This window comes from Pristiophorus japonicus, chromosome 5, assembly GCF_044704955.1.
Source record: "Pristiophorus japonicus isolate sPriJap1 chromosome 5, sPriJap1.hap1, whole genome shotgun sequence".
Lineage (NCBI taxonomy): Eukaryota > Metazoa > Chordata > Chondrichthyes > Pristiophoridae > Pristiophorus > Pristiophorus japonicus.
The window spans coordinates 55,629,766-55,773,944 of record NC_091981.1 but is presented as its reverse complement, the minus strand read 5'-3'; the positions used below and the strand labels follow the sequence as shown (position 1 = coordinate 55,773,944).

Here is a 144,179-nt window from a genome sequence, read left to right as displayed (position 1 = left end):
CGAATTGTTGAGCTTGTTGAGCAGAATAGGCGGTTTCAAAGCAGCAGATTCCAAGACCTGATTCTCCTGGTTTACTATGGCGTATCCTGAGATTTGTGTATCTTCTGGATTAATAGAAGTACTTCCGTCAACAAACATAAACAATCATGACTGGGTTCTTCCTCATCTTGGGGTGGCTCAGTAAGAATACAGTCTGGATCTTCCATTGGTACATCAACTAAATCTTCCCTGACTGATGTGGCCTCTTAAATTAAAGATAAGCAATCATGACTGGGTTCTTCCTCATCTTGGGGTGGCTCAGTAAGAAAACAGGCCGGATTAATTGCAGTACAGTGCCGAAAAGTCAGTTTAGGATTGCCTGTGATTTCAGTGGGTTCTGTCGGATAGAGGGCCAGTCCACATTGCCCTGCACTGGGATCTCAATTAATGGGAGTATAACCCACTTGGGAGGGGTCCTCTGCCCACACATGAGGATCCACATAGTCAGGTATGTCCGAGCCAGTATGATGCCATAGAGTTGTTAATACTTTCTCGGGGTCCCCATTAAATTGGACTGTTCGGCCATGTTTTATTTGCACATCCCGTCTGGTAGGGTCAGCCTCATCTATGGCCTTGCGTACCATAACTCCCAAATCCTTAGCATGGTGAGGGGCTAATACTTCACGAGCAATATGCGGTGCCATTGTTAGGGGCTGTTTCCACAGATTCTTATCCACTTCCACAAAATCTGCCTCTCTTTCCAGTCCAGTCACTCTAGCCCTTAATAGAATTCCCTTCATTTCCCCTTCGTGATCCTGATAAAAGTTCTGCAGGTCCTGATTCTTTCCACTGGGATCGTATGCTAGGGTCACGTGACAGGGTGCCTGCGGCAGGTCCAGAGACCACCACTGAGGGGTTCTAGTGGTATAATACTGCCGCTTAAGGGTTTCCTGTTTTACAATAATCCCATCATCTCCACACTCCAAATGCAACTGGAATTTGCAAAGGAGGTCTCTAGCCATCAAGTTACAGTCCAGATTGGTTGTGATAACAACTCGATGTTCCACCGATTCTTCCTGGTAACCCATTTTAACCGGTTCTGACACTGGGAATGTCGAGATTTGTCCCAGGAATCCTGAAAGTTCCTGTGTTTCAGTAGAAGCAGGGAGTTTAAGCTTTGATTGTACAGAAGACATGAAGGCTCCCGTATCTATCAAAAAGGGTTGCCACTCATTCAGAATGGGTTCGTCGTCCGGGGAGGATCCCTGCACAATCAAGCTGCGCAGTCAATCGGGGGACAATTGACCAAAGGAGTTGTTCTGGGAGAAGTTAGTGTAAGATCCTCCTCTCCCCCCTTGCCCCCCTCCTCTTCCTCCTCTTCCTTTTCCATGCTGACGGTAGGGGCAATTTTTATTCCAATGTCCTTCCTGCCCACAATTAAAACAGTCAATTCCTCTTACCCAGTCCCGGCCTCTTCCCATACCATGCCGGGGACAATAGGGAGGTTTATTAGCAGGGCTCGGGCCGTTTGGTTGTTTAGTATAACCGTATCCTTGCTTATCCATCCAATCCTGTATGCAACACTGCGGTTCTATTGATCCTTCCTCCCGAGATGGCTCTTCCTTTCTAGTCACGTATTCAGTCTTGACCCGGGTTGGGGGCGCACCTCCCCCCTCCCCTTTCTTTTTCTGCCAATAATATCTAACTGCCCTTTCCATCTGTCCGGATAGCGTGAGCAATCAAATAGTTGTTTGAAGATCACAGACATCTATAGAGAGGTGGTCTGCAGCTTGTTGTGCATCAGGGTTTGGCATTGGTCTGACAGGGAATTGGTGTCGGGACTTTGGGATCTTGAAAATCATTTCTAGGCCGGTGGATGTTTCAGAGCTGTCTGACTGCTTGACAGTTCTGCGTCTCGATCGGCGGGGGTGTTTGCTATGTCTTTCACAACTTGGACTGGTAGGTTGACTAGAAGATTTACGGGACTGTTTGTGATGTTGAGATATAGTTCTGCCCTTTCGAGTGTGAGATCTGGTCCTTTCGGCTATATTGCCTGTGAACTGGGGATCCGAATCGCTATCAGAGGATGAGGAGTCAGTTTGGGTTTGTTGTTTTGATGATATGTGGTTGTTCCTAACTCTTTTTACCGGAGTGTTAGGTGGAGGGTGTTGGGAAGAGGACTGGAGCAAGAGGCCAGGGGGTGCGGGAGGCGCCGTTGGGCGCTGAGTCAGTGGCCACTCATCAATTTCATCATCAGCTCGGTTAACACAAAGCCAGCCATTTTAACTTGTAGTTGATCAATACCTTTCTCAGAGGTCCCAGAGGATCTCTTAGCAAGTTTCTCGTGCGCACATTCATTCTTTTTTTTTAAGACGTCTACAGTTTTAACATGTGTTCCCTCTGTCAATGCAAGTCCTAATTTAATAGCATTTGTTTGCCAACTCGATAGAAGTGATGCATCTTTTAATTTCTGACAATAATGTCGCCAGGTTGCAATTAAATTTTTTATCCCCTTTTCCTCGTCCCCTTCTCCAAATTAATCCCTGTGCTTTTTTTTTTTTACCTCTACGCTTCTAGTGTGACCTAGAGGCCACTGGTCATCTCCTAATAATTTGTTCAGGACTCCTGAAAATTTTCTAAAGTCTTCAGCTCTTTCAGGGAATTCCTCACATAGCTTTTGTAGCGGATTATCCGCATCCGTGGTTTTATCTAACTGATTACCCATTTTCACACTGCCCCTCGTATTACTGTGTTGCTACGCGTTCGTGTCGTCATGCAATTTAAACAAACTTAAAAATAGACACAGACTTTACAGAACTAACACGGACTTTAACTAACTCCAAATAACCAAACTTTACTAATGCTAACACTTACCCGCATCGCCGCACGGTCCGCATCGCCGCGCGATCTCAATACTAAACTACCACGTCGCCTCGTAGTTCACGTCGCCGCGCAATCCGCGTTGCCTCGCAGTTCACGTCGCCGCGCAATCCGCGTCGACCCGTGGCTCACGTCGCCGCGCGAGTTAAGATACTTTAACTTTAAAAGGTAAACAAGGACTTCTAACACTTACCCGCATCGCCGCACGGTCCGCATCGCCGCACGATCTACAAAATAGACAAAGACTTCTAACACTTACCCGCATCGCCGCACGGTCCGCATCGCCGCACGATCTTAAAACCTTACTTAAAACTCTAAACACTTTAAGACTTACAGACTTACTGCCATTAGCACTGACTTTCGCGATTCGCGTTGCTGCGCCTCTGCGTCATTACGCGTCGGCGTCACTGCGCGTTTACGTCACCGCGCGTCTACGTCACTGCGCGTTGACGTCACTGCGCGTTCGCTTCACTGCGCGTTTACGTCACTGCGCGTTCGCTTCGGCCCTTCTCCTCTCGGCCGCGCGTTCGCGTCGGCCCTACCTTCCGAGTTGCTGCGGGGTTTTTAAAAAAAAATTCAATCAGAGCCTAGACGGGCCAAGTGATATTCAAGGTCCCTTCGTCGTACCTGAGTTGAACACCTATCCTCTATTTAAATCCCCATTTTATTCCCTGTGAGCCTAATTTTCTAATTTTGATTTCTTATGAGCCTCAATTAATTTCTTTTAGTCTCCAAATTTCCCTATCCTTTCGCGTTACTGCGCAGTTTAAATTCAATCAGTCAATGAAAGCCCTAATTTAATGGAGTTTTTCTGCCAATTGGACAGGAGTGATTTTATATTTTTCATAATTTAAAATCTCAGAACATTTTTTTTTTCTTTCGGCACCTATTTAGTACGTTACTTTTTTTTTATAACTAGAGAGAAGTCTGGCACGTAGGCTGTGGACTGCTTTTCGTTATCTCAATTGTTCCAGCCTCAAGGTCATGTTATTTAATATAATTTTTTTAAAATCCTTTTGAATCCATCTCAGTTGTTTTGCTGTGCCTTCTCTGAATGTTTTCTTTCAACAAGTTTTTCTTTTTTTTTAAACCACTGGGACCATGTAATTTTTTCTCTTTTTAACAAATCTATCCTTTGGGCATTTCCTGGCTCCGCAACTTATCATCCGAATATACGTAATTCAATAAGGTTCACACTCTTAAACTTCCCACATACAGGACAACACTACGAAGGGTTCAAACAAACTTTCATTCTGTTTGAGATAAAACAAACCACAACTCCCCGGCTTTTTTTTTACAGTAAAAGTCACAGAAGCATTTCTCATTTAAACAGACATTCATAAGAGTCTCTTTTCTTTCCTATTAATTTTTTTTGGATCCATGATTGATCATCTATCCCTATCTAGCTCTAACTATCTTTCCCTTTCCAAGTCGCCGCTTGGTTTGCGTCATCGCACAATTTCCCTATCTCTATCCCTATTCTAAGTTTGAAAGGTATTCACCAGATTGTCCTGGATCTCGTTCAGACACTACCTGAGAACCAGCGAGTGGCTAAACTTTCCTCAGACTTTTGAAACCGGGGGAAACTGGAGCAGTATTGAAATCATACTCACTCCAGTGGCCATTTTCCCCTCGTCTCGTCCAAGGCTAGTCTGGCTCTTAATTCGCAAGTTTTCGGCAGTCGTCCGTTGAGATCCCACTTCTGACACCAAATGTTAATTCCTGGATTCTTTTACTTCAATCTGGTTCAGTAAAATTACTGAGTCGAATACCTCTTGTGCTTTGAACAAAGCAGTCTTTATTACCGGCCAGTAAAACCTATCAGACAGAAGATATACTCTCTGGATAGAGCGTACACACTCCCTACGGATAGGTGAAGTTACATCGTAAAGCGTTAACAGTTATACAGTTTTGAAATCAGATAACAAAATACAAATGGATTGACAGTCTAACTCAGACACTCATTAGTCAATCTATATGAGATGTTCTTCTTGAAAGCTCAAGTATTGCCTCCAAATGTTTCAATCTAATGGTGTGACTATTTACTGAGACCTTGCAATTCTGCAGATGTATTTCATGTTACAATTATATATTATTGGCAGGATTAGTGACTTGAAACCTTGAGACAGATTGTTAGCTATGCTGATGTTGCACTATTTGCAATCTGACATTCTCCCAGCTATTCTTCCATGGCTTATACATTTTCATATATCCCGTTTACTTTACTATCCTTAATTCCATATATTCCGTTCAGATATCCACAGCTGTACCTGCATACTAACTTTTTGTGTTTCATGTTCATGGACCCCCAGATCGCTCTGTAGCGCAGCAGTTTGTAATCTCTCCCCATTTAAATAATAATTTGCTTTTTTATTTTTCCTACCAAGGTGAATAACCTCACATTTTCCCACATTATACTCTAGCTGCCAAATTTTGGCGCACTCACTTAGTCTATCGATATCCCTTTGCAGATTATTTGCGTCCTCACAAATTGCTTTCCCACCTATCTTTGTATCATCAGCAAATTTGGGTACATTACACTTGGTTCCTTCATCCATAGATTGTAAATAATTGAGGCCCCTGCATTGATTCCTGTGGCACCCCCACTGGTTACAGTTTGCCAACCTGAAAATGACCCATTTATCCCGACTCTCTGCTTTCTGTTAGTTAGCCAATCCTCTATCCATGCTATTCCCCCCAACCCCGTGAGCTCTTATCTTGAGCAGTAACCTTTTATGTGGCACCTTATCGAATACCTTCTGGAAATCCAAATACACCACATGCACTGGTTCCCCTTTCTTCACCATACTCGTTACATTCTCAAAGAACTCCAGCAAATGTGTCAAACATGATTTCCCTTTCATAAATCCATGTTGACTCTGCCCAATCCTATTATTATCTAAGTGCCCTATTACCACGTCCTTAATAATAGATTCTAGCATTTTCCCTACTACTGATGTCAGGCTAACTGGTCTGTAGTTCCCCGTTTTCTCTCTCCTTCCTTTCCTAAATAGTGGGTTTACATTAGCTACGTTCCAATCTGTGGGAACCATTCTAGAATTTATGGAATTTTGGAAGACGACAACCAATGCATGCACTATCTCTATAGCCACCTCTTTCAAAACCCTAGGATGTAGGCCATCAGATCCAGGGGATTTATCAGCTTTCATTAATTTCTCCAGTACTATATTTTTTACTAATTATAATTTCTTTCAGTCCTCATTCTTGCTATTTCCTGAAGGTTTTTCATGTCTTCTTCCGTGAAAACAGACACAAAGTATTTTTTTAATTTCTCTGCCATTTCCTTATTCCCCCATTATAATTTCTCCTGTCTCAGCCTGTAGGGGACCCACATTTACTTTTACTAATTTTTTCCTTTTTAAATACCGATAGAAGATTTTACAGTAGTTTACTCTCATATTCTATTTTCCCATTCTTTATCAATTTCTTGGTCCTCCTTTGTTGAATTCTAAAATCCTCCCAATCCTTAGGCTCACTGCTTTTTTTGGCAACATTATAAACTTCTTTCTTTGATCTAATACTATCTTTAACTTCTCTTGTTAGCCACGGTTGGACTATTTTTCCTGTGGGGTTTTTGTGCCTTAAAGGAATGTATATTTGTTGTAAATTATGTATTGATTATTTAAATGCTCACCATTGCTTGTCGACCATCATATTTTTAATGTAGTTTCCCAATCTACCTTAGCCAACTCTCCCCTCACACCTATGTAGTTTCATTTGTTTAGATTTAAGACCTTAACTAAATCACTTTCAAACTTAATGTAAAATGTTATCATATTATGGTTACTGGTCCCTAAGGGCCCCTTTAATACAAGGTTCCTAATTAACCCTTTCTCATTACACAATACTAGATCTAAAATAGCCTGCTCTCTTGTTGGTTCCTCAACATACTGATCTTGTTATGTTTAGAATAACTCCACAAGACTGTATACCTTAAGCTCAAACTGTTGTGACCTTGGTCTCTTTATCGTAACTCCAGAGTGAGGAGGCAGCATGGTAGACTGCCTTTTATACCTGCTTGCCCAGGGTGTGCAGGTGACCCTTGGGCCTCCCACAGGTGGCAAGTCTTACACATTGGTAATGTTTATATACATAACAGATCTAGAAAACCATTTTGTATTCATTCCATGAATTTGTCTTCCACACTATTACTGCAAATTTGGTTTGCCCAGTCAATATATAGATGAAAGTCCTCCATGATTATTGTATTACCTTTGTTATATGCATCTCTAATTTCCTGATGTATACTGTACGCTACATTACCACTACTGTTTGGGGGCCTATAAACAATTCCCACCAATATTTTCTGCCTCTTGCTGTTTCTTAGCTCCACCCAAACTGATTCTACTTCTTGATTTTCTGAGCTCAGATCCTTTCTCTCTACTGTCTTTATCCCATCCTTTATTATCAGGACCACCCCTCCTCCTTTTCCATTTTGCCAACTCTTCTAAAAGTTAAGTATCCTGGAATATTTAGTTCCCAAACATGGTCACTTTGCAACCACGTCTCCGTAATGGCTCTTAGATCAAACCTATTCATTTCTATCTGCGCTATTAATTCATCTATTTTGTTGCGAATGCTTCACGCAATCAGATATAGTGCCTTCAGCTCTGACCTTTGTCTATTTTTCCCTGATGTCACCTTAGTCAGTGATACCCTTTGTTACTCTCTCTGCCCCTTCCTGACTCACTCTGCTTATTTTTACCCAAAACTCTCCTCTGCTCTAGAACCTTGACATTTCTCTTGTTGCTTTAAAATTTACTCTTTCCTGAATCCTCCCACCCTCCTTCATTAGTGTAAATGGCACAATGAAGGCAGCAAGCAGCATGTGAGAGTGTCTTAGGAGTGAGCACGAGAGGTGGTACAGGGTGCCATTGTGATTAGCGGTGAAGAATGTGATGCAGCAGTAGTTACTGCTCTGAATGCTAAAGGATGAAGAGGATGGGACTGTGATCAGATGCAATGCAAAAAATGGGGAAAGTGGGTGCTGTAGGTATGTTGGCTGATCTGGTGAGGTCATTAAATCACTTCCTGCACTCGATCCAGGTCTTTGGAGTGATGCTTCTCCTATTGACTTCCTCTGACGCCACTACTCAAACTTTCTTTGGGAGGCTTTGTGGGAAAAGCGCCCTGACTACTGCTGAGAAGGAGCCTGAAAACCGGGGGGAGGTTGGGGGGAGCAACCTTTGCTCCCTCCTTCCAGCACTATTCACCCTCCAGCAGAACAAGAAACCAAAATGGAAACAAAGTAGAAAATCGGATAATGCAACCTCCCTTCAAGGTGCATATTCACCCTTTAAATATCGTGCCTCAGGACTGCTGCTGCAAATTTCCTGGTCAAAGTGGGCGGGCGGCCTGCAACCGACATGATTGGCCGGCCAGCACGCTAATTATATCATAACGAGATTCTGCAATTCTAATTGGCCAGTCCTCACTACAATTTTGTCTTCCGGGTGCGCTGCCCACTTTGCCCTCCCCCCTCCACATGCACTGATCCCACTTCGAGTTAAAATTGTCCTCTACTGAAAGTAAAACAATGGGGAACTGATACACTTCTTTGGAATCGTAATCAATGGTGCTGGCTGCCACAGCAAGCAAAGTCTATTACGTGAACCTTGACGTAGTTATAATTCACTGTTATAATTAAGTGAAGGAGTGGGGAAGCTACATAGAGAATGGACGGGTCTGGTCCTGCAGCAGCTCACAATATTTTTGTGGAGCGTTCCTGCTTGTTTTTTTGAGCGGCCTCCAGCGTTCCCTTTAAGTGGCGCTCAAGGCCCAAATTGGGTGGCGCAAGCACCGGTCATCTGCAGATGAATTTTGTTTGGGGTCCTACATTTGGTGCTAGGACCCTGATCTGCATATACATGGCACCCAGCGGCTTCCAATTTGTCAGCTGGTACGCGTGCAGGGGTGATGGGCCATGGGAGATGGCGACCTGCAATTGATCCCCATCACATTGATTTTATGCCCAAAAACCAGGTGCAGTGGTGTTGAATTTCTCCCCCTTTGTGTCTGAATAGCACTCTCCTGAAGATGGGAACAGCAATGTAAATTGCATGCAAGTGAATGAATGCCAAATAGCTCCGCACACAGATTTCCTGTAATAAGGCCGTATGCACTTCAGGACAGACCACCCCCAGAGAAGCGTGCCGTTACTGATTCCAGAGCTGGCGTTTAGGTGCTGCCTGAAGGGTCAGGCAGGTATCATGAAGAAAGGTCTTTATTTTGAGCTTTTTGAGTTACAAATGGTTTTACTGCTTCACTACTTGTTGCAGAATGCAGTTACTCTTTTTCACTTACTGAGGGAGACTGTGTTTAGTACTGTGGTTCCTCCCTTTTTTGCAAGCTGACTTCTTTGATGTGGACGGGGGGAAAGAACCACAGGCCCTCTTGACGGCTGCTGAAGGAATTCACCCGGGCCTTTCCTGAGCCACGAACGAAAGTTTCCCAATCACAGAAAAGGAATCCCCGACTGTGAAGCTGCTCCGTCACTCAACATAAAAAGAGAAGTCTCACAATCTCTTGTTCCTGCATCGTAATTACATAGAATTTTAGTTCTTTCTAACCACCCTTATTTTCCCTGTCCCTCCACTTAATACGTAGTACTGTACTGTTGCACTATTATCCACTTCCTCCAAGTCAGATTTCAGGGGTATCCACAGGACTCCTGCTTGGTATTCACAGTTGGTAGGCACCTTAAAATAATCGCAAACAGTAGATTATCACATTTTTGTTTCTGGCTGACATACTGGTTTAAATTGCTCTCAATTACTCAAAACCGGCTAACAGAGTCATAAGCAAGTTTCAGTAAACAGTACAAATTGGCTATATAATTCTGGTGTTGAGGCTTTTACATTGTCTGCTCCTTTGATGGTGCTGCTGCCTTTAAGGCCCATACTGCTCCCAAACACCTCACTGGCCCTGTGCCTGATGTTTGCCCGCAGTATGCCGATGAGGGCACACAGCTCTGACAAAGGGTCATCGACCCGAAACGTTAACTCTGCTTCCTCTCCATAGATGCTGAGGAGATTTCCAGCATTTTCTGTTTTTATTACATAGTATATTGAAGTGCTAATTGATTCCGGTAAGCAGAGCCTCCATTGCTCCCAGACAGCAGCTACCCCAGGAAAATCGGCTCTTCCATCGTCTTTCGGATGAGATGTTCCGACTTTCGGATGAGACGTTAAACCTTTGGTTTTCATAAAAAATCCCATGGCACTATTTCGAAGTAGAGCAGGGGTGCTTTCTCTGCTATTCTAGCCAATATTGTCCCTCAACCAACATCACTAAAGGAACAGATTATCTAGTCATTATCACGTTGCTGTTTATGGGATCTTGCTGTGCACAAATTAACTGCCATGTTTCCTACATTACAACAGTGACAGTACTTCATTGGTTGTAAAGTGCTTTGGGATATCCTGAGGTTATAAAAGGTGCTATATAAATGCAACTTCTTTCTTTCCTTTGCTACATTTCTATGGGCTAGATTTTACACTTTTGTGCAGATCTCCCAAAAATGGGTGTTATTTCTGGCGTGGGCAGTAAAAATGGTTTTTCAGATCGCCGGCTTGTCATCTATTCTAAAAGCACCTAGTCTCTATTTTTGAAATTGGGCGTTACCGCAAGCGATATGAAATGGGCGTTAGCGTTAAATCTCACTGACCTTCTGCCATAAAGTGTCGCCGTCCTTAGCAATGGCGTGGCAATGTTTGATTCCTATGATTCAGGAGGTCAAGGGTCATCATGACATGCACATTAGAGGAGACAGAGAGAGAGGGAGCTGAGAGGGACTGAAGGCGTGTGTGGGTATGGTGTGTGCTTGTTTGGCTGTTGTGGGAGGCACGAGGGAGATTCACCAGCATCAAAAAGCTTACTAAGCACCAAGAACATAGTTGGCACCGAGTTTTTGTCCAACAAATAATATATAACATGGAAGGGATGGAGGAGGCCCTGGAGCTGGTAGCCAGGAACACTGGTGGCAGAGGGCTCCCAGTGGTCCCGGAGCGCGGCACTGCACCCCAAGGTGCCACACCCCCATTACCAACGACACATGAGAGCCAGGAGCAACATCTTCCTTCTGGCTCGGAGCATGTTCCCACCTCGGGACCGTCCTCTCTCTCATCCGTTCAAGCAGCGGTTCGACAGTCATCCCTCCCACCCCCAATGAAGCAGTGCCTGAGGAGCTCCTCGGGCAGACGACTTGGAGTCAGGAGGGAAAAGGGAAGGGGTAGAGATGGGGATGAGAAGCGGCGGGGGGGCGGGAGTGGTGATGGTAAGGGTTGGTTTTTACAGAAATACATATGCTTTCAGACAAATGTTCGGTTTAAATCTTTAATAAAACCTTGTTGCGCATTGGCTCAGATAGCTGCACTGTTATACACTGGTGATTCCTTAACATCAAAGGGTATAATTACAGTTAACTTCAATCAACTTAAATTTTAACTGTCACCAAGGTGATGCCCACCATTAATGTATAATCTGTACACCCAGCAGTGTGTCAGCTTTGTAAATACCACCAACGGTCTTTCAGGCGAAACGCTCATTTATGAGCTCCTGACGTAAGAGTCTTGCAGCTATCATGCCACCACGGACCCTTTCATGCAGTCTACAGGGGAGCGGGGGCATGGCTTCAGCGTCAGCCTGAGTGTCTGGCCCGATGTCAGTGTCCACCTCCTCATCTTCCTCTCTCTGCTGAGGTGGACTGTCAGACCCTTCTCGCAATTCTTGTCCCCTCCTGATAGCCAAGTTGTGCAGCATGGAGCACACCACCATGAATTGAGCTATCTGCTCAGGGTGGTATTGGAGTTCGCCTCCTGAGTGGTCCAGGCATCTAAAGCGCTGTTTAAGCATTCCAATGGTTTTCTCCATGATATTGCGAGTTGCTCTGTGGCTCTTGTATCGCTTCTCAGCTTCGGTGTGGGTGTTACACAGGGAGGTCATCAGCCAGGTGACGAGGCCATATCCTTTGTCACCAAGCATCCAGCATTGACCTTGTGGCTGATTGTTAAACAAGTCAGATACAGTGCTCTCACGCAGGATGTGAGCATCATGGATGCTGCCTAGAAATTTTCTGGTGGTCGACAACGAGTTACACATTCAGGGAGTGGAATTCCTTGCGGTTCCTGAAAACCTCTGCATCCTGAAAAGGTGCCCGCATCGCGATGAGCGTACAGTCTATTGCTCCCTGCACCTTGGGGAAGTTAGCAATTCGGTAGAATCCTAGAGCCCTCTCATTCTGAGCCACCCTGGTCATAGGGAAGCTGATCAAGTCCCTCCTGTGTGCGTACAGGGCTTCAGCTACCTGTCTAATGCAGCAATGTGTGACATGCTGAGACAGCCCGCAAATGTCGCCAGCTGTGGCCTGAAAAGAACCTGACGCGTAGAACGACAGTGCCGTGGTGACTTTGACCTTGACGGACAGTGCAGTACTGATGGTGCTGGCAGGCTGCAGATCTCCCCTTATGAGCTGCATACCTCAGTGATAACCTCTTTGTGAAAGCGCAGTCTCTGAAGGCAGGTGGTGTCAGTAAGTTGAGGTAAGACCGCTTCTCCCTGTACTTGCGGGGGGTGTAATGCCTGGTCCTCCTCATCAGTCTGGCATGTCTTACATTGGGCACATGATGCTGTGGAGTGTACCTTTTGCCATCTCGAGTCTGCAGCATGTAATTGGTCATCAAGAGAGGGTGAGAAAGGTCAGGCCCCATTCCAATCGCTATCTGTTTTCCACCGTTTAGTCACAAAGAATGACTGTCCCCACGAAGACACCTATTAAATTCCAATCATCCACAGTATGATAAAGATGTTTGTTCAGATGTTCACATCACCTCCAAAGACCTCCAGAGTACATCTGAACTCCCCCGAGGTTGAAGCAGAGCTGCCTTTTAAATGATGCGACATGCGATGTAGAACATGGCGTCCATATCGCTGTGAGTAGTCCCGGTTAGTTCCACTTTTTCCCAGCGGTTTTTTGGGTGCGCGATATTGTAGGCGAGATGTGTGCAAGGTGGTGAAAGTGACGCTGGGCGATCCCCTGGGTGTTAGTTTCGGCAAATGTGATCTTTACGACAAAATTAAGTGGGCAGTCGGTATTATTGAATCTCGGCGTTAATTACTTGCAGAAAGTAACGCTGGGCGATATTATGGGCGTTGGTTTCGCCGATTCTGATGATTCCACCCCAAAAAAGTGGGCGGGTGGTATTATTTTTTCCCGGCGTTACGCACATGGAGAAAGTAATACTCGGCGATAAGTGTCCGAAAAATGGGTGTCAGTTTCCATTTTGTGGCTAAATGGACAATCTATGGACGTTATCCGCCATTTCAGCGGTAAAATGGACGTTAAGTGGTCGTTATGCATGCAAAAAAAGTGTGAAATCTAGCCCTATAGCTCTGACTGTATTCTACAGATGAGACTTTCATCTTCCTAACAACACAGGAACCATCACATTTCCTGTAGTGTTTGATTATCTTTGTGTTTCTCCCCTATAACATTCAATCCTAGGGTAAATGCACAAAACCCATGCTCTCACTAGGCAGGTATACGTGAAGGAATCACAAGGTGGCGAATCAGCCCTGCTATAGCTGGAATTGTCGATTGGGGAATCTGTCCTCCCGTTTTAACCAACTATTTATCCAACTTCTTCTAAATGGTGAATGAAACTATTTTTTGATGAGAATCTGTTCCACATATCTACTAATCAGAGGAATAAAAACTAATCTTGCAACCTCTAATCTCATTTAAGACTTGTTCATTTGGTACTTGCATTATTTAGTTATTTAGCAACCATTTAATTATTGTTTAAATTAAATCACTAGTTTATATCTAAATGATCAGTGCTTCTTAACTATTGAAAGATCAAGAAATGCATCATTTCTACTATAAAGTAATAATTGCATTCGGTGAGCCTTTCCTGATAATCCACATGTAATTTTTTAAAAGAGGAGCTATGTCATGGATAACACAGGATGTAAGGTAAGATGCTTACTTAGCAAATAAGCGATGAAGTTAGGATTCATTATATTGATTGGTCATTATAAATATTTATATACATTATATTTCACCATTAGGATTTTGTTTATACTCTAACTGTTTTAATTTAGTGAGCTTTATAAAGTGATAATATTAGATAATTTTGAGGACTAAAATGTATAAAACAGAGCAGGAAGTTACTTGTGCATAAGCTAATGCTTGATATGGTCTTTCTCTGAAGACGGGTTGAGTTGACGTATAATGAGCAACAGCAAAGGGAAGTCACTATTTTGGGGTTTGGGGTTTCCACTGGGGAGTGTACATATCTGAAGGAATTTTTATTTATGGTAGAATTACTAATGTGTTAACAAAGAGAAGCTGCTTTGACCTGAAACATTAACTCTGTTTCTCTCTCCACAGATGTTGCCTAACCTGCTGAGAATTTCAAGCATTTTCAGTTTTTATTTCAGATTTCCAGCATCCGCAGTATTTTGCTTTTGTAAGCGAAGCTGCTTACCATTTATACAGCTACGTGGTTTTGTGGAAGACAGTGACATCTCATTAAATATGACACATTCACGAAAATGTTTTGCAGACAGAAAAATGCAGCAGAATACTGACTAGAAATTTCCTGTAGCAATCTCCAGAGCTAGTGGTTCTGTTTACTGGCAGGATTGTTTTGTGTGGTGAGTCACTTATCACCTGAAAAGGCGTAAAGTACACATTGAGTCATGAGAAGTGCAGTGAAGTCATCTATTTCTTAATCTTCAATGTACTGACCCTCCCATTTTGGGTTTCAATGTAAACCAGTCATACTCATACCTGTTTTCAGGGCTCCAAGGAAAACAATATTTAAAATTGCTCCATACGATTTGGCCCAAAATTTGCTGGAGCGGGGCATCTCTTGGTGTGCCTTGTTTGTTAGACTTTTTCCCTCAACCTTCAGCTTGAACATTTTTTGCCCTGCAAATTGCTGGATGTGCGAGCTGTTAATGGCGCAGTGAGGGTAACAGGACAATTGGGATCTTGATGAATCAATGAGATTTAAGGATTGAAAAAGAAGCAGAGGAACAACGGAGAAGGAAATAGGGTGAATTCAAGTCAAATCAGGTACAGAAAGAGAAATAAAGGGAGGGAAAGAAAGATTGGATTAAGAGCGAGAGAATAAATATTGACTAATATATGGAGAACTCCCCTGTTCTTCTTCAAGTGCCGTGGGATCTTTCACATCCACCTGAGAGTGCCTCAGTGTTTAATGTCTCATCTGACAGCCAGCACCTCTGACACTAAAGCAATTGCAGCCTAGATTTTGTGGTCAAGTCTCTGAAGTGGGGCTTGAATCCACAATCTTCTGATTCAGAGAAGAGAGTGCTACCACTGAGCCATGGCTATATTTATCAGGAGCCAGAAATTTATCAACTAAACTCCCTTATGAACTGGACCAGATTTCCATGTCTCACGCACATGTACTCTGTTAATATCTCCGAAGGTGGGTTGAGTTAACACTGGACGAGGTGACATTTGGTTTGAAACATAAGCTGCTTTATTCCACGGTAGGCAAAACACACAAAATAATGAGATTGATGAGAGTTGCTTGGTACAATTGGTACAACTTCTGCTTGTGCACTGTTACAAAATTAAAGAGCACACAAGTGCTAGCCCATTCCAGTCGTCTAACTCAACTGAAAGGCACAATCTCTCTGTATCCTGTCCTGCCACCTAGCTCAGGGTTCTCGGCCTTCTGCTGATTGACTGACTCTTTGGTGTCTGTATTCTGATTTTAAAAGCCTCCCTCACAGCCTCCAATGAGATCAAAAATGGTTTCCAATACAGTGTCTCTCTGAGCTAAAGGATTGTTCATTATTAAGTCTCTGAGAGGAACAACTTTCCCTCTCTCATTGTAATTGCCATTTGTCTGCCTACCGACCCACAACCACGTATGAGACTGTTTTGAGAAGCTAACCCCGTTTGGGTAAACCTTTGTTGAAAAAAATACATCTGAACATAGCTCACATCCCAGTATTTGCGTGGAAAAAGTGGCTAAAGAATCCAAACTGTGACACTTAGGGCTCGAAATTGATGGCATTCCTCTGGAAGATCCATCCAGTGCCACTTTCGATGTGGGCTGGAGCGGGTGGGAGGGGAGAGCCGCCGGGAAGCGCCCGCTGACATCAGCAGACAGCCAAGTGGTGCAACTAACCTCCCGCCCATTGGTGTGGGCGGGAGTCGGCCGCTGGCTGGAGGCTGGTCTGTCCCCGACGGTAAGTATGAAGATTCTGAAAAAAAGGTTAGTAAAATTTTTTTTTCCACAGCGACTTACCTCAATGGGATCCCCTGATGGTCTTCCAATGATTTTTTTTTTTCCTGATGATTTTTATTTTTAGATCTTCGACCCTCCGTGGGCCTGTCTCCATCCTTGGTGGCACTTGGGCGGCAAGCACCTCTGCCACCGAGAATGAGAACTCCCGACGGCTGCCACCAGATTGGCAGCATAAGTCCCTCATTTGCTGCCCGCCGACCTTCGCCCTCGATCTTGGTGATGAAAATCCCACCAAAGAACCGTCAGGTACCTCGGCAGCCATCGGCAGTCCTTTGAGCGGAGGCCTTCATCAATTTTGGGCCCTTAGTTTTCTGCTTCTACGCTCAGCCTTGTAATGTCAGCTACGCACAGTACATGACCTCTGTGTCATAGCACAAGAAAAGCTTCATGTGACTTTATTCATTTGTCTATTATGTGGTACCTTATCGAAGATGTTTTGAAGATCTAGATAAATTACATCTACTACTTTACACTTGTCTATTCTCTCTGTTACCTCTTCAAAAAATTCAATGAGGTTTGTTAAGCAAGACTTTCTCTTTTCAAATCCTTGCTGACTGTTTATTATTATATTTTTGGCTTCTAGACATTCTTCTATTTTTTTCCTTTAGTAGGGATTCCATTAGTTTTCCTACCACTGGTATTAAGCTGACTGGTCTATAGTTCCCTGGACATCTTCTATCTCCCTTCTTAAATACAGGTATTATTAGCTATCCTCCAGTCCTCTGGCACTACACCTTTTTCTAATGAATTATTAAATACGTGTAGTAATGCCTCTGCTATCTCTTTCCTAAATTCTTTTAAAATGTGTGGATGTAATCCAGGGTTTTTTTCTCCTTTGAGTTTGATTATTTTATTTAAAATATTTCCTCTTTTTATTTTAAATGCGGTTACTTCATTATTAATCTCATGATTCAATGTCATGTCCACCTGTTAGATTGGCGGCGTGAGTCCCTCATTTGTTACAACCCTAGAGCTGGTATTGAATATGGAGATAGCTTTAGCTACTGATAATGCCCAGGAGCTAGTATGGAGTATTAGGGTTAGTTCAGCTACTATTAATGTCCAGGAGGTGGTAAGGAATGTGGAGATGTGTTCAGCTACTGTTAGAACCATGGAATTGTTATGGAATGCGGTGATATGTTCAGCTACTGTTATAACCCTGGAGTTAGTATAGGTTCAGCTCTGTTACATCACTAGAGCTGGAATGGAATATGGTTCTACTTTTCACTATTGTTAATGTCCAGGAGCTAATAAGGAATATGGGGATAAGTTCAGCTACCATTATAACCCGATAATTGTTATGGAATGTGGAGATGGATTCAGAGACGGCTCTAACCGTGGAACTGGTATGGAATGTGGGGATAGATTCAGCGACTGTTATACGCCCCTTGACATTTAACAACATTACCATTGCCAAATCCCCCACCATTGGAATTGTAGTGAACAGTGAAGAGGATAGTGATAGGCTTCAAGAAGACAGAGGCAGGTTGATGAAATGGGCGAACATGTGGTAGATGAATTTTTAACGCAGAAAAGTGCAAAGTGATGCATTTTGGTAGGAAGAATGAGGAGAGGCAATATAAACTAAAGGGAACAATCCTAAAGCGGATGCATGAAGAGGGACCTGAGAGTGCACAAATTGTTGACATGGAAGGGCAGGTTGAGAAAGCAGTTAAAAAAGCACATGGGATACTGGGCTTCATAAATTGAAGCATAGAGTACAAAAGCAAGGAAGTTATGATGAACCTTTATAAAACATTGATTCGGCCTCAACTGGAGTACTGTGTCCAATTCTGGATACTGCACTTTAGGAAGGATGTGAAGACCTTAGAGAGGATGCAGAAAGATTTAAGAGAATGATTTCAGGGATGAGGGACTTCAGTTACATGGATAGACTGGAAAAGCTGGAGCTATTCTTCTAAGAGGAGAGAAGGTTGAGAGGAGACTTGATAGAGGTATTCAAAATCATGAGGGGTCTAGACAGAGTAGATAGAGAGAAACTGTTCCCATTGGCGGAAGGGTTGAGATCCAGAGGACACAGATTAAGGCGATTGGTGAAGACGACATGAGGAAAAACTTTTTTACGCATCTGGAATGCACTGCATGAAAGGATGGTGCAGGCAGACTCAATCGTGGCTTTCAAAAGGGAATTGGATAAGTACCTGAAGGAAAAAAAATTGCAGGGCTACGGGGAAAGGGCAGGGAAGTGGAACAAGCTGAAGTGCTCTTGCAGTGAGCCGGCACAGGCTCGACGAGCTGAATGGCCTCCTTCTATGCTGTAAGCTTCCTTTGATGTGGGAAGGGAGGACCTTGAGACAATCACTATCACTAGGGGGGAAGTGCTGGACAGGCTAATGGGACTCAAGGTAGACAAGTCCCCTGGTCCTGATGAAATGCATCCCAGGGTATTAAAAGAGATGGCGGAAGTTATAGCAGATGCATTCGTTATAATCTATCAAAATTCTCTGGACTCTGGGAAGGTACCAGCGGATTGGAAAGCAGCTAATGTAACGCCTCTGTTTAAAAAAGGGGGCAGACAAAAGGCAGGTAACTATAGGCCGGTTAGTTTAACATCTGTAGTGGGAAAATGCTTGAAACTATCATTAAGGAAGAAATAGCGGGACATCTAGATAGGAATAGTGCAATCAAGCAGACGCAGCATGGATTCATGAAGGGGAAATCATGTTTAACTAATTTACTGGAATTCTTTGAGGATATAACAAGCATGGTGGATAGAGGTGTACCGATGGATGTGGTGTATTTGGATTTCCAAAAGGCATTCGATAAGGTGCCACACAAAAGGTTACTGCAGAAGATAGAGGTACGCGGATGGAATGGAATGGAATGGAATGTTGGCCTTCATTGTGAGAGGGATGGAGTACAAAAGCAGGGAGGTCCTGCTGCAACTGTATAGGGTATTGGTGAGGCTGTACCTGGAGTACTGCGTGCAGGTTTGGTCACCTTACTTAAGGAAGGATATACTGGCTTTGGAGGGAGTACAGAGACGATTCACTAGGCTGATTCCGGAGATGAGGGGGTTACCTTATGATGATAGATTGAGTAGACTGGGTCTTTACTCGTTGGAGTTCAGAAGGATGAGGGATGATCTTATAGAAACATTTAAAATAATGAAAGGGATAGACAAGATAGAGGCAGAGAGGTTGTTTCCACTGGTAGGGGAGACTAGAACTAGGGGGCACAGCCTCAAAATACGGGGGAGCCAATTTAAAACCGAGTTGAGAAGGAATTTCTTCTCCCAGAGGGTTGTGAATCTGTGGAATTCTCTGCCCAAGGAAGCAGTTGAGGCTAGCTCATTGAATGTATTCAAGTCACAGATAGATAGATTTTTAACCAATAAGGGAATTAAGGGTTACGGGGAGCGGGCGGGTAAGTGAAGCTGAGTCCACGGCCAGATCAGCCATGATCTTGTTGAATGGCGGAGCAGGCTCGAGGGGCTAGATGGCCTACTCCTGTTCCTAATTTTTATGTTCTTATGTTCTTATGTTCTTATGATTCTATGATCAAGATCCGGAGGGTCACCATTGGCCAGAAACTTAACTGGATCAGCCACATAAATGTGTGGCTTCAAGAGCAGGTTAGTGGCTGGGTATTCTGCAACGAGTGACTCATCTCCTGACTCCCCAAAGCCTTTCCACCATCTACAAGGCACAAGTCAGGAGAGGGATGGAATACTCTTCACTTGCCTGGATGAGTTCAGCTCAACAACACTCAAGAAGCTTGACACCATCTAGGACAAAGCAGCCCACTTGATTGCCACCCCATCCACCGCCTTAAACATTCACTCCCTTCACCAGCGGCACACCGTGGCTGCAGTTGTATCATCTGCAGCAACTTGCCAAGGCTTCTTCGACAGTACCTCTGAAACCCATGACCTCTACCATCTAGAAGGACAAGGACAGCAGGCAAATGGGAACATCACCATCTCCAGGTTCCTGTCCAAGTCACACACCATCCTGACTTGTAAATATATTGCTGATCCTTCATTGTCGCTGGGTCAAAATCCTAGATCTCGCTCCCTAACAGCACTGTGGGAGTATCTTCACTTCACGGACTGCAGTGGTTCAGAAAGGCGGTTCATCACAACCTTCTCAAGGGCAATTAGGAATAGGCAATAAATGCTGGCCTTGCCAGTGGCGCCCATATCCCATAAATTAATAAATAAAAAAGCTACTGTTGTACCCCAAGCGCCAGCAAGAAATGTGGGGATAGAGTCCCTTGCTCACTTAGAACTGGTATGAAATATATGTGATAGATAAATTTGCCAATATACCGCTAAATGCCCCTATAGCCCTCTGTCACTTTAAAAGTTTCCAGTTTCCTGGCCCCAGCCTTCTCCTTTTTATTATGGACTTTGGACAGGGTAGATAGAGAGAAATTGTTCCCATTGGCAGAACGGTTGAGAACCAGAGGACACAGAATTAAGGCGATTGGCAAAAGAACCAAAGACGATGTAAGAAACAACTGTTTAACGCAGCGAGTTGTTAAGATCTGGAATGTATTGCCTGAAAGGATAGTGGAGACAGACTCAATTTCATCTTTCAAAATGGAGTTGGATAAGTATCTGTAGGAAAAAAAAATTCAGGGCAACGAGGAGAAGGCAGGGGAGTGGGACTAGCATGAGCTCGATGGGCCGAATGGTCTTCTTTCATGCTGTAGCCATTCTATGATGATGTCCAATCCCACTACACCTCCATCTCCCACCAGGATGGCCTGAGGGTACTCCGCTTCTTCCTTGAACAGAGGCCCAACCAGTCCCCATCCAGCACCACCTTCCTCTGCCTGGCTGAACTTGTTCTCACATTGAGCAACTTCTCCTTTGACTCCACTCCCTTCCACCAAATTAAAGGTATTGCTATGGGAACCTGCATGGATCCTAGCTATGCCTGCCTTTTTGTGGGATATGTGGAACATTCTTTGTTCCAGTCCTAATCAGGTCCCCTCCCTCACCTCTTCTTCTGGTTATTGATGACTGTATCGTTGCCATTTCCTGCTCTCGCCCTAAACTAGAACATTTCCTTCACTTTGCTTCCAATTTCCACCCTTTTCCCACCTTCACATGGTCCATCTCCGACACTTCCCTTCCTTTCCTCGACTTCTCTGTCTCCATTTTTGGGGATAGGCTATCAACAAACATCCACCATAAGCCCACATACTCCCACAGCTATCTGGACTACACTTCCTCCTACCCTGCTTCATGTAAGAACTCTATTCCATTCTCAAAGTTTTTCTGTCTCCATTGCATCTGTTCTGACAATGCCACCTTCCATATTAGTGCTTCCAATATGTCTTCCTTTTTCTTCAATCGAGGATTCCCCTCTACTGTGGATGACATGGCCCTCGACCATGTCCGTTCCATTCTCGCACTTCTGCTCTTACCCCTTCCCCTCCCTCCCAGAACCATGATAGGGTTCCTATTGTGCTCACCTGTCACCCCACCAGACTCCACATTCAATGAATCCTCCTCCGCCATTTCCGCCACCTCCAGCGTGATCCCACCACCAAACATATCTTCCCCTCCCCTCCCCTTTCAGCAATCCGAAGGAACCATTCCCTCTGGGATACCCTGGTCCACTCCTCAATCACCCACAACACCCCCTCCCCTTCCCATGGTACCTTTCAGTGCAAACACAGGAGATGCCCTTTTACCTCGTCCCTCCCTATTGTTCAGGGCCCCAAATACTCCTTCCAGGTGAAACAGCGATTTACTTGTACTTGTTGCAATTTAGTATACTGTATTCACTGCTCACAATGTAGTCTCCTCTACATTGAGGAGACCAAATGCAGATTGGGTGATCCTTTTGCGAAACACCTGCGTTCAGTCCATAAGCGTGACCCCGAGCTTCTGGTCGCCTGTCACTTTAATTCTCCGCTCCACTCTCACTCTGACCTCCTTGTCCTCGGCCTCTTATACTGTTCCAATGAAGCTCATCGTTAGCTCGAGGAACAGCACCTCATCTTTCGATTAGGCACTTTATAGCCATCTGGACTCAACATTGAGTGCAACAATTTCAGACCATAACCTCTGCCCCTATTTTTTCACATGGCAGCTGTTGATGATTCTTCCATTCCCATTTACACCTCTTCTAGCCTCATCTTTTGTTTCTTTACTTGTCCCATTACCGTCTTCTTTTGCCTTGCACCAGCATCCCTTTTGCCATTTAATCACTCCTGTCTTCCACCCGATCATAGACCTTCCCTTTCGTTCTTTCCTTCCCTTCCCCCTTTCCCTGCCCCTACACTTGCTTAAAATCTGTTACATCTCTAACTTTTTCCAGTTCTGACGATAGGTCATCCAACTGAAACATTAACTTTGTTTCTTTCTCCACAGGTGCTGCCTGACCGACTGAGTATTTCCAGCATTTTCTGTTTTTATTACCCTTAAAACTTAAGTGTGCTGAATATATTTAATTTCTTTGCACTGATATCTACTGTGTTTTTAAAAATCTCTTTATATTGCCATCATTATTGTACTGGAGAGATTCCGAAGTGAATGTGACATTGTACCACCCCTCTCCAACATTCCAGTATGACACTACAGTGAAAACGTGAAACCATAGCACGGATTCCATACAGATATTAGTGGCATGTAAACACAGGCCTTATCTCACACTACAAGGAATTTTTCTGGTCTCCTCATATTTTCAGGCAACAGGAGATAATGTGATATCTTAAAGATACTGTCTGGCATTGCATTCATAATTTGAATTGCCTACTTTCAGCTTTCAAGTAGCGTAAATGCTACAGACCTGGAACTGACAGATGGGAAATTTGCTCCCAAACTGTTGCCAATATGGCCTTATGTTGACCACTAAGAAAGACAAAACAGTCTGGAAGCAACTTTCCCTGCACACATTCCCAACCAGGTGTCCAGCATTGCTCTGGGGTGGATGGGGAGGGGGCCTTAAAATTCACAGTGACCAATTGCTGTAGTTAAAGACACAAATTAAAAGATTAAGGGAGAGAAATTCAGTCGCGCCTCATTTGGGGCGGTAACCCAGGCGGAGCGGAAATTTTAACGTTTTGAAGAAATTTTCACCCTCCGCCCAGAAATTTGTCAGATTTGGGCGAGGAGCTGAAGGTGATGCAAAATCAGTTGTTACACATTTAACTTGAGGGGATTCACTAATGAAAGTTCTGTCGCAAAATTTTGCAGAACCATTGCGCATGTGCAGAACTCCGATTCAGATCCTGGGAGAATCTGAGTCTTAAAGGCACGGCATAGTAATCAACCCATTAAAGTTTTCAAAATCACTTCTTTCCAATCTGTACTGTAATGTCTGTCTGCCAACTGCAAACTCGGAGGCTCACGCACTATGCTTTGTGTAAACGTTGCACTGAATATGACTTTTGAGGGAAGCACTTCTTCATCCCTTTAAGTAGTCACCATTTAATGCCTCTGGAAGCTGTACCAACTGTTTTTTCAGATGTGATTATCAGCGATCGCTAAATGAGGCTGTTATATATGAGGATTTGTATTTACTCTGTACAGCCACCAGAGGGCTCATCCCCTGGAGTCCCAAGGGATCCCATAATTCCTTGGGAGCATAGGTATTTAAGGAGGCTTCACAGATTGGAGAAGCACTCTGGAAACCTGAAATAAAAGACTACGGTCATACTTTACTTTGAGCTCACAGTGTTCAGTCTGACTCCTTCTCCATACATAACAACTGGCAATGAGATACAGATAGTGAACCCAAAGATGCAGAGAACAGTGAGCGTCCTGGAGAGAGATGATTGGGAAACTTTTGTGGAGCGACTCGACCAATACTTCGTGGCCAACGAGCTAGATGGGGAAGAGAGTGCTGCCAAACGAAGGGCAATCATCCTCACCGTCTGTGGGGCACCAACGTATGGCCTCATGAAGAATCTGCTCACTCCAGCAAAACCCACGGAGAAATCGTACGATGATTTGTGCATACTGGTCCGAGAGCATTTGAACCCAAAGGAAAGCGTTCTGATGGCGAGGTACTGGTTCTACACCTACAAAAGATCTGAAGGCCAGGAGGTGGCGAGTTATGTCGCTGAGCTAAGACGCCTTGCAGGACATTGCGAATTTGAAGGACATTTGGAGCACATGCTCAGAGACTTTTTCATACTTTGTATTGGCCACGAAACCATACTTCGCAAACTTTTGACTGTAGAGACCCCAACCTTGAGTAAGGCCATAGCGACAGCCCAGGCGTTCATTACCACCAGTGACAATCCGAAGCAAATCTCTCAGCACACAAGTGCTGCTACAAGTACTGTGAATAAAGTGATGTTGTTTTCGAATCATAAAGTACAGGGAAGGTCACACATACCTGCAGCTGCACGTCCGCAGATGACTCAGAGTCCACCATCAAGGGTGATGAATGCAAGGCCATTAACACCTTGTTGGTGCTGCGGGGGTGATCATCGTTTCCATTCATGCCGATTCAAAGAGTACGTTTGCAAGGGCTGTAGAACAATGGGACACCTCCAACAAGTCTGCAGGCGAGCTGCTAAGCCTGTTAAATCTGCAAACCACCATGTTGCAGAGGAGGACAGATCCATGGAGGATCACGACAAATCAGAGCCTCAGACCGAGGAGGCAGAGGTACATGGGGTGCACACATTCACCACGAATTGTCCCCCGAAAATGCTGAATGTTGAACTAAATGGACTCCCGGTGTCAATGGAGTTGGACACGGGCACGAGCAAGTTCATCATGGGCAAAAAGACTTTCGAAAGGTTGTGGTGCAACAAGGGCTCAAGGCCAGTCTTAACTCCAGTTCGCACGAAACTAAGAACTTACACTAAAGAACTGATTCCTGTAATTGGCAGTGCTACCGTAAAGGTCTCCTACGATGGAGCAGTGCACAAGCTACCACTCTGGGTGGTACCGGGTGATGGTCCCACGCTGTTCGGCAGGAGCTGGCTGGGAAAGATATGCTGGAACTGGGACGATGTCTGAGCGCTATCGCCCACTAACGACACTACGTGTGCCCAGGTCTTAAACAAATTTCCTTCGCTGTTCGAACCAGGCATTGGGAAATTCCAAGGAGCAAAAGTGCAGATCCACCTAATTCCGAGAGCACGACCCATCCAGCACAAGGCGAGAGCAGTATAGTACATGATGAGAGAAAGGGTAGAGATCGAGCTAGACCGGCTGCAACGAGAGGGCATCATTTCACCGATTGAGTTCAGTGAGGCCAATCCTATTGTCCCAATCTTCAAGGGAGACGGCACCATCAGAATCTGTGGCGATTACAAAGTAACTATCAATTGTTTCTCCCTGCAGGACCAATACCCACTACCAAAAGCCGACGACCTCTTTGCAACGCTGGCGGGAGGAAAGATGTTCACGAAGCTGGATCTGACTTCAGCCTACATGACGCAGAAACTGGAGGAATCATCGAAGGCCCTCACCTGCATCAATACGCACAAAGGTCTTTTTGTTTATAACAGATGCCCATTTGGAATCCGATCAGTGGTGGCGATATTCCAGAGAAAAATGGAAAATTTACTGAAGTCGATCCCGCACACCTTGGTCTTCCAGGACGACATCTTGGTCACAAATCGGAACAAGTCGAGCACCTGCAGAACCTGTAGGAGGTTCTTAGTCGACTCAACTGCATGGAGCTCAGGTTAAAACGCTCAAAGTGCGTTTTCCTGGCGCCTGAAGTGGTGTTCTTGGAAAGGAGGATTGCGGCGGACGGCATCAGGCCCACTAACGCGAAGACAGAGGCACTCGAGAACTCACCGAGGCCACAGAACGTGACAGAGCTGCGGTCGTTTCTGGGACTCTTGAACTACTTCGGTAACTTCTTACTGGGTCTCAGCACACTGCTGGAACCACTACATGTCTTACTATGAAAAGGGGGCGAATGGGTTTGGGGCAAAAGCCAAAAAAATGCCTTTGTAAAGGTGAGAAAATTGTTAAGCTCAAACAAATTGCTTGTGTTGTATGATCCATGTAAGCGTTTGGTACTAGCATGTGATGCGTCGTCATATGGCGTCGGGTGTGTATTGCAACAAGCTAATGATTTCGGCAAACTGCAACCGTTGCTTATGCATCCAGGAGTCTGTCTAAAGCTGAGAGAGCCTTCAGCATGATTGAAAAAGAAGCGATAGCGTGTGTCTATGGGGTAAAGAAAATGCATCAATACCTATTTGGGCTAAAATTCGAATTGGAAACTGACCATAAGCCATTTATATCCCTGTTTTCCGAGAGTAAAGGATAAATACCAACTCATCGGCCCGCATCCAGAGATGGACAGTCACGTTGTCCGCATACAACTACGCCATCCACCACAGGCCAGGCACAGAAAACTGCGCCGATGCCCTCAGTAAGCTGCCATTGCCCACCACGGGGGTGGAAATGGCGCAGCCCGCAGATCTAGCCATGGTTATGGAAGCATTTGAGAGTGAGCAATTACCCGTCACTGCCCGGCAGATCAAAACCTGGACAAGCTAGGACCCTTTATTATCTCTAGTCAAAAGCTGTGTGCTTCATGGGAGCTGGTCCAATGTCCCAGTGGAAATGCAGGAAGAGATAAAGCCATCCCAGCGACGCAAAGATGAAATGTCTATACAGGCAGACTGCCTTCTGTGGGGCAATCGAGTAGTGGTCCCCAAGAAGGACAGAGATACCTTCATCAATGAACTCCACAGTACCCACCCAGGCATCGTAATGATGAAAGCGATAGCCAGATCCCATGTGTGGTGGCTCGGTATCGATGCGGACTTAGAGTCCTGCGTTCACAGATGTAATACATACTCGCAATTAAGCAATGTACCCAGGGAGGTGCCGCTAAGTTTATGGTCTTGGCCCTCCAAACCGTGGTCTCGGGTACACGTCGACTATGCAGGCCTGTTCTTGGGTAAAATGTTCCGTGTGGTTGTAGACGCGTACTCCAAGTGGATTGAATGTGAGCTAATGATCGGCTAGCACGTCCGCTGCCACTACTGAAAGCCTGCGGGCCATGTTTACCACACACGGCCTACCCGATGTCCTGGTGAGCGACAACGGTCCATGTTTTACCAGTGTTGAGTTCAAAGAATTCATGACGTGTAACGGGATCAAATATGTCACATCTGCCCCATTTAAACCAGCGTCCAATGGTCAGGCAGAGAGAGCAATGCAAACCATCAAGCAAGGCTTGAAGAGGGTAACGAAGGCTCACTGCAGACTCGCCTATCCTGAGTCCTGCTTAGCTACTGCACGAGACCCCATTCACTCACTGAAGTGCTCATGAAAAGAGCACTTAAGACAAGGCTCTCGGTAGTTCACCCTGATCTACATGAACAGGTAGAGAGCAGGCGGCTTCAACAAAGTGCATACCAAGATAGCGCAAATGTGTCACGTGAGATTGAAATCAATGATCCTGTATTTGTATTAAATTATGGACAAGGTCCCAAGTGGCTTCCCGGCACTGTCATGGCCAAAGAGGGGAGCAAGGTGTTTCGGGTCAAACTTTCAAATGGACTCATTCATCGGAAACACTTGGACCAAATCAAACTCAGATTCACGGACTATCCTGAGCAACCCACCTTGGACCCTACCTTTTTTGATCCCCCAACATACACACCAGTGGCAACTGGCACCACGGTTGACCACGAAGCAGAACCCATCATCCACAGCAGCCGTGCAGGGCCCAACACACCAGGCAGCCCAGCAAGGCCAGCTGCACAGCAGCCCAACAAGGGCCCAACAAATGATTCAACAATACCAGCTTTCACACCGAGACGATCAACCAGGGCAAGACTTTGCGGGGGAAGTGTTGTTATATATGTGGACTTGTATTTACTCTGTACAGCCACCAGAGGGCTCATCCCCTGGAATCCCAAGGGATCCCATAATCCCTTGGGAGCACAGGTGTTTAAGGAGGCTTCACAGGTTGGAGAGGCACTCTGGAGACCTGCAATAAAAGACTAAGGTCACATTTTACTTTGAGCTCACAGTATTCAGTCTGACTCTTTCTCCATATACAACAGAGGCGATTTGAGTATCAGGCCCTCGCCCTCAAATATGGTATATAGCTTATGGTCTACAGGTCTGTAGTGATACCCGTCCTCCTGTATGGCTCAGAGATGTGGATCATATACAGCAGACACCTCAAATTGCTGGATAAATACCACCAACGATGTCTCTGCAAGATCCTGAAAATCCCCAGGGAGAATAGATGCAACGCCCACACTCGACCAGCTCCGTTGGGCGGGCCACATTGTCCGCATGCCCGACACAAGACTCCCGAAGCAAGCGCACTACTCGGAACTCCTACATGGCAAACAAGCCCTAGGTGGGGGCAGAGGAAATGTTTCAAAGACACCCTCAAAATCTCCTTGATAAAGTGCAACATCCCCACCGACACCTGGCCTAAGTGGAAGAACAGCATCTGGGAGGGCGCTGAGCACCTCGAGTCTCGTCGCCGAGAGCATGCAGAAAACAAGCGCAGGCAGCGGAAGAAGCGTGCGGCAAACCAGACTCCCTACCCACTCTTTCCTTCAACGACTGTCTGCCCCATCTGTGACAGAGACTGTAATTCCTGTATTGAACTGTACACTCACCTGAGAACTCACTTTAAGAGTGGAAGCAGGTCTTCCTTGATTTCGAGGGACTGCTAATGATGATGGTGATGTAATGAGGCGGCCTCACCTAATTTACCGAACTGGGCGCAAGTGTGGGCGTTGCACCCAGAATACGTCATGATCGGAGTGATAGTCAGCAACCAGGTGCTACTGATTTGTGCCCCCGGTGAGCCTCTAACGAATTTTCGGCTGGGGCGCTAAATACTACGCTCCTGGTGGGTAACATCTTACGCTCCCATTAATGCCCCCTCTGGCCACTAACTGAGACGTTAGACAATCGAAAATCCAGCCCCTAGAATGAAAATTTCTCAACACTGCCACTGCCAGCCACGCTGCACTGCAGCAAGGTACATCAGCAATTTTCTTTCCTTCTTCCTGCTGTAAAAGGTCCTGATGCTTGCCCTACATATAACAATAACAACCACTTGCATTTATTTAGCACCTTTAATAAAGAAAAACCTTTCAATGCCCTTTGCAGAAGCTTAAACAAGGTAGACGCTGAACCAAAGAAGCAGATATTAGGATGGGATGACCGAAGGTTTTGTCAAAGAGATGGGTTTTAAGGATGCTCTTAAAGAAGGCTGGGGAGGTGTTGCGGTGTAGGGGTTTGTGCAGGGCACACCAGGGAGTGGCACCCAGGAGTCAAGGTCACCAATAGTGGGATAAAGGGAGAGGGGTGCAGAAGAGACCAGAGTCAGAGGAACTGCAAATTTAAAGCAAGTTGTCGAGCTGTAGGGAGCATGAGGCAATGGAAGGATTTATACACAAGGATAAGAATTGTAAATTTCAGGGGTTTGAGTTTCGAAATCTAATGTATGTCAGTGAGGATGGGTGGCCGTGAGTGAGTGTTACTTAGTGTGGGATAGAGTATGGGCAGCACAGGTTTCGGTGAACTGAAGTTTTTGAAAGATGGTGGACAGGAAGATGGCCTTGAGGGAATTGAAGTAATTGAATTTGGAGGTGGTGATCGTATGGATGCCGGTTTCAGCGGCAGGTAGGCTGAAGCAGGTCTGGAATGGGCGATACTATAGAGGTGGAAGTTGGCATTATTTGTGATGGAGAGGATTATAGGGTCAGAACATCACCTTGGGGTCAAACAGAACATCTAGGATATGTCTGATTTATAGGGAAAAGGAGTCAGTGACAAGTGTACAGAGTTTATGTTGGGGGCTAAAGTGCACGGTCTTGATCTTCCAAAGTTTAACTGGAGGAAGTTATGGCTCATCTAAGACTGGATGTTGGATAATCAGTTTGACTACATGGAGGCATTGGAAGGTCCAGAAAGATGGTGCAGAGGTAGAGCTATATCTCATCGGTGTATGTGTGGATGCCGATCCCATATCTGCAGATGATGCCACCAAGGAGATGAGGAAGAGGAAGAAGACAAATACATATTCTGAGGGGACTCCAGAGGTAATGTTGAAGGAGTGTAAAGTGCAGTCATACTAGAATTGTTTTGGCTATGATTGGATAGATAATAGTAGAATCGAGCAAAGGCAGTCCCATAGAGCTAGTTAACAGAGGATGCCGTGGTCTACTGTGTTGAACGCTACAAAGAGCTTGAGGAGGACAAAGGAGGGCTAATGAAATGGTCACAGGCACAGAGAATGCCATTCATGAGTTGTAGGTTAGATGGCCATGGATCTGGGAGGCGTCAACATGTTCAAGAACCTTGAAGAGGAAAGGGAGGCTGGAGATAGGATGGTAGTTAGCGAGGATATAGGGGAAACCTTTTTTTTAGGGGGAAGTGATAATGGTGGTTTGGAAAGGGAGGGCAACAATACTTGAGGACGAAAAAACACAACATCAGTTAACGTGGGGACCAGGAACGGATGTTCAGTATTTTAATGGGAATGAGGTTGAGGGAATTGAGGTAGTTTGAAATGTTGTGTTTTTTCGTCGACAGACACTGCATCACATTGCCCGAACCCTAGCCCACAGACAGTACATCACATTGCCCCAACTCCAGCCCACAGACAGTACATCACATTGCCCCAACTCTAGCCCACAGACAGTACATCACATTGCCCCAACTCCAGCCCACAGACAGTACATCACATTGCCCCAACTCTAGCCCACAGACAGTACATCACATTGCCACAACTCTAGCCCACAGACAATATTTCACATTGCCCGAACCCAGCCTGTGGATTTTGCAGGACTTACCCTCACTCGAAAACGTGGGCTCAGCACCCCGATGGGTCGTTGACCTTCCTGAGCCATCAACGAGACCTGCCACCCGCTCCTCAAGATCCGTGAGTGGGATTGTTCGGTGCGGACCGCCGCCTATGCGCCGCTGCTCCCAACGGTTCTCTGACAAAGGTGACAATACAAATGGTTACCAGAGGGCCCTTCTGCTCTTGTGGTACACACAAGATAGTCATCAAAGCACTTCTACCATACTGTGAGCATTTAATACAGTACTCTGTTTAATGACCCTGGTAGTTGCACGTGATTTATGAGGAAGACATCGAAGTGCAGAAACATCTTTTAAGATGTCAAAAAGCAGTCTTAATAATGTGTGCAATTAGTCTTGGCAAATAAGGTGCAACACTAGGCCTATCAATACCAACATGTGTCACATTTACAATTTAAGTAATGGGAGTGCATCAATAAAAATATTACTTACTCTGACAACCGTGCAGTGGTCATTCCACCTGTTCCTACATTGCTGGTGGTCCCTCCTTATTGAAACAACCGAGGAAACCTCCTCGGCCACACTCTTCCAGGGTATTCTTACAGTGGCAGGGGGGAGTTTAGATCTACCCTTCTTATTAAACTCCCCCCGTCTGCTTTCTATTGCAGTAATGAGGGCCTCATTGGCATCTGCAGTAAACTTTCTGGCCCTCTTCCTGCTAAATTCACCTTGCATTTTTGATTCTCCTCCATCTTGTTTTTAAAATGCTCTTTAATAAATGGCTGAAACTGCACATATGCGGGCTTGCCCTGACAGCTGACCAGGATCGTGGGAAAAAAGCGGAAGAAAAAAATCGGGGTAAAAAAAATTGCGCATGAGCAGAAGGTCCATTTTTCTTTAAGATTTGTAGATTCGGCTCTGGTGCACAAATTCAGTTGTGCAACACCGGAACTTACCTCTATTTGGTGAATTTTGCAACCTATAGTGATAGCGGTATTCCGGCACTTAAAAAAAAAGCGCCGCTGTGATTAGCGCCAAAAAAACGGTCAGAGCACTAATTGCTGAATTTCTAGCCCTCTGACTTATCAGAAATAAGCGAATCATTCCAACTTTCAAGTCCTTCCACATCTGTAGTAAAATATGATCAATGTGAACAAACCTAACCTTTCCATGATCAAACATCTTGACCAAATATGTGCGAGGACCACATATCTTCACTACTGTTCCTTATCAGTAGGTAACCTTTATCACTGTTGTTGCCAAATTAAGTCAATCTAGGGGTTAAGTCACGCAGGAGAGCTCGGACACATGTTATGCTCCTCCTGTGCTATGTGGGAACACAGAGCCGCTTCGAATGTCCCTGACGACTACATGTGTGGGAAGTGCGTCCTGCTGCAGCTCCTGATAGACTGCATTGCGGCACTGGAGCTGTGGGTGGATTCATTCTGGAGCATCCGCGATGCTGAGGATATCTTGAATAGCACATTTAGTGAGATGGTCAGACCGCAGGTAAAGGTTACACAGACAGATAGGGAATGGATGACCAAAGGAAGAGCAGTGGAAGGAAGGTAGTCCAGAGGTCCCCTGCAATCATCCCCTTCCAAAACAGATACACCGTTTCGGGTATTGTTGGGGGGGATGACTCATCAGCAGAAGACAGCAACAGCCAAGTCCATGGCACCGTGGGTAGCTCTGCTGCACAGGAGAGCAGGATAAAGAATGGGAGAGCCATAGTGTTAGGGGATTCTATTGTAAGGGGAACAGATAGACGTTTCTGTGGCCGCAATCGAGACTCCAGGATGGTATGTTGCCTCCCTGTTGCAAGGGTCAAGGATGTCTTGGAGCGGTTGCAGGACATTTTGGAGCGGGAGGGTAAACAGCCATTGTCGTGGTGTATATAGGTATCAACGATATAGGTAAAAAACGGGATGAGGTCCTACAAGCTGAATTTAGGGAGCTAGGAGTTAAATTAAAAAATAGGACCTCAAAGGTAGTAATCTCAGGATTGTTACCAGTGCCACATGCTCATCAGATTAGGATTCGCAGGATAGCTCAGATGAATACGAGGCTTGAGGAGTGGTGCAGAAGGGAGGGATTCAAATTCCTGGAACTGGTTCTGGGGTAGTTGGGACCAGTACAAACCGGATGGTCTGCACTTGCACAGTACTGGAGCCAATGTCCTAGGGGGAGTGTTTGCTAGTGCTGTTGGGGAGGAGTTAAACTAATATGGCAGGGGGATGGGAACCTATGCAGGGAGACAGAGGGAAGTAAAATGGGGGCAGAAGCAAAAGATAGAAAGAAGAAAAGTAAAAGTGGGGCAGAGAAACCCAAGGCAAAAATCAAAAAGGGCCACATTACAGCAAAATTCCAAAAGGGCAAAATGTGTTAAAAAGACAAGCCTGAAGGCTCTGTGCCTCAATGTGAGGAGTATTCGTAATAAGGTGGAGGAATTAACTGCACAGGTAGCAATTAATGAATATGATATAATTGGCATCACGGAGACATGGCTCCAGGGTGACCAAGGCTGGGAACTCAACATCCAGGGGTAATCAACATTCAGGAAGGATAGACAGAAAAGAAAAGGAGGTGGGGTAGCGTTGCCGGTTAAAGAGGAAATGAACGCAGTAGTAAGGATGGACATTAGCTTCGATGATGTAGAATCTGTATGGATGGAGCTGCGGAATACCAAAGGGCAGAAAATGCCAGTGGGAGTTGTGTAAAGACCACCAAACAGTAGTAGTGAGGTTGGGGATGGCATCAAACAAGAAATTAGGGACGTGTGCAATAAAGGTACAGCAGTTATCATGGGCGACTTCAATCTACAGATAAAATGGGCTAACCAAACTGGTAGCAATATGGTGGAGGAGAATTTCCTGGAGTGTATTAGGAATGGTTTTCTAGACCAATATGTCGAGGAACCAACTAGAAGGATAATCATCCTAGACTGGGTGATGTGTAATGAGAAAGGACTAATTAGCAATCTTGTTGTGCGAGGCCCCTTGGGGAAGAGTGACCATAACATGGTAGAATTCTTTATTAAGATGGAGAGTGACACAGTTAATTCAGAGACTAGGGTCCTGGACTTAAGGAAAGGTAACTTCGATGGAATGAGGCGCGAATTGGCTAGAATAGACTGGTGAATGATACTTATAGGGTTGTTACGGTGGATAGGCAATGGCAAACATTTAAAGATCACATGGATGAACTTCAACAATTGTACATCCCTGTCAGAGTAAAAATAAAATGGGAAGGTGGCTCAACCGTGGCTAACAAAGGAAATTAAGGATAGTGTTAAATCCAAGGAAGAGGCATATAAATTATCCAGAAAAAGCAGCAAACCTGAGGATTGGGAGAAATTTAGAATTCAGCAGAGGAGGACAAAGGGTTTAATTAGGAGGGGGAAAATAGAGTATGAGTGGAAGCTTGCCGGGAAAATAAAAACTGACTGCAAAAGCTTCGATAGATATGTGAAGAGAAAAAGATTAGTGAAGACAAACGTAAGTCCCTTGCAGTCAAATTCAGGTGAATTTATAATGGAGAAACAAAGAAATGGCAGACCAGTTGAACAAATACTTTGGTTCTGTCTTCACGAAGGAAGACACAAATAACCTTCCGGAAGTACTGGGGTCCGAGTATCTAGTGAGAAGGAGAAACTGAAGGATATCCTTATTAGGCGGGAAATTGTGTTGGGGAAATTGATGGGATTGAAGGTCGATAAATCCCCGGGGCCTGATAGTCTGCATCCCAGAGTACTTAAGGAAGTGGCCATTGAAATAGTGGATGCATTGATGATCATTTTCCAACAGTCTATTAACTCTGGATCAGTTCCTATTGACTGGAGGGTAGCTAATGTAACATCACCTTTTAAAAAAGGAGGGAGAGAGAAAATGGGTAATTATAGACTGGTTAGCCTGACATCAGTAGTGGGGAAAATGTTGGAATCAATTATTAAAGATGAAATGGCAGTGCATTTGGAAAGCAGTGACAGGACCGGTCCAAGTCAGCATGAATTTATGAAAGGGAAATCATGCTTGACAAATCTTCTGGAATTTTTTGAGGATGTAACTAGCAGAGTAGACAAGGGAGAACCAGTGGATGTGGTGTATTTGGACTTTCAAAAGGCTTTTGACAAGGTCCCACACAAGAGATTGGTGTGCAAAATCAAAGCACATTGTATTGGGGGTAATGTGCTGACGTGGCTAGAGAACTGGTTGGCAGACAGGAAGAAGAGAGTCGGGATAAACGGGTCCTTTTCAGAATGGCAGGCAGTGGCTAGTGGGGTGCCGCAGGGCTCAGTGCTGGGACCCCAGCTCTTTACAATATACATTAATGATTTAGATGAAGGAATTGAGTGTAATATCTCCAAGTTTGCATATGATACTAAACTGAGTGGTGGTGTGAGCTGTGAGGAGGACACTAAGAGGCTGCAGGGTGACATGGACAGGTTAGGTGAGTGGGCAAATACATGGCAGATGCAGTATAACGTGGATAAATGTGAGAGTATCCACTTTGGGGGCAAAAACACGAATGCAGAATATTATCTGAATGGCGGCAGATTAGGAAAAGGGGAGGTGCAATGAGACTTGGGTGTCACGGTTCATCAGTCATTAAAAGTTGGCATGCAGATACAGCAGGGGGTGAAGAAGACAAATGGCATGTTGGCCTTCATAGCTAGGGGATTTGCGTATAGGAGCAGGGAGGTCTTACTGCAGTTGTACAGAGGCTTGGTGAGGCCTCACTTGGAACACTGTGTTCAGTTTTGGTCTCCTAATCTGAGGAAGGACGTTCTTGCTATTGAGGGAGTGCAGCGAAGGTTCACCAGACTGATTCCCGGGATGGTTGGACTGACATATGAGGAGAGACTGGATTGACTGGGCCTTTATACACTGGAGTTTAGAAGGATGAGAGGGGATTTCATAGAAACATATAAGATTCTGATTGGACTGGACTGGTTAGATGCGGGAAGAATGTTCCTGATGTTGGGGAAGTCCAGAACCAGGGGACACAGTCTAAGGATAAGAGGTAGGCCATTTAGGACTGAGGTGAAGAAAAACTTCTTCACTTAGAGAGTTGTTAACCTGTGGAATTCTCTACTGCACAGAGTTGTTGATGCCAGTTCATTAGATATATTCAAGAGGGCGTTAGATATGGCCCTTACGGCTAAAGGGATCAAGGGGTATGGAGAGAAAGCACGAAAGGGATACTGAGGGAATGATCAGCCATGATCTTATTGCATGGTGGTGCAGGCTCGAAGGGCCGAATGGCCTACTCCTGCACCTATTTTCTATGTTTCTCTGGTAACCACTTTAACCATTTATGGTGATGGTTCTTCTCTCTAACCTTCTGATTCAATTCACACTGCTCTCTCTTACTCCAGCTCCATCATAATTCTCTTTCTGCTTTAATGGTTTCTCTTCTACTGACTGTGCCAAGTTTGATTTTAACAACGAGAGCCTGGTTCGTGGCTGTTGTTTGATAAACAACTCTGCTGGTGTTCTACTAGTAGCTTTATGAGGAGTATTACATTAAGTAATTAGAAAATTTGTCAAGTTGTGATCCAATGACAACTGCCGTTTCTTTGGATTTGGATTCAACATTTGCTTGATGAGGGCACGTTTTACAATTTGTACAGTGCGCTCTGCTGCACCATTTAAAGCAGGGTGGTATGGTGGAACCTTGGTATGTTTCACACCATTTCTGCTCATGAACTGTGCAAATTCTTCTGAACAAAATTGTGGCCCATTATTAGACACAATTTCTTCTGGGAGGCCAGATGATGAAAACAATCTTCGCAAATTGTCTAGTGTTTTATTGTTGTTATTTTCCGCATTAGAAACACCTCTACCCACTTCGAATGGCTATCAATCACAATGAACAATTGTTGTCCTGCTAGCTCAGCAAAATCTACCTTTGTCATACCCTGGTAGACCATTTCCATGGCTGTAATGGTACTGATGGTAGTTTCTTGTTCATCAATTGACATGTTGTACATTGACTAACGATATACTCTATATCTTTATCTCGATCTGGCCACCATAAGTAACTGCATGTAAAACTCTTGGTCAAGCACATTCCCAGGTGCTGGTCATGAAAATCTCCGAATAATTTGGGCCTGAACTTATTTGGAATAACCCCACATGATACAATCTTTATCCACTGATAATTAATTCCTATGAAGTATGGATGAATATCTTTCTCTGCTATCTGGGGCTGAATTTTCCACATGGGTGATTTTTGGCGCAGTTGAAGAGGTACATACTATTTTTTAGTGGCCCAAATGCGCCAAAAAAAATCCAAGTTTCGCCAGAATTAACTTTGAATTTGGAACAGTGCAGATTGGCCTTAAGCTTTGTGGGTGGAGCTTAAGGCCTGCAGTAAAAATTGATGTTGCTAGGGTAACGCAGGATGCTCAGAAGGGCTGAGGTTGGAAAATGAAAAATGGCTGAGGCTGGGCTGGAAACTGAAGCCGGTGCGGGGTCCTTTCGGGCCGGGAAGGCAGCGGGCCGGTGCGGGGTCCTTTCGGGCCGGGAAGGCAGCGGGCCGGTGCGGGGTCCTTTCGGGCCGGGAAGGCAGCGGGCCGGTGCGGGGTCCTTTCGGGCCGGGAAGGCAGCAGGCTGGCCCGCACCTATCCCGGGCCGAAATGACCCACCTCCCACCTACCTGTCCTGTCTTCAGCTCTGCTGAACAATGGCATCTTCTTTCCGCCGATTTTCTCTTCTCTGCGCCGATTTCCTTAAATGTAGGGAAGGTTTTTCACAAGCATGCAGTGCGCCCTTTTAGGAAAAAATCATACTTGGCCAAACTCGTTTAAATGGCCAGAAGTGCTGCACATGGCAGGTTCCACTCCCCAGTGACGTAAAAAAATCGGGAACTAAAAAATCGAACGTACCTACTTTAGAACTTTGGCCAAACTTGCAGATTATTGTCTGCTCCAAAAAAAAGCTGCATACGTCAAAAGAACAGCGCAGAATGGTGGCCAAAATTGAGACCCTGGTTTGGCCAGCCATTTGCTTTGTAATCATACACCTTTGACATAACTGGGTCATCCTTGGCTGCCCTACCAAACTCTTCAGCTGTGACTGGCAGCTCATCAATGTATGAAAAATAAAACACTTCTTTCCTAATGGATGTAACTTGTAATGGTGTAACCTAGACATAGCATCAGCATTACTGTGATCAGTTGATTGTCTGTATTCAATGTCACACATATATGCTGACAAAATCAAAGCCCATCTCTGCATTCAGGCTGCAGCTCAGGTTGGAACTGGGGACTTTGGTTGGAGAATTGCTGTCAGGGACTTATGGTCAGAAACGATGGTAAAATTACGACTATACAAGTATTTGTGGAACTTCTTGACCCCAAAAATCAATGTCAAAGCTTCCCTTTCGATCTGCGCATAATTCCTCTCACTGGTACTGAGAGTGCGTGAAGCAAAAGCAATTGGTCTCTCCTCCCCATTATGTTGTACATGAGAGATCAGTGCCCCAACTCCATAAGGAGAGGTGTCACATGCTAGCTTGATCTCCTTAGTGAATAGTGAACTAACATGGTACTCTCTACCAACTGGCTTTTACACTCTTTGTATGCTGTGTCGCATTCTTCTGACCACTTCCAATGGACCTGAGATCTGTTTTTTCAACAGCTCATTCAGTGGATATAATACTGTAGCCAAATTTGGTAGGAACTTCCCATAATACTTCAGAAGACCCAAAAATGATCGAAGTTCAGTGAAATTCTTGGAAGTGGATGCATTTCTGATTGCATCCAGCTTCCCCTTGGTTGGATGGAAACCATATTTGTCTACTCTGTGCCCTAAGTACTCCACTGAGCTTTGAAATAACTTACACTTGCGAGTAGTCACTTGTGGTCTGTGCTTCTCTAGCTGTTTGAGCACTTCATTGAACATGTTATTATGGATTTTCCTGTTTGGTGCTGAAATGAGTACGTCATCTAAATAACACACTAGCCCTTTAATGCCTTGTAAAATCTGGTTGATCACTTCTTGGAATATGACGAGGAAGGAAGACACTCCAAATGGTAGCCTATTAAATTGATACAGCCCTAGATGAGTATTTATAGTCAAGCATGACTTGGACTCCTCATCTAGTTCAAGTTGTAAGTAGGCATTTGTGAGATCTAACTTTGAGAAGATCTGACCACCTGTCAGCGTTGTGAACAAATCTTCTACATTTGGCAATGTATTGGGTAGATTACCTTCTAGAACCTGGTTTACAGTTACTTTATAATCTCCACACAACCTTACCTTACCATCAGACTTAGGTAAAACAACAATGGGTGTAGCCCATTTACTTAGATCTACCTTACTGATAATGTTTTCAGTTTCTAGTCTTTTGCGTTCTTTCTCAACTTTCTCCTTGAGTGCATATGGTACGGGATGTGGCTTACAATAAACTGGTGTTGCATCCTTCTGTCCTTGAAGCCTTGGATCGGACTGCTTGTTTTGTGGAACGCCTTTGGATACTGTTTGATGACATCATCCTTTGATGCAAATTTCATTTCAACACGAAAAGTCTAATTCCAATCCAACTTCAGTGATCCCAACCAATTTCTACCTACTAAGGCAGGCTTGTCTTCTGACACTACTAAGAGAGGCAAGCTCTGAAATGAATCCTTGTATTTCATCGGTACAGTGATACGTCCTACAACAGGAATTTGCTCTGCTGTATAGACTCTGCTGTAAAGGTTGGTGAGGCGTGAGTCCGGGGTCGGAGGCCTATAAAAGGCCGCGAGAGGCGTCGGGAGTTCGTTGGTGAGGCGTGAGTCCGGGGTCGGAGGCCTATAAAAGGCCGCGAGAGGCGTCGGGAGTTCGTTGGTGAGGCGTGAGTCCGGGGTCGGAGGCCTATAAAAGGCCGCGAGAGGCGTCGGGAGTTCGTTGGTGAGGCGTGAGTCCGGGGTCGGAGGCCTATAAGAGTCCGGGGTCGGAGGCCTATAAAAGACCGCGAGAGGCGTCGGGAGTTCATTGGTGAGGCGTGAGTCCGGGGTCGGAGGCCTATAAAAGGCCGCGAGAGGTGTCGGGAGTTCGTTGGTGAGGCGTGAGTCCGGGGTCGGAGGCCTATAAAAGGCCGCGAGAGGCGTCGGGAGTTCGTTGGTGAGGCGTGAGTCCGGGGTCAGAGGCCTATAAAAGGGCGCGAGAGGCGTCGGGAGTTCGTTGGTGAGGCATGACTTGTGCAGCAACAGGGAGAAGGCAAAAAAGAAGTAGAAAGAAACAGAAAGGTGACGTCACAGCCTAGGGGGTAAGTGATTGGCTGGTGATTGGTGAGTAGTTTTTCTTTTTCTTTTTATATTAGTCAGTAACTTTTAACATTGTTGTTGCCAATTTAAGTGTATCTAAGCGTTAAGTCATGCAGGAGAGCTCGGTCGGGTGTTATGCTCCTCCTGTACCATGTGGGAACTCAGGGACACTTCCGGTGTCCCTGGCGACTACGTGTGCGGGAAGTGTATCCGCCTCGAGCTCCTGACGGTCCGCATTGCGGAATTGGAGCTGAGGGTGGATTCACTCTGGAGCATCCACGATGCTGAGAATGACGTGAGTATCACGTGTAGTGAGTTGCTCTTACCGCAGGAGAAGGGTCCACAGCCAGATAGGGAATGGAAGACCAGCAGGAAGAGTAGTGCAAGGAAGGTAGTGCAGGGGTCCCCTGTGGTCATCCCCCTGCAAAACAGATACACCGCTTTGAGTACTGTTGGGGGGGATGACTCATCAGGGGAGGGCAGCAGCAGCCAAGTTCATGGCACCGTGGCTGGCTCTGCTGCACAGGAGGGCAGGAAAAAGAGTGGGAGCGCGATAGTAATAGGGGATTCAATGGTGAGGGGAATAGATAGGCGTTTCTGCGGCCACAACCGAGACTCCAGGATGGTATGTTGCCTCCCTGGTGCAAGGGTCAAGGATGTCTCGGAGCGGGTGCAGGACATTCTGAAATGGGAGGGAGAACAGCCAGTTGTCGTGGTGCACATTAGTACCAACGACATCGGTAAAAAAAGGGATGAGGTCCTACGAAACGAATTTAAGGAGCTTGGAGCTAAATTAAAAAGTAGGACCTCAAAAGTAGTAATCTCGGGATTGCTACCAGTGCCACGTGCTAGTCAGAGTAGGAATCGCAAGATAGCGCAGATGAATACGTGGCTTGAGCAGTGGTGCAGCAGGGAGGGATTCAAATTCCTGGGGCTTTGGAACCAGTTCTGGGGGAGGTGGGACCAGTACAAATCGGACGGTCTGCACCTGGGCAGGACCGGAACCAATGTCCTAGGGGGAGTGTTTGCTAGTGCTGTTGGGGAGGAGTTAAACTAATATGGCAGGGGGATGGGAACCAATGCAGGGAGACAGAGGGAGACAAAAAGGAGGCAAAAGCAAAAGACAGAAAGGAGATGAGGAAAAGTGGAGGGCAGAGAAACCCAAGGCAAAGAACAAAAAGGGCCACTGTACAGCAAAATTCTAAAAGGACAAAGGGTGTTAAAAAAACAAGCCTGAAGACTTTGTGTCTTAATGGAAGGAGTATCCGCAATAAGGTGGATGAATTAACTGTGCAAATAGATGTTAACAAATATGATGTGATTGGGATTACAGAGACGTGGCTCCAGGATGATCAGGGCTGGGAACTCAACATCCAGGGGTATTCAACATTTAGGAAGGATAGAATAAAAGGAAAAGGAGGTGGGGTAGCATTGCTGATTAAAGAGGTGATTAATGCAATAGTTAGGAAAGACATTAGCTTGGATGATGTGGAATCTATATGGGTAGAGCTGCAGAACACCAAAGGGCAAAAAACGTTAGTGGGAGTTGTGTACAGACCTCAAAACAGTAGTAGTGATGTTGGGGAGGGCATCAAACAGGAAATTAGGGGTGCATGCAATAAAGGTGCAGCAGTTATAATGGGTGACTTTAATATGCACATAGATTGGGCTAGCCAAACTGGAAGCAATACGGTGGAGGAGGATTTCCTGGAGTGCATAAGGGATGGTTTTCTAGACCAATATGTCAAGGAACCAACTTGGGGGGAGGCCATCTTAGACTGGGTGTTGTGTAATGAGAGAGGATTAATTAGCAATCTCATTGTGCGAGGCCCCTTGGGGAAGAGTGACCATAATATGGTGGAATTCTGCATTAGGATGGAGAATGAAACAGTTAATTCAGAGACCATGGTCCAGAACTTAAAGAAGGGTAACTTTGAAGGTATGAGGCGTGAATTGGCTAGGATAGATTGGCGAATGATACTTAAGGGGTTGACTGTGGATGGGCAATGGCAGACATTTAGAGACCGCATGGATGAATTACAACAATTGTACATTCCTGTCTGGCGTAAAAATAAAAAAGGGAAGGTGGCTCAACCGTGGCTATCAAGGGAAATCAGGGATAGTATTAAAGCCAAGGAAGTGGCATACAAATTGGCCAGAAATAGCAGCGAACCCGGGGACTGGGAGAAATTTAGAACTCAGCAGAGGAGGACAAAGGGTTTGATTAGGGCAGGGAAAATGGAATACGAGAAGAAGCTTGCAGGGAACATTAAGGCGGATTGCAAAAGTTTCTATAGGTATGTAAAGAGAAAAAGGTTAGTAAAGACAAACGTAGGTCCCCTGCAGTCAGAATCAGGGGAAGTCATAACGGGGAACAAAGAAATGGCAGACCAATTGAACAAGTACTTTGGTTCGGTATTCACTAAGGAGGACACAAACAACCTTCCGGATATAAAAGGGGTCAGAGGGCCTCGTAAGGAGGAGGAACTGAGGGAGATCTTTATTAGTCGGGAAATTGTGTTGGGGAAATTGATGGGATTGAAGGCCGATAAATCCCCAGGGCCTGATGGACTGCATCCCAGAGTACTTAAGGAGATGGCCTTGGAAATAGCGGATGCATTGACAGTCATTTTCCAACATTCCATTGACTCTGGATCAGTTCCTATCGAGTGGAGGGTAGCCAATGTAACCCCACTTTTTAAAAAAGGAGGGAGAGAGAAAACAGGGAATTATAGACCGGTCAGCCCGACCTCAGTAGTGGGTAAAATGATGGAATCAATTATTAAGGATGTCATAGCAGCGCATTTGGAAAATGGTGACATGATAGGTCCAAGTCAGCATGGATTTGTGAAAGGGAAATCATGCTTGACAAATCTTCTGGAATTTTTTGAGGATGTTTCCAGTAAAGTGGACAAAGGAGAACCAGTTGATGTGGTATATTTGGACTTTCAGAAGGCTTTCGACAAGGTCCCACACAAGAGATTAATGTGCAAAGTTAAAGCACATGGGATTGGGGGTAGTGTGCTGACGTGGATTGAGAACTGGTTGTCAGACAGGAAGCAAAGAGTAGGAGTAAATGGGTACTTTTCAGAATAGCAGGCAGTGACTAGTGGGGTACCGCAAGGTTCTGTGCTGGGGCCCCAGCTGTTTACATTGCACATTAATGATTTAGACGAGGGGATTAAATGTAGTATCTCCAAATTTGCGGATGACACTAAGTTGGGTGGCAGAGTGAGCTGCGAGGAGGATGCTATGAGGCTGCAGAGTGACTTGGATAGGTTAGGTGAGTGGGCAAATGCATGGCAGATGAAGTATAATGTGGATAAATGTGAGGTTATCCACTTTCATGGTAAAAACAGAGAGACAGACTATTATCTGAATGGTGACAGATTAGGAAAAGGGGAGGTGCAAAGAGACCTGGGTGTCATGGTACATCAGTCATTGAAGGTTGGCATGCAGGTGCAGCAGGCGGTTAAGAAAGCAAATGGCATGTTGGCCTTCATAGCGAGGGGATTTGAGTACAGGGGCAGGGAGGTGTTGCTACAGTTGTACAGGGCCTTGGTGAGGCCACACCTGGAGTATTGTGTACAGTTTTGGTCTCCTAACTTGAGGAAGGACATTCTTGCTATTGAGGGAGTGCAGCGAAGATTCACCAGACTGATTCCCGGGATGGTGGGACTGACCTATCAAGAAAGACTGGATCAACTGGGCTTGTATTCACTGGAGTTCAGAAGAATGAGAGGGGACCTCATAGAAACGTTTAAAATTCTGACGGGTTTGGACAGGTTAGATGCAGGAAGAATGTTCCCAATGTTGGGGAAGTCCAGAACCAGGGGTCACAGTCTGAGGATAAGGGGTAAGCCATTTAGGACCAAGATGAGGAGAAACTGCTTCACCCAGAGAGTGGTGAACCTGTGGAATTCTCTATCACAGAAAGTTGTTGAGGCCAATTCACTAAATATATTCAAAAGGGAGTTAGATGAAGTCCTTACTACTCGGGGGATCAAGGGGTTTGGCGAGAAAGCAGGAAGGGGGTACTGAAGTTTCATGTTCAGCCATGAACTCATTGAATGGCGGTGCAGGCTAGAAGGGTTGAATGGCCTGCTCCTGCATCTATTTTCTATGCTTCTATGTTTCTCACAGCTCTATCTTCAATTTCTCCATCGAAAATCACTCAACATGTCAAGATATAGCAATTCCGGTATTACGCTCACGAATGGACCAGTGTTGTTTTCCACGGGTATCCTGGGTCCTGCAACATCTACTTGGATGATGATACTTCGCAAATCATTGTTTGGTGCACTTGTGCTCCTGATGACGTGTGTCTCCAAAACCTCCTCCTCTTGTTGCTTTTCTTCAATGCTAAGTAGTCTTTGGCAATTTCTACTTATGGCATTGAAAGTTGGTTTACTCTTTAGTCGGCATGTCTTTACAAGATGCCCAGTTGTTTTGCTGAAGAAACACTCTGCCTTCACATATGGATAGCTTTGAGCGAGGTGTTGTCCCAGGCATCGATAGCAGGACTTCAATGTGCTTTTACTATGGCCAGTTGCTAAGGCCTTGGGGCCCAACTGCCTTTTACTTTTAACCTGCAAACGATTCACCTCGGTTATCTGACGACTAGAAACGGTGCAAAATTCTCGGGAGTATTGGTCAGCCATATCCATTGACATAGCTGTCTGACAAGCTAAATCAAAAGTAAAGTTAGGGATTGTCAAAAACTTTCTTCTGATTGCTTAATTTTTCATCCCACAAACAACACAGTCACGCAATGCTCGGTCCTGAAAGTTTCCAAAATGACAGTGAATGGATAGCTTTTTTAAAGCTACAATGCACTCACTGATACTCTCAACAATTAATTGATCTCGTATTCCAAAACTATAACTTTCAACAATTTCCAGTGGCTCAGGACTGTAGTGCTGAATCTCCTTCAGTGGCATGTCCTTCAGCTTGACAGGAACAAGCACATTTTTCAGCGTTTCATACACCTCAGGGCCTGCTTCAGTCAAGAAAATAGCCCGTTTCCTTTCTAACACCACCCAGTTACAGTTTTCATCACTGGGGACTTCGATGATACTATTTGCGGTGAAAAATATTTCTAGCTGCTACACATAAGCTCCAAAAGTCTCTCGGTCGCGATTGGACTCACCCAAGTGCCCTATTATTCCCATAGGAGTGGCCATCAGGACTCTACCAATGTCAACAGTGTGCTTGAAATCTACCTTGGATTTTTAGCTGTTCTGCAAAACAAAGAACCTCTCAAAGTCTTTCAGTTGGTTGGAAAAAACATCCACCAACAAAATTCTCAGCTAGGGAATCCGATTATCCCATCCTCGTCGCCAAATGTTTATATTCTTTATGACATCACCAACACGCGCATTACACAAGATGGCTCTGACTGGAAATTTGTCATGTGTCACATGACTCTTTTATTATATTTACATCCGCAGTTGCATTACCACAGTAGTTCACTCGGTGGAGCAGTAGTCCGCTAGGTGGAGCCCGATATTACATTTTACCAGACTGTATCTACAGAGTGACTGGCTGTGATACTAGCAAGATTTGAAGTTTACTCCATGTATGAACATCTCTCGTTCTTTGTCAGTGCAAGGTTTTTCTGTTAGAAACACCATCTGATTCGTTAAACTGCAGTCCAGTAGATGTTAGTGTTAGGGAGTGTCTGTACTGTACATTACAGATTTTTTCACTTAACTGGGCACTGTCTTCATGGAAGTGTTTGACCAACTTTTTAATTTGTTTTCAAACACCAGATGAAATTATGTTAATTACGATGACACACATCGACCCATTCATTAAGTGTGATGTTTTCTCCCTCTTGGTAATCGCCTGTCACTTTAATTTTCTACTCCACTCCCATTCTGACCTCTCCATCCTTGGTCTCCTACACTGTTCCAACAAAGCTCAACATAAGCTCAAGGAACAGCACCTCATCCTTCGTTTAGGCACTTTACAGCCTTCTGGACTCAACATCGAGTTCAACAATTTCAGAGCATAGCCGCTGTAGTGTCCTTATACACTACAGTAAATTTACACGAGGCACATTCTGCAGACAAGGTCACTCTGTGACCCGAACCTTTATTCACAGGACCAAGAAGTGATGACCCTGCGTGGGACCTCCCTTTATATACCTGGATGACCAGGTGAGGAGTGTCTCCCACAAGTTCACCCCCTGTGGTCAAGGTGTGCATTTCTTAGGTGTATACAGTATGCAGTGTTGTTACATGAAGGTTACAGTTACATGAAGATTACATACATGATATCACTTCCCCCACAACGTCTTATGGGGGCAAAGATTAAGTCTTTCAGGTGGTCGACGCTCTCTCATGGAGCGCCGCAGTTGGGATTCTGGTTGTTGAGCCTTGGCATGCGTCTCTGTCACCTGTGGTGATTCCGGCTTGTCCGGGCTGGCCGCAGGGACTGCATGCTGCTGAAAGTTCTTGTTGCTCGTTCACTGGCGGTGGTGTGGGCAGCATCTCATGATCTTCCTCAGGTTCCTCAGTGTCCATGCTGAACCTTTTTTTTACTTGGTCCAGATGCTTGCGGCATATCTGTCCATTGTTAAGTCTGACCACTATGACCCTATTCCCTTCTTTGCCAATTACAGTACCCTCAAGCCACTTGGGCCCCAAAGTGTGATTAAGAACGAATATAGGGTCATCGATTTCTATACATCTCTCCTTTGAGTTACGGTCATGGCACTCATTTTGTGACTGGTGCTTGCCCTCAACAATGGCTGACAGGACAGGATGAATGAGGGACAGCCAAGTTTTAAGTGTACGTTTCATGAGTAGTTCCGCGGGTGAGACTCCCGTGAGCGAGACTCCCGTGAGCGAATGCGGTCAGGACCTATAGGCCAGCAGGAGGCGCGATAGGCGGCACTGAAGGGAGGGTCCTTGAATCTGGAGCATGCCTTGTTTTATGATTTGGACCGCACATTCCGCCTGGCCATTGGAAGCCGGCTTGAATGGTGCTGTGCTGACATGTTTGATGCCATTACCCGACATGAACTCCCGGAATTCATAGCTAGTGAAGCACGGGCCATTGTCGCTAACCAGGGTGTCCAGCAAGCCGTGGATTGCAAACACCGCACGCAGGCTCTCCACAGTGGTGGATGTCATGCACGAATTCAATATGATGCACTCGATCCATTTCGAGTATGCATCAACAACAATGAGGAACATTTTTCCCATGAACAGGCCCACGTAGTCTACATGAATACGTGACGATGGCCTGGTGGGCCAGGGCCACGGGCTGAGTGGGGCCTCCCTGGGGGCATTGCCCAGCTGGGCACACGTCGTGCACCTGCGAACACAGTGTTCCAGGTCTGAGTCAATTCCCGGCCACCATACATGTGACCGGGCAATGGCCTTCATTAGCATGATGCCTGGGTGCTCGCTGTGGAGTTCACCTCAGGAATGCTTCCCTTCCCTTCTGGGGCATGACTACCCGGCTGCCCCATAGTAGGCAGTCGGCTTGGATGGAGAGCTCATCCATCCGTCTGTGAAACGGTCTGACTTCTTCGGGGCATTCTCTGTGTGCGGGCGCCCAATCCCCAGTCAGGACACATTTCTTAATCAAGGATAGGAGGGGATCTCTGTTTGTCCCGATTTTGATCTGGCGGGCTGTGATGGGGGGAGCCTGCGCTGTCAAAGGCATCAACAGCCATGACCATCTCAGCGCTTTGCTCCGCTGCCCCCTTAGTGGTGGTCAGTGGAAGCCTGCTGAGCGTGTCAGTGCAATTTTCGGTGCCTGGCCGGTGCAATATGGTGTAGTCATATGCAGCCAGTGTGAGAGCCCATCGCTGTATGCGAGCTGACGCATTGGCATTGATAGCTTTGCTGTCTGACAACAGGGATGTTAACGGCTTGTGGTCCGTTTCTAACTCGAACCTTCTGCCAAAAAGGTACTGGTGCATCTTTTTCACCCCGTAGACACATACGAGTGCTTCCTTTTCAACCATCCCATATCCCCTTTCTGCTTGGGAGAGCGACCTGGAGGCATAAGCCACAGGTTGGAGTTGGCCCTCATCATTTCTCTGCTGCAACACGCACCCAACCCCATAGGATGATGCATCACATGTCAAAACTAATTTCTTACAGCGGTTGTACAGGGTCAACAGCTTATTAGAACAAAGCAGATTCCGCGCCCGATTGATAGCCCGTTCCTGACTGTCCCCCCAAAACCAATCGCAATCCTTATGCAGGAGCACATGTTGCAGCTTCAACAATGTGCTTAAGTTCGGCAGAAAGTTCCCGAAATAGTTCAAGAGTCCCAGAAATGAACGGAACTCCGATGTGTTGCTGGGCCTGGGCGCACGGCGAATCGCCTCCATTTTGGATTCGGTAGGCCGGATCCCGTCTGCGGCAACCCTCCTGCCCAAAAACTCAACCTCTGGGGCCAAAAACACACACTTGGACTTCTTTAGTCGCAGGCCTACCCGGTCCAGTCGGCGTAGCACCTCCTCCAGGTTGTGGAGGTGTTCCTTGGTGTCTCGACCCGTGATAAGGATGTCGTCCTGAAATACGATTGTTCCAGGGATGGATTTGAGCAGGCTTTCCATGTTCCTTTGAAACATAGCGGCCGCTGATCGAATGCCAAACGGACACCTGTTATAGACAAACAGCCCCGTGTGCGTGGTGATGGTGGTCAGTAGCTTGGATTCTTCAGCCAGTTCCTGGGTCATGTAGGCTGAAGTGAGGTTCAACTTGGTGAACAACTTTGCTGCCTGCCAGCGTGGCAAAAAGATCCTCCGCTCTCGGAAGCGGGTATTGGTCTTGTAGTGACACTCGGTTGACAGTGGTCTTGTAGTCATCACTGATCCTGACCGAGCCATCCGTTTTTAGGACAGGGACGATGGGGCTTGCCTAGTCGCTGAATTCAACGGGCGAAATTATGCCCTCTCTTAGCAACCTGTCCAACTCACTCTCAATTTTCTCCCGCATCACATACGGCACAGCTCTGGCTTTGTGGTGCACTGGTCTGGCGTCCGGGGTGATGTGTATCACTACTTTGGTACCTTTGAAAGTCCCGACACCAAGTTGACATAGTGACTCAAATTTCTGTAGGACCTGTGAGCATGAACTTTGTTCCACAGATGAAATGGTGTGCACATCCCCCCATTTCCAGTTCATCTCGGCTAGCCAGCTCCTCCCCAAAAGCGCGGGACCATTTCCCGGGACCATCCAGAGTGGCAGTTGGTTCTCTGATCCATTATATGTGACCACCAACATTGCACTGCCTAGCACTGGGATGATCTCTTTGGTGTCCGTCCGTAATTGCGTGTCAATGCGTTCTAGTTTGGGTCTGCTAGCTCTGAGTGGCCATAGTTTCTCGAATTGTTGGACACTCATAAGTGACTGGCTGGCCCCTGTGTCCAACTCCATGAGTACCGGGATGCCATTTAATTGGACTTTCATCATCATAGGTGGCGTTTTTGTATATGGGCTGTGGATGTTTGCCACATGAACCCGCTGAACTTCAGCGTCCATTGCTTTGTCCCAAGCATCAACCTGCTTTGCAGACCCCTCTTGTGGTTCATCTGCCTCGTAAATTAGCCTCACTGCGGGCTTCCTGCACATTCTGGCTAAATGTCCACTGAATTTACAATTTCTACAGATAAATTGTTAAAACCTACAGGTTTTTGCAGCATGTCTGCCCCCGCACCTCCAGCATGAGCTGAGATTGTTGTGAACAAAAGAGCTGTTACCAGAGATTCCTCTCTGATTGTCTCTTTGATTACTCTTGAGCACTCTGTTAGTGGGTGTCAATGGCCCCATCCCGGGACGCATTGTCCACTGTGATGGTGTAAATGTCCGTTCAACCTGCCATTGTCTCTGTTGAGGACCCACTCTAGAGTCTGTTGCTGCCTGGGTGGTGTCGAATTGCCCTTGCCTGCCTGCGAGGTTCTGAGTCGCGTTTACAATGTTAACTCCCTGATCCAGAGTTGCGCGTGTATATTATCTTGGTTTCCTCCTCCCCCGCCATGAAGGTCTGAGCCATCAACGCCGCCACTTCCAAGGTCAAGTCCTTAGTCTCAATTAGCTTTCTGAAAATCCTGGCATGACCAATGCCCTCAATGAAGAAATCCCTTAACATCTCCTCCCTGCAGGCATCTGTGAACTTACAGAGGCTGGCCAAACGCCGAAGGTCCGCAACGAAGTCCAGTATGCTCTGTCCTTCCCGACGTCAGTATGTATAGAATCGGTGTCGGGCCATGTGGATACTGCTCATCGGTTTGAGGTGCTCACCGATCAGTTTGCTTCAAAGGTTTTGTCCGCCGGCTTCTCGGGTGCGAGCAGGTCTTTCATCAGCACGTACGTCTTAGGTCCACAGCTGGTCAGTAGATGCGCCCTTCACTTGTCAGCCGCTGCATCTCCCAGCCAGTCCTTCGTGACAAAGCTCTGCTGGAGCCTCTCAATGAAATCATCCCAGTTTCACCAACACAGTACCGTTCCTCTGTGTTACCGGTGGCCAGTCTCGTGAGTCGTTGATTCCCGTTTCTCGTCGCCAAATGTAGTGTCCTTACACACTGCTATAAATTCACACGAGGCACATTCTGCAGACAAGGTCACTCTGTGACCCGAACCTTTATTCCCAGGACCAAGAAGTGATGACCCTGCGTGGGACCTCCCTTTATATTCCTGGATGACCATGTGAGGAGTGTCTCCCACAAGTTCACCCCTGTGGTCAAGGTGTGCATTTCTTAGGTGTATACAGTATGCAGTGTTGTTACATGAAGGTTACAGTTACATGAAGGTTACATACATGACTGCCGCTGCCAATCCCTTTTGTCTCTCTAATCTCTGCTGCCTTCCACTCTATCACAGACCTTCCCTTTTGTTTTTTCCTCCCCTCCCCCTTTCAGTGCTTGTTAAGAATGTGTTCTTTCTGAACACTCTCCAGTTCTGATGAAGTGTTGTCGGCCAGAAACGTTAACTCTGCTTTCTCTCCACAGATGCTGCCTGACCCAGTGAGATTTCCAGCATTTTCTGTTTTTATTCTTGGAAAGGAATTCATCCTACAACTAAATGGTTAAACATGCTTGTCTGCTAATGAGGTTTGTAGCTGACTTGAAACTGACTCCCGTCCGGTCGGAATCCTCATCAGTGCCAAGCCGAAGCCTCCCTCGGGAGCCTGCGCCTCACAACTTGAGCCTCCACCAGCAAATCCCCTCCGTGCCTTTCAGTTCTGCGCAGAGGGGATTCCTGTACGGGCTGCTCTTGCACACTCTTCACTTTGCCATCCTCGTCTGCCGTCTGGACACGCCATGGCGCACCATTTTGCTGTCCGGAGGAGGCGGGGGTCCCCAATAGAGTGCTCTCTATGCAGGAGTCCTCCCTTTATTTATTAGGGACTTGGCCTGGAGGGTGTTGCATGGGGCAGTCCCATGGAATTGGTTTTTAAATTGGTTCATGGACTCCCAGGCCGCCTACAATTTCTGTGGTCTGGAAGAGTCAGTGTTCCACGTATATGTTGAATGTGTGAGATTGCAACCCCTCTTCCATTATTTGAAGGGGCTGCTCCTCAAATTCTAGTTGTACTTCAGTCCCACGCTCCTGATCTTTGGGCACCATGTGCGGAGGGGAGCGGGCAGCTCGGAGGGCCTCCTCGTAGGACTGCTCCTGGGCATGGCCAAGGTGGCCATTAACCGGTCCAGGCAGCAGGCAGTCGAGGGGTCCTTCAGCCCGACTGCCTGCCTCTCTTCCGCGGTTACGTTCGAGTCAGGGTGTCCCTGGAGATGGAGCACATGGTGTCCACCGCTACGCTCGCGGCCTTCCACGAGAGATGGGCACCGGAAGGACTGGAATGCATCACCCCCGGCAACCAAATTTTAATTTGATCCTTTTAATGTCAAAAGTTTAATTTGTTTAATGTGTCGGTTTTGTAGGTTAAACTTAAAATAGTTGTAGGTGACTTGAGGCAGATAGTCCACTGGAATAAAGGAACAGTCTATAAAAGCACAAGATTAGAAAGTGTTTTCATTAGAAAGTCTCCTGTTCCAGAAGGGATACTATTTTCTGTAGTAACTTATAACTGGAAGAAAATTTCTTTAACAATTATTTTGGGTAAATATTTGTTCCTTTTTTATCATTTAGGAATCAGAATGTTTAAGTTTGTCTTCAGCGTGTTACTTTTTTAGTCTATTTCTTTCCATTGATATTTTTGAAATTTATTTTTTCGTTCTGCTATTTTTATTTTGACTGTTTTATTAAATTTAATTTAGGATGGTGCCAGTCCCAAAGCAAAAATTATTGGCTGCCATCCAAGCGTTAACTCAGTGGTCGAGCGGTTGTTTGAAAAAGATTTGAGCCCTCCTTTGTATCAATATTTAAATTACCTACAGAGACAGGAGGAAGTTCTGTGCTCAGCTTCCTGTTTAATCACAAGCCTCCCAGGGGTGGAGGCAGCTTTTGACGTAGTGTCTGTTGGGGAACTTGCTTTAAAATAAAGCGAGCTGGGGTTTTTTTTGTTTTTCAAATGACTCTTTTAGGAACTTGCAGACATGCACTCGCACTGTGACGATACATCTGCCCGAGGCTGAAGTGTCTTTGTTGCTTGTGGTGTTTGGCTGCTTCTCACTGGATAGTGTGCAGTTGTTGTGAAGCCTTCAGACCCAGCAGAGGCATTGAGAAAAGCTGCAGTAGCTGAAAAGCAGCATTGTGTGTTTGTTTTCCAAATGTACAGGTCGGCTTTCATACCAGACTGCTCATCAACTTAGCAGGCAAGCAGCCTCCACTGGTCGCACTCTTTTTCCTCCAGGCCTGGAATTCTCCTTCTCCAGAGGTATGGAATGTGGAAATAAAATACATGTTTAAAACTGATCAATGTTATTTCGTGTGCCATATTTAAAAAATAAATATCTCGGGTTGTATGGCTGATCCAAAACCCTACATAGTTGCTGTGGGGGTGTTTTGATTTTGGGATTTATCCATTGTTTGTCTCACACATTGGGCATAGAATTTGTAGAAAGTGACAACATATTTATTTTGAAACCTGTTTTTAAAAATTACATCTCGTTTCATGCAAGCCAGTGTCTGCTGTAACAGAAGTTCCTTTGATAACATTCAAATCACCCTTGACACGTAACCACAGTTGGAACAGAAAAAGTGTGTTGGTAAAGCTGAGATGATTTTTCAAATACCACTTTTTAAAAAAATTATTTGGTTGGTCTGGTAATACAAAACGTATTTAGTTTTCACTCTGTCAATACCTAACCAAACTCGTTACTGGTTTCAAAGCCAAAGGTATTTTGTAGACTTTAGTTAACCCATTGAGGACTAGTTTGGCCCACTGCACTCTGACCAAAATAACAAATCAGAAACCCCAATTCTTTCGGTCACTTTCCCCCCCCCCCTGCACTTGTACCTTTTACGCTGATTTTCACACTGATGTGTGCCTTGAGGTCAATCATGTGTTCTTCGTGACAGTGGGCTCAAATGCTTTGCATTGAGATTTTACTAAGGTAGGTGAAGTAATTTAGCAGCGACATCTTGCTCCTGCTGGTCCCTTGAGGGCCTATGGGTGTTATGTGCATGCATATGTGATTTGAAAAAACAGTTAGTCTCAAGACAATTTAATTGGGTCCTGAGCCAAGAGTTTAAATGGATGATGTAAATCATTATGCAGCCATCAGTTGCAGTTAGTTATTGGCTCTATTTCCATTGCTGTTAATTTGCTATGTTATTAGAATGTGGAATTACCTCACACCCTGTGAGCAAAAAATATAGTCTTGTTTTTTCATTGACATGATGGCACACTTTGTATTGGCATAATTTGACTCCATCTACAAAATATTATCTTCATGATGGTAAGCATGAGATATGCCCTCTCCCTCTTTCTCAGCTGGCAAAGTGGAGAGTTGCTGGTGACAGGCTGTTAACTAGGTCTCCGGGAAAGGCAGCGCCCTGTATAAAGGGACAGGATGGTGGAGATTCTGAGAAAAGCAGTGCCCCATCATAGCCTGGTCTCAATCTTTAAATAAGTAACAATTTGGGCAATGGCCACACTACATGAAATCAGAAGGCGCAGATAGTTTCTGGTCACTGAGTTTCAAGCCACGTTGGAGAAGAACGCAAACTATTCCCTTAAACCGTAGTGCCCAGGAGAAGAATGCCCTGCACCTGGTGGTCTTGTCACAACAAGAAGAGGTGCAGTCAGATGATGAGTAGCTTTACCCTTATGCCCCTTTCACTGAGCCCCAGCTCCAACATCTGTCCCTTTGAGCCCCAGTGGTATCTGCCACCAGCAACTGAGAAGGGAAAAAGCTTGAAACCTGTTGCCATTTTCTATCTCATTGCGACATAAGATAATTGGCAAAAGAACCGGAGAAAGACTTTCATTTCTTTGGCGTGTTTCAGGACAACCCAAAGCACTTTACAGCCAATGAAGTACTTTTGACGTGTAGTCACTGCTGTAATGTAAGAGAGAAGAAGAGAATCTTTTTATGCAGTGAGTTGTTGTGATCTGGAATGCACTTCCTGAAATGGTGGTGGAAGCAGATTCAAGAGTAACTTTCAAAAGGGAATTGCATAAATACTTGAAAATGAAATGTTTTCAGAGCTTTGGGGACAGAGCAAGGGAGTGGGACTAATTGGGTAGCTCTTGAGCCGACACAGACACGATGGGCCGAATGGCTGCCTCCTTTGCTGTATGATTTAATGATTCTATACTGTTTATAGCCAGTGTTAAAATTCAGCCTATGGGGTATTAAAACCAAATGAAAGTAGGGAAATTGCATAGAATCTACAGTCATGCTGTCTTCAAAGGGATGGTCACCAAAACTCTTCATTGGGTAACATGTTCAGGGCAAAGTAATAAACTCAAAAATAATTGCTTAAACTGTTGTATTGCACTGTACTATGTATAGAGAGAGAATAACAGATAAGGTAGGAGCAGAATTTAAGGGCTTCCTTTAACATCAGATTGGTACGGAAAATCTCATGGGTTGCACACAATGGATGCAGTTTTCCTCAGAGCAGGCAGAAGTGGGTTTTTGTTGGTCATCCAAATGGTCAGGAGTTCAAACTCCCTTGTATATTGTGGAAAAAAATTCAAAATATATAAGATTATGCCCACTGGAGTGTGTCGAGTGATCTGCATAGATGCAATGCCAGTTTGAGTTTCTGTTTTTTGATGGGTAGGGTGAGGTAATGTAACTCGGCCTGGCTTTCTATCCCAGCCAGACAGGAATCAAGATTATATTAGTGGAGAAATTTGCAGACTGTTAGCAACTGGGATAAATCTGGCTTCTAACTGACCTCCCAAGTTGTTGTTTGGTCATATCCCTGTCAGAAGAGGAAAATCAGCTGGTGTATTGGTGATCCTGTAGGGTTTGCTCCCTTGGTCTCTTTTCCGGGTCTTATCTTTGGTGCTTAAGAACAGTTAAATATAAGAACCTTGCTGTTAGTGATGCACCCAGGAATATTGCTGGCAATGACACCATTTCTAGGGGTGAAGTTTTGGGCCGCGCCTAGAACGGCGCAGCCCCAACCTGGACGCCCGTTTTTCGCGCCCGAAAGTGCGTCAAAAAAATACCTTCAGATTCTCTGGCTCCCTGCAGGTCCTTTGGAGCTTGGCGCGGCGTGCACAGAGCAGAGGGAGAGGGGGGGGGGGGCGGAGCAAGAGAGTCGTGCCGATTCTAGAAGTGGTGGGGGCGGGGATAATTTAAATGAGACAGCGTCGTGCCGGCAGCCTTGTGTGTGCGCGTTGGAGCGCGCGCGCACACGCAGTAGCACGTAAACATTGGCACTCGGCCATTTTGAAAGGGACTTGTTGATTTGAAGGCTGCTTGCTTGCTGTGTCTTCGACTGCCGTCTAGCCACTGACCATGCCCCTATCCCGTGGTCGACTGGCCTCAGTCCTCTTCGCAGCTCGAAGTGCTTGTTTGCTGTTTCTTCGGCTGCTGTCGAGCCACTGCCGCCGCCCCTGTCTCCTAGATGGAAGGAAGGCCTGCCTGAAGCGCCGCAGCTCGAAGGCTGCTGCTGCTTCACACAGGTGAGAACATTGAATATTTTGTCTTTGCTTTGTTTATAATTTTTTATTCAGGATGGCTCTTTATTTGGAGAAGTAAGACTGTTGAATGCTTGTAGAATTTAATTACTCCCCTCCCTCCCTTTCCTCCCTTCCCCCCCCCCCCTTCGTTTCCCTACGCCTGATTTGTAAAGTGTAGGCAAGGTTTTTCTGAGCGTACAAAAATCTGCACTTACTCCATTCTAAGTTAGTTTGGAGTAAGTTTTCACTGCCTAAACTTTCAAAACCGGTGTAAGTGGCCCATCACGCCCCCTTTTGGGGGAAAAAAAATTCTGTTCTAACTGACTAGAACTGGAGCAAACTAAATGCCGAGAATTGCAATTTCTAAGATACTCCATTCTAAACCAGTTGCTCCAAAAAAAAACAGGAGCAACTCAGGCCGAAACTTGACCCCCTAGTTACTGTTAGCCAGACGGTGCAGTAACCTCTGAACTCCAAGATTATTTAATGTCTTTTTTTTTTTCCCTCATCCAATGTTCTACTTTTATCCCTTTTTCTTCTCTTGATTGTTGTTGGGTGATGGTTCCATAGGTGACCAGCCATCCCCCCAAAATAGCCATTCTTCATGTGTGAGCCTAGTCAATAAATGTAAGTGGCCTGTTTTTAAAAAAAAATGTTCATGGGATTTGGGTGTTGCTGGTAAGGCCAGCATTTATTGCCCATCCCTAATTGCCCAAGAATGTGGTGGTGAGCCACCTCCTAGAACCGCTGCAGTCCGTGTGGTGAAGGTACTCCCTCACTGCTGTTGGGGTGGAAGTTCTAGGATCTTGACCCAGCGACGATGATGGAATGGTGTGTGATGTGGAGGTGATGGTGTTCCCATGCGCCTGCTGCCCTTGTCCTTCTAGGTGGTAGAGGTCGCAGGTTTGGGAGGTGCTGCCAAAGAAGACTTGGCGAGTTGCTGCAGTGGAAGGAGTGAATATTTAAGGTGGTAGATGGGGTGTCAATCAAGCGGGCTGCTTTGTCTTGGATGATGTCGAGCATCTTGTGTTGTTGGAGCTGCACTCATCCAGGCAAGTGGAGAGTATTCCATCACACTCCTGACTTGTGGCAAGGCTTTAGGATATGATATAGCCGTGCTTCATCATGCCTTCCTCTGAAGTCAAAACCAAGACCTTCCAGTCAGGATGACTGGGTAGTGATTAAGCCAAGGGATCCCAGCTGTTTTCATAGTGCTGCTTCTGCTGTCCTAACTGGAATTAGCTGACTCGCCGCAGAATGGGAATTGAATCTGAGACGTTATGGTCATGGTGTATTCATATTCACAGTCTGTATGTTTGTGTTCCATGACGTGTTGGGTTGCCTCAGTTGCTGTTACTCTTGCTTCTGAGCCACAAGGTTGTGGGTTCAAGTCCCACTGCAGACTCGAGCATGTAACCTACATTGATACATCAGTGCAGTACTGAGGCAGTGTTGCATTGTTGGCAATGCTGTCATTCGAGTGAGACATGAAACTAGCCCCGTTTACCAGTTCGGGTAGATATAAAAGATCCTGTGGCACTCTTCATAGAAGTGAGAGCTGAATCTTTCCCTCAACCAACACCACCAAAAAAGGAATAGGTTGCCTGGCCATTCATTTGCATCTTGTGGGATCTTGCTATGCGCAGATTGGCTGCTTCATTTGCTTGCATTGCAACAGTGACTGCACTTCAGAAGTGATTCATTGACTGTTAGCTATATGGGACAGGCCAATGACATGATAAGGTGCTGTGTAAATCCAAGTTCGTTCTTCTATGTATCTTAATGCTTTCACTTAAACTTTTTTTGATATACATTAGATACGGAACTGTTAGTTTCTGTTCTGTTTACTGTGAATGATTCTGGTGGCTAGTATAGTATAAATACTGTAAACAACTCCAGCAAGTTGCATGTCCTATTTACAATATATACAAGTTGATTAATGCTAATATGTATTTTAGAACAACAAATTAGATGAAATGTGGCAGGAAGCAACTTGAGGGACTGCTGGAATGGTGAGGTCATGTGACATGATCTGGCGTGGGAACTTGAGGTTGAGACCATTCTGTGCCCAAGCCTCATACTTTCAACAAAAAAAGGCCTGGTATTATCACGTTATAGATAAAATATTCGATGATTTATATCTTTTTTTTCTATTTGTTTATTTTCTCATAATTTTAAATGCTTTTTTTTTAACTACAGAAAGGAATTTTTTTTAAACTATTTTGTGTGGCAAATGCGTTAACTTATAAACACAAGTTTATTGTTTTTAAAACACAAAGCCCCTGCATATTAAAATTTCATTTACGATTTTGTCAGTACTTCAGAAACTAACTGCTTCTGTCTTTCAAGGTACTGTCCATAAATTGTGGATATCTGAAAGCAAAATGAGGTATCTGAATACAATGAAACAACAAGTGTGGATAAACTGGTTTATTGTTTGTCTTGTTGTCTGGGAGGGAAGTCGCTGTCTGTAACATGAATTGAGGTGTGCCAGATCTTTTAATTGAAGTAATTGTTGCAATGTTGAATCTTCAATGTTGTTGACATTATACATGATTCTTGCAGTCCTGTCTTTACTTGTTTAGTATGCAAATTACCAAGGGCAGTGTTTCTTCACACCCTCGCGTAGTGAAATATATAAAAGAAAGACTTGGATTTACATAGCGCCTTTCACAACCAGTGGATGTATCAAAATGCTTTACAGCCAATGAAGTACTTGAGAGTGTAGTCACTGTTGTAATATAATGTAGGAAGTAGCTTGCGGCGGCCCGGAAATCGGCGTGGTCCCAGCCTGCAAGACCATCAACAGGCCGGGGCCACTGCAGGGAGGAGCGGTGAGGTCAGGGCGAAGGAGCGGCAAGAGTTCATAGTGGGATGTGATCGGGACGCAGAAGAGGCGAGGGCCCAGGGGTAGCACGGGCCAGCCCACACTGCGATACGTGTGCGCACTAGGTCCGTACAGCAGAGCTGGTCTCTAATCGTCTTGGTTAATCCTTGCCACTGGACCAAGACCTAGTTCTGTCAAGCCCGTGTGGTGGCTGGTGTACAATGGTCATCACACGTTTTTTAAAAAAAATTCCACGCACAGGCATCTTCCACCCTTCAACATGTAGTTTGAGACCTGGAATAATAGGTCCTTCCTTGAAACACCTGTGAACTCATCCCTTTTCGGCATGGAAACAAGTCATTCTCGTTTCGTGGGACTGCCTATGATATGATGTAGGAAATTTGCATACAAGCAAACTTTTTTTTTAATGTTGATTTGAGGGATAAATATTAGTCAGGCCACTGGGGATAACTTCCCTGCTCTTCGAAATAGTGCCATGGAATCTTTTTAAATCCACTTGAGAGAGCAGACGGGGCCTCGGTTTACCGTCTCATCTGAAAGATGGCACTTCCGACAGTTTAGCACTTCCGCACTGAACTGGAGTGTCAGCCTAGATTATTTCTTGTGCTCAAATCTCTGGAATGGGACTTAAACCCACAACCTTCTGACTCAGGTGAGAGTGCTACCCACTGAGCCACAGCTGACACTCTAGTGTAGTGAAACATATGGCAAGAGGTAAATAACATTTCCTGGCTTGATCTCTTCCCCTTTTCTTTGGTTGTAACATTTTCCTCCTTCCACTTCTTGAACTATCTCCATTATCAAAGATTTGATATAAATTTATGGCTCACATCTCCACTTTTCCCTTCACACCTCCTTCAGGATTCTGGTATGTATGCCACCTGGGCCTGGGCAATTTTCCACTGATACCATACTTTAAATGTAGTTATCCTTTTGAATATGTATCTAACAGTGTCTCTCCTTCTGGAGGTATTCCAGCAGTCCTACTTTTACCTTCCCTTGTAAATGGAGGCAAAGTCCTTATTTAACATCTTGATTATACTATTACTTACGTGCTCCTATGTTGCTCCTTTTATGTTGACTGCCAGTCTTTCATACACCTCCACAGCTTTCCTAATCTCCCTTTATGTTTCCCTTCTATGACTTGCATTTATCATTTTCTCTGTATTCTTACCCCCCCCCCCCCCCCAATTTCATGAGTCTCCTTTTTTAAAAATCTTTATTTTCCATGAAGGTCCCTGTCCTGGAAGTATCCCTTTGAATCCGAGTTGGATTGTGTCTAACCTATACCGTGCCTTATTTTCTATTGAAATATCTTTCACTCGTGCTCCACTGTATGATTTGACATTTTCTTTCCAATCTGTTTAATCTGAGCTGGGTGTCCTTTCATTCCAGTCAAATTGCCAGTCCAGCATCTTTTCATCTTGTACTACTTCTTTCTGTTTTTATTTTCAATCAGACCCTAATTAGTTTATGGTAATTATTTTCCAAGTGTTCTTCTTTCAAATCTTCAACTGCTTTGTCAGCCAAAATCAGTCTAGCACAGCATCCTTCCTTGGACATGCAACATACAAAATTAAGGAAACAATCCTGGATGCATTTGAAGAACTCCATTTTGACTAGAAACTTTTATCTTCTTTCCACCTAACTTAGTTTAGTTAAAGTCTGTCATAATGCAACTCCAGATTGCAAACTTCTCTAAACTGTCTACAAACCTCATCTAGTTTCTTTCCCACTATTTGGTATATATTGAGCTCTCAATACGATAACTCATCCCTTTTATTATTTCTTAGCTTCACCCAGACGGACCCTGAACACCACCAATTTAAAAAAACCCTCTTTCAATGGTGATAATTGTATTTTTAATAAGGTCACACCGACTCCCCCTTTTCCTTCTCTTTAAAAAAAACTTACAGCTGGAAATATTTAGGTTCCAATCTCATCCTGGCTGATGCCAAGTTTCTGTCAAATCTACAACCTTATCCTCCCATTCCAATTAGTGCCTCTAGTTCACCACCTTTTATTTATGATTTTTTTCCCCAACGTTCACGTACATATATTGCCAGCCTGACTCATTCATCCTCCTCGGTACCCTTTTTCACTTTTTTTCCCCTCCAAGTTCTTTTTTAATCCATCTTTGTAACCTCTCGCCTATTATACATAAGAACATAAGAAATAGGAACAGGAGTAGGCCATACGGCCCCTCGAGCCTGCTCCGCCATTCAATAAGATCATGGCTGATCTGGCCGTGGACTCGGCTCCACTTGGCCGTCCGCTCCCCGTAACCCCTTATCCCCTTATCGTTTCAGAAACTGTCTATTTCTGTCTTAAATTTATTCAATGTCCTTGCTTCCACAGCTCTCCTGTGGCAGTGAATTCCACAGATTTACAACCCTCAGAGAAATTTCTCCTCATCTGTTTTAAATGGGAGGCCCCTTATTCTAAGATCATGCCCTCTAGATCTAATCTCCCCCACCAGTGGAAACATCCTCTCTGCATCCACCATGTCATGCCCCCTCATAATCTTTTATGTTTCGATAAGATCACCTCTCATTTTTCTGAATTCCAATGAGTAGAGGCCCAACCTACTCAACCTTTCCTCACAAGTCAACCCCCTCATCCCCGGAATCAACCTAGTGAACCTTCTCTGAACTGCCTGCAAAGCAAGTATATCCTTTTGTAAATATGGAAACCAAAACTGCACGCAGTATTCCAGGTGTGGCCTCACCAATACCTTATATAGCTGTAGCGAGACTGCAGGGTGACTTGGACAGGTTAGGTGAAACATAGAAACATAGAAATTAGGTGCAGGCCATTCGGCCGTTCGAGCCTGCACCGCCATTCAGTAAGATCATGGCTGATCATTCAACCTATAAAAGAGTGGGCAGATGCAGTATAATGTAGATAAATGTGAGGTTATCCACTTTGGTGGCAAAAACAGGAAGGCAGAATATTATCTAAATGGGACAGATTAGGAAAAGGGGAGGTTCAACGAAACCTGCCTGTCATGGTACATCAGTCATTGAAAGTTGGCATGCAGGTACAGGTGGTGAAGGTGGCAAATGGCATGTTGGCCTTCATAGTGAGAGGATTTGAGTATAGGAGTAAGGTCTTACTGCAGTTGTACAGGGCATTGGTGAGGTCACACCTTCAATATTGTGTACAGTTTTGGTCTCCTAATCTGAGGAAGGACATTCTTGTTATTGAGGGAGTGCAGCGAAGGTTCACCAGACTGATTCCCGGGATGGCAGGACTGACACATGAAGAAAGGCTGGATCGACTAGGCTTATATTCACTGGAATTTAGAAGAATGAGAGGAGATCTCATAGAAATATAAAGAATTCTGACGGGATTGGACGGGTTAGATGCAGGAAGAATGTTCCCGATGTTGGGGAAGTCCAGAACCAGGGGTCGCAGTCTAAGGATAAGGGGTAAGCCATTTAGGACCGAGATGAGGAGAAACTTATTCACTCAGAGAATTGTGAACCTGTGGAATTCTCTACCATAGAAAGTTGTTGATGCCAGTTCGTTGGATATATTCAAGAGAGTTAGATGTGGCCCTTACGGCTAAAGGGATCAAGGGGTATGGAGAGAAAGCAGGAATGGGGTACTGAAGTGAATGATCAACCATGATCTTATTGAATGGTGGTGCAGGCTCAAAGGGCTGAATGGCCTACTCCTGCACCTATTTTCTATGTTTCTCTGTTTCCCTGCTTTTATACTCCATCCCCTTTGCAATAAAGGCCAAGCTACCATTTGGCCTTCCTGATCACTTGCTGTACCTGCATACTAACCTTTTGTGTTTCATTCACAAGTACCCCCAGGTCCCACTGTACTGCAGCACTTTGCAATCTTTCTCCATTTAAATAATAACATGCTCTTTGATTTTTTTTCTGCCCAAGTGCATGACCTCACACTTTCCAACATTATACTCCATCTGCCAAATTTTTGCCCAATCACTTAGTAAGATATATAGCTCCATACCTGCCTTTGAACGTACTATTTTAGATTGCTTTATCCCTTTGCCATAATTAACTCCTACCCATGTGCCCTTCGATTTATGCCATCAAGTTTAATACTTAAAATCCTACTCCTTCCCTGCCCCCAGCACCACCGCCCCCCCCCCCCCCTGCTGCTTTATTTACCCTCTTTGCCAATGAAACCCAAACTCTCGAACTCTCTTTACAAGACCCCCATCCTGTTCTTCCCTATGTCATTGGTTCCCATGTAAACCACCACCTCAGTCTGCTCACCCTTCCTTCTCTACCTGCTGAGTTATGTCCCTTACCCTGGAATTTGAAGGCAACAAACTGTTCGGGTACTCCCAGTCACAGATGTTGAATAGGATATTTACTGCTTTAATAATAGCAACCACTTATCTCTTCCCAATGCTTGTTGTTCCTTTCTTCTGGTTTACCTCTTCTCCACAGTGCTGTAGTGTTGCATATGATTTCTCTCTCCTGTGGCAATGTCCTTGTTTCAGTTATAGCCATCAGACAACTTCATATACCTGCACTGCGTCTACCTGGATCTCCCAGTAAGTAGATGGTCACCCATTTCCTTTACGACACCTCATTATCCCCCTCAAGTGTGTGGTGACCGCCACCCACAATGCGTGTTCAGGAACCGTTCTCTGCCCCAGAGAGCTGTGGAGGCTGGGTCTCCATTTAAGGTGGAGATGGACAGATTTTTGAATGATAAGGGAGTAGTGAAGGGTTATGGAGAGCGGGCAGGGAAATGGAACCGAGGCCAAGATTAGATTAGCCATGATCTTATTAAATAGCGGAGCAGGCTTGAGGGGCCAATGGCCTGCTCCTGCTCCTGCTCCTATTTCTTATGTAGTGCAAAGTGTCTGTTTCTCAAGCTCAGTAACTTTGAGCTCAAGCCAGTCCATATGGACAACCCTTTGCGCATATATGCTTGTCCTGGAGACACTCGTGGTTCCCAGAAGCTCCCACATTTTGTGCTCCAAGCAAGTGCAGAGATATTGAGGGTGAAACAACAAACTATGGAGCAAGGTACCATATTATTTGCGACCTTGCATAGTACGTATTATAGGAAAAGGGGTAGGCCATTGAGCCCCTCGAGCCTGTCCACCATTGCTGATCTGCGACCTAACTCCATATACCCGCATTTGGCCCATATATCTTTTCATACCTTTGGTTAACAAAAAGTTATCAGTTTTAAAATTGGAGATTAACAATTGCCCCAAGCATCAGTTGCTGTTTGCAGAAGAGTTCCAAACTTCTACCACCCTAAATGTTTCCTAATTTCACTCGTGAAAGGTCTGGCTCTAATCCTACAATCCCCAACTAGCGGAAATAGTTTCTCTTGCTCTCGCTCTCTCGCGCGCTCTCTCTTTTTCCCCCCCCCCCCCCTCTCTGTGCCCTATCTGTTCCCCTTAATATCTTGAAAACTTTGATCAGATCATCCTTAACCTTCTAAATTCTAGGGAATACAACCCTATTTGAGTAATCTCTCCTCGTAACTTAACCCTTGAAGTCAGGGTATCATTCTGGTAAACCTACGCTCACTCCCTCCAAGGCCAATACATTCTTCCTAAGATGTGGTGCCCAGAACTGCTCACAATACTCCAGGTGTGGTCTAACCAAGGTTTTGTATAGCTGCATCATAATTTCTACCCCCTTGTATTCTAGTCCTCTAGATATAAAGGCTAGCATTCCACTAGCCATTTTGATTATTTTCTGTACCTGTTCATGACATTTTAATGAAACTTGTACTTGGACCCTCAAGTCTCTTTAGACATTCACTGTTTTTAGCTTTTCACCATTTATAAAATACCATGTTCTATTCCTATTAAGTCCAAAGTGGGTGACCTCACATTTGCTTACATTGAAATCCATTTGCCACAGTTTTGCCCATTCACTTAATCTGTCGCTATCTCTTTGCAATTTTAGGATTTCATCTACACTGCCTACAATGCCGCCTATCTTTGTATAATTTGTATATTGGACGTCAGTGGTGTGTGTCTATCGGGCCCATAGCATGGTCACAGGGCTTGCATAATCGATGACAACCGTTTCGGAGAGTGGATCTAAACCACCAAGTAATTTGGAAACAAACGTTTTTTTAAAACATCAAGGTTTAACCTTTTGGCATGTGTCAAATTTAATCACTTCTAATTGCAAGTTAACAAAAATATTTGGGTTTTTTGGACAGGTGTCTGTCAGCTCCGCGTCTTCCCCACCCCACTCCTGCCTGTACTGCACTTTTTTGACCGACAGGCGACAAACCCCACTCACTGTCAAGCCCCCCCCCCCCCCCCCCCCCCCCAGGCGAATCATTGAGAGATGGAGTTGGAGAGGATCACTTACTTTGAACCCCCTACAAAGGACATCGTTGGAGTGGATGATATCCACAAGTCACGACAATCTCACTATTCACTTCAAACCCAATAAACCTGTTAACAATCCGTACACAATGCCCTATCTATGGGGGGGCGGTTGGACTGGAGTAAGGCACTTTGGCTGGGGGAGGGATGTACTTGGAATGGGGGAAGGCACTTTGGCTGGCTCTTGCTGTCTTCTGCGGAGCTCTGTCCTCTGTCGCTTCAGGAAGTCAAAGTGGATCAAGTTACAATTTGCAAAGTCAGTGAGACCTTGGGATGGGCAGTTCCAGTTACACATTCCTGTAAAACTTCAGGGTGTGGCTTATCCTCCAAGGGGACCAATCCGAAACAAAAGGTGGAGCATGGTGGCCATTTTGGCAGTGCAAATAATCATGCCCATTATTTCAGTTGTTATGAAATGGGGGAGTGGTGGGGTGGGTGGGACTATCCTAAAGGTGCAAGCTGAAAGTAATTAGCGAGTACCTAAATCTTTTCGTAATGTATTTATTCCTCTTTAGAAAATTATTCATTCACACCTAGATGATAAAGGTGCATTGATAGAGATTGAGCTCAGTTTTCATTGCGTGGTACTGGCAGAATTAGTGCATGAGGTTTTGAGGGAAGAAGGTATTGCTGTAGTTTGTTTTCCCAAGGAGAATGGTCAAAACGATCATTTTAAAATTTAAAAGTATTAACAACTGTGTCAAAATATGTAAATTTAAAAATCATTCGTTAAGCCTCAACTGGTGTGTTGTGTCCCATTTTTGGCACCACATTTTAGAGGATGCCCAGACCTTGGAGAGGGTGCAGAGGAGATTTACTGGAATGGACCCAGGGATGAGGGACTTCAGTTATGTGGATAGACTAGAGAAGCAGGGATTGTTCTTAGAGCAGAGAAGGTTAAGGGGAGATTTAATAGAGGTGTTAAAAATTATAAAGGATTTTGATAGAATAGATGGGGAGGAACTGTTTCCACTGGCAAGAGGGTTGATGATCACAAATTTAAGATAATTGGCAAAAGAACCAGGGGAAGTTGAGACTTTTTTTTAATGCAGTGAATTGTTATGATCCTGCCTGAAAGGGTGGAGGAATCGCATACAATAGTAACTTTCTGTACTTGAAAAGGTTATATTTGCACAACTAATGGGGAAAGAGCAGGAAAGCGGATAGCTCTTTCAAAGAACCGGTGCTGGCACAGACACTTGTAAATGCACGTAGCATTCATAACAAAATAGATGAATTGACGACACAAATGGGTATGATCTGATAGCAATTACAGAGACATGGTTGCAAGTGACCAGGACTGGGAACTAAATATTCAGGGATATTTGACAATTTGGAAGGACAGACAGAAAGGAAAAGGAGGTGGGATAGCACTGCTAATAAAGGATGGGATCAGTGTGTTAGTGAGAAACGATATTGGCTCAGAGGATCAAGATGTTGCATCAATTTGGGTGGAGATAAGGAATAATAAGGGGAAAAGGTCACTGGTGGGCATAGTCTATAGGCCCCCGAACAGTAGCTACACCGTTGGACGGAGTATAAATCAAGAAATAAGGGAGGCTTGTTATAAAGGAACGGCAATAATCATGGGCGATTTTATTGATTGGACAAAGCAAATTGGCCAGGGCAGCCTTGAGTAAGAGTTCATAGTGTATCCGGGATAGTTTCCTTGAACAGTACATTGCGGAACCAACCAAGGAGCAGGCTATCTTGGATCTGGTACTGTGTAATGAGACAGGATTAATAAATGATCTCGTAGTAAAGGATCCTCTAGGAATGAGTGACCATAACATGGTTGAATTTCAAATTCAGTTGGAGGGTGAGAAAGTTAGTTCTCAAACCAGGGTCCTAAGCTTAAATAAAGGAGACTACAAAGGTATGAGGGTAGAGTTGGCTAAAGTGGACTAGGAAAATAGATTAAAGATGGTTGATTAGCAGTGGCAGGCATTTAAGGAGCTATTTCATAACTCGCAACAAAAATATATCCCAATGAGAAGGAAAGACTATATAAGAAAAGGGATAACCATCTGTGGCTAACTAAAAAAAAAATAAGGGAGGTTGTCGAATTGAAAACAAAGGCATGCAATGTGGCCAAGACTAGTGGGGGGTGGGGCGGCAGGCAGAGGATTGGGAAACTTTTTAAAAACCAGCAGAGAATGACTACAAAAAATGACTGAGAGGGAAGATAGATTATGAAAATAAACTAGCACTAAATATAAAAACAGTAAGAGTTTCTACAGGTACATTTTGAAAGGAAAAGAGTGGCTAAAGTAAATGTTTATCCCCTGGGAGGATGAGACTGGGGAATTAATAATGAATAGGGAAATGGCAGAGACATTGAACAAATATTTTGTATCGGTCTTCACGGTAGAAGACACTAAAAACATCCAAATAGTGGATAATCAGCGGGCTATAGGGAGGGAGGAACTTAATACAATCGCTAATGCAGTAGTACTTGGTAAAATAATGGGACTAAAGGCGGACAAGTCCCATGGACCAGACAGCTTACATCCTTGAGTCTTAAAAGAAGTGGCTGCAGAGAGAGTGCATTGGTTGTAATCTACCAAAATTCCCTGGATTCTGGAGCAGTTCCAGTGGATTGGAAAACAGCAAATGTAACGCCCCTATTTAAAAAAGGAGGCAGACAAAAAGCAGGAAACTATAGACCAGTTAGCCTCATATCTGTCGTTGAGAAAATGCTGGAGTCCATTGTTAAGGAAGCAGTAGCGGGACATTTGGAAAAGCATGATTCAATCAAGCAGAGTCAGCATGTGTTTTATGAAGGGGAAATCATGTTTGACAATTTTGCTGGAGTTCTTTGAGGATGTATTGAGCAGGGTGGATAAGGGGTAACCAGTGGATGTGGTGTATTTGGATTTCCAGAAGGCATTCGATAAGGTGCCACAAGAGATTACTGGACAAGATAAAAGCTCACTGGGTTGTGGATAATATATTAGCATGGATAGAGGATTGACTAACTAACAGAAAACAGAGTCGAGATAAATGGGTCATTTTCTGGTTGGCAAAGTGGGTTTCCGCTGGGATCGGTGCTGGGTCCTCAACTATTTACAATCTATATTAATGACTTGGCTGAAGACACCGAGTGTAATGGAGCCAAGTTTGCTGCTGATACAAAGATGGGTGGGAAAGCAAATTGTGAGGAGGACACAAAATCTGCAAAGGGATATAGACAGGCTAAGTGAGTGGGCAAAAATGTGGCAGGTGGAGTATAATGTGGGAAAATGTGAGGTTATCCACTTTGACAGAAATAATAGAAAAGCAAATTATAATTTAAATGGAGAAAAATTGCAAAGTGCTGCAGTACAGAGAGACCTGGGAATCCTTTGTGCATGAAACACAGTTAGTATGCAGGTAAAGCAAGTAATCAGGAAGGCAAATGGAATGTTGGCCTTTATTGCAAGGGGGGATGGAGCATAAAAGCAGAGAAGTCCTGATACAACTGTACAGGGTATTGGTAAGGCCACACCAGTTTTGGTCTCCGTATTTAAGGAAAGATATACTTGCATTAGAGGCTGTTCATAGAAGGTTCACTATGTTGTTTCCAGAGATGAGGGGGTTGACTTATGAAGGTAGGTTGTGCCTATACTCATTGGAGTTCAGAAGAATGAGAGGTGATCTTATTGAAACATAAGATAATGAGGGGGCTAAACAAAGTGGATGCAGAGAGGATATTTCCACTCATTGGGGAAACTAAAACTATTGGACATAGTCTTAGAATAAGGGGCCGCCCATTTAAAACTGAGATGAGAAGAAATTTCTTCTGAGGGTTGTAAATCAATGGAATTCACTGCCCCAGAGAGCTGTGGAGACTGGGTCATTGAATATATTTAAGGCAGAGATAGATAGATTTTTGAGTGATAAGGGAGTAAAGGGTTATGGGGAACGGGCAGGGGAGTGGAGCTGAGTCCATGATCAGATCAGCCATGATTTTATTGAATGGCGGAGCAGGACCAAGAGGCCAAATGGCCTACTCCTCCTATTACTTATATTCTTATGATGGGCGAATGGCTTCCTCCCATGCTGTAAGATTCTACACTGGCACACAGTCACGTTCACCAGTTCACTGAAAATAACACGCACTGGAATTTCAAGCCTGTGGTGCATCTGTGAGGAGGTCCTGGGTCAACGACCTGTCTTTCTAGTGATCAATTGAAATCTTCCTCTTTGTCAAGCTCATTAATGCCAAGTTTGACCTGGATTAAAACATTTTTCAACTTGACTGTGCTGTTGTGCACGTGCTCATCTTGGTGACCTTAACTGGCAAAGATCACTTTCTTTTTATACTTGCGTTTTTGTTATTTTCGTTGATCCATTTTTCAATGAGAATGTCGGAGCAGTGCTAATCCTGAGTGATAGTCAGCATTTTATTACCTACCATAGATGTTGAGAGCACAGAAAGAGGCCCATTGTGTCTTAGTTATTTGCTTCAGCAATACAAAATTAATTCCCCCCCCCCCCCGCCTTACACTCTCCCCATAGCTCTGTTTGTTCCTCTGCTTCAAATGTTTATCCACTTTCTCGTTTTAAAAGATGCAGTGGTTTTAGCACTTCTCATTCATGTCTGCTTTTCTGTTAAAATTAGCAAAAAATCAGAATTTCTGCTCCTCAGTTGCTCATTTTCCCTGTTTGCCAGCAGCTTGGAAACATACACAGCCATTTTCTGTCGACAAGTCAACAATTTTACAATCTTGAACATGGAATAGCACAAAACAACCCTCTGCCAAAGAACTGCATGACCAGTAATTAAGTTAAGAAAATTAGCCAACAACAAATCTGTTGCCGGCCAATGAATTTGTGTAAAAGAGGTCCCTGTGAGTTGTGCTTTATTTATTGACAAGCTCACCTAACAAATGCCTTGGGACCAGACTTGTATAAACTTACAGAAAGGTTTCCAGCAAATCTTCATGAAGGGCTCACTGCAATCTAATAAACAGCATTTCACTGAGATGATACCAAAGACAACATCAGTTTGGATCACTAGTAGTCTAGCCTTAAGGTTTTTAAAGAAAAAAAAGACTTGCATTTATATAGTGCCATTTACCAACTTGGGTGCCCCAATGTGCTTTACAGCCAATGAAATACCTTTTTGAAGTCACTTGCAATGTAGGAAACACTGCAGCCAATTTACACACAGCAAGGCCCCACAAACGGCAATGCAATAATGACAGATAATGATTTTAGTGATGATGTTGTTTGAGGGCTAAATATTGGCCAGTACACCGGGGAGAACTCCCCATCTCCTCTTCGAAATAATGCTGTGGGATCGTTTATGCCCACCTGAGAGGGAAAATGGGGTCTTGGTTTAATGTTTTACCTGAAAGATGGCACCTTCGATAGTGCAGCATTGGAGTGTCAGCCTAGATTTTGTGCTCATGTTTCTGGAATAGGACTTGATCCCAAGCCTTTTGAATCGGAAGCGTGACCCAAGTTTAAAATGAACGCTATAGGGGGAAACAGCTGGATATGAAAGTTCATGCTGCAGCTCATAATGGCTGCTACAGTTGTCCAACTTGTTAACAAGAGTACACTTTCAACTAATTTTTCAATGGAAGCTCCTGCAGGAACTGAGCCGCCTTTGAAAACTTGACAATCCACTGACAGCGATCACTTAGCATGCTTAAGATAGCGTTACAACACTTTTTTCAATATTCATGACATAATGCTGGCAAATCTTTTTTCATTAACTAGCAAAAGTATAACTTATGGAAATTCCTTCAACGTATCACTTGTGCAACAACTAGCATAGCAAAATATCCCTGCGTGCTTCACAGTAGGAGCTGGACTTGAGCAGGAGTAGGAAGGGCGATGGTTGAAGGCACTGTCAAATGTGGTGTATTTTAAGGGGAGAGATGTAACCAGATGAAGGGATTTGGATTTGGACTCTTATACTATAAAGCAAAATAGCTAAAGGCTTGACTACCACTGATAAAGTAGAGGATGTGAAGAATAGAAACAGACCAGAGTTGATAGAGAAGTAGGTGTGAGCAGGACAGGGGTCTGCAGGAGGTTCCAAAGCTAGGGAGGAGTGAAGTCATTCGAACATATGTAAAATAACAGGGAAAGTCCAGCTGGTGCATCGCGTCTGTCCAGTTCTGATCTGGTGTAACTTGCACACAACATTCTCATTCCCTTCCCAAGAAAAATTCTGGGAAATTTCTCTCTCAGGTGTTCAAGCAAGCCCCAAGAAATCATAGTGATTGCTTGTGGCGGGATTTGATGATGTGGACGATTATTTTAAAACTGATGCAGTGAAGGATGGAAGCCAGTTGGGACCAGCAAGGATCAGGATGATAGGTGAGCAGGATTGGATGCAGGTAATGCATCGCTGGATGAGCTGGAGTTTGTGTCAGGTGGAATTTGAAAGGCCAGTGATAGAAATTTTGGGAACGTTTGAGTCTGGAGGTGGCAAAGGCATGGATCAGGATGTCAGTCGTAGTGAGGGTCAGGTAGGTATGAAGGTGGGCAACAATTCCGATGTTTTAATAGACTGGATGTGGGATTTAGAGCTCAGTTCAGGTTGTGTACCAATGGGCTGAACTTAATGGGCCAACCAAAAATGAGGATGAAATAGGGGACTGAAAGAAATTACTTCAGGCTGCCAACAGTCAAGGGTGGTTGAGGAGAGATAATTGTCAACATTTGACAGATAAAAGAAGTGGATGTGTGTGTGGGGGTACAAACAAAATGTCACGAGACTATTGTGATTATGTAGGCTCTTCTCGCTTCCCTAGAAAAACGTTTTCTGCAGGCAATTTTTCATAGTGCTCTTTTAAGAGATGCATGCACCAGTGTGATTTTGCTGGTATTTTAATGTTAATGTTGGTGTTCTGGTGACCAGTGGTGTGCTACATTGGAGGTAAAATCCCAGCTGTTTCTGAAGAGGTCGCTGTCTACCCCAGGATAATTGAAGACCAACAAATTGGTCCTTAATCATGCAAAAGTGTCACTAGACAAGCATAATGCCATCAAAATGATGACTATGTAAATGCTGTTGAACTATTGGCAAGTGTTGCTGGTTCTTACTGAAGAAAGCAACATTTTTGGCTGGGGTTGCTGCAAGTCTTAATTTTAAGTGCCTGATGCAAAACTTACTTTTGGTGGTGTGTATATATAATAAAACTCAGCTGAAAGTTTGCTAACCTTCCAATTCTGTGGTCTCGTGAAAACTTGTGTACCTTGGCTACAAGCAATCATTTGTTTCAACACTGGCACAGTCAATCTATGATACATTTACCATCATGTGAGCAACCCAACATCCTGTCCAAATTGTTGCCTCAGTGAGTTCGACTTTACACAAATCGGGAAGTAAAGTTCTACTTCCCCATTGGCAAATTTGGTTTGGTATATCCTTTGTAATCTAGTTCAAAGCATACTCAGTATACCTGTGCGGCTGGATATCCCCCAAACTTCTCTTACGGCATCTACTTAAGTGCGGTGTACGTAAATATGTCACTAATTCTTCTCACTAATTGTGCTCATGGAATTTTACAGTACAGGCGGAGGCCCATCACTCCTGTGCTGACCCTCTGCAAGAACTGTCCACTTAGTCCCATTTCCCTCTACTCCTTTTACATTTTGTTTTCAAACATTTATTCACTTTGCTGTTAAAAGCTATTGATTCTGCTTCTGTCATGTATTCAACCAGCATTGTAACCCATGTATAAACTGACCTAAGTTGTACACTGAGAACACTGACCACTAGGTGGAGAACTTGTGGGAGACACTCCTAACCTAGACCTTCAGATATAAAAGGGGAAGCTCCACCCACTTCCATCACTTGAGTGCTATGAAATAAAGGACAGGTCACAGACTGACCACCTCAAGCATGGGCCTCGTGCACATTTATACTGTAGAGTAAGGACGTATCCGCTTCCACTACTGTAAGACATTCCATGGCCATTCCCACCCGGGGTGGGGGGGAACCTCCATCTCTCTCTTTCCTCTTATTCTTATAAATTTATAGCCTCTTACAAAACCTGAAGCAAGAAGATTAATTTTGGAAAAGGGTGCTTGGTGGAGAACTGTCCAATAGTTTTGTTGTATGCGTAGCAAATATTTCATCTCACAGTCCTCACTTTGCCACTTGTGAGTTATTGGTGTTTTCTAAGTTTTGTATTCTACATTCTCCTTTTGCTTGTACACTATACTCTTAAATCATTGTAGTCAAGATGTAATGAGGATTGTTACAAGGTGCTTTAATACTTAATAGGTCACATGAGCTGTATCTCTCCTTTCTTCAGAGTTGAGCAGCTGCCACTTTTTAAAATCCTACTTGGTGCCAATAGAAACTACATTTCAGTCCAAGATCGAATGTGTTGAAGTGTTAGAATCAATGTCAGCAAGGCAAAGCTTTGCTCTGATGTAAAGGGGCAAAGTGTGTTAAGACAAGCCTCAAGACTGTGCCTTACTGCGAGGAGTCTTCGGAACAAGGTGGACGAATTAACTGCGCAGATAGCAGCTAACGGATACGATGTGATTGGCATCACGGAGACGTGGCTCCAGGGTGACTAAGGCTGGGTATTCAACATTTGGGAAGGATAGACAGAGAGGAAAAGGCAGCGGGGTGGCGTTGCTGGTTAAAGAGGAAATTAATGCAATAGTAAGGAAGGACATGAGCCTGGATGATGTGGAATCGGTATGGGTGGAGCTACGGAATACCAAAGGGCAGAAAACGCTGGTGGGAGTTGTGTACAGACCACCAAACCGTAGTAGTGAGGTTGGGGACAGCATCAAACAAGAAATAAGGGATGTGTGCAATAAAGGTACAGCAGTTATCATGGGCGACTTTAATTTACATATAGATTGGGCTAACCAAACTGGTAGCAATGTGGTGGAGGAGGATTTCCTGGAATGTATTAGGGATGGTTTTCTAGACCAATATGTCGAGGAACCAACTAGAGGGCTGGTCATCCTAGACTGGGTGATGTGTAATGAGAAGGGACTAATTAGCAATCTTGTTGTGTGAGGCCCCTTGGGGAAGAGTGACCATAATATGATAGAATTCTTCATTTAAGATGGAGAGTGACAGTTAATTCAGAAACTAGGGTCCTGAACTTAAGGAAAGGTAACTTTGACGGTATGAGGCGCGAATTGGCTAGATTAGACTGTCAAATGATGCTTAAAGAGTTGATGGTGGATAGACAATGGCAAACCTTTAAAGATCATATGGATGAACTTCAACAATCGTACATCCCTGTCTGGAGTAAAAATAAAACTGGGCAGGTGACTCAACCGTGGCTAACAAGGGAAATTAAGGATAGTGTTAAATCCAAGGAAGAGGCATATAAATTAGCCAGAAAAAGCAGCAAACCTGAGGACTGGGAGAAATTTAGAATTCAGCAGAGGAGGACAAAGAGTTTAATTAAGAGGGGGAAAATAGAGTACAAGAGGAAGCTTGCCGGGAACATAAAAACAGACTGCAAAAGCTTCTATAGATATGTGAAGAGAAAAAGATTGGTGAAGACAAACGTAGGTCTCTTGCAGTCAGATTCGGGTGAATTTATAATGGGGAACAAAGAAATGGCAGACCAATCGAACAAATTCTTTGGTTCTGTCTTTACAAAGGAGGACACAAGTAACCTTCCGGATGTACTAGGGTCTAGTGAGAAGGAGGAACTGAAAGATATCCTTAGTAGGTGGGAAATTGTGTTTGGGAAATTGATGGGATTGAAGGTTGATAAATCCCCAGGGCCTGATAGTCCACATCCCAGAGAACTTAAGGAAGTGGCCCTAGAAATAGTGGATGCATTGGTGATCATTTTCCATCAGTCTATCGACTCTGGATCAGTTCCTATGGATTGGAGGGTTGCTAATGTAACACCACTTTTTTTTAAAAAAGGAGGGAGAGAGAAAACGGGTAATTATAGATCGGTTAGCCTGACATCAGTAGTGGGGAAAATGTTGGCATCAATCATTAAGGATGAAATAGCAGTGCATTTGGAAAGCAGTGACAGGGATTGGTCCAAGTCAGCATGGATTTATGAAAGGGAAATCATGCTTGACAAATCTTCTGGAATTTTTTGAGGATGTAACTAGTAGAGTGGACAAGGGAGAACCAGTGGATGTGGTGTATTTGGACTTTCAAAAGGCTTTTGACAAGACTCCCACACAAAATCAAAGCACATGGTATTGGGGGTAATGTACTGACGTGGATAGAGAACTGGTTGGCAGACAGGAAGCAGAGAGTCGGGATAAACGGGTCCTTTTCAGAATGGCAGGCAGCGACTAGTGGAGTGCTGCAGGGCTCAGTGCTGGGACCCCAGCTCTTTACTATATATTAATGATTTAAATGATGGAATTGAGTGTAATATCTCCAAGTTTGCAGATGACACGAAACTGGGTGGCGGTGTGAGCTGTGAGGGGGATGCTAAGAGGCTGCAGGGTGACTTAGGTTAGGCGAGTGGGCAAATACATGGCAGATGCAGTATAATGTAGATAAATGTGAGGTTATCCACTTTGGGAGCAAAAACACGAAGGCAGAATATTATCTGAATGACGGCAGATTAGGAAAACTGGAGGTGCAGCGAGACCTGGGTGTCATGGTTCATCAGTCATTGAAAGTTGGCATGCCGGTACAGCAGGCGGTGAAGAAGGCAAATGGTATGTTGGCCTTCATAGCTAGGGGATTTGAGTATAGGAGCAGGGAAGTCTTACTGCAGTTGTGCAGGGCCTTAGTGAGGCCTCACCTGGAATATTGTGTTCAGTTTTGGTCTCCTAATCTGAGGAAGGACGTTCTTGCTATTGAGGGAGTGCAGCGAAGGTTCACCAGACTGATTCCAGGGATGGCTGGACTGACAAACGAGGAGAGACTGGATCAACTGGGCCTTTATACACGAGTTTAGAAGGATGCGAGGGGATCTCATAGAAACATATAAGATTCTGACGGGACTGGACAGGTTAGATGCAGGAAGAATGTTCCCGATGTTGGGGAAGTCCAGAACCAGGGGATGCAGTCTTAGAATAAAGGGTAAGCCATTTAGGACTGAGATGAGGAGAAACTTCTTCACGTAGAGAGTTGTTAACGTGTGGAATTCCCTGCCGCAGAGAGTTGTTGATGCCAGTTCATTTGGATATATTCAAGAGGGAGTTAGATATAGCCCTTACGGCTGAGGGGATCAAGGGGTATGAAGAGAAAGCAGGAAAGGGGTACTGAGAAGGATCAGACATGATCTTATTGAATGGCAGTGCAGGCTCGAAGGGCCGAATGGCCTACTCCACCTATTTTCTATGTTTCTATGTTCTAAAGAGAAAAGCAATTGAAATAATGGAGGTGCCATCTTTCAGATGAGATGTTTAACCCTAACCCTATTGTCTCGGGTAGACATAAAAGATCTTAGTGCACTATTTTGAAGAAGAGAAGGGGAGGTCTCTCTGGTGTCCTGGTCAATAGTTATCCATCAAGCAACATCACTAAAACAGACTATCTGGTTATTATCCAATTGTTACGTGTGGGACCTAGCTATGTGCAAATTGGCTGCCGTGTTTCCTACTTTACTACAGTGACTATACTGTAAAGTGTTTGGGGCATCCTGCGGTCATGATTATAAATGCAAGCCACCCAACTCAATGAAAAAGCAAGTTATTTTTTGCTGGACTCTTCGCAATTTCACAACTTACTCTCTCTCGGTGGATTGCAATGCCTCTTGTGCCATGATTTTATCTTTAAACTTTTCTCTCTCTTGAATGGTTAACATGCCGAACATTGATTAACAGATCAGTTCCAGAAATCCGGTCCCCGATGTGCAGGATAACCGCAACTGGTTTCATCGCAACTGGGACACAAAACAGGTTTCTGACTGGTTTGCTAAGCATTTGACTTCAGTACAGCTATAAGCCAGTTTCAGTTTGAGATTATGTATGAGAGTTTATGTTGCATTGCTGTTTGACACATTTTGTGGAAATTGTGTGTGTGTGTGCGTGTGCGTGTGTGTGTGTCTATATAGAGTCTCATTTTTCCAGTGTTTTTCCCCACTCCAAAAAGTTAGTTAATTTTGGTTGAAACCAGCACTAAAGTGGAAACACAAGTGGATCTTGACTCCTGGTGCGGGTTTCTGGTAGAGTAAATTTTCTGCCCAACAAAGACAGGACGCCACAGCGATTTTGACCGCTTGGGCCTCAACTAAATGTCAGGGTGGGAAGAGGGCGCAGAGCGGGTGCTGGCAACGGAAGATCGAGCAGCCATTGGCTGCCCACTGGCTTTCAGGTAAGAAGTTCAGAAGGGGGTTTCACGGTGGACTTGTAACAGGGAAGGGAGAGGGAGTCCTGGGCAAGGGCGGCCACACCTTTCCTTGTGAGGCCTGCGGGCCCTAAAACGGGAAGGTCTTTCCCTTGCCTGGTGAGCCTCTTTGCCCTTCCCACCGGCTGGCTACCTGTTTTAGCCTATTGACGTTGTTTGACCCGGATTAGCATTTGTTAATGCTCCTGCCTGAGTCAGGTGAGCATAGGGTTAGAAACATAGAAAATAGGTGCAGGAGTAGGCCATTTGGCCCTTCGAGCCTGCACCACCATTCAATAAGATCATGGTTGATCATTCCTTCAGGACCCCTTTCCTGCTTTCTCTCCATACCCCTCGATCCCTTTAGCCGTAAGGGCCATATCTAACTCCCTCTTGAATATATCCAGTGAACTGGCATCAACAACTCTCTGGTTACTAGCGCCCTAGGATTGTTCTGGAGTCTCCAGGAGTTAAAGATTAATCTCCATGACACTGCGATGAGCATCACGGGAGAAAAATCATGGGGGTATTAAAAATAATTGTATCTTTTAATGTTTGTTTTAATTTATAAAAATATTAGAGGGGGGGTGGGGAAGGTTGTTTGACCAAGCGAGGTGGTTAGAGGCAGGAGTTCATGTGATGAAACCTCCAGGGATAAATCCTAATTGGCAACCCTAAACGTGGCACCTCCTCTGCAGCCAAAGCCTCCGCTTAAAGTTGGTGGGCATGGAGCCGCTCCATTTTAACTGCTCGTCCACTCACTCTCTTTCCTTTGTACGAGGGAGAGCTAACATTTTCCCCTGATTTCCAGCACTAGAAATCAATAGAACCAAGTTATTGTGCAACAAAACAGTGTGACTTTTCTACAAAAGCAAAATACTGCGGATGCTGGAAATCTGAAATAAAACCAGAAAATGCTGGAAATACTCAGCAGGTCAGGCTGCATCTGTGGAGAGAGAGAGAAACAGTTAATATTTCAGGTTGATGACCCTTCGTCAGAACTGGCAAAGGTTCGAGATTTACAGGTAACTGTTTTTTAAGCAAGTATAGGGTCAGGGAAAGGTGGGAGGGGAGGAAGGAACAAAAGGGAAAGTCTGTGATTGATAAGGTGGAAGAGATTAAGAGACACAAGGGATGATTGTGCAAGGCCGAAAGAGATGGTAATGGGACAAGTTAAACACAAGATGACTCTAGATAGCGTGTACATGGCAGAATCATCAACAGCTACCATGGGAAAGAGGAAAAAAAAATAGTGGTTGGGGTTATGGTCTGAAATTACTGAACTGAATGTTGAGTTCAGAAGGCTGTAAAAGTGCCTAAACGAAAGATGAAGTACTGTTCCTCGAGCTTACGTTGAGCTCCATAGGAACAGTAAGAGGCCAAGGACAGAGATGTCGGAGTGGAGAATTAAAATGAAAGGTGACTGGAAGCTCGGGTCATGCTGACAGACTGAACGAACGAAGATGTTCTGCACCCAATCTGCGTTTAGTCTCCCTAATGTAGAGGAGACCACATCGTGAGCAGCGGATACAGTACACTACATTGAAAGAAGTACAAGTAAATCGCTGTTTCACCTGGGAAGGAGTGTTGGGGCCCTGGACAGTGGGAAGGCAGGTGTTACATCTCCTGCGCTTGCACGGGAACGTGCCATGGGAAAGGGACTTTTCTCTTCTGCTCATGTATAGCTTTCCAATAAATTCAAATTCTTCCCTTTTCAATGCAGTACTCCAGAACATGTAACTGCAGCTTTAATTTTTGGCCTTCCCACTAACCTTCCTTCCTTAACAAGTGAGAGCTTGAGAAGAATGTAATTTTCCAATTGCGCATTCTTGGTGTGAAGCCGCACTCGTTCAAGAGTGCATATTGGGAAATCGTGCTTCTGCAACCTTCAATTTTCAGGCCATTATTTGGAAAATCCTAGGCGGCACCCAATGGGTGAGGCTCTGGCCAAGGAGTAAGTGTATCAAAAAATGTACCTGTACAGTTGTGTTTGGAGGTATCCTTGGAACCCTGAGATTATGATGCCCGTTGCAATTTATTCCAACGAGGCTTTGAGAGGTCTGGCTGTTTTTTGTTGTACTTGCAGTGGTTAAAATCTGTAAATCAAACCATTTCTACAAATGTTCTGGACATTGTAAAGATCAGAGGCCACGATGACAAAGAATTAAATTGGAATGAAACAAAATGTTCTTAGTATTTTTGAAGAGTCCCATCACTTTTTAAAAAAAAAGGGAAGTAAATAGTGGCTTAAAAAAGTGGAATATTAAAGGGTGGGGAGGAGGGTAGCCAGCAGGAGAGTAGGATTTGGTTACGTGGTGGAGGAGCGGCGAGAGATCGTGGTGGAGGTGCGGCGACTGAGGGTACGGGGCCCAGAAGAGCCAGGGGCAGCATGGGCCAGTCCACACTGTGATATGTGCGTGCACTAGGTCCGTACAGCAGAGCAGGTCTCCAGTCGTCCTGGTTAACCCTTGGCACTGGATAAAGGTCTAGCTCTGTCAAGCCCATGTGGTGGCTGATGTGCAACGGTCACTACACGTTAAGAAAAATCCATGCACAGGCATCTTCCACCCTTCAATTGGAGTTCAGGACTGGAACATTGGATCCTTCAATGAAACCTCTGTGAACTCATGTGGCAGCAAGTCATCCTCGTTCGAGGGGCTGCCTATGATGAGGATTCGGTTAGATAGCTCATGGAGGGAGGGGAAATCACCAGTGCAGATTTGATGGGCCATTTAAGTTAATGGAAGGAAATTCAGGTGGACTTGCTCATAGGCATGCAATTCTCCCTGCCCCATTTTCCTCTCTGTACTCGGTCCCAGTCTAAGGTGCAAGAAAATGACTATCTTCTTGAGCTGTAAGCTCCTCAGTTCTGTACGTTTCCAGCTCGTCTATTATGCTAAAAGGAGCACTAATTACAAAATCAAAGCTAGTTGAATGCCAGCAGTAAGTAGCTTTCCTTGTCTTTAATTTTTCTTGGGATATTGGTGACACTTGCAGGGTGGTATTTATTGCCCAGCCTTGATTGCTCTGAGGACATTGAGTTGACCACTCTTGTGTGCGACTGAAGTCTTGTGTAAGCCAGATCACGTAGGATGGCAGTTTCCATTCCTCGAAGGACATTAGTGAACCAGTTGGAGTTGTATGACAATCTGGAAGCTTCCATGGTTATTTACCTGGGGCTAACCCACAAAGTACCAAATTTAGTGACCAATTTCACAACTTGGGGGTGGGGGGGAATTCAACACACTATCTCTGGGCAACTCATTCAATAGTAGCTATCTGCAGATTTAATTGCTGGTGTTTCACTCACAGGGCTGTAATGTTTTCATTCCAGAATGTGTATTTTCTTTGCTAGCTAATTATCTTTCACCAATTCATTTTGTGTAACCTTAGCTACTGATGTGATTTGTATTGATGCGCTTTGAGGTTCTTCTAGTTTTATATTTATTTTGTTGCTGTCTCCTTAGGAAGTCAAGGGAATAGAGTAAGTAACAGAGAAAGCACTGAGGTTATGAAGAAATATAAATGGAGAGAACATTGACAAAGGAACTGTATTAGAGATAAGACCATGCAACCAAGATCAGCAAGAAACGAACATAATAAAAATGACATTGAAATTTGTGCAGGTTGCAGCAGAAAAGGTACACAATTGGCAGTGAGGCCTACTGCTGTCTCTCCAACCTGACGACCTCCATTTCCTTCTCTCCACCCCTGCTGCTGGATACTCCTTCTCCACCCGCCTCATGCAAATGCTGACAGTGCTGGGCCTGGGTTCCAGGTGCCCCTGTTTGTACTGCTCACTGTGACTGCCAAGAATTGTTTAGTGGTTTGACCTGAGTGCTGGTGGAATTGACCCTGGTGGCCAGTAGAGGCCTCCTCTCCTGCCAATTTGCTTCTGTGACTTATGGCTGAAGGCCTTGCTTGGCCTCTGGTAAAGTCTTCAGTGGATGACTTCTTTCAGCCCTGTTGGCCCCTTTCTAAGTTTTCTTTGGGCTGCTTCTGGTGCCGCTGTGGCAGTACTGCCTGTAATCTCCTGGGGGGGCACTAATGGCCTTCCACTTGCGGGTGGGATTCCTTCTGGCAGCCAGCCCGCCTTGAATACGTAATGACTCTGCCCCTGAGGCAGTGGGCGGTGGTCCCCTCCCGACCCTATAGTGGTGCAATCATAAAAATTCAACCCGCAGAGTTAGATTGGTAATAGATTGAAAGAGAAGGTAATGTTGGAGTAAGAGGGGAAATGACATTTCATGAAACATGGGTGGAAAGGAAGACTCAAACAGGGGCAATCAGAAAGAAACATTGACACAGAGCCAGTGAGTAGTAGATTCTTAAACTGATAGTGGGAGAGGAGATTACACTGAAACCACCATACCATTATGAACTTTGATGGCTTGGTGTTTTAACTCTTGATTTTATAATAACTGTATAGACAATGTGGCAGCCAATTTGTGCACAGTAAAGTCCTGCACACAGCAATGGGATAAATGATTTGATCTGTTTGTGATGCTGATTAGGATGAATGTTACCTAGGACACCAAAAGAGCTCCCAGGGGGAAAATAAATCATCATTTGGTTGGTTCGGGTTTCCTGGCAGCCAACCAAAACTCTTAAAATGTCATAGGTAGGCCACATTTAAGTTGTCTTTGTTTGGATACAGGTTTAATCACCATAGTTACAATCTATACTTAGCTATGACCATTACCCAGATTAACAATGCTTGAATGGGGATATCCAGTAACACTGGGCTGCTTTGTCAACAAGCTACACCAGAGTGGTTTACTTTGGTTCATACCCATGATTCCCTATGTGGTGAATTTCTGATCTCAATTGGGGCTAGTGTGAAGGTGATGAACTGCTGCCCACAATGAAAGGAGGAAAGAAGTGAAGATATCCCAGGGTTCAGTGGCATGTTTCCTGGTGATATTGGTTAGAGACTAGATTGCCTTCCTGTCTGCTGGACCTACCAATGGTACATGTTTTGGTGATCCCTCAAAGGATGGAGAAAAGAACCTATAAAAGTGATGAAAGCATTGCATCTATACAGCACATTATTCCATATCTGAGAGATGCCTCAAAACACGTCACACCAATTACTTTTCAAGTGTAGTCATGGTTTCTTGGGGAATGTGCACACAAGATCCCACAAGCACCAATTGAATGGATAACCAGTTTGTGTGGCGTTGGTTCCATGAAGAATGTTGGGACAGGATACTCGGAGAACTCCCTGCTCATCTTCAAAAAACGAAATGGACACTTTAATCTGAACAGGCAGACGGAAGATGAGGTTTGAAGTCTCTTCCGTATGGCAACACCTCTAATGATGCTGGACTGAAGTGTGAATCTCGATTTTTATAAGCTGAGTGGGGTTTGACCCAACAACCTTCTGACTCCGAGTCAAGAGTGCTAGCCAAGCTGACGCTTATTTTAATGTGGCAATTATTTTAATGTGGCACAGAATAAAGTTATGAGGCAACCAATGGGTTGAAATTGTATGGTTTGATATTGGTAACAAATAAGTTGCATTGAAATTCTCTTGTCTCTTAATTCAGCAAATATGATAACCTGAAAGAGAGAGAACTCTCGTACAAGTGTGCTACCTCTTGTTGCTGCACAGTGAGTTCAACCCATAATGGCAGAATCCTTATGTAATTTTTAATGATCATGAGGCGAATCATTGATATGGGTGTGGAGAAAATCTTTTCTTTGGAGAGAACTAAATGAACTGGTTACACCGTTTAAAAAAAAAAAACTAGTATTATATGCGATTTTTTTTTTTTTAAAAGAGTGACCTATGTTGTACTTTTGAGTTGCAAAGTAGGTTGTCTGGGCATAATGAATGAATGACTGACTGAAAATCCATAAACCATGGATTCAGTAAAGTAGAGGCATTTCGAGCTTGTTGCAAAACCAGGAGAAAAAACCTATATCAGTGCTCAACCTTTGATATTCTGCCAAAACAGGCGTTTAATGTTCTAGGTTATACATTGGCTTTCTGATAGTACGCAAGAGTAAATAATTCTTGATTTGAATGAACTGGGTCACGTTATGGTAGCATCTTCAACGATTCTTGATTATCTACAGGTACAAGGGCCTGATCCAGCAGCTTAATCCAGTAGCAGGATGGAGCCTTCCAGTAAAACCTGCCATCACACAATGACTACAACCAGCTTGTCAGTAGGTGGGGAGCTGGCTCTCGACCCACTGGTGACGTGCAAACTCTGCCTTTGTGAATACTCTGTCGATAGTATGACTACTCTGGAGCAATGTGACTGCTTCTTCTGCACCCAGGTCAGTGTTCTCAGCAATGCTGAATAACAGAAGAGTTTATTGAAATTGAAATTGAAGCTGAATCAGAGGTGTTAATGAGATGATTATCATTTTGTTTGGGTTTCCTTTAAATAGTAACTCCCCCATAATATTGCCCATCTCCTCCCCTTTCTCAACCCATCTGCTGATGAAACCCTCATCCATGCTTTTGCTACCTCCAGACTTGACTCTTTCAAAGCTGTCTTTGCTGCCCTCCCATCTTCCAAACTCCATAATCTTGAGCTTATCTAAAACTCTGCTACCCGTATCCTAAATCGCACCAAGACCCGCTCACCCCTGTGCTCGCTGACCTACATTGGCTCCCAGTCCACCAGTGCTTTGATTTTAAAACTCTCTGTTTTCAAATGCCTCCATGGCTTTGCTCCTCCCTATCCCTGTAACCTCCTGCAGCCCCACAACCCTCCGAACGCTATCTTTCTCCAACTCTGGCCTCTCGTGCATCCCCCCACTTCCTCCACCCTATTGCCCTGTTGTTTGCAGCTGTGCCATCAGCTGTCTAGATGATGAGCTCTGGAATTCCCTCTCCAAATCGCTCTGCCTCTCCATCTCTCTCCCTTTAAGACTCTGCATAAAACCTGCCTCTTTGACCAAGAATTTGCTCACCTGTCCTAATGTCTTCTTTGACTTGGTGTCAATTTTTGTTTGATTACGCTTCTATGTAGTGTTTCGGGATGTTTTACTATGTTAAAGGTGCCACATAAATGCAAGTTGTTGGTGCATTGGTTTAAAAACTAAAACATTGCCAGATTTAACTTCTGATTGGTGAAGTTCATGTGTGGACATTTAATGGGCTGATATTGCATTGCTGTGTCCATTATTTTTATGCAGGTATTAACCCATTTATAAGAGAAGGCTGCCTATCTACTGGAAATTAATGTTTTAAAAAAAAAATACAATTGGGGGCACCCTGAGAAAAGTGTGTGTTCTTCATTAGAGGCTAGTTACCCTCTTGGGGGGGGGGGGGGGGGGAATAGTAAGAAAAATTAGATTAACTTATAATAAAACTTAGACTATCATAGAAATTCATAGACCTTTTTCAGCCCATTTATCTTCCACATGAGCAAATATTCTAACCACGTTTACCCATGTTTCCATATCTTTTCAGCCCCTTTTCCCTTTATCTACCTATCCAATTTAATCTTGATCATTGACGCAGTTTCTGCCTCAACCACTAACCCTGGAAGTGAATTCCACAGCTTCACAACTCTCCGTGGAAAGAGATTTCTCTTGCTCTCTGTTCTAAGTTGCTTGCTTTTAAACTTGTATTTCTGACCTCTTGTTCTAGACCCCTCAGCTACTGGAAGTAGTCTGCGTTAACCTACCCTGTACCATTCATAATTTTAGACTCTTCTATCGCATCGTCCCGTAATCTGCATTGTTCTAATGAAAAAGTCACAATTTTTCAGGTCTTTCTGCATATTTGTATTTCCACATACCAGGCAGTTTCCCAGTGAATCTGCATTGTACCCTCTGTGAAGTCTTAATATCTATCCTATACAGCACACAGTGCACTAACTGAGGTATTAAGGTTTTATATAGACACATCATTACCTCTTGGCATTTATACACTATACCTTGTGATAAAAGTTAGAATTCTAAATTTTTTTTTTTACAAACTTAACACCCTGAGGTGCAGGTTTAGCAACCCTAGCATCTGTACCCCCCCCCCCCCAAATCCCTCTGCTCTTCCACAGCTCTATCCTACTTACAATCAATGTATAATTACTGCTGCTAATTTTTTTTTTAACCAAAATGAATCACCTCAAACTTACTGCCATTGAATTCCATCTGATTCTTTTTAAGACTTATATCCCCCATCTTACCGATATCCCTTTGCACCTTCCCTTGCTCTTTAAAAAAAATTAATTATACCTCCTATTTGGTATCAGCAAATTTTGATGCCACTCCCTCTAAACCCATATCCAAATCATTGATGTACACAGTGAATAAATGTGATCCCAGAACTAAACCTTGTGGGACACCATGATTCACTTCCAACTCCTCTGGAAAAACTGCCCCTAGCACCTACTATTTTCTTTCCTAACCAACTTTTAATCTAGATTGCTATTCTCCCCCTAATTCCATACCTTTTGATCTCCTCAAGTAGTCTCCCGAGTGGCAAAAGCTTTCCGAAAGTCCATATACACTACATCCGCTCCATTTCCCCCATCTATTGCAAATGTTTAAGTTTGTCAATTAATATTAGATCATGTTCATGTATGTTTATCTTTTCTTTTGCTGGTTGTCACTCTTAACCCATTCCTTAAATTTATTTTGAAGAAAGGTTGTACTCTTATTGTTGTAGGAATGTGTAGAAAGTATTCCTGGTAATGAAGGGATTATAATACATTGGTTTGCCTTTAACAGTTCAGGCGTACAGACTCCCTGCACAGATAGCATGGTGCTTTTCCCCGGCTAAGGGCAGATGACACACTGAGCTCATTTTGCTGTCCTCCCACCATTCACTTCACTTTGCTTCCACCGCAGGAAAAGAATATTGATGATCAAGTCCTGCAAGTCATGGTCCTTGTTAACTTAATGACCAGGAAGGAGATTGGCCTTGGATGGGATGCAGTGCAGATTCACCAGAATTATACCAGGGTTTAGAGGGTTAAGTTATGAAAACAGATTGCATAAACTTGGTTTGTATTCCTTTGTGTATGGAAGATTAAAGAGTGATCTAATTGAGGTGTTTAAGACGATTAAAGGATCTGATGGGGTAGATATCCCTAAACGATTTCCTCTGATGGGGAAATCAAGAACGAGGCGATGTAATCTTAAATTTAGAGATAGGCCATTTAGGAGGGAAGACAGGAATCACTTTTTCACACACCAGTAGAAATCTGGGATTCTCTCCCTCAAAAGGCTGTGATGCTGGATCAATTGGAGATTTCAAGACTTGAGGTCGTTAGATTTTTGTTAGGTAAAAGCATTGAGGGATGTGGAGCTAATATGGGTAAATGAAGTTGAGGTATAGATTAGCCATGATCTAATTGAATGGCGGAACAGGCTCGAGCAGCTGAATGGGCTATGATGCAATCCAGAATTCTGTCCCTTCTGAACCTTTAGTGTTGCACTTCAATTTCAGACTAATTCAGCCTTCCTAAATACATTAGGAAGTCATCAGTGTCTGTCTGGGGGGGAAAAAACGCAGCAGGCTGAAAAAAACACAAATTGGGGCTGTCAAACCGATTTCATCTAACTTTCACCCATTAAAGTTAGATGTGATTTCCCTTTGGGCACCGGGGATCATCTTAAACACAGACAGAAAATGCTAGAAACAGCAGGACAGTCTGCATCTGCGGAGAGAACTGACCAATGTTTGGACCATTCTTCAGAACCTTTGTGATGTTTGTTTTATTGTATCTGATAATTGCAAAAATGAATCTTTCTCGTACAATCTGTTTACCAAGCCATGTGTTTTACTGTGTGTCTGAGTAAGTCACGATGACTGAGATTTTTTAATGTATTCAGTAAAAGTACTGTACGAACAGAGAATTATGAACAATATTTTTAAATATTATACTTTGTTAATGGTATCGCCTGCAGCTTATTCGTATTCCCTTAGAATGTCCCATCAAATGAGAAAGAGGAGTGATGTCCAGGATTCACTGCTGCACTAAACATAGAATACCTGCTGATACTGTGTCACACCAAGTCATTGATGTGCGTACTTTTTTTTTATCATGTTTTGACTCATCAGTGCATGACGCAGTATGTGGAACTGATGATCAGAGAAGGTTGTGGATCTCCTATCACGTGCCCTGAGCTGGGATGCCCTAAAAATGGAGTCTTGCAGGATGCAGAGGTAAAAATGTTTTGCCTATTGTTCACGCTATTATATTCAGAAGCATCCACTCTTTCGAATGTCCTGATTTTGCCAAAAATGATTGTGGTTTTTGTTTTCTTTTAATGTTGCAATATTTATAGTTTCATGAACATTCATATCTGATATGTACAGCTAGCTGTTCTTAGATGGTCCCTCGAATTGAGGCTGACTTGCTTCCACGCCAAAAAGGGATGTGTTCAATGAGTTCACAGGTGTTTCAATGAAGGACCTAATATTCCAGATCCTGAACTGCATATTGAAGGGTGGAAGATGCCTGTGCATGAATTTTTTTTTAACGTGTGGCGGCCGTTGCACACCAACCACCACACTGGCTTGGTCTTAGTCCAGTGACCAGGGTTAACCAAGACGAATGGAGACCAGCTCTACTGCATGGACCTCGTGCGCGCACATATCGCAGTGTGGGCTGGCCCGTGCTGCGCCTGGGCCCTCGCCTCTCCTGGGCCCTGATCACATCGCTCTGCAATCTCTCGCTGCTCCTGTGCCCTGACCTCGCCACTCCTGCTGTACCTGCCTGCGCTCCAATCAGCGACCTGGGTTATGGTGACGTCCAATCAGCTTGTGCTGCTCCTTGAATGCCGCCACGCTGCTCCCAGGCTGCCGCTCGCCGCTTATGGTCCCGACCTGCCGCTGGTGTTCTCACGCAGGTCGGGACCGCCACGCTAGCTGTCTATGTACTTGTAACACATCAAATTGTGATGCTCCAGCCAATTATTTTCCCTCTATATTTCAGTTACTCTTTCCTCCCACCTCTCCTAACTTGGTCATTCATCACTCTCTAGACAGCAGGTGTTGCACCCTTCTCATTCCTTGGGTTTTTAGCAACAGTGCTCAGAGACCATCTGCAAGGAAAAGGGTGTAGAAGTGACTCCAGAGGGAAAATGGGGGAAGGTACCCATATGAAATCTCACCCACCTCATAAAGGCCTAGATGTATTTTGCATGCCTGTTGTAGTGGCTTTGCTTTGCAACGCAACAAAACCTTTTTTATAAAAAAGGAATTGGATTTGAAATAACAAAACAAACTCAAAGATTGAAATACTAAGTCATTGCCTTCGGGAGGGGGTTTGACTGATAAAAGACCCACCTGATTAGTGTGGTGCCACAATGTGGTGGTACTATGTTAATGTGAGATGGTTTCTTTCCTACCATTCCCAACCTGGCATGTTTTCCAATCGCCACCATGCTATCAAAGTGAGGTGGAGGAAAGTAATTCTCCACAAGGAGAGAGAAATTCAGAGGCAGTATCTTGACAAAATCTCATTCATCCTAGTGATGTACATATGGCTGATTCTGCTAGATGTCTAGAAGCAGGTTACTTGTTTGCCTGCTCACAGGGTGATGCTGTGGCATGAGGAGGTCAAAAGAGAGGAAGCAAATGAACAAGGAGAGAGAAAAAAAGGACCATGAGGCTAGCTGTTACTAGACCCCCAAAAGAAGTGCCTGTAAACTACTCTCTGTTGGACATGAAGAGCCTTTGTTTATGGGTTGAGATGGGAGTCTTGAGCCTCTCTCGAGACAAGAGTTAAATATGTTTCTTATTGGAAAATGCCTGCAGCACATTCGCTTTGGGTCATGAAAGTACCATATGATTCCCAGACATTTGACTGCTTGATATTCATTTCCTTTTTGCCTGATGAAATCAGTGCATGGATTTAGAACCAGGGCTGCTGCTGTGGAATGCTTGTCTGGCTTGAAGTAGCCTCTGACCCTGTTCTATTCAGTTTGTTTCTTTGTTAGCTACTTTGATGGCCAAGCTTTCTGTAGTATGTCAGAATATTCGTATCAATCCATGAGTGCTGTAGTAGCATGTTTGTACTATCATCAAATTAAAGTTGGCTAGTGTCAACTGGTCTTGTGCCTGCAACTAAATAACACTGATAAACTGGCTTCGTATTGAAGTTGTGTTTTTGAAAACTTCTCTTCAATCTTCATCTATTCAAAGAAAAAGACATGTTTTGGTATTTGTATTCAACAAACTGAAGGATATCAATGCCAAAAACACAAAATGTACAGCTGGTTGATAAGCATCTGAAAATTTAAGATGGACGTGACTCTTGATCAGCATTCTAAGGCATATTGGTGTCCTGGAAAATGGATTTCCCCACTCCATGTCGGCATCAATCATTCCTAGTTTAGGTGCAACTGAGGTGCAGTGTAAAGCTCCCTCCTATTCTGTCCCAACAATATGGTACATCTCCAGACTCTGAATAGCATCCCATCCTGCACCAGTGCAATAGATCTGTTTTCCCACACCAGTCACTCCTGTGAACTTCCTGAGTGAGAGTAACCATTTAGCAGTATCAGTGCTGAGTTGTAGGCCGAGTTATTATGCTGTGGACTCTGGTCACGGATTGGGCCGAGGCTGCCCAAATTTATTTAATGAGCATGGAGTAGTCAGAAAGGAGAGATTCAAACCTAGGTACCAGAGGCAAAGGGGCAATTTTCTTGCACTTCTCCTCATGTACATGCTGACTGTGACTAATTATACTGTCTTCATAACCAGCAGTTGGCAAGTTTTTATTCCTTGGGAAGGGTTTCGGGTAGGTGGGTTGGGAGAGCAGATTTAATCACAACAACTTGTATTTATATAGTGCCTTTAACTTATTAAAACGTCCCAAGGCACTTCACAGGAGTGTTATAAGACAAAACAAATAAATTTGACACCGAGCCATACAAGAAGAAATTATGGCAAATTGGTCAGAGGTAGATTTTAAGGAGTGTCTTAAAGGAGGAAAGAGAGGTAGAGAGTCAAAGAGGTTTAGGGAGAGAGCTTCAGAGCTTGGGGTCTAGGCACCTGAATGCACAGCCACCAATGGTAAAGTCAGCTTATAAGTGATCTAATGAGTATGGTGCACATCATTTGGAGCAAATATTGTTTATCTAAACATTTGGTTAAATCAGATACCCATCCAGGTTTCAGCTGTAGCACTCACTCCTCTGTCAGAAGATTGGAGGTTGAAGTCTCACTCGAGACTTCACATAATCTAGGCTGACACTCCAGTGCAGTACTGAGGGAGTGCTGCGCTGTCTGAGGTGACATCTTTCGGATGTGATAATCTGAGGCCCTATCAAAAAAGAGCAGGGGCATTCTCCCTGGTGTCCTAGGCAATATTTAGCCCTCAACCAGCATAATTTAAATAGATTATCTGGTCGTCATCACATTGCTGTTTTTGGGACGTCCTGAGGTTGTGTAAGATGCTGATTGATGATTTATCTAGACAAACCTCCTGTGTACTCTCCTGTGTCCGTGTGGTAGTAACTTTTTATACTGTACTCCACACTCAATCTCCTTGTCCTTTTGGGTTCCATGTCCAACTCTCCCAGATTTTCTCCAATACTGGGAGCCAATTTATTGCTCTGCCCTCTGCCATCCAGCTCTCCCAAGATTTTTGCCTTGCTGTTTCCTGGGATTCATGTCCAGCTTTTCTAGCCTTTCCCTCTTCCTTCCCCCTCCCCCCTCCCCAGCTCTGGGATCCAATATCCTGCTTCCTGACTCCAACCTGATCACCCTAGCGGGAGCTCACAGTGGGAAGAGGCACATGCTAGGAATGCTGGTCAAGAAGTTATGGGCCCAAAGCACCTGATTTTCAGTCCATTTAAATTAACAGATGGAAAATTGGGAGCTGTGGGCCAGCGATTTCACATCCAGTGCCCCGTGTAAGGGCTGCTCCTTGGCAGGAATGTCTGCTTGGAGATTATCCCTATGCTTCTTTAGGCCCTGTATCCGGCTTTTCTGGTCTCTCTCCCTCTCTCGGTCTCTCTCCCTCTCTCGGTCTCTCTCCCTCTCTCCCTCTCTCCCTCTCTCCCTCTCTCCGGCCTGATTTCCTGTCCACTCTGACTGATAACAGTTTTAATTCACCTCATCATTTCATTTTTTCACATTTACTTACACATTGTGTGCCTAACAATACCATGAGGGGAGGGAGAGAAAGAGAAATGTGAAAATGCTGACTTCACCACAAACCGAAATTAACATTAGTTTCACTGACTTTCTGCAACACACTGTTTTGGGAATTAACTTTTATTTTTGTACATGTACAGCAAATCCAACAGCTGCTGGATAACTTCTGTTTCTTGTCTTCAAATAAATCAACGTCTCAAGTTTAGTTCATCACAAAACTTCCTCGCTAATTGAGGAAACGCAATTAGTTTTATTATTGTGAAGATTGGACATGTTTATTTAAAAAATTATGGAAAAATTCACAACATTGGGACAATTGAGCAGGATTGGCTATTTAAAATTGGCTTTGACTTAAAGTCCCCTAAGCAAGTATCAAGCTGGAAACTCCTCACCATGCCTGACAATGTGGAGCATGTGATCTGGTAGTTTAACCTGACGTGGCCGTTCTCGGCCCACAGTGATCTCAAACAGAGGCTGGTTACAATGGACCTGAGCGTGCGCATTATTAAACAAAATTTGGCACCGAGCCACATTTGGACAGGTCACCGGTCACTGGGTAGGTTTTATGGAGCATCTTAAGGGAGGAAAGAGGGATGGAGGTTTTGGGACGGAATTAGAGTTTGGGGCCCAGCAGCTGAAGGCACGGCCACCAATTATCGAGTGGTTAAAATTGGGGATGTGCAAGAGGTCAGAATTGGACGAGCACAGAGATCTGAGGTTTGTAGGGCTTGAGATTTGAGATGGGAAGGGGCAAAAACAAGGAAGGATTTGAAAACAAGGATGAGAATTTTAAAATCGAGGTGTTGACGGACCAAAAGCCAATGTAGGCCAGCTTTCACGAGGTCGTGAGTGAGTGGGACTTGGTGCGAGTAGGATATGGGCACAAGAATTTTGGATGAGTTCAAGTTTATGGAAGGTGGAAGATGGGAGGCCGACCAGGAGAGCATTGGAATAGTCAAGACTAGAGGTAACAAAGCTTCTAAAGTAAAGAAGGTGATTTAATAGTTATTCAAAATTGAGGTGGTTTGATGGAGTAAATGAAAAACTCTTTCCACTGGTGGGTGGGTCGCTAACCAGAGGGGACACACGTGAGATAATTGGCAAAAGAGCCAGAGGGGAGATTACTTTTTTTACGCAACGAGTTATGATTATCTGGAATGTACTGCCTGATGGGGTAGTGGAAGCAGATTAATTGGATTGTTCTTTCAAAGAGCTGGCACAGGCACGATGGACTGAATGATTCTTTGAGTTAAATTCCAAAACATTTAAGTTATGGAACGATGGATCCGAGACACATGCTTTCTGCTTAAAATTCTGTGTTGTTTGGAAATTCACTTTAATTACATGAACAGTAGTTAAAGTATTTGTTTCCCGTTGCTGGTCTGTTTTCCAAGTTTTGATTTCCACACCAACATGATATAATTCCTTTTTTTTTTGTTTTAAATATTAACTTGAATTATTCTTTTTTTTTTTTTGATCCCAGTACCCCACACACATGCTTAATACCAGATAGACTTCTGTCAGGGCCACTGTTGGCAATTGGCTCCTGGGAAATGAACAAGAGTGCCCCAATTGACTTATAACCTCGTGACTTCCTCTCCCTTGCAACCCCAGCTGAGATAAGGAACTCTGCCGCTAGGAGGCATGGAGAGAACCTGTTTTCTACCAATCTGTTGGCACAGTACATTACTGCACCAGTGTATTACAACTAGTGCCACTTTTGCATCTTCACATCATTTGAGTGATGATTGTATTTCCATGTAGGAATGTTTTGTATTTTTTTTTAGGCAGTTTTGAAACAACACCATTCATCAAACTTTCTTTTTTTGCAGACATCAGGAAATTGTGCATCCACAGCCCATGAGTTTCCATCCAATAATTATTAGTTGGAAAATCATGGGCGACCCTGGAAAACTCTGGGAATGGCCAACAAAAAGAACGGAACAGATCAATTGAAAATTTCAAAACTGAGATGAATAGTTTTTTGTTAAGCAAGGGTATTAAGGGAAATGGAATTAAGGCAGGGAAATGGCATTGAGTTGTAGATCAGCCATGATCTAATTGAATGTGTAACAGGCTTGAGGGGCTGAATGGCCTACTCCTGTTACTACATTCCTTGTGTTCTTAACATTGTTAATGAAATAATATCCTGAATAGTTATGGTCCTTGTAAAGTTGGTCATGATCTTTGGTTGGATGACTGACTGAGTTAAGTAGACCTTGGTTGAATATACTTGGGATCCTTGGGTTGCTGTCTTTTAACCCAGTGGTGGCTGTCAATTATCTGAAATGCAACTGGATGAAAACTGTTTGAAAATTGTCCCACCCTAAATGGAAGCTCAGAATCTAAGTACATCTCCACCAAGAGACGTAAACTCTTCTCTGGACCAGGAATGAAGTCCACTTTTGAATTTGAACATTAAATATTTCAGCTCTCTTATTTTCAGTCTATTTTTAAAGTTAGCTGCTTCCCGTCACAACACTAACACTTGTGATTTGCTTCAGTTCCTTCGGGGGTTCCTTTGTGCAGTCCAGACTTAAGCTGGAAATGCATTCTCGGGCAAATAGCTTGTGACACTTTTTTGGAGTCATTAAAGTTGTGAGGCAAGACAACAATTTCTTCAACAAATTGTGAATTGAAAGACATCATGCCTGATAACATAAACACATGGAATAGAAGATTTAGGCTCAAAAATAAAGATAGAATCAGTCCAAAAAGAGTTAAAATGTCATCTTTAGAGTGTGTTTCTTAGACTGCCCAGTAATCTGCAACATTTTTTGGAAGAATGGGCTTGCATAGGCTTTGTATGATATTGTTTGTATGTGAATCAGCCGCTTTCTGTCAAATAGACTGAACTATAGTTGAAAAGCTTGGGCAATATCTTTATGCCAGCACAAGTACTCTACTCGGAGTCCTTCATGGCAAACGAGCCCAAAGGTGGGCAGAGGAAACGTTACAGGGACACCCTGAAATCCTCCCTGAAAAAGTGTAACATCCCCACTGACACATGGGAGTCCCTGGCTAAAGACCGCCCTAAATGGAGGAAGTGCATCCGGGAGGGCGCCGAGCAGCTCGCGTCTCATCGCCGAGAGCATGCAGAAATCAAGCGCAGGCAGCGGAAAGAGCGTGTGGCAAACCTGTCCCACCCACCTTTTCCCTCAACGACTATCTGTCCCACCTGTGACAGGGACTGTGGTTCTCGTATTGGACTGTTCAGCCACCGAAGGACTCATTTTTAGAGTGGAAGCAAGCGATTCCGAGGGACTGCCTATGATGATGATGTCAATATGGAGACATTGACTACCTTAATGATTGGCCCATTAGAGAATATTAAGATAAGGAATTTAATCTACATCCCCTAGTCTGTGGATTTGCATAATTCAGCATTTCAAGGGAATACTGCCTAGCCATCAAACACACTTTGGCCTAACTAGTTTGAGTACAGGCAGTTGCACTATAAAGAAATGCTGGCTGCCTCTGTGTGGGTGTGAATGTATCTGGACAATGTTGTTTATTAGCCACTCCCTTAATACAGAGTCAAAGGAAATATAATGCTCTGCATGTATTTGCACACCAGCTGCTTGTTCAACGAATGGAAACCCTTCCTGTTGACCTCTACTATTGCAACATACAAAGATGCCTTTCTCCTGGGAGGAGCCTGCAATTCATAGCCCGGTCTTGCTGCTTTGTGACCTCCATAGGTAAGGTGATATAATTGGCTCTGGCGAAGAGGACATCCGTCACCTGCTTGATGCAGGCATGCAGAGCCCATTGACTAATGTCGCAAAAGCCACATGCTGCAGCATGAAATAATCCTGGGGCAAAAAATTCAGGACCACTGACTTCCACAGGCAAGGATGGGCGTGACCTGGTTCTGGGCTGCAATTGATGCTGTAGCATGTGATGGCTATCTAGTAAAGCAGAGCCTCCTCACACATTGCTCCTTGGTCTGTACACTTTAGTGGGGTGAGGCCTTCTGTGATTTACCCTCCCTCTGCCTCGTCTCTCTGCAGCTGCAGATTTCTGGACTTTTGCCGGCTCTTACTCCTCCTCCTCCTCCCAGCCACAAGGGCACACCCATAAAGCCAGCCATAAGTTTACCAGAAGCCCTGGTCCTAAATTCCACTGTAGACTCGGCCAGATAACTTTTAGGAAAGTTTAATGTCTGCTCCAGCAGCCAAAAAATCAAAAGCAGCACACAGTCAAACTGAATAAAGCAGTGATTTAGCTGAGATTAGCTGATTATCCCTTTAAATATCAACTGGAAATGGTGCCCTGCCGTCTACGATTTGTGGCTCTATTGTAGAGCTGAAGAAGATGCTAGAGCAGTTGGAAATGGTGTTTAGATCCTTTTTAATCACATCTGGGACCTTCAGTTACTCTATTAAATAGGCACCTGATGATTTCAGGCAGGCGTGCTGACACCTAAAAAGAGGTCCAACCTAAAATGGTATCGTGCGCACTTGCGGCATGGAATGGGCAAGCGAGACGGCGATTCAGTTTTCTGGGTCCGAGCGCCCATTTTAATTTAAAACAGACTTGCGCCCATTGAAAATTGCACCCTATATTTTCAGCTACAGTGAGCTGAAGCCAATTGTGAATTCATATTTATCCCTAAGTATTAGAAAAATTATAATGAATCTTTTAACTCAACACTCCCCTGACTTGCAGTGCAAAACAACTCATTTCTTTAATACTTGACCAGACATTACTGGAGATAGTGTGACTCAGTGCTGCCACAGCTTTCTGCCAAGTTCTGTACTGTACCAGACCCACCCTGCTATTCTGTTCCGAACCTCTTCTATTAGCAGCCAACCAGGAAACAAACCTAAACAAATATGGGACAAATTCCTTAAACAGAGGGAAACTTGATGACTGATCATATGATCTGATTTTTAATTGTTAATGGGTCATGGTGCTGTGAACAAGATGAGCTCCCAATAGGTGCAGAGCTTCTGAATATGGGATCGCTTGAAAGCAACGACAGCTGAGAGGCACATATGTGAAACGAAAGGCCAATTTATACGTGGCAGCAGTTTAAACACCAGCTGGTAAAGAATGCTTGCATTTGTAGCAAAGATTTAATTTTCTGAAATCAGCAACCTTTTAGCTGTCAAAGTAGAATGAACATCATACCCAGACTTTTAACTAGTAAGGAACATAGGGTGACAATAGTGCACTTACATTGTTGCAGAGAATGGCCTTGTGCATAGGCTGATGAACCTGGATAATTTTCATATACCTTTTGGTTGGGAGGGAATGCTATTAGAGGGGGTGAGATAGGGGATAGTAATCACATTAATTGGGGGGGGGGGGTGCGGGTGGAGGGAAACCAGTTAACAGGAGTGCATCAAATGTCAATGATTGATTGAAATTCTCAGTAGCACAGGGTTTATTTTGATGGTGACTCAGAGAACCTGTTTCAGCCATCACAAAAGCAAAATGCTGCAGATGCTGGAAATCTCAAATAAAAACAGAAATTGCTCGTAATATTCAGCAGATCAGGCAGCATCTGTGGGGAGAGAAACAGTTAATGTTTCGGGTCAGTGACCCGAGAGATATAACCAGTTTTAAGCAAAGGGATGGTCTGTGATAGGGTGGCAGGCAGAAGAGATTAAATGACAAAAGAGATGCTGGTGCAAGGCAAAAGGAGATGGTAATGAGCTTCCGGTCACCTGTCACTTTAATGCTCCCATCACTCCCACACTGAGTTCTCTGTCTTTAGGCCTCTTGTTTTGTTCCAGTGAAGCTCAACATAAGCTTGAGGAACAGCACCACCTCATTCGATTCAGCACTTTACAGACATTCAGACTCAACACTGAGTTCAACAATTTTAAATCATAACCTCCGTCACCATTCTTTCAGATGGGAGCTGCCATTCCCATCTTTTGTATTATCCCATTACCATCTCCTTTAGCCTCGCACCATCGTCCCTTTTGTCTATTAATCTCTCCTGCCTTCCACCCTATCACAGACAATCCCTTTTTGTCCTTACTCCTCTCCCCCTTTCCCTGCCTCTACACTTGCTTAAAATGTGTTATTTCCAACTTTTTCAGTTCTGACGAAAGGTCATCGACCTGGAACATTAGCTCTGTTTCTCTCTCCACAGATGCTGCCTGACCTGAGTATTTCCAGCATTTTCTGTTTCTTTTTTTCTGCCATCGGTGTTTATTACAAATGGATAAGCTGAAGCTGATATTTATATTGAAAGATTAAATTAGTTAACCACTTCCATTTTGACCTTGTGCTACAGAATTACTTCATATATGCAGTTCTTCCCGAACACCTTCGTTTCAAGTCAGTGGAAACTCCACTGGTTCCTTTCCTCTGTACATCAGTGACTGGTCAGGCCCTAATTTGAGATTTTATGTTGGCTTTCTAAACCCACAGGTGATCTGTGAATAGTGCTGGCAAAACTTCCAACCAAGATTTAATATTGTAAACGCTTGCAATAAGAAGTAAAGGTTAACACAGGTTCTTGTTCTTCTAAGGCATTTGTCCCACAGCTGCATTTAGTTGTTGCCTGTGAGCTATTCCTCAACAATTTGACACCCAAATCTTACATGATGTGTGTTAAATGGAGTTGGGTTCCTCATCCAGGTGGAAGCTTAATTTTGTTTCTGCTCCATTTCAGCATAATGCATACCTCAAATCATTTTAAAAGGAAATTGGGAAGTTCAAAAGATCATAGAATCCTACAGGACAGAAGGAAGCCATTGTGCCTGTTCTGGCTATTTGAAAGATCTATCCAATTAATTCCACCGGCCTGCTCTTTCCCCACAGCCCTGCAAATTTTTCTATTTCAAGTATATATCCAATTGCCTTTTGAAAGTTACTATTAAATCTGCTTCCACCCTTTCAGGAAGTGCGTTCCAGATCGTACCAACTCACTACATATAAAAAATGTCTCCATCTCCCCTCTGGTTCTTTTGCCCTTAAATCTGTGTCCTCTGGTTACTGACTCTCCTGCCAGTGGAAACAGTTAAAACACAAGAAATAGGAACAGGAGTAGGCCATACGGCCCCTCTAGCCTGCTCCGCTGTTCAATAAGATCATGGCTGATCTGATCATGGACTCAGCTCCACTTTCCCGTCCACTCCTCATAACCCTTTATCCCCTTATCGTTTAAGAAACTGTCTATTTCTGTCTTAAATTTATTCAATGTCCCAGGTTCCAGCGCTCTCCGAGGCAGTGAATTCCAAAGATTTACAACCCTCAGAAGAAATTTCTCCTCATCTGTTTTAAATGGGCGGCCCCTTATTCTAAGATCATGCCCTCTAGTTCTAGTCCCCCCCCCCAAATCACTGGAAACATTCTCTCTGCATCCACCTTGTCAAGCCCCCTCATAATCTTATACGTTTCGATAAGATCACTTCATTCTTCTGAATTCCAATGAGTAAAGGCCCAACCTACTCAACCTTTCCTCATAACTGCCAAACTGGAAGCAATACGGTGGAGGAGGATTTTCTGGAGTGCATGAAGGATGGTTTTCTAGACCAATATGTCGAGGAACCAACTAGGGGGGAGGCCATCTTAGACTGGGTGTTGTGTAATGAGAGAGGATTAATTAGCAATCTCATTGTGCGAGGCCCCTTGGGGAAGAGTGACCATAATATGGTGGAATTCTGCATTAGGATGGAGAATGAAACAGTTAATTCAGAGACCATGGTCCAGAACTTAAAGAAGGGTAACTTTGAAGGTATGAGGCGTGAATTGGCTAGGATAGATTGGCGAATGATACTGAAGGGGTTGACTGTGGATGGGCAATGGCAGACATTTAGAGACCGCATGGATGAACTACAACAATTGTACATTCCTGTCTGGCGTAAAAATAAAAAAGGGAAGGTGGCTCAACCGTGGCTATCAAGGGAAACCAGGAATAGTATTAAAGCCAAGGAAGTGGCATACAAATTGGCCAGAAATAGCAGCGAACCTGGGGACTGGGAGAAATTTAGAACTCAGCAGAGGAGGACAAAGGGTTTGATTAGGGCAGGGAAAATGGAGTACAAGAAGAAGCTTGCAGGGAACATTAAGGCAGATTGCAAAAGTTTCTATAGATATGTAAAGAGAAAAAGGTTAGTAAAGACAAACGTAGGTCCCCTGCAGTCAGAATCAGGGGAAGTCATAATGGGGAACAAAGAAATGGCAGACCAATTGAACAAGTACTTTGGTTCGGTATTCACTAAGGAGGACACAAACAACCTTCCGGATATAAAAGGTGTCAGAGGGTCTAGTAAGGAGGAGGAACTGAGGGAAATCTTTATTAGTCGGGAAATTGTGTTGGGGAAATTGATGGGATTGAAGGCCGATAAATCCCCAGGGCCTGATGGACTGCATCCCAGAGTACTTAAGGAGGTGGCCTTGGAAATAGCGGATGCATTGACAGTCATTTTCCAACATTCCATTGACTCTGGATCAGTTCCTATCGAGTGGAGGGTAGCCAATGTAACCCCACTTTTTAAAAAAGGAGGGAGAGAGAAAACAGGGAATTATAGACCGGTCAGCCTGACCTCAGTAGTGGGTAAAATGATGGAATCAATTATTAAGGATGTCATAGCAGCGCATTTGGAAAGAGGTGACATGATAGGTCCAAGTCAGCATGGATTTGTGAAAGGGAAATCATGCTTGATAAATCTTCTGGAATTTTTTGAGGATGTTTCCAGTAAAGTGAACAAGGGAGAACCAGTTGATGTGGTATATTTGGACTTTCAGAAGGCTTTCGACAAGGTCCCACACAAGAGATTAATGTGCAAAGTTAAAGCACATGGGATTGGGGGTCGTGTGCTGACGTGGATTGAGAACTGGTTGTCAGACAGGAAGCAAAGAGTAGGAGTAAACGGGTACTTTTCAGAATGGCAGGCAGTGACTATTGGGGTACCGCAAGGTTCTGTGCTGGGGCCCCAGCTGTTTACATTGTACATTAATGATTTAGACGAGGGGATTAAATGTAGTATCTCCAAATTTGCGGATGACACTAAGTTGGGTGGCAGTGTGAGCTGCGAGGAGGATGCTATGAGGCTGCAGAGTGACTGGGATAGGTTAGGTGAGTGGGCAAATGCGTGGCAGATGAAGTATAATGTGGATAAATGTGAAGTTATCCACTTTGGTGGTAAAAACAGAGAGACAGACTATTATCTGAATGGTGACAGATTAGGAAAAGGGGAGGTGCAACGAGACCTGGGTGTCATGGTACATCAGTCATTGAAGGTTGGCATGCAGGTACAGCAGGTGGTTAAGAAAGCAAATGGCATGTTGGCCTTCATAGCGAGGGGATTTGAGTACAGGGGCAGGGAGATGTTGTACAGGGCCTTGGTGAGGCCACACCCTGGAGTATTGTGTACAGTTTTGGTCTCCTAACTTGAGGAAGGACATTCTTGCTATTGAGGGAGTGCAGCGAAGATTCACCAGACTGATTCCCGGGATGGTGGGACTGACCTATCAAGAAAGACTGGATCAACTGGGCTTGTATTCACTGGAGTTCAGAAGAATGAGAGGGGACCTCATAGAAACGTTTAAAATTCTGATGGGTTTAGACAGGTTAGATGCAGGAAGAATGTTCCCAATGTTGGGGAAGTCCAGAACCAGGGGTCACAGTCCTAAGGATAAGGGTTAAGCCATTTAGGACCGAGATGAGGAGAAACTTCTTCACCCAGAAAGCGGTGAACCTGTGGAATTCTCTACCACAGAAAGTAGCTGAGGCCAATTCACTAAATATATTCAAAAGGGAGTTAGATGAAGTCCTTACTACTAGGGGGATCAAGGGGTATGGCAAGAAAGCAGGAAGGGGGTACTGAAGTTGCATGTTCAGCCATGAACTCATTGAATGGTGGTGCAGGCTAGAAGGGCTGAATGGCCTACTCCTGCACCTATTTTCTATGTTTCTATATGTCAACCCACTCATCCCTGGAATCAGCCTTGTGAACCTTCTCTGAACTGCCTCCAACACAAGTATATTCTTTTCGTAAATATGGAAACCAAAACTGCACGCAGTATTCCAGGTGGTGACTCATCAATACCTTATATAGCTGTAGCAAGACTTCACTGCTTTTATACTCCATCCCCTTTGCAATAAAGGCCAAGATTCCATTGGCCTTCCTGATCACTTGCTGTACCTGCATATATCCTTTTGTGTTTCATGCACAAGTACTCCCAGGTCCCGCTGTACTGTGGCACTTTGCAATCTTTCTCCATTTAAATAATAACTTGCTCTTTGATGTTTTTTCTGCCAAAGTGCATGACCTCACACTTTCCAACATTATACCCCATCTGCCAAATTTTTGCCCACTCACTTAGCCTGTATGTCCTTTTTCAGATTTTTTGTGTCCTCCTCACACATTGCATTTCCTCCCATCTTTGTATCATCAGCAAACTTGGCTACGTTACACTCAGTCCCTTCTTCCAAGTCGTTAATGTAGATTGTAAATAGTTCCCCTCTACTCTTATCAAAACTTTTCATAGTTGTTACTCCTAATTGTAGCCATCCCAAAATGCAGTGAGTTTTTTCAAATTAGTTTTTCCACCCCACTCTTCTGCAGTCCTGTCCTCCCTTGCCTGTTGGGATTGAATCCTGCTGGGATATGGTTCCAAGGGTACACCATTCAGGAAGCTGAAAAGAGCTTGCACTTATTTACCAAACTTCATTATGCAGCACAATGTCCCAAAGTGTTTCACAAGGAGGAATTGGACACTGAGCAGAAGTTGGGGGCAAGTTACAGGAGGTGACGGAAGGTGTGGTTAAAGAGATAGGCGTTGGAAGGTGAAGACAGTAGAGCAAGGGGCAGGGGTTTTGAAAGAGGATAAGCTGGGTTGTAGGGCTGCAGAGGTTTGGTGGACCCTGGCCATTGACAGGTCTGTAAATGAGGACCAAGATTTCAATTTCAATTTAGTGCACTGGGGGTTGGGCAATCAGCTGAGCAATTGGGTAGTGGATATCTGGATGAGTTGGTGCTTTTGTAGGGTGGGGTTTGAAAGACTGGAAAGGAGTACATTGGAGATGTGGAGTCTGGAGGTGACAAAAGTAAGGATAAGGCTTTCAGCAGTGGTGAGGGTGAGGTAGGGATAGCAGCAGGAAACATTAGTGGTTTCTTGCTTGTTCATCTGAGTCTAGTCAATGTCAGGATTGGGGCAGGGATGCGGTCTTGCATCCAGGTACAATCTACAGACACACAAACCAGGTGTCACGGAGTAAAAGTAAGAATCTGGGCAGATTTTTTCTCCTCCTTCCTATATGATGCAATAATTGAGGTTTACAGTCACCCTAATAACTGGATTCATTAATGAATAGTTGCTATGGCAATTTAGCAGCCACTTATGTGATTGATTTATCCGTTCATAACCAACCCATTTAGGTGTGGTGCTTCAGGGCGACTAGCATCATTAAACAAGGAGCAAATGATGTGTCCTGTCATGACCCATCTCAAAGAAACACAAAACCATTGCCATAATAATACATTACTGCTAAAAATACTTCCACATTCTCCCTAATTTTATGGAATTCACTGGTGCAAGTTTCAGCTTTTACAAACAAAACACAGCTATTACAGATAGAAAGAATGAATTTGCATTTATATCACATTTTTCACGACCTCAGGACACCTCAAAACATTTCAGTCAATGAAGTACTTTTTAAACAGTAGTCACTAGCAATGTGGCGAAACATAGCAGCCAATTTGTGCACAGCAAGGTTACACAAACTGCAACGAGATAAATGACCAGATAATCTGTTTGTGATGTTGGTTGAGGGATAAATATTGCCAGGACACCAGGGAGAACTCCCCTGCTTTGCTTCGAAAAGTGTCCTGGAATCTTTTGCACCCATCTGAGATGGCACCTCCAACAGTGCAGCACTCCTGACCTGTGTTTTTTGGGGTGGGTGGGGAGTCGTCGTTGCCATTCCACAAGCTCCATGCAGCTGTACAATACTTTGCCTAAGTGCCAGTTTGTAATGTTTGAGCCTGGACAAGGGGTCATCACAGCCAAGACCCTTCCAGTCCTTACTTAATATTCTCAGATGCACACTTTTTAGCAGGGATCATTAGATAATGGGGTGAAGCTATCCTCCTATTAGATTTATTTGTTTTAAAAATGCTAGATAGCAGTGTTGTAGTTAAAATATCCCAGAGTCCTGAAGTCAATCCCCTGCACAGCTGTGATCCTCCACCTGTTTCTCCATGGTTAATCACTGGCTCAGCATGCAACCCTGGAGACTGTTCAAAAATGGTGACTCCAATCTGGTGGCCAGTTGGGTACATCTTTCTTGTGTTTGATCCTCGCAAGCAAATGAAGCATACTGTTTGAAGAAATACTCTAGGGTAAGGCTATTAGTCGATATATTTAAAAAAAATAGATATATATTCATTGACAATGTGATGGTCGCTGGCAAAGCCAACATTTATCTCCATCCCTAGCTGCCCTTGAAGATGGTGTTGGGCCGCTGCCTTGAACCGCTGCAGTCCATGTGGTGAAGGTGCTCCTGCTAGGGAGTTCTGGGATTTTGACCCAGTCACCAATGAAGGAATGGTGATATATTTCCAAGTTAGGATGGCGAATGACTTGTAGGGAAACATGGAACTTCCCATGCACCTGCTGCCCTTGCCTTTCTAGGTGGTGGAGGTCGCAGGCTTGTATCTGGCAGTATTCACTTAACATGAGAGAACACAATGGGTGCAGGTTTTTTTTAAAAAAAGGCTTAAGATTATGAAATTTGATTTACTTATACACCTTTAACTGGAATTGACTGTAGTAATTTGCAACTAACATGATTTACTGAATAGTGGCGAATAATTCAGCATGTATTGTGCAATGTTTCCTTTGTGTGGGAAGAAGTGGGATTGCTGGTTTTGCAGGTGGAAATAGAGGAAATGGCCAGAAGTCAGACTTTCCCAGTAGTAGGAGTGTGCACATCCTCAAATGTGCAAGTTTCTGCCAAAATCTGCCAGCAGCCACAGTTCTAATTGTCTGGTAGCAGGGAGAGTACATCGTATTACTATCTGAGATAAGTGGTCTAGTTTAATTAATTTAATTGTAAAATAAAAGTGTTTTTGTACTCTGCACAGCTCTGCGTTGCGGAATGCTGGAATATAAACTAGGATTGTGGCCTAAAGGGTTACTTTCAGTGACACTGGCACATCTAGCTGTCCTTAACTTTACCAGTGGTAAATGCAAATAAAAATGGTACAAAATGGCTGCACTGACGCAGCTTAGCTAGGTAATTCAGTGATTAACCGAGCCACACGGACCAGGATGGTGCCAGGTGTGATCTCGGTTTATGCCAACGACTGATCTCAGCCAGGGTGACTAGGGGTCTCAGCAGGAGTTCTGCTGCCCCCTCCCCACACATGGGACAGCCCATTGAGGCTCACACATGAACATTCGGCACTTGGATGAGATACAACAGGGCAACCAGCACCTATGAAACCGTACCTCAGCCAGATCTCAATGGGCTCCAGGGCAGATGAAGAATGCAGATACCCAGGAAAGGATTTAAAAAAATAATAATCTGTAGATCATATGATATGCTGATCTGTTCCCCTTCTCGAGACAGTGGTATCTCCCTACTGCTGGTGCTCAGAAATAACAGCAACATAACTTCGGCTTCATTGCTTGAAAGTGGACCTACTCGCTGGTGGCAGAACCTGCAGCCGTCGGCAAGAATGGAGTGTGTTTAAGGCACCTTTTGAGATGCATGTATGTCTAATTATTTTATTTTTATTAAAAGAACAGAGTTTTGGTCTTGTTTAACTTGTTTTATTTTATATTTGTTTCAGATTGCATGTTTGGTTCCAGCTGATCTGCTTCAGCTGTACCAGCAACTGAAATTTGAACGAGGTGTGCAACTTTTTATATGCAACAGTGCTATGTCTTGGTTTCTCCATTGGGGGTGCTATGCTTCTAACTCTCAACTATTGCATTTGCCTGATCAGTGGGTCAGCTGGGAATGTCAGTGGGCAATTTGTTTTACATTGTGACCGATTGTTACAAATCTTTAGCTGCCTGAACTGTTGAAGATGTTAATCGAGGGGGCTTGTTTGTGCTCTGCCTTCCCCTCTCTCAAATTTTCCTTTTCTTTTCCCTTGCTATTTCAGATATTTTTCCGGCACTTACTTTGTTAACTTCTCGGATACATGTACACTGGTCAATGTAATATATGTCAGACAAGTGGTCCCTCTTCAGACCCAATTATGTGGTAAAGTGTGGGTTAATTGATCTTGGGGAATGATCAGCCATGATCTTCTTGAATGGTGGTGAAGGGCCGAATGGCCGACTCCTGCACCTAATTTCTATGTTTGCATTCAGTCGTGATTTACATGTGGGACTGGCCAAAAAATCCACAGGAAATTCTCTCCCAGATTCTGCTTCAATCATGAGAACGAAAGGAAACATGGAATGAGAAAAGACAATTTTGTCAATCCAGCTCACTTAGGACATGGACTCTACCCCAACTGCTTAATCTTCCACAGTCTATGTCCATCCAGCCAAACCACAGACTCTACCCCAACTATTTAATCTGCTGAGGGAAAGCTCTGCGCAATTACTCCCTGACTCTCCTGATAATCAAATGAAACCGCAGCACATCCATCCATCCCCACATCTCCACCATCTAACCATGGCTGTTTGCTTTCAATGCACATTTCCTTTGCCCAAGAAGCCATTATGGGGATGAATGTGGCACGCACAGGGAGCCCACCTCTGGATTAAAATTAAGATGAATGGACGGAAAAAAATCATAGGCTGCGCTCGTGTGATTTCCCTTTGAGGAGTTCCGGATCATGGAATCTCCCCTTCGTGTTCCACCAGATTATCTATTTGTGGAGTTTCCTGTGACCTCAGTCCCATTCCTGACCAGGTAGTTATCCAATTTTTTTTGGAAGAAGTTGACCAGCATCTCTCAAACTGATTCTGCCATTACTGTGTGAGGGAGGAGGGGGGGGGTGTGAGGGAGGAGGGGGGGGGGGGGCGGCAGGTGAAGGAAAGGTCTTCAAGCCTCTACTATCACTTGTGGTAAACATTTAAACAGGACTGTGGTAAATGATTGTTTTATATAAACTAGATAGTGAAAAACCCGATGAGCATCTTAATGAGCAACCTTCCTAGTTTCCCCCGACAGCCAAGATATTTAAGATGATGAGCTGACAGCGCAGGAAATGACCGCCTTTGAACCCGGGACCGTATTAAACTCTCCTGGGATGGCAGTACAAGCATTGCAAATGGCCTCTGTCAATATAGGTTAGAAGGGAGAAATCATCTATGTTTTCTGTCCCTGATCACTATCCAGCAACTGGAAGTGTGTGTGAGAGATTGGTGGGTGAGGACAGATTGGGCTCTGTTGTAATATCCTGACAATCAAATAACCTACTGATACTTACCATCTACGCTCACGTATGAATAATGTCCACTTGAGCAAGACACCAGAGCTCATGGAACTGTACTCGGTGAGGGGAGTCAGTGCTCTCTGGTAGCCCAGCAGGGGCGGGAGCCCAGTGAGGCGCGGTGGCCCGGCGAGGGGTCAGTGCTTTCAGTGGAGGAAGATAAAATTTTACAATGGTGCTGGAGGAGCTATAAATCAGTCTCTGGCTGGAAATACCTTTCACTTGAACATAATTGTTCTTGTTCTTCTAGTGTTGTACTAAGTAACTTACCTCATGAGATTTCTGACTCTTCCAGTAAATGTCAGCTACATCTTTCCAACTCCTCAGGCAATTTTACATAACTGATATTGTCTCCATCAAATACACCCAAGATATCTTGCAAGCACAATAGAATCCCTCTGGATGTTTTTATGACATATTGGTTGTCACAGTGCTGGCTAAATTTGTTAAATTGAAACTGGAGCTCAACCCAGGGTTCCCTTTCAATGAATGAAAGATTTCTAATGTTATTTCCCTCTAATCAGCTGGTGACTCACTCCATAAACTTGCAATGTTCCCATCACAATGATTAATGCTTCAGTATGGGCAATATCACATACCACACTGACCGTTGCCGTCAGATTTGCTCTTATTTTTAAAAAAAAAAGCAAATGCCCAAAATGAAGGAGGGGAGGAAACCTCTAAAATATTGGTAAAGTCTTGCTTACAGGGTACGTTTCCTGTAAGTGTCATAGTTTCTGATACAGTTTCCCTGTAACACTTCCCCATCACACTTTCTAAAAGTGTGTAAATAGTAAAAGCTTTTACCGATATATAAAACGGAAGAGAGTGACTAAAGTAAATGTTGGTCCCTTAGAAGATGCGAAGGGGGATTTAATAATGGGAAATGTGGAAATGGCTGAGACCTTAAACAATTATTTTGCTTCGGTCTTCACAGTGTAAGACACAAAAACCATGCCAAAAATTGCTGGTCACGGGAATGTGGGAAGGGAGGACCTTGAGACAATCACTATCACTAGGGAGATAGTGCTGGACAGGCTAATGGGACTCAAGGTAGACAAGTCCTCTGGTCCTGATGAAATGCATCCCAGGGTATTAAAAGAGATGGCGGAAGTTATAGCGGATGCATTCATTATAATCTACCAAAATTGTCTGGACTCTGGGGAGGTACCAGCGGATTGGAAAGCAGCTTATGTAACGCCTCTGTTTTTTAAAAAAGGGGGCAGACAAAAGGCAGGAAACTATAGGCCGGTTAGTTTAACATCTGTAGTGGGGAAAATGCTTGAAGCTGTCATTAAGGAAGAAATAGCAGGACATCTAGATAGGAATAGTGCAATCAAGCAGATGCAACATGGATTCATGAAGGGGAAATCATGTTTAACTAATTTACTGAAATTCTTTGAGGATATAACGAGCATGGTGGATAGAGGTGTACCGATGGATGTGGTGTATTTGGATTTCCAAAAGGCATTCGATAAGGTGCCACACAAAAGGTTACTGCAGAAGATAAAGGTACGCAGAGTCAGAGGAAATGTATTAGCCAGCCAATTCTCGATCCATGCTAATAGAAAGCAGAGAATCGGGATAAATGGGTCCTTTTCGGGTTGGAAATCGGTGGTTAGTGATGTGCCACAGGAATCGGTGCTGGGACCACAACTGTTTACAATATACATAGATGACCTGGAAGAGGGGACAGAGTGTAGTGTAACAAAATTTGCAGATGAGACAAAGATTAGTGGGAAAGCCGGTTGTGTGGAGGACACAGAGGCTGCAAAGAGATTTAGATAGGTTAAGCGAATGTGCTAAGGTTTGGCAGATGGAATACAATGTCGGAAAATGTGAGGTCATCCACCTTGGGGGAAAAAAACAAACAGTAAAAGGGAATATTATTTGAATGGGGAGAAATTACAACATGCTGCGGTGCAGAGGGACCTGGGGGTCCTTATGCATGAATCCCAAAAATTTAGTTTGCACGTGCAGCAGGTAATCAAGAAGGTGAATGGAATGTTGGCCTTCATTGCGAGAGAGATAGAGTACAAAAGCAGGGAGGTCCTGCTGTAACTGTATAGGGTATTGGTGAGGCCGCACCTGGAGTACTGCGTGCAGTTTTAGTCACCTTACTTAAGGAAGGATATACTAGCCTTGGAGGCGGTACAGAGATGATTCACTAGGCTGATTCCGGAGATGAGGAGGTTACCTTATGATGATAGACTGAGTAGACTGGGTCTTTACTCGTTGGAGTTCAGAAGGATGAGGGGTGATCTTATAGAAACATTTAAAATAATGAAAGGGATCGACAAGATAGAGGCAGAGGTGTTGTTTCCACTGGTCGGGGAGACTAGAATTAGGGGGCACAGCCTCAAAATACGGGGGAGCCAATTTAAAACCGAATGAGAAGGAATTTCTTCTCCCAGAGGGTTGTGAATCTGTGGAATTCTCTGCCCAAGGAAGCAGTTGAGGCTAGCTCATTGAATGTATTCAAATCACAGATAGATAGATTTTTAACCAATAAGGGAATTAAGGGTTATGAGGAGCGGGCGGGTAAGTGGAGCTGAGTCCACGGCCAGATCAGCCATGATCTTGTTGAATGGCAGAGCAGACTCGAGTGGCTAGATGGCCTACTCCTGTTCCTAATTCTTATGTTCTTATGTAAATAGATAGCACCCTCTTATTTCTATATCTATTTATCATTGGAAAAATCTCATCATATTATGTGAGCCATGTAACGTGCATTGCCCTTCTTCAAATATCATCTTTCGATAGATGCTAACTTATACCTGGGAGATACAGAAGATTCTCATTAAATGTCGGGACTTCTGGTGATTGTATAAGCCATTCTAACTTCACTTTTGGTTATATCTGCCTCTCCCCATTGAATTACAGAACAACCGTAAACTATCCTGGTTACACTTCCATCTGCTTCCGTCACTACCCTGATGCCATTCATTCATCATAACGCAGAAATCCAGGGAAGTCCTATTAGAATTTGGGAAACGCAAATAAAAATTACACGTGTTCTAAACAATAATGGCACCACATAACCTCATTTTTCAGGTGTGTAGACTAGTCAAGCGGCACGCTTCTAGTTTATACCATCATCTGGGCCTCTTGTATCATGCCAGTAACCCAACAAAGCTACTGGATGTGACCATGTACAGGCTGCTTTAGGAGGAAGCTAACGTGTTGCCATATTCTCATCACCTGTTGTCAGACACTACAGGAATAAACAACAAAATAAAATCTTCAACAAAATTTTAAAAACTGGCCCAAAACACACACATTCATTGAACGTACAACATGGAAAAAGTTAGTTGGTCCATGTTGGTGTTAATCCTCCACCTGAGTAGATTAATCCACTGCCCAAATTGTTTCTTTATCCCTTTATTCCCTTTTCCTTCAACCACTTATCTAACCTATTCCTAAATGTTGACATTTTAATGATCTAAACTGCTGATGTCTGTTCCATGTTCATAAGAATAGAAAATATTTCAATTGGTATCTACATATTCTACTTGTGGATTGTAAGGCCATGGTATATTTGTTATAACCCAGAGACATATGAGGGTAGATTTTACTTGGTGCACCAGGAGTGCAAATTGGGATTCCTGCTATGGTGATCCATGGACTCTGCAGGAAACAAATGGAGGGAAAATTCTGTGGGATCCCACTGATCTCTCCATTTGAATTCCCGATGCACATTCCAGATGAGCGGAGCTTTGCATCGGGAACACAAGTTTGTAAAATCTACCCTATGGCGTCTCTACCTAACTCCCTTTTGGATGTGTTAATTGAGTTTTGCTATCAATGAATCCTCTCTCCACACAGAAAGCAATGATTCCCCACAAGGTTGGCCTCGTAAAAGTTGATGAGATTGGGTCTGAACAGGAAGCTCTTGTCTGTTGTTCTTTTAAGCGTTGCCTCCACTATTTTACTTGAACATTTTTTTTTAAATGGCTGCTTGTATCCCGTAGTCAGGTTGACTATACTGTTCCACTCTGGTTAAACATGGATGTCAAAATGTACAGTGTACCTGGTTGGTAGTGTGTTTTCCCAGGGTCATGTGGTTGCGGGTCAGTTCTCAGGAAATCCCCATTAAAATGAATAGAATATTACTGGGACGTGGGAGGCTTCATCATGCCAGTGAGAGATTGTGGGGAAGACAAGACCATAAACTGAATGGAACAGGTTGGGGCTCCTTTCTCCAGAAAAGAGAGGCTGAGGGGTGACCTGATAGAGGTCTTTAAAATTATTATGGAGTTCGATAGGGTAGACATAAAGATGATGTTTCCACTTGTGGGGAGTCCAAAAGGGGCCATCAATATAAGATGGTCACTAAGAAATCCAGGAGAAACCTCTACCCAGAGAGATGTTACGATGTAGAACTTGCTACCACAAGTAGTTGAGGCATTTAAGGGGAAGCTAGATAAGTACAAGAGGGAGAAAGGAATAGAAGGATATGCTGATAGGATGAGATGAAGTAGGGTGGGAGAAGGCTCATGTGAAGCATAAACACCAGCCATGGACGAGTTGGGCTGAATGGCCTGTTTCTGTGCTGTAAATTCTATGAAATGAGATTCTATTTTGGCAGGATTTTTTTTTTAAGAAAGCAACAAATATTTTTAACCTTGAGGTAGTTTTCCAAAGTGAAAGCACTCCCCATTAATTTTTCTTGCCTCTTTAAGTTGTTGGCGTAGAGGAAGATTGCCGATCAGATTGACTGACGGGAAAGTGGGATCTGAAACACATTACAGATTATGACTTGGGTGATGTAGAAAATGAGAAGTAATTTGAGCATTTAATAAATGATTAGTAGGCACATTTGATTATTTTTTTTAGATAAAGATTGTAGATTTTTCTGGTCCTGCACCTGAATATGCTAGAACATCTGGGTACAGGAAATCGAGCAGACTCCTTCACAGAAGTGCGTCCCTCTGCACCTGATTTTCCCTGCAAGATGCCTGGGGAACAGGATTGGGAAAATCGCCACCAAATTGCACGGCAAGAAGTAATAGATTTAAAACCAAACATTTTTGTTGTTCTACTGAGGTGAGCTTAATGTGTAAATATAAACCCTCGCGAAGAGGGCTACCCATTCCACAACAGTTATAAAATCACAATGATACATTAATTAGGTGAGGGAAAAATAGTAACTGGTTATAAAATCAAATTTTTGTAATGTCAGAGGGTAGGTTTGAAAATATTCAGCACTCAATTACCAATGGTAATGAGAATTCACATGACGTCTCTCGGTTTTATTTTTAGAAGTCCATCTGGACCCCTCCAGGACATGGTGCCCCGGAGTTCAGTGTCAGGCCGTGTGCCAGATTGGTGCAGCCGATTCTCACCAGGCTGTGCCAGTGCAATGCCTCTCCTGCCGCATACAGTTTTGTTCCGTTTGCAAGGCCAGCTGGCATCCAGGGCAAGCATGTCAGGAGAGCCAGCCCTTCATGCCCTCGAAAGCAGAGGACGCTGGGTAAGTACTATGTACATTGAAACAGTAACCTTGCCGTTCTCTGAATGATCAGCACTTTGCTCATAATTAAAAGTGACTACCATGAGACCTGCCCATGGAAGTCATTGCAAAATAAGAAAATCAGTGTTTTATTAGTGTTGCACCCCATGATTTAATGTATCTAACCTGTGGACTTTTTTGACATGTTTATTGGCATATAAAAGACAAGTAGATCAAATGCAGTGAACACTAAATTAGCTGACAAAGTACTTAACAAATTTAAATCAGGACTAAACATAGCATTTTCAGAAGAAATCGGGAGTAAATTTGCATGTCTCAAACATTCCATAGTGCTTCACATACAAGGAATTAAACAGAAATTGCAAAATGGATACGGGCCATATGGCCCAACCAGTTTTATCCTTCACACGAGCATCAGTCCCAATCAGATGTGCCCACATCCCTTTATTCCTTTCTGAAGCGTGGTCACTGTTATGTAGGGGAGCTAGTTTGTGCATGGCAAGTTCCCACAAACTACAGTAAGATGAATGACCAGTTAAACTCTTTTTTGGTGGTATTGATTGGTTAGGCTACCATGAAAACTCTTTGCTCCTCTAATAGTGTCACAGGATCTTTATTGTCCACTGAAACAGCCAGAGGAGCGTGATTTAATGTCTCATCTGAAAGGCAAGCCCCCAACATTGTAGCATTCCTTCAGTACTGAATTGCCAATGTAGATGATATGCTGAAGTGCTGGAGCAGGGCTCTATTTTAGACCATTGTAATTTGGATTTGCCTTTACCTTTTTTAAAAAAAAAATAGCAATTGTATGTAGTCAGATGTTTTAGTAGATTTTCATATAATTTTTTAATTCATCTCCATATTGAAGACGTCACTGGGAAGAAAGGGAGTTTTATTGTTTTGTGAAAAGAAACACTTTAAATAATACTTAAACAAATGATGAATGTGGGGATCAATAATGTAATTAGAGATTGTACTTCAGGAAGCCTATATTTTGGGGCATGGAGGCCGAAGGCCTGTTCCGTGCCCGTTGTGCACCAGACATATCAAGGCCACATTTTTATGTAAATGAGGGATCTTCCCCATAATACAGCTAGAATATCTGAGGAACTCTCCAGACCCTCCGAGCAAATGTGAAACTGGCATTTTGAGGGAGGCAAGACGATATAAAGTCTAGTTTGTTGGGTGGCCTTCTCCTCCACATAGAGCCACCCATCATTGGAGGACCTGTTTGTTTCTCGCTCTCGCTCTCGCTCTCTGTGTCTTTCCCACTGCTCATACAGTACTGGATGTCAGATAAGCATTGTAACCAATCAGACAGTGTAGGATTTGAAAGAGGTGGTGTTGCAGTAGAGCTGGATGCCGTCAACGTACATATGGAACCTGATGTCCGAACATGAACAATTGTTGTGCTTTGTTTTCCGATGAGTGAGTTACTGTATTGTGATTTAAATTTGCTTTTGATTAGTCTGCGTGTAAGAACTAGTTCACGGAATTATGTGATGGATTTATTACTCTTCAAATAAGATCAGGATTGGTTCTTTCATAGGTTTTTTTTCTCACTTTTGAAGATGCAAACTGCGAAAAGCTGAGTTTTTACACTTAAAATTCAAACTCATTAAGATAAGGGCTTGGAATGGAACTCTTCCCATTTCAGGCATCCAATGTCTGGTCAGCCATTGCAGAGTATATAGGTCTCTCTCCTCGACCCCAATGTTTCTGCTCCCAGCCTTCTACTGAATCAATGTGGCATTTCCCTCATACCTGATTGAAATGACCAATTAGTGCTAAATTAGGGACTATTCTATGCTGTGCACCACATTCACCAGGAACTGGATTAAGACTGCCCTTGTCAACAGCAGGCCCTAGGGGTGAAAGGTGTAACTTAATGTGCCAACTGATTCTCTGGTTTGGTACGTGACAGAGTGGATTAAAACACTTCCTCTAAGAACTGGGGTAACGTGGGCTTGAATTCCAGTAGCCCCCCCCCCCCCCCCCACTCCTCCGCCTTCACACAACCAAGAGCTCAGTCCAATTAAAGAGGAGAAAAATAGAACATCTCTTTCCTTTTGTCTTTTTATTCCCTTTTGCAAATAATTGGTGGTCTATAATTTGCCAAGAGAACTTTGTGGATTCATCACCAAGTTCTGGAAATGAGTCAATAAACGCCTCACCAAAAATAAGAACCTAGTCAACAAATTAGATTTTGTATGGGACAGATTATAATCAATAGCTTTCAATATTTGTGTATTGGAAAATTCCAAAATAAGACAATACTGATATTTTTTGATGAGACAAAACTAATTTGATTATTTTTCTGGTGTTGATCATGAAATCTTCTGGTATATTGTATAATAATTGTGATAACTTCTATTGTACATTAGGATTGTTTTGAGATCGGCTTTAGTCTGTTCATCTTTGCCAAGCTCATAAGGCCTAAATGCGCATGGTGAATTGTAACTAATTTTTTTTGCCTTTGTCTCTTTCCATAGTGTTCCCACCAGCCATGACACTGAAGCTCCCATCAAACAGTGTCCAGTCTGTCATATCTACATTGAACGAAATGAAGGTTGCGCTCAAATGATGTGTAAAAACTGCAAGCACACCTTCTGCTGGTACTGTCTTCATAATCTGGATGTAAGTATCTTCCTCAAAAAGCCTGTTAACTCACTTGGAGGTTACTTGATATATACCTCGTATGATTCTTCTAATTTCGTTCGAGTGCTGATCTGGGCAGAGATTCTGCTTGAGGCAGAGGCATCCATCTGTGCAATGATTGATCTCCTGCACGAGTGATTGTGTGTTCACCCTCTCCCTTTGCCCCACCAATGGCAGTTGTGCCTTCAGTTGCCTAGAATCTTACTGCACAGAAGGAGGCCATTCAACCTATTGTGAACTATGCCAGCTCTTTGAAAGACCTGTCCAATTAGTTCCATTCCACTGGTCATTTTCTCAATACTCTTTCAAATTTTTCCTTTTCAAGTAAGCATCCAATTCCCTTTTGAGGGTTACTATTGAATCTGTGTCCACCACTCTTTTTAAGGTAATTCATTCCAGATCATCATAACTCGCTGCATAAAAACAATTCTCCTCTCCCCTCTGGTTTGTTTCCTAATTATCTTAAATCTGTCTTCTCTAGTTATCGACCCTTCTGCCAGTGGAAACAGTTTCTCATTTAATCTATCAAAGTTCTCCATAATTTTGAACCTCTTTTAAATCTTTCCTTAACCTTCTCTGCTCTAAAGAAAACAATCCCAGCTTCTCTGGGTCCCCACACTCTGGAAAGCCCTCTACCTCTCCATCATCCTCTCCTCCTTTTAAGTCTCTCCTTATATCCCACCTTTTTGAGCAAGCTTTTGGCCATTCCTCGGCTTGGCATCCATTTGTTTTAATTAAACCTTTGAAGTGCCTTGGGACATTTACTCCGCTCAAGGCGTTATGGAAATGCTTGTTGTTATGGTAACGGTAGTAAATGTTACTCTAAATGTCATTTGGGTTAACCTATGTAAAACAGCAAACAAAACTGCATACAAATGCATTAAGCATTTAAAATACCAATCTTCCTACATAGTGTTATTATTACAAATTGATATTGAACCAACAAATTGTTAACGACACTCAATGGAATGTATGTCGTTTATTCAGATGTAGCCAATTTGTATTTTTCAGAATGACATTTTCTTAAGACATTATGACAAAGGTCCATGTCGCAATAAACTTGGCCACTCCAGGGCCTCAGTCATTTGGAACAGAACCCAGGTGAGTGGAGCAAAAGGGAAGTTGAAACCACTTAAATTCTGTACTGATGTGTTATGTAGAGGCATTGGCCTAGAAAATCAGGTGTGTCCATTTATAAATTATATATACTCGGAACGACATCTGGGATAGAATGTATGACTTTGTAATGTAATGGGGACAGAATTATATCTGTATATCCTGCTCCAATTATGCCCCACCTTCTAACCCTACCTGGAGATGCACTTGGTCCTGACTCTGTGTGTATGTGTATTAATGAGAGAAACTATAATTAGCACAATATATGATGATGCTACAAGAGGTTAAAGGTATTGTATACATCAAAGCTCTTTAATTTGCTGCTTTTTGAAGAACTTGTGTTATTTTCTGATGCAGACTTCTAGATTGGTTTAAGACATTTAAATCCTTCAAAAAAAGAAAGCGGAAAAGATAGCAAGTGGGCTCACAATCTGCCTCCTCGGAGTAATGCTGGGAGTTGTTTTTGCACTAAGAATTCTGGAATTTTCTTCAGTCAGAAACTCCTGCCGATAAATGTTACTTTAATGATTGCAGGAGAAAGCACATGGGGTCTTGATATCAGTACAGCCCGATTTACTGATCCTGTGCGTTATGGAAGCACTAAGGACTATACTTTTTTTTTTCTCCCTCTGCTTTGCAGGTTGTCGGGATCCTCTTTGGATTAGGTCTAATTTTACTGGTCACATCTCCGCTTCTCCTCCTGGCCTCCCCCTGCATCATCTGCTGTGCCTGCAAGTCCTGCAGAAGTAAGAGGAAACACCATCGCTCGTCATCTACTTAAACTGAAGCAACACCTGATCCTGTGTTCTTCTGGTGCCAAGACTTCTTCATTCCACCTGCTCATTCTTTCAGGTGACGTGCCTACTGGATCAGTGCTGTGGAAGCACATGTAATACGGATTATGGGGAAGGGTGGTGGGGGTTGCTTAGACTTTGGATATATCATTATAGTAACTTAAGGAAGCAAGTCACACCCTGTGGAAGCGGTGGGTACCTTTTGACAATATTGCCCCAAGCGTCTTATAATGCTAGCTGCTACAGTCTACATTGTTTAATAATCTGAGGCTAACTGTGGTTCCAGCTATTTGTTCTACCCCTTTTGCCTGCTTTTCGCCCAACAGACCCATTGTGCTTCAGCCATGTCTGTTGTTACCATGATGCATGTCAGATAAGATTCTCAATTCCAACTTCCCTGGACAGTGCAATGTTTGGCTAACAAAAACGGTGGGATTCACCTGGAAGAAGCAATTTCAGGCTGGGACTCGAAGCCATCTGTACCTTTTTGGATGAGAAACTACAGTGCTTTACCGCCATGCCTACATTCTGATATTTGGGCTACAGTTATTGTTTCATTAGTATGTTGCTAGGCTTCGCTTTTCTCTCAACACTTAACTTATTTGTTATGACAAGCCATAGCTTTGTACGCTCAAAGGCAACAATCGCACGACTGGGTGAAAAAATGTTGTGCAGCTTCTCATTACCGAGGCAGCAAGAATCTCAAGTAACTGTGAAGGACATCTCCTCCTTAGTGAATTCTTAAACGGTGCGTAAACATTTACATATGCTATTGCCACTACATTGAGGCAACTGAGCACAGTATACTGATCTCACCATGGGTTGAAAATTACATTTTTAGAGAAAGGGGATTAATTTTGGGAGCTGCTCTAATGGCCAGAAAGTCCCTTTCAGAGCCTTCTAGGAAGACTGGTCTCAGCCACAGCAGATGTTGCATTTGGAACATTGCTTTATTGGCGATAGAATCATGGGCTGTATCGATGCGGTAAAGTCCTATCATGCCTATGCTGCTCTGTGAAAGAGCTATTCACTTTGTTCCATCCTCCTTGTCCTTTGCCCATACCCTTTTCATTTTTTCTTTTAATGATCTGCTTTCTTTTTAAAAGCTATCATGGATTCTGCTTCAACATTGTTCCTGGTAAGGGATTCAAATCCTAACATCCTTTTTTGAAAAGAAAAGACTAACTTCTACATTTGTTCTTTTAACGATGATAAGTTTATGGTCCTGAGTTACCAACTCTGATCAGTGTAATCAGTTGTTCCCAATTTACCTCATCAAGCCCCTTACAATTTTGAACACCTTCATCAGATCTCCTCTTAACTAAACCCTCATCCATGCTTTTGTTACCTCCATACTCGACTATTCCAATGCTCTCTTTATTGGACTCCCATCTTCCAGTCTCCATAGTCAACCTATCCAAAACTCTGCCTGTATCCCAATGCGCACCAAGTCGTACCTACTCATCACCCCTGTGCTCGCTGACCTATATAGGCTCCCAGTATGCCACACCTCGATTTAAACATTCTCATTATTGTATTCAAATCCTTCCGTGGCCTCACCCGACCCGCTCTCTGGAACATCCCCCAGCTCTACAACTTTCAGGGAACTTTACATTCCTCCAACTCTGGCCTCTCCCCACTTCCTTTGCCCCACCATTGGTGGCCGTGCCTAGAGCCATCTAGGCCCTAAGCTCTGAAATGCCCTTCCCAAACTGCTTTGTCTCTCCACCACTCTCTTTTAAGACTCTGCTTAAAATCTACCTCTGACCAAGTGTTTGGTCACCTGTCCTAATGTTTCCGTCTTTGGCTTGGTGTCAAATTATTGTCTCATTTCTGTCCTGTGAAGTGCCTTGGGAAGTTTTACTACGTTAAAGGCACTATACAAATAAGTTGTTTAATGAAAAGAGCTCCAGTCTCTAGTCTCACCTCCATAATTAAAGCCTCTCATCCCTGATATTATCTTAATTCATCTCTTCTGCACCTTTTCCACAGCCTTGACATCCTTCCTAAAATAAGGTGCTCAAAATCAGTCACCGTATTCTAACTACGACCTAACTAATTTATTTAGATTTTCAGCTAGTCACTGACTGTTCCTGGCAAATGTCCAGGTTTAAAAAAAAAAAATGCTCCAGGGAGCTTGGCTTGTCTCCCTGCAGGAAGATGCATGTTTCCTACAGCACTGTTCCGACAGATGTGAGGGAGTCCTCGGTTTAGAATCCCTCGTCTCTCCTAGTTATTGACCTGGTTGTAATAGCAGAGTCATAAGAATAAGTAAGACAGAGGTGTGATTTTGAAGAGTGGAAAACGGAGATGAAAATAAGTTGTGAATATTTGGGGAATCTTGGACAATATCCAGATTTAGAGACAGGAATAAATTCCACTGTCATTAATGTAACTCAAAACAAGATCGTACAACACAGTGCTCTTTGATGTAATCCTTCTAAATTAGATAGCACAGAGATCTTCAGAGACTAGAAGGTAAATATGTCACCTACCTCACGATGACAGCTGTTCAAAGATACAGCAATGTGGTGAGCTCTAGCAACTTGCAGTTTGGACCATTGTGACTTGAGAGAAAACTATCCCAATTTGGAAATCTTTGCTCATTAGGCCTGAATCCACCAATGTTCTGTCTTGTACACTGGAATGTCTTTGAGGGCAGCTGTACTGAACATTGCTTTTCCAGAAAAGATAACGAGATCAGTCCTATCCAGGAGAGAACAAACAAGAAACAGTTCTCAAAGCCCGTTTCTCAGAGAACAGACCCTACTGATGAATGTAGGAGCTATTTTTGCACTGTTAATGATTACAAACCTTTTTATTAGTAATAACCTAGATTATTTTGATAATGACAAATGCCAGCCGCCTGATTATAATTGGATGGTGTCAAATGTTAAAATCAGCCAAGTGTGTGCAAGAAAAAACAAAAATCAGATTGTGATTGGCAAAATGTGATCAAATGCACATTTGGTAATCTATATAAGGGGTAAATTTTAAGAAATTACGCTCCCGATGCATTTTTCCGATGGTATATTAGGAATTTGGGTATGAAATTAGGATTTTGCTCCATCTGTGCACCTGGTAGTCAAAGTTGTGTCTGAAGCACAAATCTGTAACATTACCTCTACAGTGTTTAGTTAACGATTTTGTAATATAGGGTACTGCAAGGTCTGATGACAATAATTTAATCAAAGAAACTTTTTTAACGAGGGTATTTTTCTGGGCAAGGGTCTCCCTTTTTTGTTTGCCTGAAACCTTGCCGTTGAGGCAATGGTTACATGGCTTGCTTGCAGGCTGCTGCCCAGATGTGGTCCTTCCCTCCGATCTTGCCTCCCCTCTTGAGTATATGGGATATTGCCATGGGATCTTCTATGTCCACCTGAGCTCAGTTTAACGTCTCATCCGAAAGATGGCACCTCTGACAGTGCAGCACTCACTCAGTATTGCACTGGAGTGTCGGCCTAAATTATGTACTCCAGTTTCTGGAGTGGGACTTGAAACCATGACCTTCTGATTCAGATTCGAGAGTGTTACCATTGAGCCATGGCCGACTGTGCTGCAGCCTTCCATCTACATCCTGCCTACTTGACTTGGCTAAGAGTGGGAAAGGAGCAAAACCAGGCCTGAGCCATGTTTGCTTGGCCAATGGTAGTTTTGGATGCCAAAAATGACTAGAAATCCCTTTTGAAGAGAAAATATATTCCTCTGCAAGTGACACACAAGGGATGATTTTACAAATGTATGAATTTAATGGACAGAATCTGGGGACCAGGTCCATGATTTCTCACTATGTACTCCCAGCAGGCAAGCCTACCCGCTGATGGTGAACATCCATGGGATTTGCTCTATAATCCCAAGTGTACTGTTACTTGGCAGCTCAGTTGTCCTTTGTTACTGAGGCTCTGCCCTCCGTGATGGGAAGCTGTTCTTTGGTAACATCATCAAGAAGGGATGGAAGGGGAGGGGGGGGGGGGGCGCAGCAGCACTGTCACCCAATGTTCCCTTTAAGCTGCGCAGGTGCACAGCTCTCTGACGGTCCCATGCAGCTGACTTGCTGGCTTTTAAATAGAAAAACTGCGCATTTGCAGGGGCCACGTGGTCCCCCCCCCAAACAATTCGAGAACCTTGCTGTCAACTTGTGTTGCCATTGGGAGCCAGTTGAAGATGAGATTCTACACAAACTGCTCGCAGGCTGGCTCTGACCAGCAGTTTTACTACTCAAAACATCGGAATGAAGAGAGGTCTGAGAAAAAGCAAAATACTGCAGATGCTGGAAATCTGAAATAAAAACACACAATGCTGGAAATATTCAGTCGGTCAAGCAGCATCGTAGCGAGAGAAACCGAGTTAACATTTCAGGTCGATGACCTTTCGTCAGAACTAGTTTCTCAGAGGAGTGAGCAACATTGGTAAGTGTAGAGAGAGCTCTTTTCACAAGATCTCAGATTATGTGCTTTTCCTATAAGATTCTGGCTTTATCCTGAAAATAGTACAAAATCACCAAGTGCTGCTCAAACCTGAATATTGAACTCTGCGCAAGCATTTTGTTTGGGCGCCTCTGTGCTTTCAGCAAGGAGCAGTACTCACGGGGGTCATAGGTTGGAGAGGTGTAGCTCTATCCCTGGACTCCCTGAGAGCTCCCTTTTAAGTACTCATAAAATGTCACAAGCATTTATACACAGGAAGGATGTCTGAGCCTAGGATTTGTCTGGACTCTTCCAGATGATTTAGTTGGATTTGTGAATGTGCACGTTCCTTTTTGCTTCATGGTGCTGGGCTGCCATTGTGATGTTTTTCATCTTTTATGTTTAAAATCTTGCATGTTAGTCATTTTTCTTTTTAAAGATTGTTAAAGTTGGAATGTTTACACCATATTTAGAAGTGGCCTGAGAACAGTTGGCCACTGTGCTTGTGTCCCTTGTGCTGTGTCACTAATCATAGAGGGACATTGTGGTTAGGATAAGATTTAGAACCCAGTTTGTAAGCTGGCAGTGAAATGATGCTCTCTGTGGAATTGTTTGACATTGTTATACTGTGAACAACAAAAATGGCATTTAGCTTTACCAGAACAGGACCATTTAATTTGCCTTCCCAAATTAGTGACCTTTTTCACGGAGAGTCTGATGGCAGCTTAGCTGAGAAATGTTCAGCAATCCTGGCCCAACAGCAGAGTGTTACTTTCAACTACACCAGAGGTAGCAACACAAGAGCACATTGGCTCGGGGGGAACTTGGGACAGAGGACAGGACGTGTACTTTTACACAGAGGGTTGTCTCTGTCTGGAATAGGTTGCAAGGAAGGTTGGCTGAAGCCAGGACACTGGACTTATTTAAGAAATGGCTAGATTCTGTAATGGGGAGATGATCAGGATTCCTCTTCTGGAAGGATGAGATCAAATGGACCAAAGACCCATCTTCAGCTGAACAGAATTATACAATATGGGGTAACGCATTGACTAGAATGTGGTACCAGACCAAATGATGACATCCTGAACTGTAGCAACAATGCTTGAGTACTTTTATCAACATCATCTGAACCTCAAGATGTGTTCTGTCCTTTAAACACACTCCCGTCTGCTTATTCTGTGCAAGAGATATAGATGAAACACTTAGCCTGTTTTCCACAAATTTTTCAATCTCCCAGTGGCATGTTTTGCGGTAGACAGCCAGCTCCATGAATTGAACTGAAGTGATGATGGAGTTTAGTTTCATTGTGCGATATAGGTTAATCATAGAATCCTCCAGCACAGAAGGCCGCCATTCAGTCCATTATGCCTGTGCTGGCTCTTTGAAAGAGCTATTCAATTAAACCCACTCTCCTCTTTCCCCACAGCCCTGCATTTTATTTTTCTTTTCAAGTATTTATCCAATTCCCTTTTGAAAGTTACTATTGAATCTGCTTCTACCCTTTTCAGGCAGTGCATTCCAGATCATCATAATTCACTAATAACATTTCTCCTCATCTCCCCTCTGGTTCTTTGATGCCATAGAGACACACTCTACAATTTTAGTTTGAGGCCTGAGCGAGGGAGCAATGACAGCTTCCCCAGAAGAGGCCCAGCAAGGTAAGCAGTTGCATTTTATTTTGTGGTCAAGAGCAGGATGGCTTCTCCAGGCCTCAAGGAAGCCTTGGGCTCCCCTCCCCCCACCGATCACATCTAGAGTCCCCCTCACCACTTATCTGGGTCTCCAACTGCTACCTCCTGCTGCCTGAATTCCCACGTCCGCCCTGTCCTGGCGGATCAGCGAGAAAACATGATCAGGACAGGTTCAGACTGGAGCTGAACTGGGTGATAGTTCTTTACTGGAGACTTCTACTTTTCCAGTCATATTGAAAGTTAGAATGTGTACACGGGGAAATGAGAATTATCTAAATCCACCTGCCTGAAAATCAACATTTATTTAGGGGAGGGAAAGAAAATCTGATTTGCTTTTATTTTGTCAAGAAACCAGTTTTTAATCTCCCAGGTGCTGGTGTAATTTGCACTACAGGCTGAGCATCTGAAATCCAGAGTTCCGAAATTTGGAATGATCCTGACACTGGGCCGATCCGTGGCGGGGTTGTCCGGAAACCGGAAAATGTCCCGAAATCCAGACTCCCCTGGCCCTCCGCGGCCCGGCCCTCAGACGTCGCACCCGTGCTGCAAAATTTGTCACCGATAACAGGACAGGGAGTCCCTGTCATCTTTGTGAGATTTGGCTTCCCATAAAGCAGCAGTACTTTAAATCATGGAAAACAGGGCCTTGCAAAATGGGCTGGGGAACCTCACCAGCCCAATCATCTTGGCCCCTAATTTTGCATCTAATTTTAATGCTGTGCTCATTAACCAGACTTGATTGGGCTTGTGAGGTAGACCTTAAGATTGAAGCCAAGATCACACTTGACACTTGTTTCTCCCCATGGAATGGAGTCTGAGAATTTTAAACAAAAGTCTATCAAGTAGCTGTGCTTTCCTCATCCTTTAAGAATCTTGATCAATAGCACAATGGTTGAATTGCTAAGACTAAAAGCTTTTAAATCCATTCTTAGAATATATGCATCATTGGCAAGGCCGGCCTTTATTGATCCCTTGTCCTTAAGAAGGTGGAGGTGAGCTGCCGCCTTCAACCGCTGCAGTCCATGTGATGAAGGTACTCTTGCAGTGCTGTTAGGGAGGAAGTTCCATGATTTTGACCCAGCAATGATGAAGGAACGACAATATATCTCCAAGTCAGGATGGGGAACTTGGAGGTGGTGATGTTCTCATGCACCTGCTCCCCTTGTCCTTCTAGGTGCTGGAGGTCGTGGGTCAAGCTATTTATTCCATTACGACTGACTAGCAAAGCTTTGAACTTGATATCGGTTTAAAGGAGATTTTATATGTCCCTGTTTGCTCTTGCTGGCTGGAGAGAGGGATCTTCATGCACTGGTCTGCCCCCGTTTGTACTGCACTTTGTTCTGTTCTTCATGTAGACCCCCATTGGAGACCGGGGGTAGTGGGAGGGGTTTGCAGGGGCAGGACTGGGAGAATGTCCTTATTTGGTCTAAGTCCTTTGTGAATCATGAGGCATCCTTGCACAAGTATGTGGAGAAAGGAGTTCCCTAGCCGGGCAGATGTTAAAATGCAATGAGATGAATGCATCCTTTTTGGGACCATTGGACAGATTGTACTATATACTTTGATAATATATTAAATATCTTTAATGTTACTCTAAGCAAAGAATCACACAGCAGAGGTTTATAAGCCATTATGATGGGACAAGCCGGTGGGTGTGACTCCTGACATTTACCCAACTGAAACGGGCAGCCTTAACCCAACAAGGGGTGCCAGTTGTTCTTTGGCAGGCACGCTCTTTGTACTGAGGGGTGCAGCTGGCATCAGGAGCATCATGTGGCTGCAGTAGGATTGCCAACTCTGGTTGGACGTATTCCTGGAGGTTTCATCACATGACCTGCTTCCAACTGCCCAGTCAAGCAGCCTTTATCCCCATCTCCTAATATTTTTATAACTTAATTGAAAAAAGTATCACAGAAAATTGGGAAGAAAACCTTTGTTAATGCCCCAATAAATTTCTCTCCCAGCTGTTGCTCACAGCAGTGTCCAGGAGGTTACTCTTCAATTTCTGGAGACCCCAGGACAATCCTGGAGGGTTAGCAACCTTAGGCTGCAGTCAGCTCCACTCCAGTATTGTAAATGCCACTTACAACCATCTTGAGTTTCCTTTGCAATACCAAGCCTATGTCTCGATGTAATAAAATCATAAGAACAACCTTTTAAATCCATGCACTTTAGAATCTGTGTGTAGTGTGTATATATATTTGTGTATATAAATAACTATATAACTGTGCCATATTGCTGAACAATGTTGAAAGTTTGTAAGAAAACAAAATAGTTTGGAAGCTTATGTATATTTTTGTTTGATATTAAAATAAATCATATTACTTATCCTTGTATAGTGCTTTTTATTGACATTTGGTTGCTAGCCTATGTTGGCTGTACATCACAGTATTAACGGAAGAGGTGTGGCTGAGACAGGTTTTCATTCGCCGTGATGTTTACGGCAGTGATACTTCTAGTCTGGCCTGGGGCCTACTTGCGACCTGCTTCAAGCCGCTCTGGTTCTCGGTTCACAGCTGTGTGATGCTGACCTGAGCTGGGATTCAGGGCTTGCTTCCTTCCCCTGCAAGAAAGCAAGGAAATGCCAGTGGGAAAGAAGGGCTATTCCAGTTGTCGTACAGCATGATCGCACCTTCTGTACAAACTGAGCATTTCCCTCGCATGACAACTGTCAGCCGTGGGATGACTGAATCCATGAGTCCATTGCGTGGGACACAACAGGCGGGGCCCTGGCTTTTATCTTTCCGTGCTGTGGATCTCCAGCAAGGGATTGGTTGGGAATTGAGGCCTTTGGCAAGAAATGAGTGACAGTGGTTTGAGCAATATTTGAAGATGAGGTGCTAATGTCGCCCGTTGAAATTAATGGATGGAAAATCAGGTGCCGTGTGTCTCTGATCTCCTGCCCAACCATGGAATCGGCCCTTTACATTGGATTGGAGTCCTAGAGTTTCCAAAACGGTAATGTGGTCTCCTGGTTAAAATGTCAGAAGGTAACATATTAGAGCTTGAAAATCTGGGTGCAATAGAGTAGGGGACAGGAGTAACAAGCCCTGTCGTGACATGCACATTCAGTAATGGCCATTAAAGCTGGAACGTTATTGTAAGAACCCACTGTCGGAAAAATTAATCCAATTACTTAGCCCTTTTTTTGTTACCATTTTGCGGCTATCACATGTAGGAAAGGGAACTTGCTGTACCTATCTGGTCGTCCACGTGGAGGGTTACCCCGTGATGTGGCCTAGCAAGATGCTCTTTTATACCAACAGTCACTGTCGTTCACAGCCTGAAAATAAAAAATGGACGAGCATATGGGTAGGGTCTGAACTGGAGATGTTAATTTGCCCTTTTTTGGGAGACTGGGCTTTTTTCTTATTTCTGTTCCCTTCGCCTGTCTTCTCTCCTCTTAAGGTGTTGACTGCCTTCCTGGAGTATGTCCATCTCCTGGCCGGCCTCCCATCTTCCATCCTCCATAAACTCGAGCTAATCCAAAACTCTGCTGTGTGTATCCTAACTCGCACCAAGTCCCATTCATCCATGGCTCCCGGTCTACTAACTCCTCAATTTAAAACATTTTCATCAGTGTTCAAATCCCTCTATGGCCTCGCTTCTCCCTATCTCTATAACCTTCTCCAGCCCTCTGTGTTCCTCCAATTCTTGGCTTGTGCATCCCCTACTCCCAACGCTCCACCATTGGCATCTGCACCTTTTTGCTGTCGAGGCTTTAAGCTCTGGAATTCCTTCCCTAAACCTTTCCACCTTTCCAACTCTCCACCTCGCTCTGCTCCCATAAGATGCTCCTTAAAGCCTATCTCTTTGAACAACCACCTGTCCTAATGTCTCCTCCTTTGGCTCGGTGTGAATTTTGTGTTTGATTACGGTTCTCTGAAGTGCCTCGGGATGTTTTACAATGTTAAAGGCGCTTTATAAATGCTAGTTGTTGGTGTTATGGAGCTATAGTGGCAGATTCATTCCAATACTTCACCCAAGGAGCCAATTTGCATTGTATTTTGACGGCGAGTATTAACTGACTATTTGAGTATGGTGAGCATCACAACCAAACTCAATCCTGCCATCAGTTTAGGTTCACACGCACTTACATTTCAAACATGAATTGTTTGATAGCAATTAGGATCAGGAGTCCTGGCTGACTGAGGCCAATTGTGTCAGCTCTACCACTTCCTCTGTTGAGAGTAGCTAACACAGCACTGTCCCAGGATTGAACCCAGGACCTCCCAGCTCTGTATAGCTCCAATACTCACTGGATAAATAGAAAGCTGGAACTTTGCGCCAAGAGGCACGTCTGAGATATTTCACTCAAGATAACTTTCAAAGCAGTTTTACATTTTTAACTCTCTTTGGGATCCCAAGATATCAACTCCTTTTGTTTATTAAAAAAAAATTGGAAATCAACTTTTAAATTATTTATATATCCTGATTCAAACCAATGTGATCCCAAGAAAAACACACATGGGAACATAGAAATGTATGTGATCCCAAAAAAGACTTTCAGTCCATTGAGACAGCCCTGGAGTTCAAAAACAGAATACACAGCTTATTTCCCAAATCTTCAACTGGCTTTCTGACCAAATGCCTGTCCAACTTTGCTTAAAATGATCGATGTCACCAGCTCCGATCGGGCAGTTGATTCACCACCCTCTGTGTGAAGTCATTGTATTTGATTTGTCCATTCAGCTTCTCTCTCTCGAGTTTCATTTCATGTTTAAAGGGCCATGGTAGCCAGTTTCTCGGGGGTTCAATTTGATGATAGTCTGAGACCCTTAAGAATCTTGAATACACTAAGATCCCCCCCCCCCATCCACCTTCTCTAATGTAAGTACATTGAGTTTCTGTAGTCTCTCTCTAGCTCAGTTATTGTACAGGTAGCCCTTTGCTGAATATATAACCTAGCTGTGTCACCTGACAATCTGGTAAAATACTGGATCGTATGGTCTTTTTAAAAAAAAAAAATTAAGACATTTATTTTTATTTTATTTGCTCTCCATACTTTCTTTGGACTCGGAATGGGAGTAGGCCATTCTGCCCTTTGAGCCTGTTCCATCATTCAATTAGATCATTGCTAATCTGAAGCTCAAGCCCACTTAATCGCCGTTGCTCCATATCCCTTGATACCCTTGCCTACCAAAAATCTACCGATTTCTGTCTTGAAAACTCCAATTGTCCCCCAGCATTCACAGCCTTTTTGGGGGCGAGTGTTCCAGATTTCTACGACCCTTTGTGTGAAGCAACACTTCCTGATTTCACTCCTGAATGGCCTAGCTCTCATTTTTAAGATTATGGCCCCTTATGTACCATTCATATTTCAAAAGGTTAGGATGTATCCTGCACCCAGGCCTCTGTCATATGCTACTTTAGAACTATCTGGAAGTTTGTAAAAGGAACCCAGGTTAATTCTTTGAAGTCCTCTGCTCCTGAGAAAGCATTAGTCCCCTGGTCTCAGTTGGTCTATTACCTCCCTTGCCATCAGCTGATGTCATAAACCTACAAACTGCCACCCCTTTTTGGCACCAACCCACTCTGACATTGTCTCTTTTTTAAAAACTAGATTTGGTGCATCATAAACTTGCAAAGCTTCACACCGCTTCCAAAAAAGCAGCTTCCAGCTTTCCCCGGTGATGTTTTGCATGCTCCACCTGCCATCAGCGCATCATCAAGGTTCTTAGCTGCCGATGCCAGTCAGAAAGCTGCTCCAATATCACCATTTTGTGCTGGTGTTTTAGTAATATAATCACTGTCAATTGTCACCATTTGCTGTTTACTGCTAATAGGGATTGTTCCAAAGGCTTGTGCCAGAAGACTGGTTGAATTGTCTATTGATAAGAGATGGACCCAAAGTATTTGCAGAATCCAAGTTGCTCTCAAATTCCTTTAGCACAAATTGAATCACTCAGATTTGGGAAGATGTCTCATTTGTAGGTGTTCACTCCTCCAAGTCCAAGGGATGCAGACTTGAGCATATCCTTAGCACAATTGGCTTCAACATTCATCACCAGGCTGGGCCACATCAAATATTACTGGGCCTCACTTTCATCTGCTAAAACAACCCTACTCCAGAATCATCCTGGAGAGCAAAGATAACCCCTACCTTTTCTCCACCACCATAAACCCCTCTCCACTCTCACCGCCAACAAGTGCAAGGAGCATATGGAGTTCTTTGCCACTAAGTTTGAGACCATCCATACAGCTCCTTTTGCTGCTTCTCCCACTTACCTTGCCCTCTTCCTCACCTACATGCTGCCCCTTGGTGACAACATCCGGAGATGTGGGTTCAGCTTCCACATATAACTGATGACACCCAGCTCTACCTCTCCACAGCCACTCTCGACCCCTTCACTGGGTTGTCATTTCAAAATCAATACATCTAAAGGGGTTTGAGGCTTTTGAGGGATGTGATAATGTGAGATATGATGCAAGTCTTTAATTGGTTTGTGAGGCCCTTTATCTTATTAACAAACTGAAAACATTATGAGGTGATTAGTAATCCAATTACTTCATTATTTTGTGAATCATGTGTTGTCAACTTACAGCAAGCTTCCCACAGGCACTGACATAAACCCACAGGAGCAGAATTTTACCAGGATCTCAAGTTACTAAAGCATTCGTACACCGGATATAAGAAACGTAAGAAATAGGAGCAGGAGTAGGCCATACGGCCACTCGAGCCTGCTCTGCCATTCAATAAGATCACGGCTGATCTTTCCCCATATCCCTTAGATCTCTGTCTTGAATATACTCAATGATTCAGCATCCACATCTGTCTGCGGTAGAGAATTCCAAAGATTCACAACCCTCTGAGGGAAGAAATTCCTCCCCTCAGTCCTAACTGGCCGACCCCTTATCCTTAGACTGTGGCCCCTGGCTCTAGACTTCCCCAGCCAGGGGAAACGATCTCTCAGCATGTACCCTGTCAAGCTCTCTAAGAAGCTTTGTTTCAATGAGATCACCTCTCATTCTTCTAAACTTCAGTGAATATGACAGCCCCTTTAATAATAACTGAACTTTAAAAACACCAACTTAAATTCAGTTATAGTGCAAACAGGACAGCCAGCCCCTGAAGAAGTTTCATGTACTTTCCTGAATACCACATGACACACAGATGGTCGGAGTATGTGGCTGGGGAGTTCTCCAATTAGCTAATAGATTTTACAACCTACCATGTGAAACCACTTGTGTCTGTGACCAGGTCTATAAGTGCCGTGTCTTTTATGAACAGATCACCAACTATTTCCTCAAATAGGCAGCTATTAAATCTCGGGGATGTTCCTTACGCAGAATTTCCTGCCGATTGGGTTTATTTTAAACATCAAGCAGCCAGGTTCTGGATTTGTGATGTTCTTGTTAATTTACTGGCTCAGGTGTTAAATGCATCGCAAACTCTTCTGTGCTGCTTGAACTGTAAGCTCAATTTCCTGATTGGGAGAGCAGAGCAAGAGATCACGGGTCATGAAAGTCACCGGCTGTGGACACATGATTTCCCGCTCAGGCCTCCCAAAGAATGAGGCTCCGTGCAGTGTGTGCAGTTGGAAAATGTATCTTTATAGAGGGATTTAAGTTTACATTTTTTTAAGTTGAATGATTACTAAGGGACGGTACAGACCTGGCAGATCTCAAGCTTGATGCCTAGTGAATGAAGGAAGAAAGTTTTAGGATTAGTAGAGCAGGTCTGATGGTATATTAATCAGGCTCCCCTGCGGCGCACATTATGCCCATTCAGCTCTAAAAAGAAAGAACGTGCATTTCTATAGCACCTTTCATGATCTCAGGACATCCCAAAGCATTTTACAGCTAATGAAGGACTTTCGAAGTGGAGTCACTGTAGGAATAAAGTCCACTCTATAAAAAGGAAAATGAGTCGCATAAGCCTAGAAATGACACTGGTCGACACTAATGTATGGACACTGTATGAAACAACTTGAGCTGCTGTTTTAAAAGAGGCACTATTTCTAAAGGGTTAATGCTGCCATTACATTAGTGGGCTGGGTAATTTCATACAAATGGCATTTGGATGCCATTTAAAAAAAATTAAATTTGAAAATTTGAATTCCATTAAAAAAATCTAGCAATAAAATCATATCTCAGTAAAAGTGATCATAAAGCTGTTGGATTGTCATAAAAACCCAACCAGTTCACTAATGTCCCTTCAGGAAGGAAACCTGCCATCATTACATCATTGTACTTCACAGTACAATGAAATAATTGTTCACAGTACTTCATTGGCTGTAAAGTGCTTTGGGACATCCGGTGGTTGTGAAAGGCGCTATATAAATCCAAGTATTTCTTGCTTTCTTACCCAGTCTGGCCTATATGTGACTCTAGTCCCACACCAACCTGGTTGACTCTTAACTGCCCTCTGAAGTAGCCTAGCAAGCCATTCAGTTGTGCGAGGGTTGGGCAATCAATGCCAGCCTTGCCAGTGACACCCACATCTCAAGAATGAATGACGAAAAATATCCCTAATAGGAGAGCACGTCAGGCTAAGTGAGTGGGCAAAAATTTGGCAGATGGAGTATAATAGAAAGTGTGAGGTCATGCACTTTGGCAGAAAAAATCAAAGAGCAAGTTATTATTTAAATGGCGAAAGACTGCAAAGTGCTGCAGGACAGCGGGACCATGGGGGTCCTGGTGCATGAAACACAAAAGGTTAGTATGCAGGTACAGCAAGTGATCAGGAAGGCCAATGGAATCTTGGCTTTTATTGCAAAGGGGATGGAATATAAAAGCAGGGAAGTCTTGCTACAGCTATATCAGGTATTGGCGAGGACACAACTGGAATAATGCATGCAGTTTTGGTTTCCATATTTACGAAAGGATACACTTGCTTGGAGGCAGTTCAGAGAAGGTTCACAAGGTTAATTCCAGAGATGAGGGGGTTGACTTATGAGGAAAGGTTGAGTAGGTTGGGACCCTACTCATTGGAATTCAGAAGAATGAGAGGTAATCTTATCGAAACGTATAAGATTATGAGGGGGCTTGACCAGGTGGATGCAGAGAGGATGTTCCCACTGATGGGGGAGACTAGAACTAGAGGGCATGATCTTAGAATAAGGGGCCACCCATTTAAAATTGAGATGAGGAGAAATTTCTTCTCTGAGGGTTGTAAATCTGTGGAATTCGCTGCCTCTGAGAGCTGTAAAAGCTGGGACATTGAATAAATTTAAGACAAAAATAGAGAGTTTCTTAAACGATAAGGGAATAAGGGGTTATGGAGAGTGGGCAGGGAAGTGGACCTGAGTTCATGATCAGATCAGCCATGATCGTATTAAATGGCGGAGCAGGCTCGAGGGGCCATAGGGCTTACTCCTGCTCCTATTTCTTAAGTTCTTATTAACCCATTCACTTACTTTGTGATTATAATAACAGTGATAGGAGAGGTCTGCACAGAGCGGAATTAAATGGAGTGCACAAACAGTTTTATTTAGAAAGTGGGAATTCGGAGAAGAGGGGGAAGGAGTTGTTGCTTTTTACCTACACTACTTGTAGTGCTTTGTGTTACAGGTAGATACTTAATTTCATTACCCCTAACTTAAACTCGATCCATTAAGTAGTCAAGAAACTAAACTGTAAACTTAGTTACTTAAATACAAATGTAATTACATTTAATTAAATAGAACAAGGTCATATAGGGATGGCATGCAGGTGGTGTGCCACAACTGCAGCAGGTGGTGTGCCACAACTGCAGCATGTGGGAGTGTGTGGAAAGCATTGTGATCCTGGACAAACATGTTTGCAGTAAGTGCCTGCATCTTCAGGAACTTCAGCTCAGAGTTGTTGAGCTGGAGTCTGAGGTGCAGACATTGCAGGGCATTAGGGAGGGGGGAGAGTTAACTGGGCACTTACATCCAGCAGGCAGTCGCACCCCTTGGGTTAGGTAGTGGTACAGGTCTGGTTAGTGCTCAGGGACAGAAGGGTGTGACTGCAATTCAGGCAGGTAAGGGGACCCTAGGTGCAATGCTGGAGGAGCCTGGCATTTGTCCTTTTCCAACAGGTATGAGGTTCTTGCTGCCTGTGTGGATGAGGGAAAAGCAGGTTGAATGAGCAAGCTGACCATGACACCATGGTGTAGGAGGCCATTCAAGTGGGGGGAGTGGAAGGGAATGTAGTTTTGACAGGGGACAGTATAGCCAGAGGGATAGAAACTGTTTTCTGCAGCCACAACCAGGAGCTCCGAAGATTGTGTTGCCTGCCCGGTATCAGGGTTTAAGACATCTCCTCGCGGCTTGTGAAGAACTTGGAGTGGGACGGGGAGGATCCAGTTGTCATGGTCCACATAGGAACCAACGACATAGGTAGAACTAGGAAGGAGGTTCTGCTGAGAGAGTTTGAGAAGTTGGGGTCCAAATTAAAAAATGAACCTCAAAGGTAATAATCTCTGGATTGTTACCTGAGCCACATCCAATTGCATTGGAATAAGCAGATTAGAAGGTTAAATGCATGGCTCAAAGAGTGGTGTGGGAGGCAAGAGTTTTGGTTGATAGGGCACTGGTACTGGGGAAAGAGGGAGCTGTTCTGTTGGGATGGACTTCACTTAAACTGGGCTGGAACCAGTGTCCTGCCGAATTGAATAACTAGGAGTAGACAGGGCTTTAAACTAATGAAGGGGGTGTGGGGAAGATTCAGGAAAGATTAAATTTAAAAGCAGCAAGAGAAATGTCAAGGCTCTGGAGCAGAGCAGAGTTTTGGGTAAAAATAAGCAGAGTGGGTCAGGAAATGACAGAGAGTAACAAAGGTAATAGGGCATCAGTGACTAAGGTGACATCAGGGAAAAATAGATAAAAGTCAAAGCTAAAGGCACTATAATCTGAATGCACAAAGCATTGCAACAAAATAGATGAATTAATAGTACAGATCAAAATTAATAGGTTTGATCTAATAGCCATTATGGAAACGTGGTTGCAAAGTGACCAAGGCTGAGAACTACATTTTCTGGGAAACTTAACTTTTAGAAGAGATAGGCAAAATGGAAAAGTAGGAGGAGTAGCCCTGATAATAAAGGATGGGATAAAGACAGCAGAGAGAAAGAATCTTAGCTTGGAAAATCAGGAGGTAGATTCAGTTTGGGTGAAGCTAAAAAACTAAGAGTTAAGGAGCTTAGGGGCAGAAAACATTGGTGGGAGTTGTTTATTACCCCAAGTAATAGCTATAATGTAAAGTAGAGTATAAATCAGGAAATTAGAAATGTATGTAACAAGGGTAATAAAGTAATCATGGGGGACTTTAATCTACATATAGACTAGGCAAACAACATTTGCAGTAATAGTGTGGGGAATGAATTCATGGAATGTGTACAAGATAGTTTTCTAGATCAGTATGTTGAGGAACCAACTAAGGAACAGGCTAATTTAGATCTAGTATGGTGCATTGAGAAATGGTTAATTAATAACTTTGTAGTAAAAGGGCCCTTAGGGAAGAGTGACATATGAGGAATATGATAGAATTTTATATTAAGTTTGAAAGTGATTTAGTTAAATCTGAAACTAGGATCTTAAATCTAAACAAAGCAAACTACGTAGGTATGAGGGGTGAATTGACTAAGATAGATTGGGAAACTACATTAAAAGGTATGTTAGTAGACAAGCAATGGCTAGCATTTAAAGAATTAATATATAATTTACAACAAATATACATTCCTTTTAAGGCACAACATCCCCACAGGAAAACTGGTCCAACTGTGGTTAACGAGAAGTTAAAGATAATAATAGATCAAAGGAAGGTGCTTATAATGTTGCCAAAAGAGTAGTAAGCCTGAGGATTGGGAGGATTTTAGAATTCAGCAAAGGGGTACCAAGAAATTGATTTAAAAAAAGGGAAAATAGAAGGAGAGTAAACTAAGGGCTTAGCGAGAATGAGGAACTGAAAGAAATTAGAATTGATAATAGTACTGGAGAAATTAATAGTACTGGAGAAATTAATAGGACTGAAAGCCGATAAATCCCTTGGACCTGATGGCCTACATCCTAGGGTTTTGAAAGAGGTGGCTATAGAGATAGTGGGATGCATTGGTTGTCATCTTCCAAAATTCCATAGATTCTGGAACAGTTTGCACGGATTGGAAGGTGGCTAATGTAATCTCACTATTTAAGAAAGGAGGGAGAGAGAAAATAGGGAACTACAGACCAGTTAGCCTAGCATCAGTAGTAGGGAAAATGCTAGAATCTATTATTCAGTAAATGGTAACAGGGCACTAAGAAAATAATAATAGGATTGGGCAGAGTCAATACGGATTTATGAAAGGGAAATCATGTTTGACAAATCTTTGAGTTTTTTGAGGTTGTAACTTGCAGAATAGATGAGAGGGAACCAGTGGATGTGGTGTATTTGGATTTTCAGAAGGCATTTGATAAGGTGCAACACAAGGAGTTATTAAACAAAATTAGGGCTCATGGGATTGGGGGTAATATAATAGCATGGATTGAGGATTGGTTAACAGACAGAAAACAGAGAGTATGAATAAATGGGTCATTTTCAGGTTGGCAGACGGTAACTAGTGGGGTACCACAAGGAACAGTGTCTGGGCCACTTTGGTAGGAAAAATAGAAAAGCAAAGTATTGGTGAGAGATTGGGAAGTGTTGGTGTACAGAGGGACTTGGGTGTCCTTGTACATGAATCACTGAAAGTTAACATGCAAGTACAGCAAGCAATTAAGAAAGCAAATGGTATGTTGGCCATTATTACAAGAGGATTTGAGTATAATAATAAAGATGTCTTACTGCAATTATATAGAAATTATATAGAGCCCTGGTGAAACCACACCTAGAATATCGTGTGCAGTATTGGTCTCCTTACCTAAGGAAGGATATACTTACCATAGAGGGAATGCAATGAAGGATCACCAGACTGATTCCGGAGATGGAGGAATCATCCTATGAACAGAGATTGAGTAGACTAGGCCTATAGGGCCCAAATTTCCCCAAGAATTGCCCCATTTTTTTTGAGGAGTAAGTAGCTTTTTTTGTAGTAACTTAAAAATCGCAAATTTTCCCATTTAACTTGCTCCAATGTAAGTCAGTTAGTTTTTTTTTTAGTTTAGTTTGTTCTCTCCAATAGGGGGCATGACAAGCCACTTAAACCTCTTCTGGCAATAGAAGCAAATTTGGCCAGCTGAAAGTTACTCCAAACTAACTTAGGCCAGTGTATGTGGCCACTTTTGTAGGCACAGAAAAACCTTACCTACATTTAAGGAATCAGCGCAGCAGCTAGAGATTTGGGGGGAGGGGTGGGGGGGGGGGGGGGGTGGGAAGAGGTGAGTTAGAGGATTCCAAAGCTCTAAAGACCTTCACAATATCAGCACAACATTACAACATCTTCAGCACAACAGCTGCACAACATCACCACAAATAAATGAAAGATAAATCAGCTACAGAAAATAGAGCAGTCCTACCTTGCCGACTGCAGAATGCACCGGGCTAGCCCTCCCGCCAGGGCTAGGGGCGGCAGGCACACATGACTGTAGGGGTGAGGGATTTTTACTTTTTACAGTAAATGTTGCGTGGTCCTAATGGAGGATGATTCAGTTTTGATGTAAAATATCTTTCATTGTGAGTTTTACAGTGCACTTCAATGATACCAATAACAACAACAACAGCAGCCATAACAGGAAAGAAAGTCTGCACCCATCCCTCACCCACATCTCGGGGAAAGTGCACTTCCTTATAGGGTCGGTGATGGTGGTGGGGGGGGCGTTGGGGGCCCGACTTGGGTCTGACCGGTGGCTGGTGCGTGGAGTGAAGTTTGAGTCTCCGGCCTTTGTGCCCTTATTGCAGAAGCCAGCTCCCTCATGGCACCTGCCATTGTCTGCACACCCTCTGAAATGCCCGCCCTGACTTCCCGTCTTAGTGCAGAGATTTCACCCGATAGTGTGGCGACCTCATCACGCACCTGACTGACGGCCGCCACGAGTGATCTTGTGAGAGTATTGGTCTCCTCACCCAATGAAAAAATCTGATTAACTTCTGCTGAGGGCTGCCTCTCAGGAGAGACTGGTCGGCTTCTCCTTCCCCTCGCCGTGGTCTACCTAGTGGCATCTCTCCAGTGCGAGGCGCAGGCTGGGACGGTGGGGCACTGGGTCCCAAGATGCATTTCCCGACCGCCACTCGGACCCGCGACCTCGGAAGGTGTGAACCCATGGAAGGTTGCCGAGGAGCTAATGGAGGGTTTTGGCTGTGTGATTCCCTGTGATATGTGCTGATTGATATCACAGTCAGCATTCTCTTGAGCACACATTTCCATGGACCCCTCCTCCCCCCACCCGCCTTGGTCTGGAGCGCACACATCTGGATCCTCAGGATCTTGAGGAGTGTCGTCGTCTTCAGCAAAAGTCAACACAACAGTCAAATGGTTCGCGGCACAGGAGGGGGCAGGATGGTTGGCATGAGTAGTCTCACGCAAAGCAGGCCAGTCAGCAGGTTGATTTGAAGGGCCACTATGCATTTTAATGACTCACCCTCACCCTCGCGTGTGGGTCCAGCTTGTGCAGAGCTTATTCTTTTTCTGCCAGTGTAAGTCAGCAAGGCAGCAACCCTCTGTTCCAGGGGTGTCAGTTCGTGCAGATTTGGCAGACCTCCTCCTGTTCTAGTTCTCTCCCTCTTGTGGGCAATTTCTTCTGCAAAGATGAAAATATAAATTGTCAGACATGGTGCGCTTCTGATAGGTGGGACACATACAGATACTCACATTTTCCACTGTAATTCAATTTAAAGATGAAGATATTACTTACACTCACTATTTGACCAATGTGCTGCTATTTCTTCTTGCACTGGCTTCCAGATCTTGCGATGTTGACCCCAGCGGAGAATTCTTCGGCAACGAGGTTCCATCTTTTCCTCATTTCCTTGGGGGAGATCTTTGACGGACCACTCTTGCTGATATCCAGCTCCAGCCATTTCTCCTCAATAACTGTCACTAATTTTTCCATTTCCTCATGGAGGAAATGCTTGGTTTTTCTTGCACGCTCTTGCGCCATTCGTCTATTGGACTCAAATGCAGGTAATGTTCAAAGATCACACTTACACCTCTCTTACACCTATCCAGCACTCCTTTCCACTCCCTCAGCCACACAAAAATCAATATTCAGACCTCACCTTTATGTATGCTCCATAGCCACTTATTCTGAGGACGCTCTCCCTTTAATTGGCTGATTGCCAAGCTTCCTGTTACACTGCGCATGCACGCACACTGGAACGGTTATGCCTGCCCCTGCCGGCACTGCACGACACGCTGGGCCCAAGTCGGGGCCCCCTGCTGGCAGTGCTGAGCAAGCGCAACCAAAGCTCCGCACCCTCGCCCCCTCCCCCCCCCCCCCCCCCCCCCCCGGCCCCCAGACTCTGCTGCGCGACGCTGATGGATCCGGACGACGAGGGAGTGGCCAAATTCAGAGGTAGATTTTTGGCGCTTTTTTTTCCTCCAGGAAGTCGGCGCACCACATTGAGATATGCTGCTCGAAGCGGCTGGGGAAATTTGGGGCCATAGTCGCTAGAGTTTAGAAGAATGAGAGGTGACCTCATTGAAATGTACAGAATTCTTACAAGGCTTGACAGAGTAGATGCAGGGAGGGTATTTCCCCTGGCTGGGGAGTCGAGAACCAGGGGTCACTGCCTCAGAATAAGGGGTCAGCCATTTAGGTCATGAGATGAGGAGAAATGTCTTCACTCAGAGGGTGGTGAATCTTTGGATTTCTCTACCCCAGAGGGCTGTGGATGCTTAGTTGTTGAATATATTCAAGGCAGAGATCGATAGATTTTTGGATATTAAAGCAATCAAGGGAAATGGGGATAGTGCAGGAAAGTGGAGTTGAGCTAATCAGCCATGATCTTATTGAATGGTGGAGCAGGCTTGAGAGGCCGAATGGCCTACTCCTGATCCTATTTCTTTTCCCCTTTCTTTTTTTGTATTCATGGACTTTCTTATCTTACACTTTTCAGTTCTGATGAGAGGGTTTCTATACCCAAAATGTCTGACGAAGATCACCGACCTGAAACGTTAACTCTTTTTCTCTCTCCACAGTTGTTGCCTGACCTGTTTGAGTGTTTCCAGCATTTTCTGTTTGTATGTCTTTACAGATGTTGACGATCTTGATGCATGTTTCCTGCACTTTCTGTTTTTTTTTTGTTTTAAAAATAGTGAAGCATTTGTGATCTTAAGTATCTATTTTTAATAATAGATCTGTACTTGTGACAAGATTTGTGTGATAGTATCCAGCAACGATGTACAGTACCATTGTGAAGGTTACAGCAGCACTAATTTGTTGATAATTATCGCCCTCTAGTGGCCAATCAATGAATTCCAGCAAAACCATATCGTTCGCTGCAAATTTTATTATCCCTTGTACTTGAGTTTACAAAAAGGAAGTATTGAGGAATGTTTAAATTATTTATTTTTAAACTGCAATATTTAACTACATTTTAAGATGATACATTAAGGATTCACCAGAATAATTCTAGGATTTAAAATGCAACAGCCAGCTGTTTTGGTACATATAGGTACCAACGATATAGGTAAAAAAACGGGATGAGGTCCTACAAGCTGAATTTAAGGAGCTAGGAGTTAAATTAAAAAGTAGGACCTCAAAGGAAGTAATCTCAGGATTGCTACCAGTGCCACATGCTAGTCAGAGTAGGAATTACAAGGTAGCTCAGATGAATACGTGGCTTGAGGACTGGTGCAAGGGAGAGGGATTCACTTTCCTGGGACATTGGAACCGGTTCTAGGGGAGATGGGCAAACCAGATGCTCTGCACCTAGGCAGGACCGGAACCGGTGTCCGAGGGAGAGTGTTTGATTGTGCTGCTGGGGAGGGGTTAAACTAATATGGCAGGGGGATGGAAATCTATGCAGGGAGACAGAGGGAAGTAAAAAGGGAGCAGAAGCAAAAGGTAGGAAGGAGAAAAGCAAGAGTGGAGGGCAGAGAAGCCAAGGGCAAAAATCAAAAACATAATTCTAAAAGGACAAAGAGTGTTAAAAAAACAAGGCTGAAGGCTCTGAGTCTCAATGCGAGGAGCATTCATAATAATTTAGATGAAGGAATTGAGTGTAATATCTCCAAGTTTGCAGATGACACTAAACTGGGTGGCGGTGTGAGCTGTGAGGAGGACGCTAAGAGGCTGCAGGGTAACTTGGACAGGTTAGGTGAGTGGGCAAATGCATGGCTGATGCAGTATAATATGGCTAAATGTGATATTATCCACTTTGGGGGCAAAAACACGAAGGCAGAATATTATCTGAATGGCGGCAGATTAGGAAAAGGGGAGGTGCAACGAGACCTGGGTGTCATGGTGCCTCAGTCATTGAAAGTTGGCATGCAGGTACAGCAGGTGGTGAAGAAGGCAAATGGTATGTTGGCCTTCATAGCTAGGCGATTTGAGTATAAGAGCAGGGAGGTCATACTGCAGTTGTACAGGGCCTTGGTGAGGCCTCACCTGGAATATTGTGTTCGGTTTTGGTCTCCTAATCTGAGGAAGGACGTTCTTGCTATTGAGGGAGTGCAACGAAGGTTCATCAGACTGATTCCCGGGATGACAGGACTGACAAATGAGGAGAGACTGGATCGACTGGACCTGTATTCACTGGAGTTTAGAAGGATGAGAGGGGATCTCATAGAAACGTATAAGATTCTGACGGGACTGGACAGGTTAGATGCGGGAAGAATGTTCCCGATGTTGGGGAAGTCCAGAACCAGGGGACATAGTGTTTGCATAAGGGGTAGGCCATTTATGACTGAGATGAGGAGAAACTTCTTCACTCAGAGAGTTGTTAACCTGTGGAATTCCCTATCGCAGAGAGTTGTTGATGCCAGTTCATTGGATATATTGAAGAGGGAGTTAGATATGGCTCTTATGGCTAAAGGGATCAAGGGGTATGGAGAGAAAGGGGTACTGAGGTGAATGATCAGCCATGATCTTGTTGAATGGTGGTGCAGGCTCGAAGGGTCGAATGGCCTACTCCTGCACCTATTTTCTATATTTCTATAAGGTTAACTGCGCAGATAGCTGTTAACGGATATGATGTAATTGGGATTACGGAAACATGGCTCCAGGATAACCAAGATTGGGAACTCAACATCCAGGGATATTCAATATTCAGGAAGGACAGATAGGAAGGAAAAGGAGGTGGGGTAATGTTACTGGTTAAAGAGGAGATTAACGCAATAGTAAGGTAGGACATTAGCGTGGATGATGTGGAATCTGTATGGGTTGAGCTTCGAAACACCAAAGGGCAGAAAATGTTAGTGGGAGTTGTGTACAGACCACCAAACAGGATTGGGGATGGCATCAAACAGGAAATTAGGGACGCGTGCAATAAGGGTACACCAGTTATCATGGGTGACTTTAATCTACATATTGATTCGGCTAACTAAACTGGTAGCAATACTGTGGAGGAGGATTTCCTGGAGTGTATAAGGGATGGTTTTCTAGATCAATATGTCGAGGAACCAACTAGAGAGCAGGTCATCCTAGACTGGGTCTTGTGTAACGAGAGAGGACTAATTAGCAATCTTGTCATACCTTGGGGAAGAGTGACCATAATATGGTAGAATTCTTCATAAAGATGGAGAGCGACACAGTTAATTCAGAGACTAGGGTTCTGAACTTAAAGAAAGGAAACTTCGATGATATGAGATGTGAATTGGCTAGGACAGACTGGAGAATGACACTTAAAGGGTTAACGGTGGATAGGAAATGGCAGACATTTCAAGATCACATGGATGAACTACAACAATTGTACATCCCTGTCGGGCATAAAAATAAAAAGGGGAAGGTGACTCAACAGTGGCTAACAAGGGAAATTAGGGAAAGTGTTAAATCCAAGGAAGAGGCATATAAATTGGCCAGAAAAAGCAGCAAACCTGAGGATTTGGAGAAATTTAGAATTCAGCAGAGGAGGACTAAGGGTTTAATTAGGAGGGGGAAAATAAAGAATGAGAGTAAGCTTGCAGGGAACATAAAAACTGACTGCAAAAGCTTCTATAGATATGTGAAGAGAAAAAGATTAGTGAAGACGAATGTAGGTCCCTTGCAGTTAGAATCAGGTAAATTCATAATGGGGAACAAGGAAATGGCAGACCAATTCAACAAATACTTTGGTTCTGTCTTCACTAAGGAAGACACAAATAACGTCCCAAAAATACTAGGGGACCGAGGGTCAAGCGAGAAGGGGGAACTGAGGGAAATCCTTATTGGTCAGGAAATGGTGTTAAGGAAATTGAAGGGACTGAAAGCTGATAAATCCCCGGGGACTGATAGTCTGCATCCCAGAGTATTAAGGAAGTGGCCCTAGAAATAGTAGATGTATTGGTGGTCATTTTCAACATTCCATGGACTCTGGTTCAGTTGCTATAGATTGGAGGGTAGCTAATGTAACCCCACTTTTAAAAAAAAAAGGAGGGAGAGAGAAAACACGGAATTATAGACCGGTTAGCGTGATATCGGGGGAAATGCTGGAATCAATTATTAAAGATGTAATAGCAGCACATTTAGAAAGCATGACAGGATCGGTCCAAGTCAGCATGGATTTATGAAAGGGAAATCATGCTTAACAAATCTTCTAGAGTTTTTTGAGGATGTAACTAGCAGAGTGGATAAGGGAGAACCAGTGGATATGGTGTATTTGGACTTTCAAAAGGCTTTTGACAAGGTCCCACGCAAGAGATTAGTGTGCAAAATTAAGGCACATGGTATTGGGGGTAATGTATTGACATGGATAGAGGACTGGTTGGCAGACAGGAAGCAAAGAGTGGGAATAAACGGATCCTTTTCAGAATGGCAGGCAGTGACTAGTGGGGTGCCGCAGGGTTCAGTACTGGGACCCCAGCTACTTACAAAAAACATTAATGATTTAGAGGAAGCAATTGAATGTAATATCTCCAAGTTTGCAGATAACACGAAGCTGGGTGGCAGTGCGAACTGCGAGGAGGATGCTAAGAGGCTGCAGGGTGACTTGGACAGGTTAGGTGAATGAGCAAATGCATGGCAGATGCAGTATAATGTGGATAAATGTGCGGTTATTCACTTTGGTGGCAAAAACAGGAAGGCAGATTATTATCTGAATGGTGACAGATTATTAAAAGGAGAGGTGCAACGGTGTCATGGTACATCAGCCATTGAAGATAGGCGTGCAGATACAGCAGGCAGTAAAGAAAGCACTGAGACTCCAGGATGGTATGTTGCCTCCCTGGTGCAAGGGTCAAGGATGTCTCGGAGCGGGTGCAGGATATTCTGAAAAGGGAGGGTGAACAGCCAGTTGTCGTGGTGCATATAGGTACCAATGATATAGGTAAAAAATGGGATGAGGTCCTACGAGACGAATTTAGGGAGCTAGGAGTTAAATTAAAAAGTAAGACCTCAAAAGTAGTAATCTCAGGATTGCTATCACCTGCTAGTCAGAGTAGGAATCGCAGGATAGCTCAGATGAATACGTGGCTTGAGCAGTGGTGCAGAAGGGACCAGTACAAACCGGACGGTCTGCACCTGGGCAGGACCAGAACTAATGTCCGAGGGGAAGTGTTTGCTAGTGCTGTTGGGGAGGAGTTAAACGAATGTGGCAGGGGGATGGAAACCTATGCAGGGAGACAGAGGGAAATAAAATGGAGTCAGAAGCAAAAGATAGAAAGGAGAATAGTAAAAGTGGAGGGCAGAGAAACCTAAGGCAAAAAACAAAAAGGGCCACATTACAGCAAAATTCTAAAGGGGCAAAGTGTTTTAAAAAGACAAGCCTGAAGGCTCTGTGCCTCAATGCGAGGAGTATTCGTAATAAGGTGGATGAATTAACTGCGCAGATAGCAGTTAACGGCTATGATGTAATTGGCATCACGGAGACATGACTCCAGGTTGACCAAGGCTGGGAACTCAACATCCAGGGGTATTCAGCATTTAGGAAGGATAGACAGAAAGGGAAAGGAGGTGGGGTAACGTTGCTAGTTAAAGAGGAAATTAATGCAATAGTAAGGAGAGACATTAGCCTGGATGATGTGGAATCGGTATGGGTGGAGCTGCGGAATTCCAAAGGGCAGAA

At 44.0% G+C, this 144,179-nt stretch overlaps 1 protein-coding gene across 1 annotated transcript; it reads left to right on the top strand.

The window, feature by feature from the left end:
• The first annotated feature begins 51,162 nt into the window (after nucleotides 1–51,162).
• On the top strand, nucleotides 51,163–125,421 carry LOC139264344 (E3 ubiquitin-protein ligase RNF144B-like). Its single transcript, XM_070880634.1, has 9 exons — nucleotides 51,163–51,206; nucleotides 52,835–52,933; nucleotides 83,657–83,863; nucleotides 87,606–87,710; nucleotides 105,419–105,479; nucleotides 112,283–112,493; nucleotides 114,986–115,130; nucleotides 116,163–116,252; nucleotides 116,908–125,421. Exons 3-9 carry the CDS (start codon nucleotides 83,696–83,698, stop codon nucleotides 117,046–117,048), a joined length of 921 nt encoding a protein of 306 aa, XP_070736735.1. The 5' UTR covers nucleotides 51,163–51,206; nucleotides 52,835–52,933; nucleotides 83,657–83,695; the 3' UTR covers nucleotides 117,049–125,421.
• The last annotated feature ends 18,758 nt before the right edge of the window (nucleotides 125,422–144,179 follow it).

Bases quoted from the DNA above. Each gene is read 5' to 3' on its own strand.
- LOC139264344 (XM_070880634.1), top strand. From the start codon at position 83,696: ATGGAGCCTTCCAGTAAAACCTGCCATCACACAATGACTACAACCAGC. The intron at 105,480-112,282 runs GTGTGCAACTTT...TTTTATTTTTAG, and splicing joins GCAACTGAAATTTGAACGAG to AAGTCCATCTGGACCCCTCC. The intron at 116,253-116,907 runs GTGAGTGGAGCA...TCTGCTTTGCAG, and splicing joins TCATTTGGAACAGAACCCAG to GTTGTCGGGATCCTCTTTGG.